Genomic DNA, 144179 nt, shown 5'->3' with positions numbered 1-144179 from the left:
CTGGGGACATCTTAGAAAAGAGACTTGGAGTCCACAATGGCCATGACTCACACAAAAGTCTGTAATTCTATTTCTGTATTTGTAAAAAAAAAAAAAAAATCCAACAGGACTTGCTTGCTATCCTGTTTCATTAGGTTATATCAGCATTGCCTAAAAGCATCTATTAAGTGCCAATTTTGACATGGTATTAAGGACTGAATTAATAGAACACCATAAACCCTGTTCTTACCCTGTAGATCATTATAAAATTCTACCCTAAGGAAATGCTGATAATAGGAGTATCATCAGCACGTTCTTTGTGAGATGACGGAAAAAGAGCGGCCAATGCTGGAACACCTGTGTTTCAGGTGACTTTTTTCCTTTCTTGCTCACCATTCTCTTCTCAAAGTCTTATTTCTTCTCAAACTTCCTGAGTGAATCTTGGCTGAAAGTTTAGCAAGCTGTATGTAAGAGGTGGTAAAAGACTGGCAGTTAGGGATACGGGAAATCCTGAGTTGGGCTTTTTTGAATCCTGAAGAGAGAGTGCTTGAAGAAGTAAAGGCCAACTCTGTTCTTAGAATCCACAGATAATTGCCAATGGCGTTTGTGTTATAACAGAACCAGTTTTCCATGTGAAATAACTCACTTGTTCAGAAGGAATATTCGAAAAACAAAGAAGAACTAAAGGATTTGGGGAATTTACACTTATTCCTGACACTTCAAATGGCCTTATTTCTCTCTCAGAGACGTCATTACCATCACCAGCACCATCATGGTGAGGAATCTTCTCTTAATCAAAAACAAAATTGGCCTGAAATCATGGAGGGAAAATGATAGAAACCAGAGCTAGCTACTCTCAATTTTGACTTCTTATTTTGCTGCTTAATGTAGAATTTTGGATAACCTCTGGATTTAGGGCAGTGAAGAATCATCTGGTTCAGTGAAGTCTGCAACAAGGACAGGCTTGACTCGGAAATGAAGTATTGCCTCACAGGGAGTCATCTACAGTTTTAACTCTGGAGGTAAATGAGGCATGCTTCTGTTTCTTGCTGTTTGTTACCTGGTTTTTTTCTTATTAAAAACAGATGTTGAATAAGAATTTCTTTATTATGGAAGCTTTGGTATTATTAATATAACTGACCAGAACTTGGAATTTTATGAAAACAAATACCTTTCCATCAGTTCTTGCTTTAAATATGCATTCATTTAATGCTTACTTTGGAAAATTTGGGATCTTGTTCAATATTTTCCTTTAGGATACTTTGAAGAAAATATTGTATGAATCCATGAAAGGTATTAACATAGCTAATATCTTGGCTCTTTTGTGAATACTTATTATGTCTTATGAACACTTAAATTTTATGAATGTTTATCCTGTTTGAAATTTTTTTCCCCATTTTATTTTTTAAGTAGAGATTTCTGTAATTTTTGAAAAGCTTTAGACTACAAAGATGAGAGAACCATATCAAGGGTGAAGGACAGCCAGATGAAGTATGAGAAGAGATTCAGTAGATATTTTCTCTGGACATTAAAGTGATGATAAGCTAGACAGTTCTGGGAACTTGGCTAGAACTCTGATGTATGGTTTTTGGTTGACTGATACGCCAAGGAAATGGCTGTCCTTCACAGTCAGAAGTGAACATTGGATGTGAAAAGTAAATAAAGTCTGAAAGAGCAGCTTGTACTGTAGCATTTAATATTTTTTCTCTGTGAGCACCCCTACCCCCCAGCTTGTTTATAAAAATTCAGCTTATCTTATAAAGGCCTAAGTATGGTGAAGCATCAGGAGGAGGGAATAATGGGGTGTCTGAGCACAGGAAAAGAGAGAAGAAAGGTGATATCTGAATTGGGGGTTGGCTTAAAGTTGGAAGCAGAAGTGTGATTTGTCAGTTAACTACTTGGGAAAAGTGGTATAATCTGTGGGACTAAAAAAAGTAGAACTGAAATCTAGTGCTTTGGATCCAAACTGTGTACACTGTTGGCTTTCCCATTATCAGCTCTGTGTTCCCAGCCCGTGGCTAGGAAAAGGGTCCATTGCTCACCCACCATGGGGTAGCTCAAATCCTGAGGCCGTGAAGCAGTGACTGTCTCGGAACACTGTATATCCCTAAACTCTTTGCTCACATGGTTTTATGGTCCCTGGGAGGATGACACGGCCATTTGTTTTAAGTTTAGCTGTTCTAGGATAACTATGAACTGCCAATTATTGTCATAAACTATTGATAAAACCTAGTAAAGAATTCCTTTGGTCAGAACTTCTGGAAAACCAGATTCTAATGCCAGCCTCATAACTAATGGATATGTGATACATTAGATAATAGCTTATGAGCATCTCATTTGCCTCTTTTAACAAATAGGTCAATCTGTACTGATGTCCTGCTGTTAAGATTAAATGAGACTAAATATATACAACACTCTGAGGGGAACAAGGCACAAGATGCGTATCTGAGCTGCAGAATTTATTTTATGCTTCACATGGAAAGAAACTCAGCCAAGGTACATGTGTGTAAATTCTGAAGCATACCCCATCATAAAAGTAAATCTTAAAGGCTTAGTGTCTGAATTTATTTGCAGGAGGCATGAAGAAGGGAGGAGTCCAATAAAGGGAAAGGGGATCAAGTAAAGTGAGGGGACAGTGAAAAAGATTAAGGATTCTTCTTATGTGAGTCTCTTAAACATTACCTTGATTTGTATTTCTGTTTTCTACATTGAAATAAAATGGATATTTAAGGGGAACTTTCTTTTTTATGACATGATTATTTACATCAGAAGATATTATTACACCTTCTTTCTTATTTACTTACAAACTCCCTGAACACAGAAGCCATGTCTGATATTTTCTACCTACATAAGACATGGTATAGAGCTTTGCACACATAAATAGTCAAAAAAAAATCTGATGAGGGATTACAATCTATTGATTTCCCAGCTATTTTATGGAGATAAAGCTCTATCCAGATGTTGTGAATGACAGTTTTTGACATCAGATAATAAAAGGAACTGGATAAATGGTTCAGAGGGGCATGGCTTCCATTTTCAGAGAAGTGCTTTGAAGGCAAACATTTTAATAAGTGCCTAAAATCCATCATTTATATCTGGCCATCAAACAAGTTTCTGTGTATTTTTTTTTTAAACATCATTCACAAAGTATATGTTGTTCAACAGTGAAGCCAAGGTTTCATCATCTGTAGGACCAAATGCCAGTTTTCAAAAGTGTTTTTGAAATACAGTCTGTCATGTAATTATAGATGTAAAATTGTACCTTCTAGTGCAAAGACAACTGTTGAAAGAAAAGCAGCTGCTTTGTTTGCCTAAAATGTCAGTGTCATTATTTTTATGGGATGCTTTTGAGAAACACTAATTTGTGAAAAGAAAGCAGCCCAGAAGACAAATTTGACAGTTTAAATTCTCATGCCCAAATTGTTCTGAGGATTATAATTAATTGAAAGATAATGAAAGGCCGAACACTGCTTTAACTTCTTTATAGAGCCAGTGAAGTGATTTTGAATTAAATTCTCAAAATGTGAAAGAAGATGTACTATGCTTTAGACAGAAAAGCACAGGGTGTTTGAGAGATTATGAAATGCTGATGGGCAGCCCAAGAGCTTTCTAGTGTAGTTTCAACTGTTTCTAGCCTTTCAGAAGAAGCAAAATCACTTCTCGCACTGATAAGCACATACTTGTATATGGCATTCTGTTTTTGAGACAGACTTAAATAGTATGTTAGTTTTTAGTATTGTCTAGAAAGTGATGCCAATGAAAACTGCCAATTTGGCCTCATAAAGAAATCAAAACCTAATCTTGTCTCAAAGGCAATTGTTTGGGGTAGGCTTAATAACTAAACCAAATTGTGGGTAGACCTTAAGAAATGGAATCTGTCGTTTACACATGGAAGAGTTTCAGGAACACAAATGCAGCTGCAGTTAAAAAATCAAGGAAAAATTGTAAACTTCAGGACCCAAATCCTTTATACTACCAGGATAATTTATTTTTGAGGGTTGTTGTGGGGAGAGGTTTTTTCGGTTTTACTCTTAATATTGGCCCTTGCCTTTCATCCCATTGATGCCAACTAAAAAAAAAATGTAGCATTATCTTCAGGGACGTTTAACTTTGGAGAGAAATTAAAGCTAAATTATGTGGTTCCAGATGGAAGTAGGGAGAAAGTAGTAGTGAAAATATTTTCAGTAGGAAATAAGTGGGGAAAACCAACTTGAACCTGAGAAATATCCCTGAGTGCAGGCCTTGGTAAAGCCATAGAAATATTCCAATGAGAGAAGATGAGAAGGTCCATATGGCTACCACCTGACAGATTAGGGGGTAGGCACCGAGCAGGAGGGATGTCTTGGTCTCACTCACAGAGCTTCTGTGCAAGAAAATTTCATAACTCAGAGTAAAGGAAATTACCACTTGAATAAACTTAGTACCTGGCAAAAAATAGGTGCTGAGGAATGATTCAGTGAATGAACAGAGACCTGTTTCTCATGATAGTTCAGTTCTCTTCTATCAAGACAATTTTATATAGTCAATCCAGGTATAGAATGTAATTTTGTATTTACTGACTTACTGTAGGCTATTTCATATAGTCTGGGAATTCATCTAGTATGGATAACTCTGCAAGGCGAAACCATTTTGAGTTTTAAATAACTGATTTAAAAACAGTGATTTTATAAATATTAATAACCATAACAACTGTCATTTGAATACTAGGTCTCATATACTCTGCTAAGCCTTGTACAATCTCTTTTTGTGCACACAGAGAACCAATGATTGTCAGTTTTAGCATCCACATTTTACACAAGATACAGAGGCTCAGAATGTTGTTATGTGTTCAAAATTACACAACTAGTAAGGGGCAGAGCCCAGATTCACTCTCAGGGAGTCTGACTCCAAGACACAAATTCTCAAACCCTAAATTGTCTCATGAACATAATCAATGAATATTTTGACTTTTTTGAGACACAAACCCATTTCAGAATATAGATTCCCCCTGAGACTCAATATATTATGTATACTAACTTATAATTTCCAGGCCATGTAGACATACATACTCTCAACTTCCACTCCCATTATGAATCCAATATTTACTCTCAAAAATACCAGACATATGAAGTCAGAAAATCTACAAAATCATATAAAGAAACAGGAAGAAAATGAAAATTGCAATAAAAGAATGTCTAAAGGGCTTACCACAGAAATAAATATTAAGAGGAAAAAGTGGGGGCACTGAATATTTGAGAGCAGTTATATGTAACAAGTAGCATAGAGTTTACTGCACCAAACTTCAATACTGACAACGTGAAATCATAAAAGCTTCCTCTCCCAGGAGCCTTTCCCTTCCCTCCTCATCCTAGTCACCCCTCCCCTTAATCTCTCAAATACTCATTTAGTGCATACTACATGCCAGGCAATATTTTAGATGTTTGTGAGAATAAAAAATCACCATCCTCAAGGAACTTATATTCTAATGGAAGGGCACAGGTGATTAAAAAAATGAGCCAGAAAAGGAAAATATACCATATGGTAGAAAGTGATAAATGCTATGGAAAAAAATAGGGCAGGATTGGTGCTTTAAGAATGACAGAGGCAGAAAATGTTCATTTATAATATAAGTTGGTCACGGGGATAGTGGTACAGCATGGAGAAAATAGCCAGTGATTGTGTAACATCTTCCGATGTTGACAGATAGTAACAGCACTAGTGGGAATGAGGATTTAATAATATGGGAAACTGCTGAACCACTGTGTTGTGTATTTGAAACCAATATAAGACTGTATATAAATTACACTTCAATTAAAAAAAAAATTGAATGACAGACGCAGTTCAAATTGGGATGGTCAAGAGAGTCCTCACTGAGAAAAACATATTTAAGCAAAGATTTGAAGGAGGTGAAGGAGTTAGTCATGTGGTTTTTGGGGGAAAAGACCATTCTAGACATAGGGTAAAGTCAGTGCATAGGCCCAAAGCAGGGGTGCACTTAATGTGCTTGAAGCAAGCAAGAGGGCTATATGCCTGAATGGACTGAACCAGGAGACAAGATCAGAAAGGTAATGGGGGCAAAAATTATAGGGCCAAGTTGGTCCTATGAAATCTTTCGTGTTTACATTAAGAAAAATAGTAGCCAATGTCGGATTTTGAGAGTAAAACAATCTGACATAGGACTTAAATTAATCACTCTGGATGCTGTATTGATAGACTGTAGTAGGCAGGAGCAGAGGCAAAGAAATCGGAGAAGGGCTTTTCAGCAATCTGCGTAAAGAGTGATAGATTATAAGTAGCACTGAGTAGCTGAATTCTTTATGTATTTTGCAATGTAAACATTTGATGACAAATATTTCCCTTCTTCTCACAAATTAATGTGTTTTATTTTCATACAATTCAAAGTATTTTCTAATTTCCTTACGATTTCCTCTTTTTTGAACCATAGGCTATTTAGAAGTAGTTTTATTTTCTAATATCTGGGGATTTTCTAGCTATCTTTGCTTTACTGATTTCTAGCCTAATTCTATTAAAGTCTGAAACATACTTTATATTATTTCACTTCATTTACATGTATTAATGTACTCAGGTTTGTTGTATGGCCCAGGAGATGGTCTACCTCAGTTGGATGCTCCAGCTGAACTGGAAAAGAATGTCCTCTACAGTTACGAGTGGAGTGCTGTCTAAGTATAAGTCAGGTGGAGTTATCAAGAACATTCAGGTCTTTTGTATCTTTACTGATTTTCTATTTGTCTATTAACTACTGAGAGAAGTGTTAAGGTCTTCAACCATAATTGTGAATTTGTCTTTAATTTCTTTCAATTTTTGCTGTATGTACTTTGTAGCTCTGTTGCTAGATTCATTCACATGTAGGATTATGTTTCCTTGGAGAATTATCCCTTTAATATCAGGTAATATTCTTCTTTATCCCTGGTGACGTTCCTTATTCTAAAGTCTACTGTGTCCATTATAAGATATAGCTATTCTAGCTTTTTTTAAATTAGTCTTTTCTTAGTATATCATTTTCCATCTGTCTACTTCTAACTTGCTATGTACTATATTTAAAATAGGTTTTTTGTAGAAACATACAGTTTGATCTTATTTTCTTATCCAATTTGACAATCTAAGACTTTTATTTCATGTATTTATATTGTTTACATTTAATGTTATTATTCTATGTCAACATCAAATTCTATCGTCTTGCTGTTTTCTTATCATCTTGCTGTTTTCTAATGTTCTATCTGTTCTGTTTCTTTTTTCAATTTTTTCCCTACTTTTGAATTATGCTGAGTATTTTTAAAATTTTAGTTTATTTATTATACCTTTATTCCTTTCTATAAAACTTTTTGTGGTTGCTGTAGGTTTTTAAATATACATATTAATTAATCAAGACCTACCTTAAAATGATATTATATCACTTCATATGTAGTATAAGGACTTCTTATGTATATAAAATAGTATTTGCCCAATTCCTCCCTCCCATCTGCTGTTGTTAAACATTTTCATTTATATTTGTGATAAATATATAATACATTATTACTATTTTTACTTTAGATAGTTATAATTTGAAACAATTAAAATAAGAGAATTAATTTTATATTACCTTGCTTTATTCCCTTTCCAGCGCCCTTCATTTTTTAATGTGGATTCAACTTTATGGTTGGTCTCACAATCCTTCTTCCTGGAGAACTTCCTGACTTCTGAATATATTTTGAAGGTGGAGCCAATGAGATTTCCAGATGTATTTGATATAGCCCTTGAGAGAGAGCAAAGCCAAAAATGATCCTAAGGTTTACAATAGAGATATTGATAAATCACAATGACGATAGCAAATAATTAAAAAGAAGAGAGTACATTTGGGAAGGAACAGATACTAGCATTAAAAAAAAATTCAGCTCTAAAAGAATACTACAGCTTGATACACCAAATGTATTTTGTAATCTACATACCTGCCATGGATTATTTTCTATCCCTCTAAGTTCCAGTTTCAATGATCTGTAGAAGTCTTGCAGGGTGGGAAGAGGCATAGATCCAATGTGTGTGACTCCTATATCTACAAATACCTATTTGATCTCCTCATCAGCCCCAGTGTAAAACTCAGTCCCTTCAGTGGTTTCAACAAGTTTTGTCCCCCCACATTTACCAGGTTTCTTTTATTTTTTACTTCCTCATGTGGTCTTGGTTCCCTCCTTATGAACTTGCTTCCTGTGAATTCTGAATTCTTCTCCTTTTTTTTTTTTATCACCAAATGTTAATTCATTTTAGTCATCAATGAGACTACCGTAGATATTTTTGCACCTTGTGCTTGTAAAAGCAGATAAAATATTTAATATGTCATTTACAATGTATTTTACTAGCTCAGCATACAGGATGTATATAGATTATATCAAAGTAGTAGACAGTTAGGGGCCTGTGCAAACCCTGCAAAAATAGTCCTTCAGGTATCTGCTAATTAAAAGAAAAACACCACTTGCTGTTTAGAAGTGATACAATTCAAACTACCACAAAATATAAAGGGCTGCAAAATGTATACCATTCCAACAACATATATAAGTTATTAAATAAAGATCTGATTTAAAAGAATATAAATGAAGCCTTTAAGTAGGACTTTTCTACATGCATATTATTCCTTATTAAAGAAAAAAAAAAGTAAAAAGGCCATTGGTAATTGCTTTGTTAACATTTGTAGAAAATGCCAATTCTCTGGTCACAAATTCCACTAAGTTTAGCACTTAAGGTCTCTGCAGTGTTATAAACGTTAATTTAAAATACTGTTAATTCTATAATTCCATTGGTAAAATAATGTGACTTGGAATATGGCAGTCTTCATGTTGAGGGCAATGATCCACAGTCTGATATTTTAAATTTCTTAGATGTGAACAGTTATCCAGAAGAACAGCACCCTCTGCCACCAGCCTGAGCTTGAGGTTCATCATCGATAATCTGTACGCCTCGGCTTGCAGCTCCTGGTTGACTGGAGCCATTACCTTTTGCCCTCTCATCCACTTGTGCTGTTTCTATCATCCTTTTACAAAGGTCAAGGAAGAGTTCCTCGATTTCTTTGTTCTGTTTGGCTGAAGTATGATAGTGTTATGCTCCCACAGAATCTGTATACGATTCTGCTTCTTGAATGGAAACGTGTCTCTCCTTTTCCAAATCTATTTTATTACCAACTATTCACAAACAGATTTCATTTCCCAACATTTTCCGTAATTCTTTGACCCAGTTTTTTACCTTCTGAAAAGAGTCTTCATCTGTTATATCATAAACTAAAATAGCTCCATTTCAATCTCTGTAGTAAATTGGACCCAATGCATGGAATCTCTCTTCCCATATAGCAAGGTTTACTCTCTTCCCACCAATATTTAACTTCTTTGTTAAGAATGATGCCTCCGAAGTTATCACGGACGAGCCCCCAAAAATGATGCTGGGGCTCTTGTTTGCAGAGCCGAAGAATGAGCTTCACAAACAGTCAAGGTAGGAGAGCAAGGTACAGGCTTTTATTTAGAGATAAAGTGAAGGGACAGAGCTCCCGGCTCACGCCAGGAGGGAACAAGAGAGTCCCTCTTCTCCTTTTTTTATATGGAATTTAAGTATCTCCTACACTCAGTGTTATTTACACAAAACCCCTTAAGGAGGTCATCAGAATAAAGAAGGCTTCAGGATCTGCCCTTTCTAGCAGTTTTGGTTTATAAAGGTACCCCACTATCACAGGTAAAGTTCCTTCAGGATTTGCGTACAGGAGGTTTATTGGAAATGCTCCTAAAATCAGTATCTGTGCAGGAGCAAGGGAAGCAGATCAAGCAGAAGAAGAAGTTGAAATGAGATACAGTTTGAAACAGTAGGCTCAGGCAAGGCCACAAATATCTCTCGAGGATGAGATGATCCTACAGAGATGTCCCACATTAAGGAACACATCCTACAATAATCAATCATTGGTTTAAAAGTGGGGAGGGAGATACTTTGCAATGCATTGTATATGTACAATATAAATAAGCAGCTCCCTAATTAAAGGTGGTTTGTACTTGAATGGCCCCAGCTGCTCTCTGAGATCAGACCTCACACACTGAATTTAAGTAATGGACAAGATCTCTCACCAGGGCTTCTACTTTCAGTGGGTTTCAGACCAGAGCTGGAGGTTGGAAACCACTCCCTGGAACATTATTTGCAGAGAAGTTGATTTAATAGGAAAGTTATCAAACCAGCAGCATCAACTGCAACTCCCCAAGTCTCAGTTAAGGCTTCTAGTTCAACTCCACACTTTGGCTGGGTTCCATAACGAAAGCATCCTTACCCTTATTTCTGATCTTCCTGAAAAAAAAGTTTTACTAACAAGGATAATTTAGATCTCCCATGAATTCTAAAGCTTCTCTAATAATGCCTTACTGTATATTGCTCTTGTAATAACATGCTTTAACTGAATCTGATTTTCCAAACTGTTCAATAGCACCTTGTCATGTGGCTCATTGCACAAGAGTCTCTAGTATTAACACATCTCCAGAGAACTCTTCTTGCTGTTGGTGCATGGAGGAGAAGTGGATTACGAGTCCCAGCAGCACTCCACATTATCAAGTACACTTTCTGATGTTGTCAAGTATTTCATCACAGAGGTGAAGCTCTGGCAGAACTGAGATCATGTGTGCTACCTAATGCCAAGCCTGTAAACTTTCTTTTAATCTCCTTCACATCTCTGCCTCTAAAGCCTGCCACTACTGCAACATGGCATGCTCTCTTTAAACTCAAAACCCTTCTGTCTGTTCCCTGAGACTGAACTGGGTGAGAATACATGTAGTGTATGGTCAACAGGTTAGCAGCCTTCCTGGGGACTCTAATGCTTGCCTGATGCCTACTTCAGCACTAGACGTCCTCTATCTGAGGGACTTTGTCTCAACAAATGGAACTTTGAAGGAGCCTTTGATCAGGCAAAAGCAGATGGCCATATACACTCTTGCCACTCCAAAGAGAAGGTTATATTTCAGAGCCTGTCAAGATAAAACTCTAAAAAAAAAAAAAGGAACAAAACAAAAACAAAAACAAAACCTCACCTGCAACTTGGGATGGTTTTGGCTTATATAATGATATGATACCTTGACTTTTGCTTAAAATACTCAATCTTGAACAGTGTGTTCCTATGCAAAAGCTGAAAAGTTGACCTAAGAGTAGATCTCTACCTTGGGTTCCCTGTGAGGTTGCTGTGGACCTATTCCTCTAAAATTCTCAGAAGGCCAATTGTTCAATTGAAAATGGAGATTCTGTGAGGCACATCCTGAGTATCAGTAGAAGGCTTTTTGAAAGGGTCCTTGAATAGTCACCTAAATCTCTCCATCTTAAGAAAGGGATTTTTACAGTCATACATTTTGCTTCATATTTACTCTAAGACCATATTTCCTGACAGCACCCTGGATTTGATCTTGCCCTGAGGCACTTACTTTTTAGAGTCTTTGGGAAGAGACTAGGAAGAAAAAACAGTTTTATTTTTGAACCTAGCAATCAAGGGCCATTTTTATTTGTTTTACATACTGCTTGCAAATGGAATAATTTCTTCTTTAGCTCACATCTCTTTATTTGTATTTTATGACAGTCAACCAAAAGAAATTACATCACTTTGAACATTTAGCCTAAAAATACCCTTAGCCAGATAAGTTCACTAGGTACATTTCTATTTTCTGCAGGTGACATTTTTCCCAAACTTTACCACTGGAAATCCAAAATCTTCTATCTTTTAGCCCCCAAAAATATTCCACTCACTATTCCTCAAGTCTTCACTGACAGCCATTTTGAGGCTCACTGGTCCTGGTAACACCCTACTTCCAGGTAACAAAATCTGTTACTCTTGCTATATAGTAATTCCACCCAAAACCTACTGGTATAAAACAACATTCATTTTGTTTTGCTTGTGATTTTGTCTGACAGTAATTTGGGGAAGAGCTTAGCTGGAGTCTTAACCTAAGTACCTGGAGTCTCTTATGAAATTGTCATCAAAGGTTGGTCAGGACTACAGACATCTGAAGGCTCAGTTGGACTGGATGTCCAAGAAGACTCACTCTCATGGCTAGTGGTTGAAGCTAGCTGTCATTTGGGGTCAACCAGAGCACAGACAGGTAGCCTCTACATATGGTTTCGCTTTCTCACACCTTGGCAGCTTCAGGTAGTTGGACTTCTTATGTGGCAACTCAGGACCTCAACTGTGAATTTTCTCATGAGCAAGTGAAATCAGCCTCACCTTTTATGACCTGGTCTTGAAAATCACAGCATCATTTCTCCTGTACTTTATTCATCAAAGTAGTTACATGCCCACCTAAGGAATGTATACACACCACTCAGCATGAAGAGCGTCTAAGAATTTTGCAGCCATTTTTTAAAACCCACCACAGGGGCCCGGCTGCCTTGCTTTCTCTGGTATAACAAGTCCTTATGATAATGCCAGACACACAGGGGATGCTCCATAAGTGTTTTTTGAAATAACAGAATTTGGTAGAAAAAGAAAAGGAATTCTGTGGATAATTCTCAAACTAGTCATGCACCATGTGAGGTCTCTAGCCCTGAGATATTCAAGAAGAGAAGAGATATCACAATTGGCTACCTTTGGTGATGTCAGCACTCAATTTGTCTAAGCAAAGGTCTGCCTCTTGATTCTTCTTTTGGCCCTTTTAATTTTTTAATTATTATAGTCCCAAGGGAGACTTCTACATTACCAGAACCTTTACTTGCATTTTTTAATAAAAGGCAGTTTCCCAACTCTAAGAATGTGTGGAGTTCTGATAACCTTGAAGCAGCCTCAAGTAACATGGCAAGGAAATGATCTGGAAGAGCTGTGGATGCTCTCCAAGTACTTTAATCTAGGGAGCAACTTTGCCACATAAATATCTAGCTGAATGTCCTCTGTTCCATATTCATTTGGGTATATAATAGAATGTTTTCATTTTCTTGTGCCACAGGATACAGAGAAATTCCAAATGTGGATGAGAGGAGCTATAAGAATATTATATACCAAGACCAACATATTATATAGCATATTATATAGTCTGAGCTAGGATGAGTTTCAGTAAATGCACTTTTTTACACATCATACAAAATTATAAGTAGGACACAAGACTTAAAAACCTTTGTAATGTCCCCTAACATCCCTACCTAACAGGTTACCATATTTATAAGTGGAAATGTCTTCTGAGCAATGTCAGGTATCTTGTTTAAATCCTCTGAAACAAAACAATTTCTGTGATGCATGTATAGTGATGCCAGGAAATCCATCTGCCAGCCAGAATTTCGTCCTTTAAATACCTTGTTATGGCAGCACAAAAGAACACAATGGGTTTTGTTTAGAATGTCACTCTTCCATCTCTGGACTAAAAGGATTAGGTCTAAATTGCACTTCATTACATAAGAGTGAATGAAAATGTTTGCTTCTTTTGTTCTTAAAAGTATTTAATGGTGCTTTATAAGTAGCCAAAAAGAAAATTATTTGGACTAAGGAAATCCATTCTGAGGGTCACAAACAGTAGATCTGCCAGGCGTTCTATGTTTTTATTTATTTAACACACAAAAGTCATGGGCTTTTCAAGGACAATCCTGTGTTGGACAGGGCAGAGGGTCGAAGAGAGGCCATATAGTGTGATGGTTAAATGTAAAGATTTTGGTCAGTCAGATTTGGTTTTAGCCTCTGGTTAACAAGTATATCTAGGAAATTTACTTAACCTCTCTGTGGCTTTCCTCATTTGTAACATGCTGATAAAAGTATTCACCTTTCAGGGTTGGTTTAAGGGTTAAATGAGGTAACACATGCAATTCACTTACCAGTGCTTGGTGCAGAGTAGGTGCACAGTTAACAAGTCAGATAAGAGTGAGCAATTTTCAATAGGTACTGTGTATGAGAGTGTGGCAGGGGTTAGGGGGTGCAGAGGGGTGTGAGAGGGGAAATAGAAAATGGGGAGAGAAAGAGGAGTAATAAGGACAGACAGAAATGGAGGGATAGAGAGTGAGGGAGATGGAGAGAGAATCTTTTGGAAAGGGAATTTAGAAAGCATTGGAGACATAGTAAGAGTGTGATGGTTATGTGTTAATGTTAATTTATCTGATGAACAGATTTTAAGTTTTGAAAATGCTAGAATGGAACAGGAATGGAATTTCAGGAAGCACAAAGATATTTGTGTTACTTTGAGAAAGTCGCTTGTCTTCTGTACATAGGACAAAGTCGAAGGTCTGAAACACTTCCTTGCTCTACCTTCTGTTCCCATTTCAATCATACTTTTGCACCCCCCCGTGATTCTATGCACCCACTATCAGAGGCCTGTCCTTTGACTGAGACTCAGCTGCTTTCTAAGTGAGACACTGGAAAGGCACCAGGCCATTACAGTGTCACTGCAAACAATGTGGAGGTATTTTCATGCTATTATGAGAGGAAATTCCAGTGTGATATACAAATAAAAGAACTTTCCTAAGAAACAAGAATTGGGGAAGGAGTGAAGGAAAGATTTTGAGGTGGACAAAGCCTTCCTTCCAGTTTCAAATGAACTGGTGAGGTCATCCCTATGTTTAATCAATTCCTATTTTTAAACCATTTGGAAGAAACAGGTTCTGCAATATACCATAGTAGCAGTAATCTTGCCATTATTAATTAGAACAATAAATACCATTGTTTCTATAATGATTTTGTTTAAAAAAATAATATTCAGGTTTAGTCATGTATATAAAGAAATAGGGTATCAATAGCCCATTTCTAATTTTGTTTTAATGATTTTTCAAAAAAATATATTTTTATTTCACCTTACACAATTCTGTTCAAAACCATTTCTGTTAACACCCTTCAAATAACCTTTTAGAATATTTCATATGAATCTATGAACCTCAATAAAATGTTTCCTGTTTTTCATTTCCCCAAGGCTAAAGTGACACAATCATTAGCTTTTGAGAGAGTTAAACAATAACTCCCTATGCTTACGTCTGTGAAAGAATGGAAAACAAACATACCTGGAAGCATTGTAACAGTTGAAAAGATTCCCATACTTCGGTTTCTTTCTTATTTTTCTTTTCCCTAAAAGAACACAGAGGATGTTTTTAAAAGAAAAACTAATATTTCAAATAAACTTTTTCTCTACTTATAGTGCTGAATAAATTCTTTCTGTCTCTAAATGTTAACAAGACCATACTTTTTAGTGAGAAACCTACTTAATCCTGTTTTGTGGTAGTTACAATGTGCCAGGCAACACTGTAGGTACGGGGGTATACCAGTAAACAAAACAAGTTAAATCCCTGACATTGCAGAGCTTGTAGTCTAGTGGTGGAGAGAATGAAAATGGCCAATATGAATATAGGATTATGTTAATAAATGACAAAGTTAAGACAGGAAGGGAATGGGGAGTAGATTAGGGTTTGGCAGGGTTTGTAGTTTTAGATAGGGTGGTCAGAGAAGGGTTTTTGAAAAGTTGGAGTTTAAAGAAAGATGTGAGGGAAGTAGAGGAGGACATCATGTTTTAAGGCCCAGTTAGCAGGCCTAGCTGAGTCAAGTAAGGGGACAGTAGTAAGAAATGAGATGAAAGAGGGGCCAGTCTGAAGTCTATTTTAAGGGCTGACTTTTAGTCATCAGGTTAAATGGCACTGCAAGTATGAGACAGGAAGTCACTACAGGTGTGCTCACATCTGTTTGTCTCTCAGGATTCGTTCTCCACCATTCTCCATCCTGTCCTCTGGCCCAGGGAAGCTGAGCTATATTTTTCTCCTCTTCCTCCTGACCCATCACTGTTCTTCCTTTTGGCAACAATCCTCTTTTCATTATCCAAGTGTTCCCTCTGTCAGAGACCCAGAGACCCAGCCACCTGTGTTTCTCTGGATCAGAGCTCTCAAGAGTGGCCCTAAACCCGCCCGTGTCAGTGCTGGGAACCTACTAAAATGCAGACTCCTTGGCCTCACTTAGATATTCAATCAGTGTCTCTGGGATTGGGGCCCAAGAATCTGCATGTTTAATGAATTTTCCAGGTCAGTTTTCTTACTGTGAGGGTTGAAAATTAGAATTGTAGATTATAGAACCAGCACCTCTATGATAGGCTTCCAAGCAATTTCTTATACCCAGAGTTTTTCTTTGCCCCAAAAATAAGAACTCAGAAATATTTGGTTTGGCTTTATTATATTTTGACTGACTATACTGTCCTAAATTTTTATTCAACACTTATGAAATATTTTATTTTATGAAATGAAATACTGATTGTGTCAGTGCATAGTATCCACAGGTATCATTTTGCTCAATCTTCATCAATTTGTGTCTTATGAGACTTGATGTCTTGTTTGCAAATTGATAAATTGTGGAAGGGTTATCTATGACTACTATATATTTTTGTATAAAAGCACTCATTTCATTTTTATTTAAATGCTAATATTTCCCACAATGAATCATTTTCCAACATTATACTTGAATTAACAATAAGGGTACTCAGCAATTACCGATAATCGCCATATGTCATGCTGTTTTGTGCTGTTCAAGTTAGTGCACTGAACTTTGAGAACTTTTTCGAAATTAGGGAAGGGAAATGATATGGTGACTTAGATTGTCATAGAATTCGTGATTAGAAAATTTTTGTCCTCAGTCGCTTATGTAGCAGTGCTTTTGTATTAACATCCAATCTTCTGTGAAGAGAGACGTTAGACTGATGTTTTCCATAGTATTTCTGTTACAATCTCCAGAGTTCAGCATTTTAAAACAAATATTATCTTTTCAGTTTTTTGCAGATTTCAGAGGTTAATTTCCCCTGGGCCAGAATCTGCAATCTGAAGATACTGAGGCAAACAAGACAGTCAGAAATAAAGAAGAAGGGATGCACTGCCATGTACCAAGCAGGTAATAGTTAATATCTACTTGAGTAGTGAATCCAATATCTCCATGGAAGATTGGTTCATTTGGTGTCTTACTGGCATTTAATTATTTCTTAGCAGAGAGAGAGTGTGGTATTTTGTTTGAGGGAGCTGCATAATGGACTTGGCAGAGACCTAAGGTTTAAACCTGCCTTTTAAACTAGATAGGATCAGATGGAGTCTTTATGGCCCACTCTGGCTGGACTGTTTACAGTGAATACTCAAAAGCATGCATTTCCTCTCAAATATTAGGATTTGCAGCTGCTGGTTAAAAATACATCCAAAGGGGTGCCAAAAGCTGAAGCAAAAGATTCAGACATTTTAGGAATATAAGAAGAAAGGCTTGTGAATCTTTTACTAATGGAGTTCATGTAATAAAGTATCTTATAAGAAAATATTCTTGCAGAATTTCTGCTTCTCCATGCCTTTGGTTATATTGTTTAAGTCAATGTGTATAACATGAGTGAATTTTTCATAAAGAAATTTCCCACTTTTCAAAATAATTTACATTTTCTTTTATAGTGAAAGGCATATAAATGTTTTAAGTGTTAGATGTATTAAGTGGTTAGATGTATTAAGTGGTAAATGAAGATTGACCTATTAAAAACAGAAAGAAAAGTAATTTTGTGTTATATCCCTCTAGGGCATTTTTATACATTACTTTAGCTTTTTACATAAGGGTTATATAGGATTTTAGAAACCCTAAACCTGAAAAGGGCCTTGAAAGTTATATTTAGTTCTGGAATACTAATAAGAACAACAATGATGTTAATAATATACCTAACCTTTGAGCGTTTACCATCTGCTGGGCTCTGTTTTAAGAAGCTTTACATGTGTTATCTTGGTCAATCCTCACAACAACCCTATGATGTAAATATTATTCAATTCATTTCACAGATAAAGGAACTAAGACACAAAATGTTTAACAAAACTGCCTGAGGTCATAGAGCCAGCAAGTGGAAGAGTCAATACTAAAGCTGAAGAAACATTTGTAAAGTTACCCCAGCCAGTTCTATCCATGGAAAGTGTACACAGCTGTCGAGAGTGTGATCTGAAGGTGCCAGAAGGTCTACCCAAATACATTACCTTTCACAGTTTAAAACACTGCTTCAAATTCCCACCAACATAGAAAGTGCTTAATGTGAAGACAGTGCCTCCAGAAGGCTAAAATTTTTAAATGTTACCTAGGAAACTGTAAATGTAAACCTAGAAAGAATTTGCCTGTTAATGATAGCAGGACAAGGTAGGCACATTTTAGTGACATTTGGGTGATAAAAGGAGAAAAAATGAAAACAGAAGATGTGTTGAAGGTAAACACCATAATACACACTCTTGTTCAATCCTGGCAAAGTGCAAGAGTGAGGAAGACAAAATTCATCCAGTCTGGCTTTGGTTGGAGATGGAAACCATCTGAAGCTTTCTTCTCATTTGGGACATATAACCATACTAGATAGTTAAAACTACCATTTGTAATGGTAAAATTTTACAGCAAAAATTTATCTATGTGTAACATATTTTCCTTACCACTTGCCTTTTTGAACAAAGATTCTTAAATAGAGGTCCCTCATACGGACCCCTATTGGTATATGAAATTTCTAATTTGTATGTGAGAATGCACACCATCCCAAGGTTGTCCAAAGATTTCATTAAACTCTCATAATTGTACATAAGCCACCACAAAACAGTTAAATAAGCATAGAATCTGCCCAGCCCAAATGAACTTCTTTATCACCTAAAATTAGTGCCTGCTGGAGATGGTCCTTAATAGAAAGAGAATATAACACACAAATGCTTTTAATTATGTGTCCTAATGAGCATCCAGGGCAACAATCAAGCCGGTATCTTAGAAAGCAAAATATGGTATGGAAAATGACCAAGGCCAGGATAACATTATATACCACTGGTTGGCTGGAATCATCTTTCACCTTTTTACTGTGTTTCTGCAAAAGCAGATGCAAGGACGTATTCAGGATTGGGGTTTTAAACAAACAATATGCAACAAGTGAGTGAGACAGGTATGTCAATAAAAGTTCTTGGGAAAGGGTTAGGTAATTGGAATGGGCAGTCAATTAATTATAAATGCTTTTCAAAATGAACAAACTGATCTGACTTTCTTGGTGAGCTATTACCAGGTTCTTTAGAGTCCTTTAAACATTTTCTCTACTCTGTTTTTAACAACAAATGTGGGCCAATTGCTGTGAGTTAATTGAAAAGGATTGTTTTCTAGTTGCCAAGAAACGGCTGCTTTCTTACATTATGCAGGCCATTATGTGCTCAGATCAAGCTTCCTGATTTTTCTTTGAGGGTTTAAGAATATAGGCTGCTGTGATTTAGTTGTCCCCTGAGGAGAGGGGCGCAAATCGAGAAGGCTTTCAGAGGTGTTGTTCCATTTCAATTTACCAGGTAAGATTTGGATTTGAAAGTGCTGCCTTCTTCCTAATGCTCAGCTTTTCCTAAGTAACTTAAATGTTTTTATCTTGAGTGAGTGAGCTGATCTAAAATGATGATTCTTATTGGGGATATTTCCATGTAAAATCATGTTAAGTTGATTTTCTGCCCCCTAAAGTTTCTGCGAAAAGAAAAAAAAAAGATAGAGATAATAATAGATGTCTGTGAGAGTGGCTACAGAGCTTGTTTCTTGATTTCAGAATAATAAATACATGTAAACCAAGACTGTGTGTTTACAGTTGAAATACTCAAATAATTACTATAAAAGCAAATATCATTTCTACTTGGAGAAGAGATTTCAAATCTTTTTTTACAGGTTCTAACGGAGAAATGGGCTTTATTTTTAACTTCAAAAGGAAAACTTGCTGATTTTAGGTATAACTTGGTTAGTTATCTCTCTTAAAAAAATCTGAATATATTTTATTGATCTCATCTCTGTTGGCTTTTTTCTTCATGATTTTGTCTTTAAGATGAAGATAAAATCAGGGTCCTTGTACTCAACACAGCTTACATCTAGGTGTGAATCAAACAGAAGTTACAGTTCTTCCTCAGGAAGGAAAATAGCATTTCTTGATTGAAAGTTAGTTTTTCCCAGGCTCACAAATGCAGTGCCCACTGTGGTTCACAATGTAGGGCAACTGCTTGAAAAAACACTGTGAGTTGAATTTGTTGGGTCAAATCATTTTCTCAGTCTTAAGGAGCTCATACTTTCAGAGGCTTTGATTGAACTCTGCTATCCCTATGAATTTCTGCTTATAACATCACACAGTTCACACAGACTATACGTTAAAAACAAATGTTGTCCAATACTACAAGTATCAAATCATTATGTTGTACACCTGAAACTAGTATAATGTTGTGTGACAATTATACCTGAATAAAAAATAAATAAAATAAAAAATAAAAAAAAACAAGTGTTATCCAATTGGCAGAGGAACCTAGTTGAGTGCTGTTAATGGTCTTTTCTTTCAAAGTCATATTGTACCTCCTCTCTTCCATGGCTCTGGGTTTCCTAGGAATATATTTTCTTTACAAGGAAGATCATCAAAAATGAATACAAGTTTGGTCAAATATTTGTTGTCTCATTAGGTAAATTTCCATTTGTTCAGAGTTTGAAGACACCTGAGTATAACTTTGGCCTGTGTAAGATGAACCCTAGTTGATGGTGGAAAGAAATCATTGTAGCATGCCTTTACATGATAATATGATTTGGGTTTTCCAGAAGTGAACCAATGCTCTGGCAAGAAAACTATTATGTGGAATAATGGCGATGAAGTGATAGTTGAATATGACATGCAATCTATCTACTTATTTTTAACTTGTCAACTGCAGTTTCCTTTCTTGAATTCCTATACATCTTTTAATTAACTAATCACAGTAAATCACAAATTCATTACACTGAATTTTTTCTTTATGTAGCAGCAAAATTGAAGTAGGTTGGGTAAATAAATGCATGGTTTGTAGTTACATATACATGGTGTGACTTAGCATTTTTGTTGGAACTATGCATTTGTTTCCAATTAAGACATCTGTATGTAATTCAACAATTCTGTCTCCTAGTTGATATTCCTTTCTTCATTGTCAAAAAGTGCTCTTTTCCCTGAAAATATACTTTTGATGTTATTGGTACTATGGTGTATAAAATATCTAGGCTGGTAAATTTTTTACTTAGTCATTTTTGAAATTATTGGAGCAAGGTGACAGGTGAATATGTGGGATGGTGAACTGGAGAGAAAATAAGACATACAATATCTTACAGGAAGATTTCTTCCCATTTCCAGCATATCAAATCTTTGTCAGTATAACAGAGATATTAATAAAATAACTATAGAGGAAATATTTAATACAAGCGTAACAAAATCTTGACTTTATTTTTGGTATATATTAAATTAAAGATTAAGCAAATATTAACTGATTTGTTTCTCTGTGGATTAAGAATTTTGCAAAAAGAATGGCATCCACATAGGTTGGGATGGAAATCAGTCTGTAAAATTTATGTTTAACCTTAATTAAGAAGAGTTGAATTTCATAATAGTTTATAGATCACAGTGACTAAAATACCACAAAATGATAGACTTTTAAGGGCACTTATTGATTATTGAATCTAATGGCTTTGAAACTTTATTTTGAGGAATCCTAGAGATTCCCAAAAGCATTATAACAAGGGTGAGTGTGTGAACATCCTAACAAGTGGGGGAATGGTTACCTGGTGGTGTAAGGGAAATTGTGTTTGACCAATCAGCCCATGCTTTTCAAGTTTGTGTGCAAAACCACAGATAGTTGAAGAGTATTTGTCAAACCCTTTGTAGCAATCAAGATACACTGTATTTATAGCATTACTCTGATCTATAATCCAAGAAACCCAGTCAAGTACAAGATTAAGTTGAAGTATCTCATTTAGAGTGAACTCTAAAAGGTTTGTGACAGTTAATTTTTTTTTTTTTTGCAGGCACAACATTTCTCTAATTGTTCTAGAACTATTTCAGGGATCCTTACTAAATTGCTTATCAACTTTTCAACATTCACCCATTCTTTAATTTTTTTGAAAATTGGGATTATTTATTTTATGGTATAACTCAAACATCATTTCAAAGGTTTCTAAAGCATTGTGCCTCTGATTGCTAATTGAATCATACTATTTTAGTATGAAATATCCCTGGCTTTAGGAATTCAGAATAATATATTAATTAATAAAGCATTCTCCTTATTACCTAAAGATTGTCTCTATATTAGAAAGTTGTTTGCATGATTGCGGAAGACACACATAAAATATTTTAGTAATTTTAATTGTCCTATTGCTTCTGTATACACAATTAGCACCAAACTTTATCTTGCACTGATAAGCCATGAGAGACATTCCTTTCTTTTGTCCTTAATTATTATGTTAAACTGGGATTTTTAACTCCTCAACTGCAATGACATGATTTTTTTAATCATTTTTATTAAGTTCCTTTGTCCATGTTTGCTTATAAAGCATTTCTAAAACCTGAGAATGCTTTCTCTTCTCTCCCTTCTTTTTGAGCAGTTGTCAATTTGGCAATGTCTGAAGGTATTTTTTGGTCCTGACAGCAGAGGGGGCAGGGTACTCCTGACATCTAGTGTGTAGAGGACAAGGATGCATCTAACACTGCACAATGCACAGGACACGCCCCACAACAGAGAAGTATCAGATTCCAGAAGTTAACAATGCTGAGATTGAGAAACCCTGCTTAAAAGGTTTCACATGCCTTGTCATGGCTAAATGCATGATGATGGGTTACAATTTCTACGTTCAGAACAATTTGAGATCTCATATGATGAAGAGTATTTGTCAAACCCTTTGTAGCAATCAAGACACACTGTATTTATAGCATTACTCTGATCTATAACCCAAGAAATCCAGTCAAGTATAAGATTAAGTTGAAGTATCTCATTTAGAGTGAACTATTCCTTCTATTTACAATATTGGCCTTCAGGATCACACCTAATTTTTAGTGGAACTTTCTAGAATCTCTATTTAAAATAGGAATCACGATGTGACTGGATTGTCAAGTTTTCCCTTATTACCAGTGCCAAAATGACAATGGTCACTTTATCTTTAAGCTCATGTTATGCATTTATTACCAAATAGTGCTTTGTCTTTATGACCTGTTGAACATTTCCCTCTTTGGTTCTACTTGTGGATAAAGAAGGACTCATTAAGCAAGAAAATAAAATCATCTGTTTAATTGCTGTGGTCCTGATTTCATGTTCAAAGTCACTCTTCAATAATCGTTCATTAATTCTATAAGTATTTATGGAGTACCAGAAACAGTTATTCATGTTATTCATTTATTCATGTTCCAGAAACGGTTTTATGTTGGAAATTCAGCAGTAAGACACAAATCCTGCTTTTCTAGTAATTATGGTCTAGTGGATCAGAAGATCCCAAATCCTCTTCCCTTCAACCATTTTTTATCTTAGTCTATACTATGTTAAAAACAAAAGAGTAGCAATAGAGTCTGGTGCTTATAAATGGTTGCAAAAGTTTGTTCATACTTTTTTTTTTTTTCATGTAAGCCTGTTATTTCTTGGGGCTTGCCAGGAACCTTTTCTTGATTTTCATTAATTTATGAACTTCATTTTCTGGCAGATGTCTCTGTTTCTACCTTGCTTGCTGTGCATTCTAGAACACTGACTTTGAAGTAATTTGAAAGAAGGGACATAGAATATCTGATGAATTGATATAATGTTAGTAATGCTAGTTAAGTTGGCATTTAGAGGGAAAAAGACATAAGGTGGAAAATTGTGAGGAAAGAGGCCAGTCACACCTGAAATTTATTTTATTTGCTATGCCATGAAAAAAGAGAAAAGGAAAGAAAAGAAAGGGAAAAGGAAAAAAAAGAGAGAAAGAGCAGTAATATATGTTTCCAGTCTGTACCGTGGAGTGATTCTTTTCCTCTGGTGGCTGTCTCTGGTAAATTCTTTAGAAATTCTTACCTATTTTATAATTTATTTCTCAAGAGTCATTTATGAGGTTATTGGTTTCCTCTTTAGGTAGGGAATGAGAAGTGTAAATGTGACAACGTATTTTAATTTCAATATTCTGATCTAGATATTTCTTTTTATTTTACTTTGTAGTTTCTTTCCACCCCTAATGCTTATTTTCTTTGTACGTACAGAATTGTTTCTTATTATATACAGGAGTTAAATGTTGAACTGATAGATTAAAATGTAAAAAAAGTATTTAATACTCTAAAATTCTCAGACTTTATAATCTTACGAGTTTTAAGTAATCATCAGCTTGTTAAGATTGCATTTACCAAAACCTATGATTCCCATCTTCCTCTTCTCTTCCACGTAAAAACAAATTGAAATCTTATCCAATTAGGGGGTTATTGGTATAAATAAATTACAAAAGAAAATATAAATGTGGCTGTAAAAATGTTCAAAAGTTATATGAGTATATTTTCTGGAGTTTACTGACAAGAGAAATTCTAACACTATGGCTTACTACTGTTTTCTAGAGATGAATTTAAAAAATAAGTTGTATCGTAAAAGTCTTAGTGGTGCTGACATAGTGCAGTGAAATTGCCTTTGTTGTGTGAGCAGAATAAATAGTCTTTTCTTCTTTGTTCAAGCCCATGCTTTGCCATCTACTAGTGATCTGAATTCAGCCAGTGTACCTAGGCTCCAAGAACCTAGATTGCTTCAGTCATGAACTGAGTAAAGATACTTATTTCATAGTATCATTATGGAAATTAAGAGAAAGTGCAGTTCAGTACCTGTCACAGATAAATTACGTAATAATATATTCCTGTTTATAACTTCAGTCTTAGATTATCATTTCATTTCATATTATATTTTTATTTTCATCTTCATTTCATACTATATATTTTCATATTCATTTCATATTATATACTATAATTCATTTCATTAAAAAAATTCAAAGAAACCTTAAAGATCATCTTGTGTGTCACATATCTGATGCTTGAATTGTTTATATAATGTCCCCCTGGTCACTAACTTATGCTTTAATAGCACTAATAAAATGTTACCTACTAAAGTGACAGACATTTATAACAGTATGTTGAAACACATAAAATTGCCATTTTTAAAGGTCAAACTGTTCAATATTGGCAAATTGCATATGATTCAGCCTGAATTATATAATATAAAAAACAAGTCTTATTTCCCAGAACATAATTTTATACAATAAAAGTCTGACAATTTGATAATGCTAGAACATAAATACCGTTCTATTAGCTACTTAAGAAAACATTATAAAAAGACACTATTAGAAAAACAATATGTTCACTAAGAGCCTTAAGGAGGGGGTGACAACTAGTCTGTGGGTCAAATCCAGCCTGCCACATGTTTTTGTACAACCCATGGGGTCAGGATTGTTTTTATGTTTTAAACAGTTGAAAAAAATATCAAAAGAAGGATAGTACTTTGTGGCTCATGAAATTTATATGAAATTCAAATTTCAGTGTTTATATATAAAGTTATTTGTAACAAACCATCTTCACTCATTAACTTATTTGTCTTTGGCTGCTTTTGTTCTGTAAATAGAGTTGAGTAGCTACAACGTAGACTTTATGGCTTATAAAGCCTGAAATATTTATTACCTAGTTCTTTACAGAAAAGGTTTGACAACCCCTGGGCTAGTTTGACAACAAACTGCCTACATTCAAATGCCAATACAACCTCTTCTAGGATCTGTGATTTAGGTAAGTCTCTTAACCTTTGTTAACCTTAGTTTACACATTTTAAAATAGGCATATTAATAGTACTTAGCTCATGGGGTAAGTATGAGTGCTTGGTACATTGTAAGTACTCTGTAAATGTTATTATAATTATTAATATTATTGCAGGGTGTCATTGTAAATGTAAAAAAAATACAGAAGCTTGAAAAGCTCAGATGGGCAACAATCACTGCATCACCATATCGTGACAAAACAATTATTGGCATTCTGTGGACTTAATAGTAAAATGTAACTACTTGCTCATATAAATTATTTTAATATTTACATCTCATTCATAACACATGGACCATTTCAAGTTAAAAATATTTAAATCCCTAAATTTGCAAGTGCTAAGCTTCAGAGTAGGCGCTGTTTTCTCCTTGGGACAATGAACATCTGCTGAAACAATTTGTCCAGCAGAGCATTTGCTTCTGCTGGCCTTTTTTTTTTTTTTTTTTTTAAGAAATGGAAAAAGTATCATTGTTTAACTTAAACTTTTCTCATCTTCTAAACCAAGAAACAGTTTCTCTTGGAACTTAGATGTTTCTAGGATTTGGAAAAGTAAAGGGGCCTGAGCTTTTTATTTATTTTTCCCTATTTTCATGTAAGGGTAAGTAGAATTTTACTTAGAGTGCCATGTTCTTTTTTTTCCTTCTTATTTCAGTACTTGAAAAACCATAAGTTTGAAAAACCATAGGCGTCTCTAGATGATATAAGATTTCTGTAGTGAACTGAGCTCTACAGCACTTCCTAAGTCTGAGAAACAGTGGAAGGTGGGGTAGTGATTATATGCCACAGAAAAGGGGTCAAGTTTTAAATTATAAAGGCTTTTAAGAAATAGCTCAGATCTATTACTTTTTTCATACAAAATCAGAGGGGTCTGGAGGGAAGATGATCCACAATCTTGAAAATAGAATAAAATGTTTCCAAAGCTAAAATTCAATAGCAACCTAGAGATAATGAATGGTTTAAGTAGAATGCTGATAAACTTCAAGTCTAACACTTATCAGTCAGGTTACCTCTCCAGCTTTTCAACCTAGGTCTCCCCAGGGAAAGCTAAAGAGAGGACACTTCAAGCACTCAGTTTTACAATGTGAACTTAAGTCAGTGAATAATTACTATTAGAGTTCTCTGAGTAAACCAGCTTGAATTAAAGGTGCTTCTTTTGTTTCCTTACTTTAAAGTAGAGCTTCTGGTGCTTGGGGATTACACCAAAAGCAGTGAGTCATATCTGAAATGAGGAAGAGAAAGTGTTGTCAAATTTCATGTTGATTCATAAGAGTAAGCATAAAGGATTATTCACAGTATTTCAGTAGGGCATGGAGGCACCAGGCGAGTCCAGGGTATCAGGATTTGAGTTTTGTAGAGCTTTGTATGAAAAACTGAAGAACTTTGCTGTTTTCAAATACAATAGATTTTATATGTAAATTATCACTGATTTTTTTGTTTTCTAATTATTATTTTTGCTTATAAAATGGTCAAATATGTGCATAAAAAGAAAATGTTCAGTTACCAAGTCAAAATATTTTGCCACCTGCTATGTATTTTGCCAGCCAGTTAAAATCTTTAGCATTCTTTGGTACAAAGCCTTTAGATGCTTGTAGGGTAGAGGGAAATTTTCCTCTGTTAGAATCTTTTGGATGACAGTCAAACACTTACGCAACTTCCTTCATCATTTTTAGCTACTTTTGCCAACACTTCAAGAATGCCTCTGGAATGTCAAGAAGATGCCAGATATTATTTTGAATGTTATATTTTAATGCAATATCAAGATAAATTTGTTCCTAGAGACTTCAGATGTAAAGGTAGAGTGCTTCTCTTATCTTTTAGCAAAATGGAAAACTGTAATTAAGGACAGAATGGAGCTTTTGGTCAGTCTCCTACCTGTGAAAGATTAGAAAGGAATGTTTATCCTCTGGCTACAGGCAGTAACAGATTTGGGGTGGAGGTGAAGGAGGCAGGAATTGAGTAGAAGGAAAACCAGAAGCTAGACTGACCACCTAAGTTATCAGAAGGTCCAAATATTTGATCCATCACTTCATTGGATTTGTTTTGTCCTGGATATTGGCGTTTGAGTCCTTCTCATTTAAAGCTTTTAGAATAATGAATCTAGCAGTATTCTGGAATAAACTTTTGTTATTTCCCAGTAGAATTAAGTGTACAATTAGAAATTCTATCATTGCTAGCTACTCTAATTCCCAGAAACAAGCATGTGAGGTTTGTTGTGCTGGCACCAATAGTGAAAGAATGATAGAACAGGAAGAGACCTCATGAGATCATCAAGTCCATACTAAAATCATTCAAAATAGATGGTTCTCTAGTCAAAGGTTCAAAGGGATTTGTTACACTGACAAATGCTATATGACTAGACCCATAACAATAAAAAAGGCTTGCTTGACTTTTTGATCAAGAATCATTTCAGTATCAAACAAAGGATGAATTCTTTCCTAAGAGGCTTATGACTAGTTCAGGTTTGTACAAGCATTCCAGGAACAAGATTCTTTTTAGTTACCAAGATCATAAGTGTGATTTTGGCCCAGAGACTTAAAAACCAAAGCACATATGCTGTGTCTCACTTGTTCTGTGGGCCATTTTTCTTTTCATTCCTATGCTCTAGATTGTTTTTTCTTATCCTTGTTATATTGGGAAACAAGTACAAGTATTTTTAGCTGACTTACCCAAATTAATGTCTTACAGGGCTAACATATTTGAACTAAGCAAACACAAAAACTAAGCAAACTAAACAACCACAAAAAGTAACTAACAGAGAAGACTCTCCCTTGCTCTGTATTGTCTAGATCCTATCTCTTTCTTTTTGGTTTTGTGACCTTGGGCAAGTAATTTAAATTCTCTGGGTCACAGTTTCCTTTTCTACGTACATCAAGAAAGTGAGCCTAGATGACTGAAAGAGTCTCTCTTCGCTCCAACAATCTATAACCCAGTCTATCATAAAGCAAAATTGTGACCTTTACCAGGAAGAAAGGCGGTGGGAGGGAAACATGTTAGGAATTTTTTTTCATTTCTCCCACTCCCACAGTTGCTGCAAATGTCTGAAGTCGGTGACTCAAAATTTTATTAGGTATGTTAATTGTTTGGGTAAAGTTTCATGCAAAATGTATGTATTTGAAATTTAAGGGAAGAGAGATTCCAAACAGCAATCTTTTATTTTTCCCATTTTTGACCAGTTCAAGACTTGAAACCTGTTCTACTTTAGAAAAACAAAACAAAACCAAGTAACATATCATATGTTAGCTTCTGAGGAAACATCTAATTGAAGTTAGTTTATGAACATTAGTATTTACTTCTTCCTTCTAATTAATGAATATATCTTTTCATTGTCTGCCCCAATTTTTGTGATAAAGGTGATAACTCCCACAAATGTCCAATAATTTTAACACTCCTATGTTGAAATCCTCCAAATAAGTTCAAAATGCTGACACTCCAGGGAGAAAATGTTGCTAAAGATTTAATTTTGATGATTCCACTCCATACACACAAGCAAAAATAATATTTTCTCTTAGAGTCCAACTCCATGGTTTTGAAGTTGGGGAGAGGAGGAGAATCTTTTATTGATAAACCCCCTATTGCTAATCTTGAGATTTCCTCAAATGGCAGAGAGAACTATGGCAATGAGAAAACTACTGGAGAGAGAATAATACTATCCCATTTTAGTTAGATAGTGTCATTAACAGACTGGGAAAATGAACTAACAATAAAGGAATAGTTGTGTTTCATTTCCTGCATTTTTATGTTTAAAAGACAAATATTTTGTATACTTCCCATTTGATGGAGCTATTGCAAAAATTTCCTGTCATCTCAAATCTTAAAAATAGTGAGTTTCAGAAATTGGATTAAAGATGGTGGCGTGAGAGGTGAGACAGGGGCTTCCTCCTAAAACTGCATATAATACAAAAATATAATTAATACAACTAATCCTGAAAGAGCAACAGGAAAGAGGATGACACCAAACTGCATACACCTGAAGAAAAGAGTAAACCTCATGGAACAGGGTAATGTACCAAAGCTGTGGCCGGGCAGGACCCAAGCCCTTCCCCTATCCCAGATCACAGGTGGGAGGAAGAGAAATGGAGCGGGGAGAGAGTGGAGGCCTGGGACTGCTGAATACCTAACTCCAGAGATCTGCTCTGGGAGCACAAACCTACATTTCATGGTGCTTGCATGGTACTCTTGTGATTAGGGGGTTGGAAAGCTAAGACAGGTAGAATTCCTGGAGAGACTGAGATTCCAGCTGCTTGTGGAAAGCAGGGATCCATATCCGGCTGCTCTGGGACAAAAGAAAGGCGGGCAGACTGAGAGACATCCTAATAAGGAAGCCCTTAGCAAGAGGGCTGCTAAAGGGACAAGGATTGCACAGAGCTTACTGCTCAGGAGAAAGGATAGGTAGACAAAATTGTCTGGGTGCACTCTGCCCATCAGCTTGGGAGCTTTCACGATCTCCAGGTGCTCCAGCTCCCTAGCTGGCTACACAGCTCCAAGGACCCCCTCTGTGATATGCAGCCTACTGCGCCTTTCTCCCGGCCAGCCCCACCGGGCTTGCAAACCGGCAACCCCTACCCTGGTGTGAGGCCAGCCAGAGGGAAAAATCTGTCTACAGCAACTACAAACACAAAGCGTAGAGGCTTATACTGGTGTGCTTGGCCCACTGGTTGAGGCAGTGGAGACAGGCAAAGCAACCAATGAGCAGGAAACAGCTCTTTCCTCCCCCCAGGCAGCAATACCACTCCCTTGCAACCCCGGATATTGTTTCCCAGGCTGAGCAGCTCCAGAGAGTAGAACTTCTGGACACTAGAGGGTGCCAAATACAAATATTAAACTCCAAAGGAACCTGGTTCAAAGTAAAATTATTAATACAACTCCTGAGAAAGAGTTAAATAACATCAAACTCATGAATCTTCCTGAAAGGCAATTTAAAATAAAAATCATCAACATGCTCAGGGAGGTACAGAAAGATATTCAAGAACTCAAGAATGAATTCCAGTTGGAGATCTAATCATTGAAGAGCACAATGGAGGGTATTAAAAGCAGATTAGATACGGTGGAGGAGACCATAAATGAAATAGAAACTACAGAAGAGGAATACAAAGAAGCTGAGGCACAGAGAGAAAAAAAGGATATCTAAGAATGAAAGAATACTGAGAGAACTGTGTGACCAACCCAAACAGAACAATATTTGCCTTATAGGGGTACCAGAAGAAGAAGAGGATAGAAAAAGGGATAGAAAGTGTCTTTGAGGAGGTAACTGCTGGAAACTTCCCCAGTCTGGGGAAGGAAATAGTCCCTCATTCCATGGAGGTACACAGATCTCCTAACACAAGGGACCCAAGGAAGACAACACCAAGACATATAGTAATTCAAATGGCAAAGACAAAGGATAAGGACAGACTATTAAAAGCAGCCAGAGAGACAAATAAGATCACATACAAAGGAAAGCCCATAAGGCTATCATCAAACTTTGCAGCAGAAACTTTACAGGCCAGAAGGGAATGGCATGATGTATTTAATGCAATGAAGCAGAAGGGCCTCTATACCAAGAATACTTTATCCGGCAAGATTATCATTTAAATTTGAAGGAGGGATTAAATAACTTCCAGATAAGCAAAATCTGAGAGAATTTAGCTCCCACAAACCACCTATACAGTGTATTTTGGAGGGACTGCTATAGATGGGAGTGTTCCTAAGGTTTAATAGCTGTCACCAGAGGTAATAAAACCACAGTAAAGAAAGCAGAACAGTTAATTACTAAGCAAATGCAAAATTAAATTAACTATCCACAAAGTTAATCAAGGGATAGACAAAGAGAATAGAATATGATACCTAATATATAAAGAATGGAGGAGGAAGAAAAAGGAGGAGAAAAAAATAAAAAAGAACCTTTAGATTGTGTTTGTAATAGTATATTAAGTGAGTTAAGTTAGACTCTTAGACAGTAAAGAAGTTAACCTTAAACCTTTGGTAACCACAAATCTAAAGCCTGCAGTGGCAATAAGTACATACCTATGGATAGTTACCCTAAATGTGTGTAAATGGACTGAAGGCTCCAATCAAAAGACACAGAGTCACTGAATGGATAAAGAAACAAGACCAACCTCTATGCTGCCTACAAGAGACTCACTTTAAACCCAAAGACATACACAGTCTAAAAATGAAGGGAACGAAAAAGATATTTCATGCAACTAATAGGGAGAAAAAAGCAGGAATTGCAGTACTTGTATCAGACAAGATAGACTTCAAAACAAAGAAAGTCACAAAAGACAAAGAAGGACATTACATAATGATAAAAGGCTCAATCCAACAAAAAGATATAACTGTTATAAATATCAATGCGCCCAACACAGGAGCACCTACATATGTGAAACAAATACTAACAGAATTAAAAGGGGAAATAGAATGCAATGCATTCAGTCTAGGAAACTTTAACACCCCACTAACTCTGAAGGACAGATCAACAGATAGAAAATAAGTAAGGAGACAGAGGCACTGAACAACACATTAGAACAGATGGAACTAACAGACATCTACAGAACTCTACACCCAAAAGCAGCAGAATACACATTGTTCTCAAGTGCACATGGAATATTTTCAAGAATAGATCATATACTAGACCACAGAAGAGCCTCAGTAAATTCAAAAAGATTGAAATTGTACCAACCAGTTTCTGAGACCACAAAGGTATGAAACTAGAAATAAATTATGCAAAGAAAATGAAAAATCCAACAAACACATGGAGGCTTCACAACATGCTCCTAAATAACCAATGGATCAATGATGAAATAAAAACAGAGAGCAAGCAATATAATGGAGACAAATGACAACAATAATGCAGCAAGACAAAATCTGTGGGACACAGCCAAGGCCATGCTAAGAGAAAGTATATTGCAATACAGGCCTACCTTAGGAAAGAAGAACAATCCCATATGAGTAGTCTAAACTCACAATTACACAAACTAGAAAAAGAAGAACAAATGAGGCCCAAAGTCAGTAGAAGGAGGGACATAATAAAGCTTAGAGCAGACATAAATAAAATCGAGAAGAATAAAATAGAAAGAATCAATGAAAGCAGAGCTGGCTCTTTGAGAAAATAAAAATAGATAAACCCTAGGCAAACTTATCAAGAAAAAAAAGGGGTTTACTCACATAAACAGAATAAGAAATGAGAAAGGAAAAATCACTATGGCACCACAGAAATAAAAAGAATTATTAGAGAATACTATGAAAAATTATATGCTAACAAATTGGATAACCTAGAAGTGGACAACTTTCTAGAAAAATGTAACTTCCAAAGCTGACCCAGAAAGAAACAGAAAATCTAAACAGATGAATTAGCAGCCACGAAACTGAACTGGTAATAAAAAACCTACCTAAGAACAAAACTCCTGGACCAGATGGCTTCACTGCTGAATTTTATCAAACATTTAATGAAGACCTAATACCTATCCTCCTTAAAGTTTTCCAAAGAGTAGAAGAAGAAGGAATACTTCCAAACTCATTCTATGAGGCCAGCATCACTAATACCAAAACCAGGCAAAAATGCCACAAAAAAAGAAAATCACAGACCAATATCCCCGATGAACATAGATGCAAAAATACTCAACAAAATATGAGCAAACTGAATTCAGAAATTCATCGAAAAGACCATCCATCATGATCAAGTAGGATTTATTCCAGGCAAGGATGCTACAACATTTGAAAATTCATCAACATCATCCACCACATCAACAAAAAGGACAAAAACCACATGATCATCTCCATAGATGCTGAAAAATCATTTGACAAAATTTAACATTCATTCATGATAAAAATTCTCAAAAAATGGGTATAAAGAGAAAGTACCTCAACATAATAGAGGCCATATATGACTAACCCAGAGGCAACATCATACTTAACAGTGAGAAGCTGAAAGCTTTTCCTTTAAGATTGGGAACAAGACAAGGATGCCCACTTTCCCCACCTCTATTCAACATAGTACTGGAGGTCCTAGCCACGGCAATCAGACAACACAAAGAAATAAAAGGCATCCAGATTGGCAAGGAAGAAGTTAAACTGTCCCTGTTTGCAGATGACATGATATTGTACATAAACCCTAAAGAATCCACTCTGAAACTATTGGATCTAATGTCTGAATTCAGCAAAGTTGCAGGATACAAGATTAATACGCAGAAATCTGTTGCATTCCTATACACTTAACAATGAACTAGCAGAGAGTGAAATCATGAAAACAATCCCATTCACAGTTGTATCAAAAAAAAATACCTAGGAATAAATATAACCAAGGAAGTGAAAGACCTATACTCTCAAAACTGCAAGACACTCATGAGAGAAATTAAAGAAGATACCAGTAAATGGAAACATATCTCATGCTCATGGATAGAAAGAATTAATATTGTCAAAATGGCCATCCTGCCTAAAGCAATCTACAGATTCAATGCAATTCCTATCAAAACACCAACAGCATTCTTCAACGAACTAGAGAAAATCATTCTAAAATTCATATAGAACCACAAAAGACCCTGAATAGCCAAAGCAATCCTGAGAAGGAAGAATAAGGCAGGGGCGATTATGCTCCCCAACTTCAAGCTCTACTACAAAGCCACAGTAATCAAGACAATTTGATACTGGCACAAAAACAGACCCATAGACCAATGGAACAGACTAGAGAGCCCTGATATAAACCCAACCATGTATGGTCAATTAATATACAATAAAGGAGCCATGAACATAGAATGGGGAAATGACAGCCTCTTCAACAGCTGGTGTTGGCAAAACTGGACAGCTACATGCAAGAGAATGAAACTGGATTATTGTTTAACCCCATACACAAAAGTAAACTCGAAATGGATCAAAGACCTGAATGTAAGTCATGAAACCATAAAACTCTTAGAAGACAACATAGGCAAAAATCTCCTGAATATAAGCATGAGCAACTTGTTCCTGAATGCATCTCCTCGAGCAAGGGAAACAAAAGCAGAAATGAACGTATGGGACTACATCAAACTGAAAAGTTTCTGTACAGCAAAGAACACCATCAGCAGAACAAAAAGGCATCCTACAGTATGGGAGAATATATTTGTCAATGACATATCTGACAAGGGATTAACATTCAAAATATATAAAGGACTTACACACCTCAACACCCGAAGAGCAAATAACCTGATTAACAAATGCACAGAGGATATGAAGAGACAGTTCTCCAAAGAAGAAATTCAGATGGCCAACAGACACATGAAAAGATACTTCACATCAGTAATCATCAGGGAAATGCAAATGAAAACCACATGAAATATCACCTCACACCAGTAAGGATGGCCAGCACCAAAAAGACTAAGAACAACAAATGCTGGCGAGGATGCGGAGAAAGGGGAACCCTCCTACACTGCTGGTGAGAATGTAAGCTAGTTCAACCACTGTGGAAAGCATTATGGAGGTTCCTCAAAAAACTAAAAATAGAAATTCCATTTGACCTGGGAATCCTACTCCTTGGAATTTACCCAAAGAAAAAAACTTCTCAGATTCAAAAAGACATATGCACCCCTATGTTTATCGCAGCACTATTTACAGTAGCCAAGAAATGGAAACAACCTAAGTGTCCATCAGTAGATGAATGGATAAAGAAGATGTGGTACATATACACAATGGAATACTATTCAGCTATAAGAAAGAAACAAATCCTACCATTTGCAACAACATTGATGGAGCTGGAGGACATTATGCTCAGTGAAATAAGCCAGGTGGAGAAGACAAGTGCCAAATCATTTCCCTCATTTGTGGAGTACAACAACAAAGCAAAACTGAAGGAACAAAACAGCAGCAACCTCACAGACTCCAAGAAGGGACTAGTGGTTACCAAAGGGGAGGAGTGTGGGAGGGTGGGTAGGGAGGAAAGAAGAAGGGGATGGGGAGGGTATTATGTTTAGTACACATGGTGTGGGGGATCACAGGGAAAACAGTGTAGCACAGAGAAGGCAAACAGTGAATCTGTGGCATCTTACTACCCTGATGGACAGTCACTGCATTGGGGTATGCGTTGGGACTTGATAATATGGGTAAATGTAGTAACCACACTGTTTTTCATGTGAAACCTTCATAGGAGTGTATATCAATAATACCTTAATAAAAAATAAAAAAAATAGTGAGTTTCACTTAAAAGTAGTATGTGCAAGCTTTAAGAGGCACTTTATGTCAAAGTGCCAATGTAGACACAGTTTCATGGGAAGATCTAAGAGCATATCTTTTCTATTGGAAGCTATTAAGAACCAGCCTTGGTGACAGGTTAAATCTTTCAAAGATAAAAAAGTACTTCATTTTAGCTGTCACCACGTAGTATGTCAGGCTGATGAAGGTTAGGGTAGCTCAATGACAGACACCACTGAGCATGATGAACTACTGCAAACAATTGTATGTGGACAGGTAAAAGCTGCAAGAAGAGCTGGGTGACAAATTACAGTTCTCACTTTTGCATTTTTCTAATGCTGCAAAGAGTAAATAACTTTCATTAAATTTTACCACAGAATCTATAAAACCTGATTTATAGAAAGTTAAAAGACATATCCATATCTAATAATCTCTAAGAACCTGAATAATGTAAATAGTTTTATACCTTTTATTGGTCAAATATACAAATTCAGAGGACAGTCCAAACCAAGTGTCTATGGCTCTTTAGCTTAAAAACCCATATTGTCCAGTTTTCACAGTACATTGTATTGGATTTTATTTGAAAATTAAGTGTATGCTACAGATTGCATTGATCACAACAGGGGGAGAAAACAGTCTGTTTTTCATTAGAGTTCCCAGTGGTAACCACAGTGAGAACCAGTAAGTTTGTAGATACAATATTTAACTCCATGAAAATCACAAATGAAGTATATAATTTTTAAAAGAGTAACCCATGAGGATAATTTCTAGGTACAGTGTTTATTTTCTAAGCTGTCCTGCTTCAAGGAGGCCTCTCTGAAGAATCATTTCAAATAAACACAAACTTTAGATTTTTATGTTTTCATTTTTTTATTAAGGTGTCATTGATATACACTCTTATGAAGGTTTCGCAAGAAAAACAATGTGGTTATTACATTCAGCCTTATTATTGAGTCCCCCCCCACACCTGATTGCAGTCACTGTCCATCAGTAGTAAGATGCCATTAGAGTTCCTATTTGTCTTCTCTGAGCTACACTGTCTTTCCCATGTCTCCACACACACCATGCGTGCCCACACATGCACCAATCATGATACCCCCACAATCCCCTTCTCCCTCCCTCCCCACCTGCTCTCTCCGACCCTTCCTTCCCCTTTGGTAACTGCTAGTCCCTTCTTGGAGTCTGTGAGTCTGATGCTATTTTGATGAGCACAAACTTTAAAACATGAGATAAGATATTCAGTATTTTTCTTCAAAATATATTTCACTGGCTTAGATATTCCAGGGAAGAAGTCGCTACTTTTATTCTAGAATCTAGGCATTTTCATTAGTTCAGAAGTATTAAATTGAAAAACCTATACCTTGCTGAACCATTAATAATAGTCATAATCTAACATAAAAAAAGTCATACGATAAAAATTGTTTGTCTACTCCGGACAATAACACCTTTTTGTGTTCCAATACTCAGCTCTTCCACCTAATTGGGATGTCTCATACATGATACAGATAATAGCTCTTTTAATACTCTAAGCCATTTAGATGTATGTCCAAGATAACATACATTCACAAATAGAAGAGTACTTTCATTTTTACATAGAAATGAAGAATGAGGAAATTCAGAAGTTGGATTTCTGAAAAGATAATTTAAAGACTCTTCTTCAGGTATTTTCCCATGTGTTGGCTGCCTGGCAGCCTCAGTCACCCGGTTTCCTCAGGGTTGCCTTGCCCTACAGTGGTTGCCATGCTTTTGCCCTTCCCTGGGTCTCACCACAGCATGAAACATAATTTTCTTATTTCTCATGCTGCCACCCCACCCCCAACTTTCCAGATGTGGTTAATGTCTGGGGGTTTGTCCTCCCCACTTTCTTTTTCTCAGTTCCTACTACTGCTGGATTCTCTATTTCATGTCTGTCCTCTTATAGCGATCCTCTAATGCGAACCACATGTGTTTTCATGCATTTCATTAAAACACATTCACACCAGGCAGCTGGGTTAAAGATATTGGTGTATATCTTGGGATACAAAGACATCATATCACAGCACAGTCTGGCAATAACGTTTAACGTGAACGCCAGACATTCCTGTTCTTCGGCAGTGCGCTCCACAAGGCAGCACTCTTCCTCAGGACTTAGCTCCTGAGGTCTTTCTAGACTGTCTTTCCTACTTCTTGTTATCCCCATTGCTTTTGCTCATTTTGTAACACTTGATTCATCCACCTCTGGTGGAAGCAAAACATTCTTCTCACTTTATTAAGCAGGCAGTATTTTCTTTGTCCAATTTTTAGCTTATTTTAGACAAGGTCTACATTCTAAATAAAGGCCATTCAGCTAAGAGAATATTAGGTGAAGGGCCCTGGGAAGAACCCGGGATTCATTTTCACATTCTCCCTATCCCTTTCTGACCATATCCAAGTCCCAAGCCCTGTTGATTCAACTTGAAACACCTCTTTGCTTTCCTGCCACCCTAGTCCAAACCAGCATTGTCTTCTCACCAGGGTTTGTGTACAGCCTCCTAACCTATTGTTGGGAGGGAAGACTTACCTTCTACCAGTTTACATCTAAGTAGTGGTGGGGGCCTGTGAATTAATTGAAAATAAATCAAGAGAAGAAAAATTTACTTCCACAATAAATGTGGGAGTACCCAGTAAGAACTGACTCTCTAGGAGCAAGGTTTTATATACCAGTTACTGAAGGCTGGTGGGGGGTAAGTGTGACTTCATGGCTTCAAAGGATGGAAGGTTCTGAAGAGGATTGTTGACACAATATTTTGGAATTTCCCAGAGCCCAATGTCAGTTGCCACCCTGACTGAAGAGGGGGTGAAGAGGGGGTTTGTGGAGGCTGACTCTGATAAAGCCTTGCTTTAGTCAGATAAAGGAAGTTCAGATGAGATTTCTTCCTCAGATGTTTTCACTTTGAAGTAATCTTTGTGCCACTTCAATGGGTGTTGGTCCCTAGACAATCTCTCTATAGAAGTTTTTGTTCCCACAAATCTGTTCTCCACCCTGCAGCCAGATGATACTTCTAAAACACCTGATTAAGATATTCCTTTTCTTTAAAACACTTCAGCGGCTTTTCATTGCCAAGGATTATGATTTATAATCCTAGATTTACTACTTATCCAGTAAACCTTAAAGAACAAAAGAATAAAATGGTATAAATGTAGCCTAAATGGCCAGCATTGGTTTATAAGGAAGGAAAGGTAAGGCAAGGTGGATGAATTATGATAAACAAAAAAATCAGACTTAAGTCCGTCCCACATTTTGTATCTGTTTCTGATTTTACTTCTAAAATCAGTGCTTTGGGCAAAGGGCCAGTTACCAAGTCTTTTTCTCTTCCTTCCACTTTTAATTAACATTTCATTCCTTCAGGGCCTACTGAAATGCTTGGTTAAGTAGGTTCATAAGCTTATGAGTGTTAATAAGTTAATGTACTATGCATTTCCACATACAGTGTTTCTGTTTTAATAAAGTCCTTCACTGCTTTTCCACAGGATGACCTATGAAAGGTATTTCAGACCCTGAAGCAACAAGCTGAGAGGAAAATTTGAGCAAATGAGCATTTGAATACACCTCTTAAACCCCAGGCTCTTGCTCTGCCTGTGAATAGAACTGGCCCTGAAGGGAAGAATTCCATTGCCTTTGTATAATCTGCACCACTTAGGAAAGGCTTTCATGATACTCTATATAACCCTATCATGTAGCACAACTTCAGTGTCAGCAGTGATATTTTGCTATCCAGCTGTGCTTCCTACTTGAATTGTCCATATGTTTTTTTCAATAAAACAGCTTTATTTAGATACAGTAAGTTATATCTAAATTAAAATTCATCCATTTAAAGTATACAGTTCAGTAATTTTTAGTAAATTCTCAGAGTTGTGCAACCATCATCACTATCTAATTGTCAAACATTCTCATCATTCCACAGAGAGAAACCCTATACACATCTGTGGTCATTCCCCATTCCCACCCCCACTGCCCCAGCCCAGCACTAGGTAGCAATCTATTTTCTGGCTCAATGGGCTTGCTTATTCTAAACTTTTCATACAAATGGAACTATACAATATGTGACCTTTTGTGACTGGCTTCTTTTCACCAGCATAATGTTTTCAAGATTCATCAATGTTGTAGCATGTGTAAGTAATACTTCATTCCTTTTTATTGCCAAATAATATTCCATTATATGGATCTACCACCATTTGTTTATTTATTCATCAGTTAGCGGATGTTTGGGTTGTTTCCACTTTTTGTCAATTATGAATAATGCTGCTAGCATACAAGTTTTATATAGAAATATGTTCTCAATTCTCTTAGATATATATCCAAGAAAATGTTGCCTAACCCAAAGTTACAATGACTTACCTTTATGTTTTCTTTTTTTAAGAGTTTTATAATTTTAGCTTTTGACTTTAGATCTAGGGTCCATTTTGTATTAATTTTTGTATATGGTGTAAAAAAGTTGTCTAACTGCCTTCCTTTTCATGTAGATATCAAGTTATCCCAGCACAATTTGTTGAAATTGAATATGGTTTTAAACCACACATTAGGAAGCTATTAAAGTAGCAGCTACATTAGCTCTCTGTCATTGAGTGTTCTTCTAAGTAAATTCAACTCTGAGAGGCTTCAGGTATTAGTATTTGGTTCTGTAGGTTTGTATGAACAGTATATTTCTTATTGCTTCTGAATATTTTGTGAATTTAGTTCTGTTGAATACCTCATGTTTGGATGTATTTCCCTTACCCAGAGTAAATATATCATATGTTGTATTTAAGGTTAAAATGGGTGAGAACTGTTAGAAGTGATTAATCTTGGCTTTCTAAGAGCTAGAAATCTATCCATTTATTTCCTCGAGAACAAATTTTTGAGCACTTATTAACACCTAATAGTGTAATGAATAAAACATAGTTCTTTGTCCTCAAGGAATGTATTAAAGGGAGAAGAAAAAAAAAGTACATGAGTAGATATATAATATGTGAGATGTTGATATGTTGATATATGGTAAGAATAAATTAAAACAGAGTAACAGCGTAGAGGGTGATGTAGAAAAGGCTTGCTAGTTTATATAGAGTAGCTGGTGCTCTTTGATTAGACAACATTTTGTCAGAAACTAAAGGAAAATTGCAGAGAACTATCTCTGCAGAGGCACTAAAGAAGATTATTCCATATAGTGGAAATGGCAAATGCAGTGGTCTGAGATGGAAAATGCTTGGTTCAGCTCTGAATTTATAGTGCAAACATCATAATCACTGTATCCATTCCAATTCCACCAGTTTCTTTTCTACAAATACTTTGCCATAATGGATTATCCATTGTACCATAACTAAGAAAATTCAGTTTAGATTGTGCTTCAAAATTAGATTAGTTTATAACTAAGACAAAAACAACAAAATATCAAAACATTTTCCTACATTACATTTTGCTTTCTTGAAGAAGTACTATTTCTGATGTTGCAACTTCAATCCATTCAACAAAACTTAACTGAATGCTTATGATGATATTTCCCAAATCATAATTTGTAGACCATATTTGTAGTTCACTTGGGACTGGACAATGGTTTGTGCAAGTAAAGATAGTCTTCAGTGATTTATGTTAACTGCATTTTGTATTCTGACAATATAGAATGTATCGAATGCCACTGGGATGACTTAATTCCAAGGAGCTGCATGTTAAGGAATTTGGATGGCATACAGTCTACTTTGAGCATCATCTGCTGTGACACATTGGGTGTGTGTCATGGGGTCAGCTCATCACTTATGCCACATTTGGCTGTGGTAATTCAGTGACTCATTAGGGAATGTTAGAAAAATCAGATATTGTCTATCTACTATGTTCCCACTGAATATCAATATCCAAAGAGAAGATATACTTGCTGTGAAAATTTCAATGCATTTTACAGCCATTACTTTTCTTAAAAATGTCAATTTTCAGAAGCAATGTCCTGAAAATCAGTGCCCAGTCTTTCTCAATTCCTCCTCACTCATGTTTGTGATCTCTATTTCAGATTACCTTAGGCAGTTGGCAATCTTAAGTGGCCTGTACATGTGAAAAATTTAATACCTTGAATGTTTAAATTTGGAGTATTTCAGAATATACTCAAGTAAATTAAAATGCAGTTATGGAATGCCCTCTTGCCTTTTCACTAAATATATTCAATTCCTTTCTGCCCTTGAATGCACATTGAAAGTCTTATAACTTGCCTAGCACTTTGACATATTATATATCTTGACTGCCATCACCCGGGAGCATATCCTAGCGCTATAAGGGTTCTCAATAAATATTTACCAATGTATTGTTATTAAGGCTTAAAAGTATTAGGGAGATAATACTTCCCATGGAGTTGAATCCCAACTTTTCTTCTATTTTCTTGTTTTAGTTTTATTTAATTTGTATGGCTTTGGTTTAAAAAAATTAGGAGAGGATGAATGGTAAGAAAAGTTTCAAGTGTGTTATTCCTTTAGGGATATTTTTCTTTAGTTTTACTTGCCCTGTGGTCGGAAATAGATTTCAACTTTAAAAAAGGTTGTACTGAGTCTTGATGGCTACTTCCTTTAAATGTGGCTGGAATGATGGTCTTTAAAGGGTGTTACCAGATTAAATCTCTGTCAACTAAGGAAGGTGGAGCTGTGGGGGAATGAGGCTTTGTTTAATCAGGTTGCATAATGTTTTGCTGAGACATGTTGGGAAAAGCAGTCCACAGTAATGTGGACTTAATATGAAATCACAGTCTGAAGCACACCTTATAAAATTTAGAGATCTCTTGCTATTCTCTTGGGAATTTGTATACCAGAAATGTTAGGGAAAATTAACTAACTCCATTACACACACACACACACACACACACACACACACACACACACACACACAATCCCTTCCCTAATATTTTTGGGACTAGAAAGAGATTACAGAGGCCCACATACAATATATCAAATTATAAATCTTGGTAAATATCTTTGAATGAAGTGTGTTCTATCCTCTTACCTTAAAAAATATACCTTCAGGCAAAATTTTCAAATTTAAAATTCTTTGATACATTGGAGCTTCATGTCTAAAAAGTGGGGCCACTGGGAGAGCCTGCTCCAAAGCCCATAGCCCAGGCCCTCTTCCTGTCCCTTCCCCAGCTCTATCTCACAAGGTGAGAGGTCTCAAGAGTGTGCAATGTGGCTGTATCTTCCCACAGATCCATATCAGATCCCTCGCAGACAGGTGCCCTTGGGCAGCCTTCATGCCTTGGCTGTTTAATACAGATGGAAAAATCTGTGCCTTGGAACAGATAAAGGAAGAAATCGAAGCAGGCTCATGTCCATTTGGATGGAGAAATCTGGAAATCCAGGTAACCAGAGAAGGGGCATAGCTCAGGCTCTGGATAGGCACAGCCCTTCAGTTCTTGGAGACTTTGTCTTGCATAAAGAGATGTAGTCAGGGAAGGCAATGAGATTCTCTGAAGCATCAGGTCCAGAACAGAAATCCCTTCTTGCCTGGGTCAAAGAGCCATACTCTGTGTGTGTATGCCAAGCATTGCTGCCTATTTATCATTTAAATATAAAATTTAATATGTAATCACACACCCATTATCATATCTAAGAGAGGTGTAACCTTATGGATGATCCAAAGGGATGAGCAATATGACACATTTGTCACTGGGTGCACTTCAACTGTCAGTTGACTGTGGAGATCTAAATACTTCAAACACATGATGCATTATAAAGAGTCTGAAGTCCCTCAGAAAGGCTTGGAAAGCTGTCAAGTTTGCCTCATCTATGTACTGAAGGATCAACTTCATCTCACTCCTTACCACACTGCATTGCACTGTGGGAAAATGAGAAGCATTACCTTCTGCTGAGCAGTGCCTAGCAGGGGACTGACATGGGAGCTTCTTTCAACTAGGTGCCCCCACGTCTTTGGTGGCTTCACATCCTCTTCCTCCGAGAGCTCCTGCTCTCCTTGATGCACTTGGGAAGGGATTTTCTTAATACTTCATTACCTTAACTTTGTGAGTCTCCAACTATGTTTGGCAATAGAGTTGAAGCTCAATCTTTAGTCTTTGAACGAAAAATATCGAAGCCCTAACTACATTTGATACTGAAAAGGAGATAATGTTACTGAAAAGAGATAATCAACAAAATGAAGCATGTGAATAAGAAAGTTTTTATGTGTGATGTGGCTTCAACTTTTTAAAAGGGTAATGTTTCAGCTAGTGTCTGTATTTCAGAAGTGATGTCAAAGATTTGAGTATAGGTAATAGAAGTCATCAAAATAAATAAGATGCCACAAAGTATTTCTTAAGAAAATGAATCAGATGTTTTAGCAAATATTACAAATATATGTATGTGAACTACTGAGGTTTCCTGCTGTATTTAATAGTCTTGGATAACTTGAACTTGTGAATATAATCTGTTGTGATCTGATTTGCCAGAATTTGTACCGAGACACGATGTTTCACTGATAAATGTGGGTTTCCTTATTACCTACCATGTTCTCAAATATTTCATGAAGAAGCAGGTGGGTAATTGGCCTACATAAACAAACAGAAAGGGAGCAGGAGTGCAGGCTCCCTGAAGACAAAGACATCTTTCTGACTTACTGTTAGGCTGGAGAAAGGAAAAACAAGGACATGCAAACAGAACAGAGAGATGCCATAGGGGGAGAGCAGACCAGACCCCAAAGTCCGTGCCATATATGGAAAGGGGACAGCTCTCCCTGAATTCCATCCTGATGCGCCAACTAAGACCCGGATGTCAGCCTCCTCCCTCTTGGAAGGAAAAAAGTTTCTAGTTGACTATTATGTCACCTTTAGCCAATCATACCTCTCAACACCCCCCTAAGATAGTTTGCCCACTCCTCCCCCTCCTAATCTCTTATAAGCACCCCACCTCCCTAACCGGGCGTGACTTCTCTGGCCTCCGGCAAGAAGGCCAGGGAACCTCACCCGGGGGTATTTAAATAAATTACCTGGCCGTTTGTTGCCTCTCTTTGCCTGCTTATTCCGGCTAGAATTTATCTTACACTTACCACCCTACTACCAGAACCTGGAATCCAGCATGGCCCATAGTAGGGTCTTCAGTAAGTGTTTGTTGGCTAACAAAACAGTAAGTGAGTTAATTGAGTAATTTATAACAAATACTGGCACTGGCCCAGGGATTAGTGTTTTAGTTTGATTACTGTTTTGTATATTGTATGGCTTTAAATATTGTCATAGGTAAAGAAAATGAGATCAACCTGCCCAAGATAACATTGCTTGTGAAATGATGGACTCACCCTACCAACTACTGTCATTTTATTATTTCTATTCCCTCATAATATTTATACATATCACATATTTAAATCTTGTTAGCTTTAATTAGCATATCAAGAGTATGATCTGTATATACCATCAGTAAGTTCCTTTCAAGGCTATGAGCATAGTTTGAAATAGGTAAATGTGTGATCTAAAATGGCAAAATTTCTGTGTACCACATGAACCTGGTTCCTCTGTGTTTTGTGTTGGTCTCAGACTATCAATAACTAATGTGGTTGAACTGACCTTCGCAGTTCTTATGATTGCAAAGTGCCCTTCAGCAATAACCATCAGGAAACTGAAAATATAGAGGTTTATTACTTACAAGACCTGGAAATTATACATACCCGGGGTCACAACGAGGCCACAGGGAAGGAGAGAAAGGAGGGAGGGAGGAAGGGAAAGGTGAGAGAGAGAGAGAGAGAGAGAGAGACAGAGAGACAGAGAGAAAGCAGAGACCACAAACACTGGGGCATGAGTTCTATTTTTACTGGTTCAAGGGTGGGGCCCTAGGGCTTACACATGCTCACTCCTTATTTGTGAATTTAAAACATAAGAATGGGAATTTAAAGTGCAAGAAAGGGAAAAGACAAGTGGCTCAATGGGTCAATTATCTATCAAAAGCAACCAAGATTTCTAAATCAGACGAGCCTTAGGGGAAGGTGTCCTGGCTATTTATCTAGTCTATGGCTGGCAATGTGAGATAGCGTTTTTGAAGTGGATGCCTCAGTAATCAAAGCATAAATCAGGCACTTGCATTACAAGATAAAAAGACTCAGGACTGTCAGGGCTTCCCTACACTGCACCTCAGTGAGAGGCGGAATTCCCAGGCAGACTCTGGCCCCCTTCTGGTAGCAGTAAACAATCAGGGACCTGTGATGGCACATACAGCAAGAAGGACAAAGTATCACCTGTTCACCATAATCTTTCCAACTCGTTCTGACTTCCTGGACTCCAGCCTGAAGTATAATAACTTTGCCCCTCCCACCTGTCCACCTCCCAAGACCTTCCTGAAGCTCTTGAAGTATGGTATTTGCCAGAACCTACCTGGCTAGTCAGATTCTTTTGCATGTTCTCCTGGCCTGTATAACCTCATAACCACTAAGCAGTGAACTGCAGAAAACTCTTAGAAGTTCTGAAAAATAATTAGAAAATAAATTAGCTCTTATTCTAAACTGCCTCCTCTGTTACTATATTGTAACACTTACATGGGTTTTCCCTCTATTCTAATAGGCCTGACAGATGAAATTTCAAGAATATAGTGAGCATTGGGTGACCATTATCTGCAGGTATCTGACATCTGCAAAAGGATTGTAGAGTGTGTTTGGTGTTTGTGTGTACTGAATCAACTTTGGTTGTTTTGCTAAGGTGTTGTTAAATGTTAGCTTGAACTAATAAGAAATAGTCTCATGAAAAATAAGGTGAAATCTAAACCATAAATATGGATGAAAACCAGACAAACTCACATCAGATATTGTTCCTACCATTAACAACAAGTTTCTTTACATGGGATGACATAGTGACACGGTTTAGAGACAGCAGCATAAAAAAGGTATCTTGTGTTTTCAGTGTCTTTGGAGAGTTATTTTAATTGTCAAGGACAGAGATGGAAAGGGGAAGAGAGAGAATGTTAACTGGCTTTACCTAACAAAAACGTGAGCTAATGTTACTTATGCTCTCACTGCAAAATGATGAGTATTCAAAAATAAACTCATTCTTGTATGCAAATTGTATCAATCATTAAAACCATTTCAAAGTCCTCACGGGAAAGGAAAAGTGTTGTCTAGTTTCTAACCTGTGAAACTGAACAACAGGCAGATAAAATCTGGGAAGTTGTTCAACTGAACTAATTTGTTTTAAACACCTGATATTAAATATTTGAGTAAAATTTTGCTTACTAAGACTTGGAATAGTAGAAAATGTTAATTTCAGAATGTTTCAGACACAAAATGTGCTTGCATGTTCTAACCAGATTGGTTTATACAGAAAAAAGATACTTTCAGAGTAAGTCAGAGCTAAAGTTGTTGGCATCTGGGAGTTTTGTGAGTTCATGTGAAGGCAGGATGGCTCCTAAAATGAGCAGGGCACTAGGAACAAGAATCACACTTAACTACCTACTGTTTCTAGCTCTGCCAATAACTAGTCTGGTGAGCCCAGGCAGTCATTTGACTTCCTTTGGCCTGAATTTTTTTTTTTCCACTAGAAATGGTCTGGGCTCTGATTTCTATGGTCAAACTATGAAATCATGTGATTTTTCTAGAAGTTTCTTTCATGATACAAATTGCTTTTTTATTTATGTCTGGGCTCATCCTAAAGGTATTACTGGACCTTATCCAACCATAGCTTTGTAAACAGTATGGCCACAGAAAAGCTACTTGCGTCACTTGAACATTTTTTCACACTCAAACAATACCTGGCAAATAAAGAAAGGTTCCTCAATTGTGATTGGCACAATGATACATGGTCAGCTGTACTGAGAATTTAAGCAAACTAGATACACTGTCAGGCTGCAGAATGAAGGTAAGGGCTAATATGCAAGGTGAGGGCTTACCTGCATTTGTGAACCAAACCAGTGTTGTAAATTGTAGGTATAAGCCCATCTGTATAACATTGTTTCTTTATGCATGTATCCAGTTTTGTTATTTTAGCAGTTTCCATACTCTTCTACCATTGGCTTTTCCACTAAAATACACACATACTCAGCAACTTTTTCTACCTCTCCCCTGCTATTCTATTGCATCTACAACCACAGTCCACCCTTTATTCTTGTTTCAATGACATGACCAACCTTCTACCTTGGATTGCTCTCTTCTCTCCCACACCTTAAATATAGTTGTAATGTAAGATACATTCCTAGACCCTTTGGTTTTCTGTGTTGGATCTCACTCCCTTAGAGTTTTCTTGAGTAACTGTCACAAATATATGGACAGCTCCATAATTCACATTTTTACTTTTGATCAGTTTTATAAACTTTAAAACTAGCTATCCACTGATACATTCATATTCATTAGGTTTTTCACTAGACAGAGCACATATTTTGAAAGGACTATTTTTCAGACAGTGGAGTATTTGAGGGATTGTTCTTTAAATATGTCATTTCTAGAGAAATATGTGATGTCTCAATACTTTTGGATATTTAAAAAGCATTCTCTGTTTTTTTATAGGACTAAGTTGTATGTCCTACTTTTTGAATTTATGACTCATTTTTTATGACTTGGAAATTATTTAGAAGAAACAATTTAAGAGTAAGTCCACATTTTTAGAATATAATTTTCAACTCAAAGAATGTTGTTCTGGTATGTAAAATACAAGATGCAGATGTACTACCATTACATGAAACATGTTTCTAATCGAATTAATCATCTTCCTCTTCTCTTATCCAGGACTCTACACCACTTTCCATGTCACCTGCCCAAATCAACTCTCCCATCTCTGTTTCTTTCTTTGGTCACCCATCCTTAAAACAGAGAAACCCATGGTTCTTCCCTTTCCCTCTTCACCTGAACTCTTAACCTGTCAGACCTTAGAAAGATTTTTGCTTCACATTACTTTTCAAAAGCACCCTTCTGCAATCTCTGCCCCTCCCCAAGTGAGAACACCCTGCATCTGCGATACTGCGGCAGGTTGCTAGCTGCAGTCTCGGTCCCTGACTCCCTTCTGAATCCCTCCTGATACCTGCCAGCTCAATCTTTGTAAAGCATTTTATACCACACTGTCCTGTCATGAGTTGCTCTCCAGTAACTATGGAATGTAGACCAAATCTTACACATTCAAGATGCACTGCAACTATTTGAGCTCTTCAAGAAAAGGTAAACTGCTAGGTTTTGGGAAAAAAAGGGAATATTTCGAACTGAGAATTTTAATGTAAGGGGAGTTCTGATTCTTAGTATAGTTTGTTTCTTTGTTTAATCTCCTGTCTGTGGATCTGCTGCAAAATCAGCTTTCTCGGCAAACAGAAGTAAGAATCAACAACTGTGCAAATAAACTTTAATAACAAATACACTGACAACAGGAATAAGGACAGAAAGCAGAGGTATTTGGCTTCCTGTCTGAGTGAGCTTACTAGACAATAAGAGGATGATTTGGCAGCCAAAAGAGGTAATATCTTAAATGAGAGCAGTTAATATCAAGGTCAGACTTGAAGTAAAGCAATAATTTAAAGTATTTATATGTTTAGCTCTATTAGATAGACGTAGGGGTTAAGGCAAGAAAACTGTAATTATTTAAAATATTTGATATTGCTCCTTAAATTGGAATAAAATACACATTTTAAGAAGGTATTGCCCTTATTACAGTTCTTTCTAAATATACAATTTACATTAAACTTAATCTAAATAGAAAGCAAAAATACGGCCTCAGGAGACTTTTCAAGAGCTGAAAATAAAAGAAAATGAAGATTTTCAAATACAATGTCTTTATGTTATGGAGTAGAACTGGTAACTCAATACAACTATTTGAACCACATTCTGGAAGTTCTGAAACAAAGTGAAATGTAGAATGGATTTTGAGTGCTCAGAATTAAACTGCCCAGGTTTAAATCCTGGTTATGCCCTTATTAGCTGGGTGTCTGGACAAGTCACTTAATCTTTCTCTTTCAGTTTCTTTAACTATAAACTATGAAGAGCAGTACTATCTATCTCATAGGGTTGTGCAGAGCAATAAATGAGATACTGCATGTTAAGTGTGTACAGTGCTTAGAAAAGGCATCAAGTATGCATCTTGAGTACTTAGTAACAACCTTGCATAGTAGACCAAATGTATCTATTTTACAGATGATGAAACCAAGCCATAGAGAGATTGAGAGTTGCTCAAAGTGCCACTGCCACTAAGCCCTACAGCCTCAGCAAGCCCAAAATCTTTGCTCTGTTTCCATGCTGCCTCCCTGCTTTTTTATTGCTGGAAATATGATAATGGGTAATACGCTGGAGTGTCTTCAAGCATAACATTTTAAATAAGGAGAAAAGAAGTGAATCTACAATTCTGTACTGGTGCTCCAGGAAGACTGGTAAAAGGGCATTTAACACAGCCTGAAAGGCCTGGGGATGGCTTCTATAGTTTACAACTAACCCGGGTCTCAAAGTATGGGTGGGAATTAGATAATGGGCTTTGGTAGGGTATACAGTACCCTCAACAGAGGTAACAGCAGGCAAAGGAGTGGAGACTGTGCTCTGCATGCAAAGGTACAAGGCTGGGAAAGAGGACACAGATCATTCCGTATTTACAATAGGTTCATTGAGGCCAGAATGTGGAATTCGGGTTAGGGCAGGGGCCTGATTTTAAGGGGATGAAATTGAAGCAGTTTTCTTCTGGCTGTGAAACTACATGTCAAGAAGAGGCAGCACAAAGGCTTGTACGTGACAAGTGTCCATGACAAATGTCCACACAGGTCCCGAACAATTGGTATCTTCAAATGTTCAGGCTGGTACTTATTTACTTTGCTGCCTGGGTTAAAATCCTCTTAAATACATAAATGTATGCCTCAGGCCAGGGAAGGTCAGTGTGGCCATTGGTAGTATAATCTTGATAGGGGAAATAACCTCATTAACAACTGAGAGAAATCAACTCTACTTCCCTCTTCCAAGTATTCTTGCCTAAGGAAATTTATCTATATCAGAATTATATGTTCAAATGTTTTGTTTCTAATGGAAAAGTATCTTCCTGACTTCCTGCTTTACAAATATATTTTCAGAGTTTTAATCTAACCATTCTCAGGAACAGATCAACTGTAGAGCTGGTTACTCTTGATGCCCTACCCATGGGCTGCAAAGTAGTGTTGGCCTAAGGCTTCTTTAAACTCTAATCCTAACAATAGATTATCTCATAGTGGGTTTTAATAGTGCAGGTTGACTAATAAAAACATTTAGTAAGAAGTGGTTAAAATAAAAGCTAGTTGGGCACCTTAGGAAATTTTCAGCACATTACCTTCTTTACTCTGAGAGATAGCTTTGTCCATCTAATTCCTCCCCGGATAGTTTTAGAAAAGTTATTCGTGTGGTGCCACCATGTTAAGAAGCCAAATACCTTAACAATGCTAATATCAGTGACAGTGGAACGCTTTGTATTGCAGTCTTTAATTTAGTTTAATCAGTGAAGTTTTACAGACTGCCAGGCACTGTATTAAAGCACTGGGGATGCTATGAGGAAGATACAAATCTGCCATTAAATAAGTCATTTAATATGTGTATAAAAATATAAAATATCCATCATGTAATATGATAAGTACTAAAATAGAAGTATGCATCAAATCCACATCAGACTTGAGAATCAAGAGAACATCCCCAGGCCTAGAGGATAAAATGATAATTAAGCAATTTGGTAATACTTTTTTCCTGCAGTCACTGGATGTGGGAGGGTTGAATCATTTCATATAGATCAGAAAAACACCTGATTAGCACTAACTTGTTTAGTGTTTGATCCCAATTCAAATGAATGATAATGTACTGGAATTGTTAGCTCCTTTATCTTTTAAAACACCACAGTCTCCCTTATATGTGTTTAAAAATGCAAATTATGTAATATGCACCTGCTTAACCAGAAATGTTTCCTTCGATGATATATCATAAAACTCTTTAAAGTCAAGTATCTAAAGTATGGTAGTATTTCTAAGAACACTTGATGTGGATATCATAATTTATATAAATTACATATTTTTTTGAGACTGAAAGAGACAAAAGATATTTGTCTAAAATTGTGAAGCAATTCTTTGTTGTCTTTGAAGCAGAAATGTTTTAATATGAATCTGTGAGCAACTTGTTACTGTAATCTGAATTCTTCACTATGGATAAATCACAATTTTTAATCGAAACAGTCTTCACAGTGAAATAATATAAAGGAATGTCTTTTGTTTAGCTTGGGTCAGAACTAGTATCTCCCAATTTACAGAGAATTTCAGGTTTAGTGTTCTACTTTTCCTTGTGGAGATGATACCGGCTGCTGTTGTCAACAGTGCTGTTACTGTCACTTTTTGAACTTACTTCTTTTTTTTAATTCCTAACTTATTTATCCCCCAATAATCATATGGCAGTGATACTGGTTTTATAGTAAAGTAGTGGAACTGTTAGATATGGGATTTATATTTCATTAAAAAAAATTAGTACCTTTCTATTTTTCAGGTATAGCCATTGACAAAAGAAATGGTACTGGTTCATGTACTTGAAATATACTGTTAAAATATGCCAAATGAGTTTCAAACAAAATTCCTGTTTATGGTAGAATTAACTGCAATAAAGGATAATAAATAATGATATTTCCAAATCTACCGATGTTAGAAACAATTTTCACCCATTATAATGTTGGAAAGGCATCCTGATATTTGAAGGTAGATAATACCCATTTGCATTTGAGTATTTGAACATCTTCATGTTTATAATAATACTGCCTTTCACTTACAGATGGAAATGCTTCTTTTTTTCCCCCGGTTTTATTGAGATATAATTGACAAATAACATTGTGTAAGTTTAAGGTGTACAACAGTGATTTGATACGCTTCCATGTTGCTGAATGATTCCCACCCTGCAAAATAATTAGCACCTGTAGTGTTAGCTAACACTTCTCAAGTCATCTAATTACTATTTCTTTTTTGTGGTGAGAACATTTAAAATCTACTCTCTTAGCACCTTTCAATCATAGAATACAGAATTATCAGCTGTAAAAACCATGTTGTGCATCAGATCCCTAGGATGTACTCATCTTTAACTGGAAGTTTGTACCCTTTGACAAATACTTGTAGTTTTTAAAGTGCTCTCCCATGTGTTTGATCCTCCCAAATCTCCTTATAATATGTAATACATATGTATTACATATATAAGAATATATAATAATGATAGGTGGAGGGAAGTGTGGTTCAATCATCTCTTTTAAACAGAGAAAATGTAAAAAGTTTAAATATTCTACAATAGCAGTCAGCAAACCATGGCTCAGAGGCCAGACTTGACCCACTTACCTGTTTTTGAAAGTAAAGTTTTATTGGAAGATAGTCATGATCATTCATTTACTTATTGCCTATGGCTGCTTTTATGTTACAATTGCAGAACTGAATAGTGACAGACACCATTAGTCTCACAAGCCTAAAACATTTACTCTCTGAACTCTTAATGAAAAAAAGTTCTAACTCTGTTCAATATATAACAGTTTGTCCTTAGGAACCATATTTAAATAATCAGTTTAAAACTGATTTTTCTCACTTTGTTGTCAAAATTAATAATGTGTGATATACTACATGTACATTTTCTGAGAAGTCTGTACAAGAGGTGACATATAGAATTTCACAGCATTTAATGTTTTATAAGAATGCGTATCAAAATATGCATGTTGATAATAATCGGGAATTCTGATTTATTGATAATGATGTGACTAGAGTAAACTCAAAGAAGTGCAAAAAAAAAGTCTGCTCAAAGTGAAACGAATACAGTTCTGGTTTAGAATGGCATGCAATTCCATTCATATCAGTATTTCATCTTAGCGTGCACTTGGCTAGCCCTTAATAGAAGCAATTACCAAATCTTAACAGCTTTAACAAAGCACTAAGGCTGATTTAACTTTACTTTCGTACATTGTTTCCTATGAGGGGGTTTTACACTTACCACAAATATCTGGCTTTTTCTTTAGAAATATCTTCAGACAAAGATGTGCTATATTTCTGTGATATGTAAGATAAAATTGTACCAATGATAATAGATTCTCACTATTTGAATATGTAAATGAACTAAATATAGGTTTTTTGGAAGGCATACCTAACTCCAAATTATTGCCTGATAATAGAAACACAAAAGTTAGAGATTTTAAAAAAAAATGAAACTACATGTTTTTCTGTCAAAATGCTTTACATTTAGTTCTTATTTTGAGGTATTTGAGCTTTTAAAAAATAGTGGAATCTTTTCCATAAAGACCCTAAACTTAGTATCTTTCTAGAAAGGAATACAAAACCAATTTCAAGTGTCTTTTCTTGGCAGTACTATACATACTGTGGACCTTAACAATTGCAATTATATTCAAGTGCTTATAGGTGGCATCTATTCAAAAAACTTATTCCATAAAACATCTTCTGAGTATTTCCTTTATATACTCATTTTTCCTTATAACTTATAGCTAATTAAACCAAATAAAAACATTGATCATCTGCTTAATTCAAGGCATGAATATAATTTGAAAGAAATCTTACTTTAAATACTCCATTAGTTTGGTGTTAGATACTCTTCCCTCTAGGACTAGTCAATAGGGACAAAGTTGAATGAAGCCAAGATAAAAAATGCTAGTCGACTCATCCAGTTCCTAATTCTGCTGACACCTCAGTGATTCTGATGGCTTTCCTATGGGTTCCCTTTAGGAAGGAACATAATGTCACAGTAGACATAAAAGCTCAATTGCTAAGTACTCCATAAATGTTAGTTCCTTTTCTTTCATATCTTACTACTTTGCCCTTCCCCTCTCCCTCAGGCTTTCCTAAGTCAAAATCACTTTTCTCACTCTTGCCAGACTTTTTTTTTTTTTAATGGCAGTGCTCTTAAAGCTGATCATTATTAGTTCTGCAGGAGGAGAGAAAGTGTGACAGGAATCTCTTACTGTTCTCCAGGCAAAAAGTTCCCCCTTGATTAATTTCAGACTTCATTCACTTTCTGACTTTTTTTTAAAGTGGTATTTTAATCACTTCCCTGTACCACTAAGATGATAATTACTTTATACTGCAGTGCCTCATTACAGTCCTCATTTAGTTTCTGGGTATCAGAAACAAAATCTTAATATGCAATTCCTATTTGGGTCAAGTAAATCTCCATGTACAAAAAGTACAATGCAGCTATTTGTTTAATGAATAAAAATGTACGTGAACTGAGTAATTCTTAATTTAAGTAATTTAAATTTTATATAACCTGTTAATAATAAGGTCACTGTGGTAAAAAACAATTACATTTCCAGTAAGTTGTATAAATGCATTTATTTGCAAAGTTTAATTTAACAATAAATATTTCCAAAATTTTATATATATGTGTGTGTATATATATACACACACATATATACATACATATGTGTATGTATATATACACACACACACACACACAGACATATATACACACATACATACACAGATGAATTGGGTTTTTTGTTGTTGAGATTTTTATGTTATAAGTCTATTTGGTAAAATGGAAAATTTTGGTAAAAAGATTAGTAGTATCAAAAGTTTTGATCTAGCCAAACTGACAGCTAAGGGCACTGTTATACTGACATCTGAATCAAATTTATCTGATGGGGAAACCAGGAATTCTAAAGAAATTATAGACATTGGTAGTTACATTTAAGTACTCTGCAGTTAAAAGCAGCAATGGTTTATTTAACACATTGCTCAGAATCAAGTGGAACTTACTGTTCTGGTATTTTGCCTGACTTTTTTCCATTTATAAATTAATCAGTACCCTGTAGAACTAGTTTTTAAATACAACCAAAATGAAATTTCCTAATTTCACCAATATATTAACTGGAAGTATAGCACTCTTTAATGGTATCTGACACTGGATTTGTATATTTCTTCACAAATTCTCTTATATGAACACTGGCCAAAGCAAATATCTGAATGATATTTATACCAGATGGTTGCTATGTGGGAACACTATGTTACACTTCTTGCTTCCTTGAAGGAATACAGAAGATCAGAAGTTGTGAATATTGAATGTGAACTTAGGTTTCTTTTTTCTTTTTTTAAATGTTACCTCAAAGTAGAATTTTCAAAATTGAAATTTACCAATAACAAAAAGTACTCACAAGCCAGACTCTAAATAAAAAAATTTATTCAAATCTTTAATCAATCTCTGATACTAATTTTTAAAGAAACACCAACCAATTTTTTTTCTAATAAAGAGTCTCAAAGTATTGACCAAAAACACCACTAGGAATGAATCTTTATTTCATTTGTTTTGAGAGCTGCTTGTATTATGAAGCTTTGTAGTTTATATGAATAGTCTTTGAAGATAAAGTTCATTGTTTTTAAGGTTGAGGGAAGAGATTTGCTCAAGCCTGAACATAAAGAGGACAGCAGAGCCAAGGCAAAGATTTCTGCTACAAAGTGCCTCCAGAATTCCTCCATTGAGCTACAGGAGAACTGTGGAAGGGCTAAGCAGACAGGACCTCTCACCTTCCCCTGACACACTGCAATTTCCTTACAAGAGTTGCTCCACTTGCATCTCTTAATCTATTTGAAATTAAGGGTATGAATGAGTTTGAAAAAAAAATTCTGCTCCTAAAAAAAAAAATTTGAAAACCACTTGGTACCATGGGAAAAAAAGGAGAGGGAACACATCATGGGGATCCAAATCTGAAGGGCTATCACTGTTAGTAGCTATCATAAGAAATACCCAGAAATTACATTCCAAAATAAGGGAAAAGGGGTCCTGAATGTAGTTTTTATATAAGTAAAACCTTGTTTTGTTATTATTTTTCTTTTTTCTTGTATTTTGGTTATTGACTTAATGTTTCCAGAAATTTGAATCATACAGAAATAAACAATGAATAAACAAAGTTTGCTAGATAAACTTCCAATGTGTTTCAGAATACAAGGACAGGTGGAACATACAGAAAAGCATAAGAATAAACTAACAGAAAGCAGAACAATGGAACGCTAAATAGACATACCGACAAGAGTACCATATGGACTAAAAGACTCAAAAAAGCTTTCTGTAAAGTGCTCAAGAGTAGAAGTTAAAAGAGAGGGCATTCCTCACGTAGAGAGCAACAGAGATAAAGAGGTGGGGAGGCCATACTTTTGAGAGAAAGAAGACAAATCCAAATAGAGAGAACTATTTGTGACAGTGGGATATAAGCTAAGCTTGAACTGGTAAAACGGGGTTATACTGAAGGAACACTTTGAAAGCAATAGATGACCTTGAATTTAGAGTATGCAAAGGACATTATGACAAGTGCTTTAGTGCTGGCAAGCTGGCAGTGTGTTCTGAATATTCAAGGGACTTCTGTCTTAAATTACTGGTGATAGAAAAAATTTAGATGGTACTTCAACAGATGCTAAATTGTTAATAAAATAATATGTGTAAGACATACATGGACATTTTCTATAGTTCTCACAACTGTGTTGGCAAAAAAAAAAGCTTAGGAAGCATACACTATGACTCAATCCATCTCTTTCATATCAGATTTATACAATTTTTAATTTTTATCATCCCTTTTTAAAGAATTTAGAAATAAGAAATTTCAATAGTAAGCAATGTTGATTTGAGAAATGATATTTGAAATAAAATAGTCTCTCAGGGTAGTGTAGAAATATTATTTGGCTACATTAGAAAAATGGATATTACTAGATAATTAAAATTGAGGAAATAACTTTCCTTATGAAAATTTGAATTAAATGACCCTGGAGATGTGTTCTTTTCCTTTTATAGCTTTTATTTCTATTTCTTCACTATGTAAGATGTGGAGACAAAATTTTACCTAGTGTAAATAAATAATAGATGGAAGAAATTAGTGGGTAGGAAATACCCTTTTGAGGTCAATGGATGGTTCTTAGAAACTTGGTTTTATGATTATTCATTTTTAGGGGAAAGCAGATAAACCATTTTTTAAAGTAACACATTGTGTTATATAGGTTTAAATAGATCTTAAACAATTATTCTACAAAAAGATTTTTTAACTTCTAAATATATTTCTTCAATCTCCAGTGTCTTCATACCATCCAATTGAAATGTAAGATGTTTCCTTCTTTCTTTTTCTTTTCACAAGTTCACCATGAAGGTGGGTAGACTGCATGCATGCATGTGCTATGGTTCTCCTTTCTAAAATTGGATACAGACAAAATTATTTTTCTACGGAGCAAAATTTTTCCTTCTTGGAAGTTATCTGGTTTTGCTGAATGATACAATGATGTCCTTGTTTAAAGGTGTACATGAGAAGTCTGTCAAAAGTTATGTTTGGTTGAGAATAGTGATAATTGGACAGTATTCTAAAATGAATGACTTCTATAACTGCATGTTTTTATTTTTCTTAGAATTCAAGCTTGGAAACAGAGCTGAGTTGCATTTAAGTAAGATTGTGTCAGGAAAGGGAGGGGAGAAGAATGATGAGATGGTTAGTTTCAGATCAGAGCATAATTTTGAAGAGTACTGATATGCCAGATAACAATGTCAACTATAAGTTTCTTGATAGGTCTTCTTCATTGCCCTGCTCTTGAAATCGATTGCAAAATTGACTTCCCCTCCTCTCATATGTTGCAGCTGAACCTGCCTTGAGGGTGGGCATTGAAGAAAGAGCAGAGGCTTCTTGATCTAACACTTCTGGATCACTCACAAGCATAATCAAGCACACACATTCACAGACATGTGCATACACTTGTAGACCTGTGCACACATGTGCACAAGTGTAATCACCATGTAAAAACATTCCTATCTGTCAACTTAAGCCATTTCCCCATTGACCAGGAAAGGTCAGTTCATGTAAAAGTTATTCTGTTCTTAAATCACTGTTATACTCATAAAAAAACAGAATTTTAAGAGCATTCACAAATTTGGCTCTCTAATAAGCCTTTGAAAATGGATGGAAAATGCCAACTTTTGTTACTTCCAGGGCTACACATTCTGTGAATATAATTATTTAGAGATTTCCCATTGTTTTTCTTTTTTCTTTTGCCTGAGGCTGTACTTTTGTTGACACTAAGAATCAAAACCATATATTTATGTAGATAAAGGACTTCATTCTAATCAGTATTCGAAAACACCATGTAGAAGTTGTTGAATTACTGCTTTTCATGGTGGTGGTATTATGAATATAATGTGTCTTATGATGGTATTATGAATATAAAGTGCCTACTCTCCAAGCCCTTTGATACATGAGTAATTTTAACACAGTTATCTCTGTTGTATGGCCTTATTGTTAGGTGCTTTACCAAGTATAAAAATATCTGTCTATAGCATATCTTCATTTGTCCTATAATAACTAATAATTTTCTGAGCTTGAGAGATCTTAGAGATCATCCAATCCAACTAAACTACAAAGAAGATACTGCATATTATGTATTTCACAAAAAATATTTTTTATGGAGTACTGCACAAAGATATAAAACTGAATTCTGAAAACAGATATTTCATACTAAAGTCAGAGACCTTTAGAAAATACTAATTAGAATTTGTGAGTTGATACTTAGAGATGAACAATATGTGTTGCTGACTTGTTCAATGAGAGGGCTAATAAAACTGCATTAGAAAGGATGCTTTTGACTGTAAGTAACAGAAAATGCAACAAGAACTGGCTTACATTACTCAATATTAACATTACCCAATATTAAAATGTTTTGAGTTTAAGGTGGTTCTGAGTTGGCTAATTCAGCAGCTCAGTTACTTCACCAAAGACTTAGAATATATTTAAGTATTTTGTCTTCCTGGGTCATCAGATTCAATACAGGACATCCAGTTAAATTTGAATTTTAGTTAAACAGTATGTGTCCCATGCAATATTATTCATTATCTGAAATTTAAAATTTAATTGGATTACTGAATTACTATTTCCAAAATCTGGGAAACTTAACAGTATTTTGGTTTTTCTTTGTAGGCTAGCTTCATTCATTGTTACAAAATAGCTGCCATATTTCTTAGCATTATGTACAGATGCCAATATCCAGTGGCATAAAAATGATTCTGTTGGTAAGGAAGAATGTGGAGGAGTGGTCGTTTGGTAGATAATCAACAATATAGGTCACCAAGGCAAATCTGAATTTTTGTTGGCTAAAACCTAATTTCCTCTAACATTAAGTAGTTAGTACTATAATAATATGTAATTTAGTTTGTCTTCTTCAGGAATGGGATTTTTTAAACTAAAAAGTACTTTTTGTTTTTGAAGCTCCTAACTTTTTTAGAACTGGGAAAGCTCTTATCACTGACTCTGAAATAACTAAAATAATTTTTATTGAGTATTATGAACAAAGAGAAGAATATTGCACAATACCCCTTCCCCACATTAGTCCTGGGGCACATGTTGGAAGCCCTCTATATTCATGGTTGCTGATCCTTTCCTCCTGCCCTATGTTAGCTGTTCACATTACTCATGGCAAAATTGCACCTGTGTTCCCTTCCTCTTTACACACTCCCACCTTTTAAAACTTATCATATCCTTACGGCTCTAGTTGTACATAAGTGATAATGGTTTTATATGGGATAAACTAATCTGTGTTAATATTTACTTTGCTAATGTGTTGAACCTCTGAGGTAATTCAAGGCTTCAACCATTTCAAAAGTTCAACCCCTTTAAAAAGCTCTTCAGGAATGCTGCTAGTTCAGGCACCTTAGTGACAGAGCACTTCTGGCTTCTCTGTACACTCACTGAGGCAGGCAGCTATAGGAGAGGTTGGCCTTCATGGCTCCACAGCTGGGAGTCTGTTTATTATGTCAGCCTGGTCTCTCATCTTATGCCATCTTCTCATTCACTCATCAAACTCACATTGCAATCCACTAGTTTCTGCAGCTAGTTTCTCTACCTCATTTCCTGTCTCATCTTCAGTGATTCATAGGTGACTTCAGTATTTATAGAGATGCCCCACCCAACCCTCTAGAATCATCATTGCTTGACCTCCTGTGCTGTACAGGCCTTTAACTCCTTTGGACTTAAGTCATCTACCACCAGGGCCACACCCCAGTGCTTCCTAGTCATCCCCAGCAATGCCTCACCTCTCTTAATTACACTTCACAATCATACTGTTTTCATCTGAGTTCCTGCTCCTTTCAACTACCCTCTTCCTTACTTCTCTTAAACTAACTCCTTGACTTCAGAAGGAATCCCAAACATCAGAAGAATAACAAAGATTCAAGTCTCAGAGCCTGTAACCCTACTTTCCCTCTTGCCCTACTTCTCCCATCTAGCTAGCATTCTTTGGTTTATCTCCTCCACTAATCCCCCGACTTTCATCACACTCAACGTCTGAGCTCCTCTCCTGAAATTCAATACCTACCTATCTAAAGCCTGCTAAATAGAGTTATATCATTACCATCAGCATCATGAAGTGGTTAAAAGCATGGATTTTGCAGCCAGACCACTGAAACTTAGTTCTTGGCTCCTCCACTTATTAGTGGGTGCCCTTAGAGAAATAGCATGATCACTTGTGCTTCATTTTCTTTTCTGCAGAAAGGGAATAATAATTGAGCATATCTCACATGATGATGAATAAATGAGCTAATATTTATAAGCTGCTTAGAGGGGTATATAACTGTTAAATAAATAAGTATTTTAACTTCTCCCTTCTGGTTTTGTTTCCAGTTTTAATAACATCTGTTCCAAACCTTCACTCTCTTTAATTCTCCAAAAGCTCACCCTCCATCACTTTAGCAGATGGTCTGGCCTAATTCTCAGAGTACTATAGGACATTAGGTGTGAGTGCCTTTAAATTATCTTCCCCTGAAAATTCAACTACATTGGTGCATTTGTATCTCTTTCCAATCTAAAAGACAGAAATGACTATCTAAAATAAGTTTTCCTCCTCTTCTTAAGATCTTATTCCTTCAAATACCTAACCTTTCCTGTGTATATTAACCTTTCCCTGCCTACTTGTTCCTGTTTTTAACCAATAAACATGTTTTAATTTCATGCATTTCCCTCAGAAGTAACCAAAAATCCTTCCTCAACCTTACATTTCCTTTTAGCTATTTTCCTATCTTTATCCTTCTCTATAGCAGATGTCTACATTTACTGTTTCTATCTTTACCTCTCTCATGACTGCATTACTGACAAATGATAGAATTGTAAGGTCTAATATTAAAATTAAGTGGGAATAAATAAACTCAGAGCAGTCAAAACTTTAGAACTTAAATTTTTCCCGACCTTATCCAGACATGGATATTTATGATTTTAATGGCCATGTGTTTGTATAATGGCTTTCCTGCTCTTTTGTTTTATGTTAAGACAGTAGTTGTTTTAGTTTGAATACCCCTTCTATTTCCTGTTTTCCTCTTCTAAAAGGAATTAGCCCTACATATTCTCTCTACAATCAAGGCTTCACCACCATTCTACCACAAATACTGTCAGGGTCAGCAATAACATGTATTTTGCCAAATTCAGAGGTCAGTTCTCAGTCTTCATCTTAATCAACTTCTCAGGAAATTGGCAGAGTTGATCATTTCTTCTTCTTCAAAACCTTTTTTTTTTTTTTTGCAGTTGCCTTCTGGACACCACTTTCTCTTAAGTTTTCTTCCTACTTTGCTAGTTGATACTTCTTGGCCTCCTTTGCCTGACTGTTCTTATTTATCTGCCATTAAGATGTGCAGTACCTATGACACTATCCTTGAGTATCTCTTATCATTCTTCACCAATTCCTCCTGGTGGCCCCAAGTAGTTTTTAGCTTTAGATATTGCTATATGCTGATTTACTCCTAAATTTATAATCCAGTCCAGATTTTTCCCTTGACCTCTATACTCATATATCCAAATGCCTACTCAACACATCCACTTAGATGTCTAATAGGCTTTTCAAACTTAACATATTCAACAAACTTGTTTCTCCCCAAATTCCTCCACATTTAGTCTTCTCTGTCTCAGTCAGGCAGAGTGTGTGATCTCAGCAGAGGGGAGTTCTCAAGAACACAACCTTAAAGCTGGTAAAAGAATGAAAGCCAATGAAGGAGACTGAAAAGTAGAAGAATATGAAAATGTAGATCAAGAAAGAAATGAGAGGAATAGTAAATTTTGACAAAAGCTGTAAGGAGAGCTATAGAGTGAGGACTGAAAAGGATCCACTGGATTTGGCATTTTAGAAGTCATTGATGACTACTGCCTCAGTAGGTTCGGAAGAGCTTAAGAAAGATAAAGAAGGCTGGCTGGGATGATATAGAAAGATGGCTCTCTGATATTAATGATCCCATGAATGTTTGGGGCTACATTTCCATCAATATGCTTTATAAGCACCTCATATCCTGTATGTCTAATAATGAACTAATTTTCTTTCTTCTCTCTTGTTCTCCTTAATCCCAAATAAATTAATGCCAAATACCCAGTCCTTCCAAATTCTCTATCATGATGAATGAAGGAATACCTAGTAAACACAAACCTTGGGGACCATCTGTTTCTCCTTCCTCACCCATTTCTAATTTGTCAAATCTGACTGCAGCCCTTATCTGCACTGGTCTAACTCAAGTATTTATCAACCTTCTTTCTCCCAGTTCCTGTGCTAATAAGCCTCCTCACTGGTTTCCTTGCCTGAGGATTTCCCATACCCTACTAGTTCAACTATTTGCTTACTAGTTTCCATTAAATAAACCACTTTAGTTAAAAACTGAAGGCTGCTTCCAATGTCCCACTGACAATAATACAAACCCTTAGACTAGCACACTAAGGTCTTTGAGATCTGGCTTCCACCTACTATTCAACCTCAGTTTGTAACAGTTCCCCACTTGTTTTAACATAATGTACATTACATAGCGTCATGCACATATATTTCCCACACTTATTCTATCCCTGGAATAAATAGCTGGAGCTTTCAAAGTTCAAAAAACTTTTTCTCTCTAAATTGAAATATAATTTCAGAAAGTTTGGGAAATAAAAGAAAAAATTTAGCCATAGTATTGTCATTTTAATAGAACATCTTTGTTTATTTCCCCCCTGATATTCCCCTATAAATGTACTTTATCTGTCTAGTAAATATACAATTTTACATAATCTTATATACTTTATGTAGTTATTCCCTGTGATGTTGCAGAAAGAGAATATCACAAATTACAATATTTTGATAAAAAGAAAAAAAGGGTGGGGACAAAATAAAGCTATGAGTAAGGTTTATGATGCATACCATGATGACCTACTCATCTACCATGGGTGAGCTACAGACTTGGCTCTCAATTTTCTAGCAACCAATGTTAAAAATGAAAAGTTTGTCATTTATCCAAGTTCACTGCCCATGAAGCTTTTAAAAAAATGTTCCAGTAGTTCCAACTCTTCTTTGAACAAGTATTATAAAAAATATTTATCTTGAAGTCCTTCTAAAGCAAATACAAGGGTGATAACTTCTGGAAAGACTCCTTATTACAGATAGTGCATCTCATTTCATGTAATTGGTCATACTGAGAATCAGTATAGGCAGTTAACAATATATTCCCATTTCACAAATCACAGAGTGATTTTGTAAAAACCATCTTTCGGAAATCATTTTATATTATCAAGGCACCCAGCTCTTTGTTGCTCTGCTTTGAATCACGGGTAAATATTAATATATTGGAATACATATAATACATATTAGACTGTCACAGAAGTGGCTGAATTTTTATCCTTTAGGAAAATGTACCTGAACGTTGTTTTCCTTCAAGATAGTTTTAAATAGTTCTTAGGTGAAGTCTTAAAATTTCAGGTCTCATTTTGGGCAGTTGAGGCATGCTTAGAAGAACAGATTTTAGGCTGAGAAGCAAAAATTTTCTTTTTGATCATGAACATGGTTCCCTTTGGGAAAGTCCTCTGAGTATAAGAATGTAACTGGGTCAGGGATGTTAGTCTTGGGTTTTGTTTCTAATAGAGAATAGGATGTTACCCTAGAAGGACTCAAACATAAACTGAATCATATATTCAAGTTTGCAGACATTCTCACTGTTCCCAACCTTGAGTTCTCTCTAGAAATATGGCTAGGAGGAGCCAGAAGTATCACCTTCATTGACATATTACATGGCTGGTAAGAAGCCTGGATACTAAGACCTTTGTTTTTACATTCTGAGTTTTTCAGAAGATTTGGTAACCTTTGCCTTTACCAATGTTTGTAGGGCCTTGGAATATGGACTTTTGTCCCTAATTAATTCAGTCACTAACTAGATGGCTGACCGTAGGCAGGCTACTTAAAAGTTTCTGAGCTCAGTTTTCCTCCCCTGAAAAATGGGGGAGTAGTAGCAGGTAATTGCCTCCCTAGGATTCCTTCCACTTATAAGTCACACTGACCCTTTGCACATCAGCTCTAAATGAGGAATTCCCTCAGTCTGATGATAGTAAGTGATTATTAATACTCCTCTAACAGTGGACCTGGGATACTAGGAGACAGTCATACATCTTAAGTAAGAACAAGGCTTTGCAGGGGAAAACTCCTGGTTGCACTCTGCCACTTAATTTGGCCTGGGGCAAGTATTAAACTTTGAAGCTCAGTTTCCCCATCTATAAAGTAAGAATAATACAAGCTGTTATAAAGTTGTCTTAAATGAAATGCTGTAAATTCAGTCCTAAATACAGTGTCTGGCACAAAGCAAGTGCTCAATCAAAAGTATCCATTTTTAATACTGTTATTTTTTTGGGTACATTGAAATAACTGCTTTTCTAAAGAATTTCTCCAGATTGAATATGAGCACTCTGGTAATTAGAGTATTTAAAGGTTTTAAGGTACCAACTTGGGCTGACTTGTTTAAAAAAAGTGGAAAGACATAAGCTCAGGGATTTTTTAAAAATTAAGCAAAACAACCTGCATGCTGACCTTTACACTAGTTATTTTACTCCATAAGTCTTATTAATAAACACAACTTCAAGCTGTTTGATTTAGCACTAATGTAATCCAGGCCAAATATGCTACCTAACATATAAAACTTATATGCCTGTCCCAAAGAAATTTTAGTGGAGGTTTGCTTCACTTTTCTGTTTGTTTTGAAACAAAATTTTCAGGAAGTTCTTAGTTTGAGGTTCTTATCAATAGATATTTAGTCCCTTTAGCTTTTGATTACTTGTAGATTATATTTAAATACAACTAAATGTGACAAAATCATTCTTAAGTAAGATAAGCTTTGAAGGCTGTTATAAGTTCTTATTTTATAATTTAAAAACAATTGCTTAACTGTAAAAGACAAGAAAAGGAAAAAAAATTTCCCCAAATGTGCGAAAACAATTCTTTGCTATGCTCTTAACTGCAGCAGGAAATATGTGTTTGTTTATTATGATCCTACTGCTTCCATAGTCAGATTAACTTTCAAACAGAGAATTTTCCATTCTGTTTAACCAATAATTGTCTCTCTGGTTTGTGGAAACTGACAATTGGCAGGTCGTTCAAGGAGAATTACTTGCATAATTATATCTAGTAATGCCTGGCTTGTCCCCACAGTTTGGGATAGACTCTTGTGAACAGGGAATAGATCTAACTGTAGGGCCCCCTATAGGGGGTGTTCAGTAGCACACAGTAACATGCTGGGTCAAACTGTTTAAAGGTGACTTTCAGGGACTATCAAAATTTTAACAGAAGGGTTCTGAATTACCATTATTTGTTGAATGTCTCCTTGTTGATTCTAGATTCCTCCTCTTTCATGAGATGTGAACCTTAACTGATTTGCAGCAAGTTGTGGAAGAGTAACCACTTGTATTTCTGCTAGAAGGTTCTCTGCAGGATAAAGAGTGAGTAATATATTTTATAGATAAACAAGAATCTACACTGATTCATAAATCTTGAATACCTGTATGTTAAATATCCAAAATTTATTAATCCATTGTATGAACTTAATTCAATTTTAAAAGTTTCTTAGGAACTAGCTTATTATTTTCTGTCTCTATAGCTCTATTTCCTTTAATACTTTGTTTGATTAACTATCATGGAACTTCACTCATTTTCAAAAGCAATTTTAAAGGACTGCATACGAAATTTATGCATACTAAATCTTAAATTCAACTTTCTAAAAATTACCTAATCATTGATTTGTGAAAACTGATCTGATCAGGAGAAAAAGATTAGTAAGTGGATCCATCTTATAGCTTCTGAATTAATGACCAAAAGTGGTATTCGAAACTGTCGCTAAGCTCTAAAGAGATCTACTGGCTCTGCTCACTATCAGAGTGCTGGTTGAAATGAAGTGTCCTTGTTTTGACATTCTATCTGCTCAATCTGGTAGTTTTTCATTAGTGATGGTAAGGGAAAATTGGTAGAATTTAATGTAAAGAATAGCCAGAAATTGTTTAACAGAATCCTGTTTTGAATCTGGCAGAAACCCTACGCTCTCCCCATTTTGGCCACCCTCAAACTTGCCAAGCCTTGTTCGCTTTGGCTTTATTTAAAAAATGCATTTCTTGTGAGTGAGGAAAGGTTTTGTACTGTGTTTTCAATGACTCACCCAAAATAACTCCATTCAACTTGCAAACGGTCCTGTTCTGAATGCAGATTGTGTTTGTTCTGAGACGGGCATGGAGGAGCTGCAGAAGGGAGATTAGAGAAGGGAAATGTGGGAGAGGCCAGTGCAGTTTATATATTTATTCAGGTTCAAGCACATATCAGAATTATTAAGAGAGTGTGTGTGTGTTTTAAATAACTGTTTATGAGGTCTGTACCACTTAAAGCTTTTACTATTAGATAAATTAGTAGTAACTAAATTCATGATTCATGTAGTCTTTTTTTCTGACTCTCCAAACACTTGTTTCTGACCCTCATAAGATGTGACACAGGAGATTTATATGTAAATACATAATTCCAACTACATGCAGAGTGAAAAATAATTTTTTAAAATATCCTAAATGGACTCAAATAGGAAATAATCATATACAGAAAAGCTAGAACTAAAATTAGGAAGAAAATGTGTATCAATAAATTGATCACAGAATGACAGTATTAAAACTAGGAAATACAATAATGACATCCCCCTGTTGCATATTACAGAAAAAATGTTTAATATCAGGTGGCATAGATTGAGCAAATATTTGATGATGGATATAGCTCTTCAAAAGCTTTTGTGATTCAAAATGTCAGAGATCTTTAAAAGCAATATTTTAGAGCAGGCCTGAAAAGAAAAATTTTAAAAAGGACTGATCTAAACTTTAGCATTATAGCTTCACAGATGAATTAAGGCTTCACATTTGACTTTCCTCTGTGTAACTATGTACAGTTATAATGATTTTGATTTCAAAATCTCATTTGAGTTGTTTCATGAATTCATGAAACAGACCAAATAAAGCTTATTCTGTTATGCAATCTTGCTTCACTCGTTGATGAAGAATAGATGAGCTGTTCTTACCTGTTGCTCAGAAACAACAGGGAATTAAGCCACCAAAAAGAAAATAAGCTGTCTACAACGTTTTACCATGGAAATAATAAATTTAGCATCATGTGGCAAACGGAAGAAACTGTGATCTGGGAATGGTGGTGAAATGAGTGATTAAATGACAAGTCTTCAGCATCCACAAAATTAGAAAGTATATAAACTTTCCCATATTATGTAAATCATTTGTAAGGCCAAGTTCCTCTGGTATTAACACCTGCTTCTCTTTCTGGTATGTACTTGAGAAAAATAAGAGAAATCAAAATAGATTGTTATGCTATATTAATGCTTATGTACGAGGACAATGAACTGGTAATAATAATCCTTAAATTTTTGCTAATATGGGAAAACTCAAAAAATAAGAGGTTTAAATTATAGACCATAAATATGTAATTTTATTTCTTTAGAGTATATAGAATAACCAGAAATACTTTAATGTTTAATAACAACTTAAAGGAATTTACCTTGTAAATAAATCTTTGAAAGTTTTTGAAGAATTCACTTGTTGAATCCTGGAATCCAGGTGTCCCTGGAAATATTAATAGCTTTATTGAGGGAGCACAAAATATTTCATGTTGAAATGAATTTTAGAAATACTAGGTTAAATAGGTTTTTTTAACCAAAATTTTTTAAAGTAAATCTTGTATACTTCTCAAATTTTTAACATTCTCTGTGACTGGAGTGTGGTGGGAGAAGGTGAAGTTATAATATGCAGTGTTTTCCAAATTTATTTCACGTAGAATTCTTTTCAGGAAATCCTATTGAAACATAAAATGGTACTCTATTTTTTTAATCTGTAATTCTACTTGCCCTACACCTTACATTTCCCTCTTGCCTTAATAAGGGGTGAAAATCTGGTGAACTAATGCTACCACTTTCTGTTGATTTTGAGTTATTAAGATTATGACACACAAAATAAAAATTCTGATTACATAAATATTATTAAAGAAATAATACCGTAACTTGGCTTACCCAACAGTAAATCTTGTTTTGTAATTTTGAAGCATGTGTTAAGGTCTGGAAAAGCAAAAAGTAACTAAAGGAATTAAACTGAGCATAGTGTTTCACTTTTGATGTCAGCTTTTCCATTTAAAACTGCCTAATTTAACCAGAGTATATTTTCTGTGCTGGCTTGAATTTACTTTTTTAAAAATTCTTTTTTTTAAATTCTTTTTTAAAAATTCAGCTGCATAAGCATGAAGATAGATAGATGTCGCTTACTAGTATGAGAATTATTCTCTCAGGTGGAATTAACTGTTTTTTGTCTTCTACAGTATAATAATGCCAGTAGCTTTAACTGAGCACCTACTTTATTCCACGGGATCTTGTTGTCCCCACAGGAAGGTAGCTATCATGATTGCTACTTCACAAATGAGGAACATGATGTCCAAAGATATTAGCTGTCTTGCCTTAGGCCATACAACTAGGAGGAGACAGAAATAGATTTCAAACTCCAATCTGATTACTGTTTCCACTACATCCTGCTGGGTGGAATTATCCACATCTTATATAAATTTGTTTCTTCCTCCATCTTGTAAGTATCAGTGACTCAGTGATTCTTCTTTATGCAGAGCTTCTGCAATGTGGATTTGCAGTGGTCTACTGTATAGTACTTATTTGAAAAATTCCTTAAAGAAGCAAACACCCAGACTCTCCTCATGTGTGGTATAGCATTCATTACTGAATAAATGAAACACCTTGGGCATTTTTAAAATCTCAGAGTTGAGAATTCAATTAAAACGCCTAACTTTTCAAAACAGCTTACTATTTCAAGGATTTCCTTCTCTGTTATTTCTACCCTTCAACATTTTTCATTAAACATTATCACACAGAAGAAAACATAAAATTGTGCTATTAGAGATGCAACATTATGTTGAATGCTTAATGTTAGTGTAATGTTACCTGCTGGCATATTTCCCCTTTATTATTCGACTCTGGTGGTTTGGCTTTTAAACATAAAATGTGGTTCACTATTGCCGTTCTCGAAAGTTGTTTGAAAGTATTTAAACAACAAAACTAAAGAAAAGATAATGGGACTTAGAGAAACAAGTATTTCATCCATATGACTGTCCATTCTGAAGAACATTAAGAATTAAAAATTTACCTCAAGAAAACTCAATGCCACTTGTCGGATCAGCACTGTACTAAAAGTATAAGGGGTCCAAGAATAATATAGAATAATGTTTTTTCTCTTACAGTTTACAATCTGACTGGTAAGTCATACATACCCTCAGAGGTCAGTCATATTATATACTGCACATTTCAGTCCCAAAATAAATGATACAGACATTCAGTTGTATATCAGGGAACTGTGGGAGTGATGTGACCAGTAGTGGTGGAAGGATGTAGTCGAGGAAAAATTCTGGCTCACCTGATTCTTGAAAAATCGTGAAGGTATTGGACAAAAAAGAACAGGAATGAATTGAGAGGCCAAGGATATAGAATCGGCAGCATACCTCTGGGAACAGCAGATGAGTAAGATTGGGTCCTCTTAAGCCCTGAGTGAAACTGTGGAGACAGTGCGTTTAGTTCTCTGTGACTTTTAACCAACCCTCCAGGGCCTGCTCTCTGAGTACCTTCCTCACTTTCTCTGGCCTATTTTGGAGGGCTATGAAACTGTTTTGCTATCTGGAATTCTTGAAGGTTAGTCCTTAAGATTCAAAATAAAGATTAGTGAAATTTCAAGCCAATGAGATACTAGTAACACTGTTTCAGTTCCCCTTTTATTTCACAATACGCATAAGGCCCAAAATATTATGATGGTTCCAGAAAGTTAAACTGGATTTTAGATATGACTTGTAGGTATTGTTAAACCACCACAAGTTTGTGACTGATTTTGAATAGGATTATGTAGTCTTCCTGCTAATGAGATTTTTAAAAATAACAAAAGGGAATGCTCCAACTCATTTTTAAAAGTTCCCAACCTTGACATCATTTGTTTCTTGAAACGTCTTGTAGCACCAAAATCCAAGCAAATATTTCTACATTCTGCCTTCCATTCCTTGCTCTATTTTCCCTCACCTATGTCCAACTTCAATGTGGAATTTCCATATTATTCTTTCTCAACTGACTTTAACACATAACACAACTATGATAAATAACTTTAACAAACATGAAGGTAGAGCTTTACGAAGCTTGGTCTTTTCCAATTTTGACAAGAAATACCAATTACGCGCCTCGTTCTTTCCTCTTTATCTACAACTCCTTGGACACAATTCTTTGGACCCCAAGCAGACACTGTTTTGACGTGGCAAGAAGAGCGTTTAGTGAGACTTGGCCTTTCCAGTTTCTCTGCTTTTGGGTGAGAGAAGCCGAGAAAAGGTTACCAACGAAGACGCACGCTAACCTCACTCGCCCTGGGGTCCTGGGCGGGGGCCGCGGGCTCCACACCACGCCCGCCCCGCGTGCTCCGGCCGGAAGGGGGCGTGGGACGCCGCCGAGGGAGGGGCGCGCAGACGCGGCGGACCGGCCGGCCGGGGCGCGTCCGGCGGGAGCGGGAGGCCAAGGCCGGGGCTGGGGGCGGGGCGTGGGGCCGCCGGCGCTTCGCTCCTAGCCGCGCAAGCTCGGGTCACCCGCGCTCCCGCGCAGCGCTGGCTGGCTTCATGTGAGGCGCCGGGCCTCCGCCCCCTCCCTCCCCTTTCTTCCCTCCCTCCCTCCCATCCCGGCCTCCGCCTCCTCCTCCGCCCGCGCCCGCTCCCCGGGGCCCCCTGCCCGGCCGGGCGCTGACCGCAGGGGCGGGGGTCCCCGCCGCCGCCGCCGCGTCTCACGCAGGCTCCGTCTGGGGCAGCGGAGCCTCCGGGGCGGCCATGGACCGGCCCCTGGTGGCGTCGGCGGAGGCGGAGGAGGAACTGGAGTGGCTAGTGGCGAGTCGCAGGAGGAAGGCCTGGGCCAAGTGCCGCGGCTCCTGGCAGGCGTCAGAGACGGAGGACCTGTCCACAGAAGCGGCGACGCAGGACGAGGACGAGGACGGCGACGAGGATCTCCCTGGCGCGAAGCTGCCGGCGGCCGCAGGGAGAGGTCTGCGCGCCCGCGGAAGGGCTGGCGGGCGGGGAGGCCCTGCGCCCTGGGCCCCTGCTGCGAGTTCAGGAAGGTCCTCCCAGGCTTGTAGGCCCAGGGGAGAGGGGACACTTGCGACCTTTAAACGCGCGCGCTCCGCAAGGCGTCTCCAGCGTCAGCAGAGACGGCCTGGTGCCATCTCGTTTCCTTTCAGGGGGACACAGGCGTGTGGCTTGGGCTGCATTTTGTCCCCAGTGGATTTTCCTCCAGGGGAATGTCCAGGGTGACTCCGCCGTCGGAGTACCCCTGAGGTCGCTAACAAGCTGACTGACCCCTCGCTCTGCCCCGCAGGAAACGTGCCTAACGAGAAGATCGCGATATGGCTCAAGGACTGCCGGTGAGTTCTCGCGTTCGCCGCCCGTGTCCGGGAGGGAGGTCCATGCAGACGGGACTCCGGAGCAGAGGGACTTGGGCCTCAGTCCTTATGCGTCCCATGGCTGTTGTAAGCTATAAACCGGAATGGAAACCGGCGGGTAGTTTACTTTAAATGATTAGAAATGGTGGTCACTGACTATTTGGTGACTGTTGATTTTGCATTGGTTAAGACTTCAGCTCCCGCGCATGATGTTAGTTTAGCATCAGAAACTTAAAACATAATTGTGTTACGTTGTTAGGCTTGCCTTATTTTTACTCGAAGGGATTTTCACATCTCATGCAGTATTTTTTTTTTTTTTGACATCTGTCCATTTGGCATTAAATCATTTCCCTTTCAAATGTGTTTTAAATGAGTTTAATTTACTAACTATACTAACTGGGTTTTCGTTTTATTTTCTTTGTGCCTTAATTCTGTTTGGAGAGCTAGTAAAAGTAACTTTTCTTGTAGTGTACTTTTTGTATGGGCATTTGTCATATGGCACTGGAATTCACAGAAGGGAAATAGAGCTTTGCGGGCATCCATACTGCATATATCTGTTTAATTACATGCTTCGGCAACTGGTACAAATATGTTTTATAAAGTACCGAGGAGATGAATCATATTGCAAGTAAATCTTACAGTAAAATATGCTTGTTTTGTACTTAATTTTTTTCTGATTTTTTTTTGCTACATGTAAAATCTTGTACAAAGAATGTTGCTTTTTAGCTTTTGTTGAGGTGCTTGCTTCTGCGTATGTATTTGTCATCTCAATTTCGGCTTCCCTTAATCTTTTGTTAAGGTACCAGAGTTAGGAAAGTTTTTTGGGGGAAGGAGTAGGGATTCTCATTATGTGCCAGTTTATTTTTCTTCCCGAAACACACATAAAATTGTGCTCACTAATCTATTGATGTCCTGTTTTGATGAATTGCCCTGAGCCTTACCTAACACTCTTCACTACAGATCTTAACCTTTATTGGGAGTGTCATACACCCTTTGAGACAGGATGAAATATATGGATGTTCTTCTAAAGATGAACAAAAAAAGGTTTAAGAGCAAAAGAATTGCATTGTGTTATGTGATGTATAGGAGTTAAATTGTGTAAGAGAGCATAACAAATACACAGTGAGTAATTGCATCTTTTGGGATAAATGTAGTAGGGTAACGTTATCATTCACCAGGCACATCATCTCTGAAATTTCCAGAAATTTTGTTGCTAATATTGATTTAAGCAGGCAGATTCTATAGACTGTGGCTCTTTCCCTCATAGGTTTCCTTCATAGGATTCCTTCTTGTTCCCTACAATTGCACCTATTCTGTACAAAAGGGGCATTCATTTGTACCAGGGAAAGCTAGAAGGAATAGCCTTTTAATGTTTACTGTGTTATCACAGATTTCACTGCTAGGATATATGCAACTATTTTTTTTCCTGTAACAATTTAGGGTCTTCCCAGAGTTGGGCATGTATCTACTTTGTATATTATTATGTACAAATGATCTGAAGACAGCATTTTTGCTCTATATATTCTTATTTTTTTCTTACTGCTGTCCATATTCTGAAAAAAGATACTATGTTGTCTTTACGTAAAAGGAGTCTTTATTTTGATAATCATTTTTTTGCCTAAGTGGAGACAAATTGCTTGAATTAGCATCTAAGAAGGGATAGAGTTTTTGATAGAATTTGGAAAAGAGCACTTATAAGAGCTAGAGACTTGTTTTTGAAGGAGAATGCTAGTTGAATTCTGCTTCTTTGCCATTTTTTGGAAGTGCACAAACCAGTAGAGACATCTGCAGGAGTAATTCAGTGTTTTGTTGTAACTAAAAAACAGCCATCAGGAAAGAAGGGCTTTTTAAAGGCATAAATTAGAGTTTTATTAAAATGTATGCAAAAATTATCTCAAAGGTTTTATTAATATTTTATGGTAGTTGCTTGTGATTTTTTTACATTTCAAAAGCACTAATTTTCAAAGAACTGCCATTTCTTACATATTTGCTTGCAGAAAGTTTAACATTTAATTGATATTTCAGTATTTCTTTGAAACTGATATTGTTATGATCCCATTTTGGATGTGAATTTGTAACATGATTAAAGGTTTCTATCACAATAGAACTTTCAAAATAAAAGTCTGTTTCTTAGTATTAACTTAGTTTTGAGAAAGAAGTGGAAAACATTTTTTTGCTTAAATAAAGATTTCTAAGTTATCTGTGTTTGAACTACAAGAATTGAAAGACTTTTAGCAATGGTTAGTTCTTAAGGTTGATTTTCAAATTGAGTTTTTAGTGATTTTATTTTCAGAGTTAAATGAACAATATATATATTTTAAATTTAAAGGCAGAGGTAAATCTTAAGCTTTTCAATTTATACCAAAAAAGATAGTAGTTGGGGTAAGGAAGGTGCTGAGTGGTGCTCTGAAATGCTAGTGATTTAACAAATGAGGTTTAAGAAAACTGTTGAGCTTTATTTCTAACTAGACTCTGACTTTAATTTTATTAATGTAAAGATTGTTTTCTATTAATTCTGTTACCTGTTTCTAGGGAAGAGATTGAGGGGAGCAGACATTTTCTTAATGCCTATTGTCAGTCTGCTTTTCTTTCTCTGTTTCTGTAAAGAAAATGCCAGTTCCTATCTTTGTAATTACAATTCTTCCTCTTAGTTGCTGGCAGATCAGACATGTGATTAAATCATTTCTGGCGAAATGACTTGATGATTGGTATTTGCTTAGTAGGATATTACTTATGTAATCCACTCGCATTCCTGGTGTATTTTTGGAGGAGAGTTAAACTGATTAGAAGCTTGCTTAGCTATAACATTTTAAGTATAAGGTTGTGCAGTGACAGCTCTCCGGACAACAAGACTAAAGTTATATGTTTATGTGATTTCAGTACCCCTTTGGGAGCCTCACTGGATGAGCAAAGCAGTAATACACTCAAGGGTAAGAGAAAGTTGCCTTTCTAAATCTTACGTTCTTTATGATGGTCCTACTTTATTTGTCCTCTAAGACCGTAGATGTATTTGTCTTCTGAGTAAGACTATAATATGTATATGTATTATAAAAGTGATGTTTGTATTTATAAAGTATGCAGTTCTGAAATAAAAGCCAAAAGGGACAAATCTTGTCAGAAATCATAAGCAATGTATAGTTTAAGCAAATTAGCAAACCTTTCTACAATGTAAAACTCATATTTTTATTGTCCAGTTAGGTATTATAAAGACTAATTAAGTATAGAAATATATGTAAACATATGGGAAGTATATATTGAGTGAACTAGGTCAGCTTGAGTGCCGCATTTCTTTGCTTACATTTAATGAAATTGCCACACCTGAAATTTTACCACCTGTGCACAACAGCATTCTAAAGTTCAAAGTACAACAAGAATATGCAGCTAGTGGCAAAGCATATAAAAATGTTTATAGTAAAGAAAATCTAGCTTGAGCTCCTGACTTAAAATAAGGGGAGTAAAAGGAGTGCTTGCTCTGGGATCTGGTTTTTGCATGAAACTCTTGGGTAAGATGTTATCTGATTGAATATCTTCAGAAGCATAATAAGTATAAGATAGCCTGTATTTAGATCGGGGCTTCTAACAACTTGGCTGCAAATCATGGTTTCTTTAAAATAAAGTAAAAGCTTTATTTTATTTACATGCTTCTTGAAATTGTGTAATCAGGATAATTCACGAGTACATTCAGGTCTGAAACACTTTACTCTGCCTTATTTTGCTTGGTCAATTTGTTTTAACTAAAACAGTGATTTTATATGGTGGTTAGGAAGAACAGAACACCAGGATGAATCTTAGAATGTTTCTTTCAGGTGTGCTTGTGAGAAATGGAGGAAGTTTTGAAGATGATTTGTCATTGGGAGCTGAAGGTACGTATGTGTGTGGAAGAATGGTATTTTCATATGGTTTTAAAATTCAAAGTCAAGTGGCTTCAGGTTTACAATTCTCAAAGCTAAATTTAAAGATCCTAAAAATGGCTCAGACACATTTTACAGAACCTTTTTTATGTTAATAACCTTGTCAGAACCTGTAGGGTACTTGTAGGAACTGCTCCGAAAACCATTGTGATATGTTTATATGTGTTCCTTGGACTTAAGTGCTTAAAGGAACTCTTTGGGGGGCAAACAATAGTGATACATAACCGAGAGAATTGTCCCACGGAAGGAAGGATGCTTAAATATTGAGAAAACTAAATGAAGCTTATTCTTTAGTATGAGGTAGCCTTGGTGTCAGACTTACAGCTGCAGTTTTTCTTTCTCCTTGCATTCAAGTGTCTCCTGTCTTTCCTCTTTCCTCTTTTTCTAGATTTTTAGAACATTAAGGGGCAAATAGAAAATAGTTACTAGAATTTAATTAAAAGTAATTATGCTGATGTCTATTGTAGACTGCATAAGCATTTTAAAAGTGTATTGTGCTGTGTTTAAATTTGCACAGGTTATGTCATCCTTTCCTGTGGATTCATAATGCTTTCTACAATGTGAAATTAATGATTTTTTTTTATTTTATTATTTCACTGGTATTTTAAGATTCTTGGTAGCTATGCAGCTGGTTTGTTAATGTGTGCTTTTTATAAAAATAAAAGGGTTTCATTTAATCTTACTAAATTTTAAGTGTTTGAATAATTTATCCACTGAATTTGATATCCTTGATCTTTTGCTGTTTTCAGTCTGAATTTAGATTACTTATTACTTACTTAGAACCTTCTAACATTGAAAACTCTAGAATATGTGAATATATTAGATTTTATTCTGTTAATATGCTTTCAAGGAATAAATTGTATAAAGAACTTAAATGTACTGCTTCCCAGTCAGTATAATTGAACATGTTGTCAACCCTTATTAAAATGTATTTCAGTATTACTCTAAATAGCACTTTTGATATTTGCTTTAGTAGTTTAATAATACAGAATTTTTTTAAAGACTTTATTTGTTTAGAATTTAGGTTCCCAGAAAAATTGAGGGGAAGGTAAAAGAATTTCACTTGTACTCCTTGCCCCTATGTATGTGTAGCCTCCCCCATTATCAGTGTCCCCCACTAGAATGGTGCATCTGTTACAGTTGATGAATCTACAGTGAGGCATCACGATTACCCCACGGCCCATAGTTCACATTGAGGTTTAATCTTGGTCTTGTACATTCTGTTTGGGAAATATATAATGACATGTATCCATCATTATGATATCATATAATGTAGTTTCACTGCCCTGAAAGTCCTCTGTGCTCTATTCATTGACACTGAATGATTTTATTGGAAGCATAACCTAAAAGGGAGTCCCAGAGAAGAGTGGATCTGTTATGCTATTTTACTGAAAATTATGTCATGATTATTTTCATTCATTCAGTAAATATTTATTGGGTGCTATGTGTTAGGCAAGTTTTTGGTGGATGTACAAAGAAACATAAGAAATTGTCATGACTTTGCAGATCAGAAGTGAAAAAAATTGGTATGGTGAAATAGAAATGTTTGTAATTAATATCTTTCTTTGTCTCAAAATAAATATAGTAAATTTAATTCACTCTAAACTTGACATTAACAATATTTATCAGTAGAATTTGTAAGTACTATAAAGTTGAAAGGCAATTTTTAAACGGAAACTTAAGTTGAAATGAGTAGCAATTTTCAAAGTACATGAATGAAAAAATAGGTTGTAACTTGAGTAAATTTTCAACCTTAAAAATCACATTAGAAATTGATGTATACTATTGCCATGCTTACTTAATGCTGTCATGTTTTTGCTCTTGTTATTGTTTCTTAACACCTTTTAAATTTAATAACTAGAACCACATGTGCCATTTATTTTCTTCTTATTTCTAAACTGCTAAATAAATTTAGTTGGTTATCTTTATGACTTTTTGTTTTTAACATTCAGTTGAAGTGTAGGTACTTTCACAGTGCTAACAAAAACAAAACACCCAAGCTATAGGTTTTGTTTTTTATCAGTCTTTATAGTACTTGTAATTCTGCAGATTTAATGAACCAAGACAAGAATTTGGCATATTAGACATTCAGCTATAATATTGTGGCTGATTTGCTTTCTTGCTGATTGTGTCATAAAAGTTACTGTCATACTAACAGCCGTGCTCCACATCTATTCTTTTCATCTGTAGCCAATCAACTCCATGACACTGATACACAAATCGAAAACTGGTAGGTAGCTGTTTTTGTTCTATTCCTTTTGAAAATGTAGAACACTTATGAAAATAAGGTTTTATATAACCTGATTTTGTTTATAGCAATAATATGTTGGCCAAAGAGAGAAGACTACAGTTTCATCAGAAAGGGAGAAGTATGAATTCCACTGGATCTGGGAAGAGTAGTGGGACAGTCTCAAGGTAACTTACTTTGGAATTATGCTATAATTACATCGTGTTATAGATGACCTACTCAATACTTTTTAAGTCTTGGATTTGGCTTGGTAGTATGAAATCAGAGGAATCCAAAGTGTTTCGTGGATCAGCATAACTGACAGGAGCTTTTCTTTAAAAATTTAAGATTAAAAAGAAAGTAACAAGTATGTATGTAATGCTGTTGGAATCCATTAATGAATATTTTGTGGCCTATCAACAACTTGAAAGAGGAATGCCATAGTGGAACAACTACTTCCAAAAGTCTCCATTCCTTTTAGGGTCTTGAGGTACTTTGACATGAAAATCAGAAAAAAAAAAAACCTTCCAATTTAAAACTTGATATTTAAGCATTGGTTTATTTTAACATATTTAAACAAAGACCTTTAAACTATATATTATAGTAAGTAGGTGCATGTGCCTATGGAACCAGTTTAAAATGTTATGTAGATTATTATATTGGAATCTGAGCATTTTCTTTGAAACATTGATAATTCCTTCTGTTCAGGTTCCATCTCTAACATTCCTGTATTCCTCAGTGAGTCTCAAAAAGCTTGCATGATCACCTATATGAGACAGGGACAATAAATGTTTAATTCCTGGTAGAATCAGAGCAACAAAATGCCTTTGTGTAGCCCATTTCTCCTTACCTTACTCCTCCCACTTTCTGAGTGGGAGGGGTTAGAGAAAGGTGCAAAGTAGGCTCTTCCTCACTTTTCTGAGATCAGGCTATTTACCTTTACTGCCTTTGCTAGGACTGGTAAAATAGCAGAGAAGCTCACATTCTGTGGAATGTTCTTTGGTACCAAAGTTCTACCAACTTCCTAGTGTATTTTCCTTTTTCATTTCTTCCTTAATCTATTCCTCATTCTCCCTCACCAGTTATCTAATTATTTTAGCTGCTTTATTGGGACTCTAAAATGACAAAAAAAATAAGGTGAGAAATCACTTAGAGATTCTCTTGCTATATGTCTTAGTGGTTGGCTCTTTTGCCCAATACTAACAGCTTTAACAAATGGACCCCTTATAAGGGTTAAGTATCACATTTAGTACACAGTATATAAATACGCTGAAGTAAATAATGATTTAAAGAGCAGAAGCTGTAGAAAAAGATTTTATCACAGGAAAGCAAGAATATGAATTCATTTATGTGATGTGGACTATAAACTTTTTTCATATCTTGATTTTTATTTTAATTTTTTGTAGTGTTTCAGAGTTGTTGGAACTTTATGAGGAAGATCCTGAAGAAATTCTTTATAATCTTGGATTTGGACGAGATGAACCAGATATTGCTTCTAAAATTCCCTCCAGATTTTTTAATTCATCATCATTTGCCAGAGGGATAGATATTAAAGTATTTTTGAGTGCTCAGATGCAACGGATGGAAGTAGAAAACCCAAATTATGCTTTAACAAGTAAGGTTTTTAAATGTTAGTGTATTATTTTTTAAATTGTATAGTATCCACAGCAAAATGGTCTTATTTTTTAAAACTCTACTAATTTCTAGGAATAGCATTGGAAATTTAATTATTGAAGTTGTTTAACCTAATAGCTGTTTTATTCTGAATTTTTATTATTCTGTTCTTCTCTGTGCTTCCTATTCTACTGATTTATAGAACATTATACTTAAACTTACCTCCAGATTGCTTTTGGTCGTAGGGGAGGAGCATTTTTACTATTAAATGAGGTCAGTCCATTTCAGGCACTTTTCTGTAAATATAAAATAGCATGGCTGATTTGATCATTTGTATTCATATTATATCTTTACTTGTTTTTCTGTGTTGACCAAAAGTTCCAAAAATGGGGTCCGTAGTTGTTTCTTGAATCAACAAGAGATCTATAATCTACTCCTCCCACAAATTAGGTATATAATACATACTTAAGTACATTTTCTTCAATGAACATTTGAGTTCTTAGCGGAGTCCAAAGACCTAAAAACAAAATCACAGCTGAAGGTCAATAGCTAGTCCTTTCTCTTTTGTTCAGTGTTGTCATGCTGTATGGTTCTTTTCTGGTTTTTTAAAATGTAAATTATAGTGCTTAGGTAAGTGAAAAATCTTCCTCTTCCCCAGTAAATGCAGAGTAATTTTAAGGGTTAGAAAGGAAAAAAGTCTGGTTTCATGATTTTAGTGCTCTAAGTAGTTTGTGGAATTCTAAACAAGAGTAATAGTTTAATGTGTGTGTGTGTGTGTGTGTGTGTGTGTGTGTGTGTGCATACACACATATATAAGCAAAATGTATATAATTTAATGATATTTTCCTTTTGTAGGCCGTTTTCGTCAAATTGAAGTGCTTACTACTGTGGCCAATGCATTTTCTTCTTTATATTCCCAAGTCTCTGGGACTCCCCTGCAGAGAATTGGAAGTATGTCCTCAGTGACCTCTAACAAGGAGACAGACACACCTCCACCTTTAACCCGAAGTAACACTGCAAATCGTTTAATGAAAACACTGTCAAAACTAAATTTATGTGTTGATAAAACAGAGAAAGGAGAAGGTAGTAGCCCGTCCCCAGCAACTGAAAAAGGAAAGATTCTGAATGTTTCAGTGATCGAAGAAAGTGGCAATAAAAATGATCAAAAGTCTCAAAAAAGTGTAAAGAAGAAAGAGTCATCTTCCATGTTGGCTACAGTTAAAGAAGAAGTACCAGGTAGTTCAGCAGTTGTTACAGAGAATGCTGACATTGATAGACTTTTTGATAAAGCAAACAGTAATTTTAACCAAGAAACTGAAAGTGAGCAAGGTAAAGAAACTCGAAGTCATGAGAATAAACTGGGTGAAAAATCTGGTTTTACAGAATCTGATTTAGGTAGCGATTTCAACATGTCCAGCCCCTGTGAGCTGGAAAATAGCAACGAGCTGAAAAGTGTCCATATGTCCACACCTGAAAAAGAGCCATGTGCACCACTGATGCTCCCATCTATAAGAAATATAATGGCACAGCAGAAGGACTCCTTTGAAATGGAAGAGGTAGGTGAAAAATTACTAAGACCTGTTGCAAAGAGTAAATTAAGAAAGTAAAGTGCCAAAAAATGTTTATAAAATGAAAGATGGCTAATAGATTTGTACTAGAAAAAGATCATCCTAATTTTGACTTCCTAGATTTTTTGTTCTGTGTTTCACAAAGCAAGAAGTGGTCATAGGACTATCCCTTGTCAAGGTAATGGGACAGTTCATCAGTTCCTCTAGAGCTGTCATCTGCTGATAGAAACTTTAACCCCCTTTCTCTCTCAGTTTTGATGTCCTGAGAAAGCCCTAAGAGAATACTCAAATTCAAGTCAATATTCCTAATAATTAAAAATACAGATTCTGAAGTCAAATGGGTTTGAGTTCTGTCTCTGCCACTGAGTTGTTATGTGCCTTTAGGCAAGCTGTTCTTAAAGTATCTCAGTGGAAAGGGTAAGTGTGAAGGAGGCTTTGAAAACATAGGTTTTGGCATGGGACTGGAAAGAACATGAAGATACTATGTTCTTGAAGGGGATGGTAGGAAACCTTAAGGAAGAAGGGTTGAAAGGCCACTGCATAGAATTGCTGCAAGCCCAGAAGACCAGCATTGGGTTACTTTTTATTATTACCTAGTGATATTCCTGTGTGTACACAAACTTTGAATTGGACAAGATAAAAGAGATTTATTTTGATGAAGTTCAGCTAAAACTGCTTTTAAATAGAACTGATATTTATGCATTGGAACTATATAGCTTGGGGTAGGAAACAGAAGTTTATCAAGCATCTGTCTTGTGGCAGACCTTGTAAGCAGGCTCTTGATGTACTTTTCTTTCTCAGTCTGTGAGGCAGGCAGTGGTAGTCTCATTTTGCATGTGAGGAAACTGAGGCATATATGTACTCCTGAGGAGTTGTGGCTATTAATTATATAATGTGCAATTCTTTTTTAAATTTGTTACAAAATAGTTTTAGTAATAATAGCTCCCAATAGTTTCAAGAATCACATGCCTTTATTTTAGGGAATAAGAAAACAGGATAAATTAATTTTCCTCACAAATATCCACTTAGCTGAATATGTATCTCACATTAGTGAAGATTTTTCATTTATTGCAAAATTTGATTCCTGTTATAGCTATTTACTGTTTCTTCATCTTTGAATGTATCTTTTAATACTTCTAACTAAAAAGTGAAATAAAAAGGGAGCAGGAGCAAATCTTAGAAATATTTTACAGTGTTTGTAAACTTCCTTTTCCCTTATTTCTCTATATGTTTTAATATTTATCCTATTTAATTCCTAATATAATTTATTTTCATTATAATGAATCTAGAAAATTATGACTGCTTTAATTAAAATTCCTTTGTTCTATTTTACTATTTGATTCCTTTTTGACTATGTTTTGATCTAACTTGTTCTACCTTTCATGTAACTTCTTGTCTTCCCCCTCTTCTATGACAATTAGATAAGAATTTCCTTGTTTTAATATAATAGCAGAGTATAAAAATTTAAACAGATTTATGTTAGATCAGTGACTCAGATGAGAAGACATTCTGATTATGTTGCTTTTTAATTTCTAGAATTCATGAATTCTAAGATATAATTTTAAAAAATTTTCTTGGTAGTATACACAAAAGGTCCTTAAAACTTCAAAAAAAATGGCTAGTTAGATGCACCTTGGTGGCAAGTTAATATTTAATGGTAGACTGATTATTTTTGGCTCCCTCTACTGGCAAAAGCAGTTAATAAGTGAAATACCAGGAAAGTAATGTGTGTGACATTGAAATTATCATTTTCTTGAAGTATAGGATAGCAGGTATTAGTGGTTGAAGAATAATGGAAGAGTTTTGTTTTCGAAAAAAAGAGTATGTGGTCAACCATAGCTGCATTGTAAATATGAGGAATTTTTAGGATAATGAATCCTTGTTCTTTAGATATATTTAAAACATGGATAAAACCCTCCTAGAATTGTTTTTATGCCTTTGGGAACTTTAGAAAACATGTAGAACAATGGATAAAAAAAGGGAAGTAATGTTTTTCTTTAATTTCCTCTTCTCCCAAGCATGATTTGAGTCATTGACAAGTGAAGAAAACAATCTTAACTGAAGCAAACTTTTAGATCCCATTCAAAGTAGGTTGTTACTGTTTTCTTTTGGACTCCTTTCCCTTGAGGTTTTTGATTCCTACTGGGAACTTTCTTCCTGTAATAACAGTGAATAAATGTGAGTTAGAGCACACTCCCTCCCTCTCCCTCTCAGTAAACCAGTTCTCAGATTAACTGAATGCCACCCTCTTTGTGTAAGAGAAAATGTTGCGGACATGGCTCTGTGCATGAAGCTGCTTAATTTCTCTGAGGCAGAAGGTAAGATATGACAGTCAGCATGAGCAAAGAGAGAAAATATTTAAATGTAGAGTTATATAGATGGCAAGACAGACATAGGCCTTTGAGAATGAAAGTAACAATTTCTTACGTTAAGAAAAAGAAAATAAAAGGCCAATTAAAAGTAAGTTTGCTTTATAAAAAATGTTTCGTAGACTATTAAAAACATTCCAGTGTGTCTAAAAGTTGTAAAATCCTTCTCCTGAGTTTTCTAATTCTTACTGACTTTCGTAGGTAATTTTTGTGTTCTTCTTGAAATACTTTATTTTGAATGAATGCATCATGATAACTCTCTAGAGCTATAGATTAGTAGTATGCTGATTCACAGTTAAACCAAAGTGATCCTACTCAATAAGCAATTGTTCATCTTTTAGGTATAAAAGAAAATTCCTCATACTCAAATGTTAGAGGAAGGAAAACCTATATCTGTATGTTGCTATAAATAGGTTGTTCTGTGTCTTCTCACTCTATAAATGTACTTATATTCAAATATAGATATTATTGGAAATACACATAATTATTTAAGCTACTGAAGTTTTGTGTTTTTAAACTTGTTTTCACTAATGTATCTCAGCTTATTTTTAGCCATTAAATTTCAGGATTCTTTTCTGTTTATTGGCCTGAGCTAATCCTAAATCAATGAGATACTTGACAGATAGTTAAGTTGTTCCTTTGGCCTCTCAAATTTAACTGTTATATTGTGTCTGCATTAGAATATGAACTCTAACATGACACATGCATTGATGTCTGTTACTTCAAAGCCCAGTTAACCACTTAGTTTTGTTGTTTGATATATATCTGAAAGACCTAATTAACTTCTTTAAAAAAAAATACTTACCTGACAGTAGAAAAGTAAACCTTGTGTGTGTGTGTGTGTGTATATGTGTACAACTTGCCAGGTTTTCTTAAGATGAAAATTTGCAGTAAATAATAGAATCATAAAGTAGCACACAGAAAGAGATTTTTCTATTCATTTTCCAGGTTTCTCCCTTTGCAGATGAGGAAACGTCCCCCTCCCCTCCCCAGTATACTTGACAACAGTGTTCCTTCGTCATCTTTCTGAGGGATGTACCATTCCCTCTGGTATCAGTGCCTTTATTGGAGGGTAGCATCAAGGGTGTCAGTGTAGGGAGTGCCTGGAGGATAGCAGAGAGAATGGTTATAAATTTTTACCACTTCATTGTTTCAGTATTTAAAAATCACATTTGATCATCCTAAAGACACTCCACTCAGTTAAGAAAACTGAGGTAATTATCACAGATAATTCAGATAGTTATCTGAGGCCACTGAGCCAGTAAATAGCATGATTAAAACTTGAATTCAGGACTTTGTACAAACCTGCTACTATTGACTACACCGTACGACTTGATAAAGGTCAGAATGCTTGATATAGGGTCAGATACTGGACAAGAATGCCATTTCATGCACAGCCCCATACTTGGAAAAATAATGCTTTCCTTTGAAATTTTTTGAGATGTCATTAAAAATCATAATTATAATTTATAAATTTCCAGTTCTTTAAATTTTCTTTTTTAAAAAGCTGCTATACAGGTCTCTTTAAACCTTAAAGGAAGGATTATTTGAGTTAGGACATTCCACATAACTGCTGCTCTGTAGAACACAGTGCAATAGTATTGTGCCAGGAAGATGTATCTTAGTCAAGATAAATATAAGATTTTTTTTAAAAAAAGTATGTACTTAACATAGCAGGACTTTTATTTCAAAAAGTATAGTCTTTATTTTATTAAAACATTTAAAAATGAAATAACTCAATGTGTGGTTTACTCTAAAGTTGCTTTCATACAGTTTTAAATCCCCAAATACTGAGACCAGTGTTTTTATCATTTTGATTTGGTGGGTTTTTTGTTTTTTGTAATTTTTATTATGAAAACTTTCTAACTTCCCTAAAGAGTAGAGAAAATAGTGTAATGACCACCCATTATCCACTCAATTCAGTTACCAATATTTAGCTATAGTTAATTTAATGAAAGGCAGCCTGTAGCAAATGACCGGAATCCTACTGAGAATTTGAAACCATTGAATAGAGGATCTCTTGCTATGTAAATCTAAGTTGTTTCGTAATTTTCTGTGGTCTATATACCCCATCTTGAATTTGACTGCTCTTCTTTCCATAACTGTGACCAATACTAAAACATAATAAGCTATGAAATTCAACCATTATCACTAGCATGTGATATGTTTCTGTCTTCAACAAGTGATTGATGATTTTGCTAAGTGGGAAGAAGGATCCTGACTTCAGTAGTTTTATTAGTAAATTATGACTCTTTCAGCAAAAAAAGAGCCTTCCTTTCAATTAATTAGAGCTTGCAATTGTAATTTGTAATAAAGGATGGAAGGAGCAGGGTTTTTTTTTTTTTGCTATAGAGTAGCATCTTTTTTTTTTTTAAGTACAAAACCAAACTCTCCATTTTCTTATATTCAGGTACATACAATAAAATCCACAAATCTTAGCATACAGGTCAATGAATTCTGACATGTGTATACACTCGTGTAACCATTGCCCAGATTAAGATACCAGGCATTCTCACTAATGTTTCTCCCCTTCACCTGTTCCCTCACCCTCCTCCCCGATGGCAACCACCAGTCTGTTCTCTGTGTCTAAGCAAAACCAAACTCTTAATCTCTCCTCTAAAACTTGAACTTCGTACAGTCCTCCTTAAGGCAGTAAATGGCAACTTCATTTTTGTTTGCTCAGAGTAAAAATCTTGGAGTCCTCTTTGACTCCTCCCTATAGAGTAGCATTTTGAAGACTTGTATATGAGAATACATTTTCATTTAAGTCATGTTATTTTGTGACTTACTGTATAACTCCAAGGAATAGAATATGTGACAAATCTCCATTTAAAAATGAGAGAGTATAATTTAGTATATCATAACATTGTGCCTAAGCTTTCTGCCCCACTTTTTTGGTCCGTTTGATATTTACTTTACAGAAAACTTTGAACTAGGCCAAGCCTGAATAGAGACTAATAATAGACCTTTTGTTGAATATAAAAAGAAGTTCATTTTGTTTCCTTGCACACAAAACAATGGTTTTCCTATTGAATTTATGTCTGCTGCTTTGAAGAATACATTATAATTTTTCAATAATAACGAAGAATAGTAGAAACTATTTTATACCTGATTAATAGGTGATGGTTTTAAATGACCAGTGTGCTTTCAATTTTCAAAAGACTTGCAAACTTGGATTCATGGAACTGTGTAGAACATCACCATCAGGTCGATTTTTAAACTGGGTAGTAATAACTTTAACCTGTGGGCTTTTTTTCATATTGGTCATTCACTCTTCTTCTATGGAATATTTATTTTTTATTGTATTCATAGCTCAAAACTACCAGGGTTTTACCTAGCAGCAGGCCAATTACATCATCAAGTGGTTTAGGGTTAGGTGAGGATCCTGGCCATAGGAACCTCCTTTCCTCATAGGGTGGGACAAAACACGATCTATGTTGGTGAAGAGAATAGACTAGGAATAGTGTTTTTATTTTATTTTATTTTATTTTATTTTTAGATAATTATTTTTTATTGAAGGGTAGTTGATGCACAGTATTATATTACATTAGTTTCAGGTGTACAACACAGTGATAAAACATTTATATACATGACAATTCTAGGTTCCAGCTATCACCCAACCAAGCTGTTACAATATCTTGACTATATTCCTTATGCTATACATTACATCCCGGTTACTTATTTATTTTACCATTGGAAGTCTGTACTTTATTTTTTTTTTTTGAGGGCATCTCTCATATTTATTGATCAAATGGTTGTTAACAACAATAAAATTCTGTATAGGGGAGTCAATGCTCAATGCACAATCGTTAATCCACCCCAAGCCTAATTTTCGTCAGTCTCCAATCTTCTCAGGCATAACAAACAAGTTCTTACATGGAGAAGAAATTCTTACATAGTGAATAAGTTACATAGTGAACAGTACAAGGACAGTCATCACAGAAACTTTTGGTTTTGCTCATGCATTATGAACTATCAACAGTTCAAATATGAATACTCATTTGGTTTTTATACTTGATTTATATGTGGATACCACATTTCTCTCTTTATTATTATTATTTTTAATAAAGTGCTGAAGTGGTAGGTAGATACAAGATAAAGGTAGAAAACATAGTTTAGTGTTGTAAGAGAGCAAATGTAGATGATCAGGTGTGTGCCTGTAGACTATGTGTTAATCCAAGATAGACAAGGGAAACAAAACATCCACGTATGCAGAAGATTTCTCTCAGAACAGGAGGGGTGAGGTTCTAAGCTTCACCTCTGTTGATCCCCAATTTCTCACCTGATGACCCCCCTGCGACTGTGCCTGTCTTAGGTTGTTCCTCCCTTGAGGAATCTTACCCGTCTCTGGCTAACCAGTCATCTTCCGGGGCCATACAGGGAAATGTTAAGTTGGTAAGTGAGAGAGAAGCCTTATTGTTTGAAAAGGTTAGCTTTTTACTTCTTTGCATATTTATGCCCTGTAGCTTCTATGCCCAGTATTTGTCTTGAGGTATCTTTACCACTTGGAAGAATTATGATACTCGGTAAATTTGATATGAGGCACGAATTCTATTTAAGGGTTGTAATTAGGAAGGAAGAAGAAAAGCTATAGAAGTAGCAGGCGGAAGAAAACATGGGAAGATTGATTATTTCTTTGACATATCTTCTTGTAGAGTAACTTCAGCATGTAAAGGTTTTAAACTACTACTTAAATTGTGCACACACATTAACATAATAGGAGTATAGTTACATAACCAAAGCATACCTGTAATTACCAGCCATCTCCAGTGAAACCAAGAAAACCAGTTAGGCACCTTAGGCATTTGTGAAAACTTATCTATGATATGGTGGATATTGTCCAACTGAACTTGAAAAAAGACAGCTTTTACTTGTTTGATACCTTTTGAACATATTTTCAGAGGATTCATGGTTAAGATCTTTCAACATTTTAGTTCTGTAATGAAACCAGCTTTTCTGCTTAGAACTTCCAAGTTGTGTCTTAACAGTTATCTTAGAACAAAACAGTCTTACACACGAGCAGTTTTTGATACCTGAAAATGTGTGGGATTGTATAACATTTTGTAATGGGAGCACAATGTACCATTTTTCAAAGATGGAAGACTTGTAATTGCTTCAACTGTGTGTCACACATGGTTTGCTCCTGTGAGTGTGTTAGCATTTCTCCTAGGATTGACCTTACACTTTGAAGTTTAAAATTTAGAGAAGAATGTTTTCCTATGGATCTATTTTTCATTTAATAGCAACTTTTTTTTAATGAAGTAGTTTTTACATGCAGTCATTTTTCTTTGCCAGCTACAAACTTGCAGCCCTGCTGTTAAGTGGAAAATAGATCATAAAATTGAGATTTGGGGCATTCTGACAATTTTGAGATGTCTTGCAATATTTGCATATATAATGCATTAATACCCTTTTAGTTAGGTTGATTAGTAAATGAGTATCAAGATGTATTCTTTGACAAAGATTTTTCAAGTTTTAACTAAAAACTCTTTAGGTTCAAAGTACGGAGGGTGAAGCTCCTCATGTTCCAGCCGCTTACCAGCTAGGTCTTACCAAGTCAAAGCGAGGTAAGTAGACCAATATCTACTAGTTCCCAAGCACATTACCAAAGTGTCACCAGTGATTTGGAAAGTCGTTTTATGTATTAGTATTTGTAGCACTTACAAGTGTAAAAAGATTAAAAAAGCAGGTAGGCAACTACATGATGGTTAGGTTATAGATTTTTTTCTATCTTCCTGAAGGCTTTTGTGCTCATAAAGTAATTTTAGTTTGCTTATCCTGTAATGATGTCATTATTCAATTCTGTATACTCTAAAATATTTTTCAGTTTTGCGTAAGGGCTAGATGGGAAATGATTGAGCAATGGATTCAGGCCTACTTTTTACATGGCTATGTTTGAAATACATACTTTTATTATCCACTCCTAGGTTTTCAATGTTTAAATATGGTTCCTAGGTATAATACATGAATATGCCTCTGGCAAACAACACCAATTTCTCAGCAGTAAGCTAGTTCAATTTAAACTATGGATCAAAGGTGAGTGGCAGGAGATATAGTTCTTCTCTTGAATTATTAATTATTGACCAAAGATCCTTTGAATCCTTTCTTTCACTTTTAATTTGCAACAAGAAAAAAAAAAGCATTATTGATCTGTAAAGTCACAAATTTTAGAGATTGAGAGAAAAGGAGAGAGGCAGTAAAGAAGTTAAAATGACCACCGAAGGTAGGACTGTTTATTTTTAAAACTTTACACATGCTGAACCACCGTGGTTTTTTTTTTAAACAAAGATTCATATGTATAGTCCTAGAATAAGAAATGACTTGTGAATTCTCTCCTGATCTGTAAAATGACATTGAAGTCATCTAATTTTTCTTTTACTGGAGTTATGGTACTAAGAATAAGAGCTCTGCTCTCACTAGGCCACTGCAGTTCTGGTCAGACACAAAATGAACTTTCCTGTTTAATTTTCTTCCCCTTGCAGGTTCATAAATATATGTATATGTTTCTGAGCTGTGTTGCAGAGTTCACAGCCATCTTTGCATTGGATAGGTGGGCAGGGGATAAAAAGAGTATAATTACTTTAAGACCTTTCAAGAGCAAGCTCCCTGTAGTGGGAAAGATGGAATGTCGTTTGTATTCACAACTGGATTTCTTTCTTTTAGCAATATGGGGTCTCTTATTTCTGGTGGCCTAGGTAAATATGTTTACATTCTTATGAATCACATTTACAAATTCTCAGTAGAATGTTTTTGTGTGTGCCTGTGGGAGAGGAACAACAAGTGTTTTAGTTATTTTTGAAGGTAGCCTAATCGTATTTAGATAATGTGTATGCAAGTATCAGATTAGTCATAATTGCAGAATTAGAATCAATGGTAATACATTCATTTCATAAGTTTGGTGGAAATGCTTAGAATGCATGTATAAAAATACTTTGCACTTTAGTAATAAGACTTTTGAAGTTACGATGAGCTTAATCTCAAATCCAGTCCAGCCCAGAGAGATTTAGTGACTCAACTCATGTCACAATTAACATTCAGTAGAATGTGAGAGCAGTCCAACATTTTCTTTATTACAGAAGGCAAATGGCATTTTCTTTATTCTAGCAGTGTACAAGTGTTCTGTTTATGATACTGGACAAATAAAATTCCCATATTTTGTTTTGTTCTCCAATGTTTGCTCTAACTTCTTAATTTAATTAGAAATAATGTAACTCTTCAATTAGTCCAGAGGTCTAATTCTTTGGTTCCGCCTTTTTCTGTGGAGAACTGTGTTTTTTTGTGAAACTGAAATGGCTGCCCAAAGAAACTAGATTGTGATCTGCAGTTTACAGAATAGTTTAATCTACAGCTTTAATTCCTGAGTTAACCCTGCGAGGTCGAGGTAGATAGGAGAATTACTGTTCCATTTGCAGAGGAGAAAAGTTATTGCTTATGGAGATAAAACTAGTACTTGAACCCAGGCCTCCTTGTTCTTGCCACTGCCTGACACTGCTTTGAAGCTGAACTAGTTTACAGTCTACCCCATCCTGTGTGAACTAAAGTGGGGCTCACCACTGAGAGAGAGGTTAACTCAGTGCAGACTGTACTCCATTGCAGATAAACTCATTAGCAAAGAGAACCTGAGTGGAGCTGGCCACTCGGGCTCCGCTGAGCTATCTGGCAATTGCCCTTTGCCCAGCCAGGTGGACAATTATACTTCTAAATCATTTAAGGAGACTGCTTAATTCTGTTGTTGCTTTAAGGAAGTCGTTATCATTGATTCATTCAGCAAACATTTTTATTGTTAGCTTGTTCTAGGTACAGTGAAGAGTAAATGAGGTTCCTTTCTTTAGAAGATTCATAATCTAGTAAAAAAAGTTAATAATATAGTAAAAAAGTATGCAAATGTAATTATGGTGATAAATGCTATGACATAAGATGTTAAGCAAACACACAATTATGGTGATACATGCTATGACATAAGATGTTAATAATTTTTTCAGTATAATGTATACTTTGTACCTATGCTAACAACTTATTCCAATTATTTCACAATTAGTCCAGTTTACCTGCACTTATCAAAGATATGGGGTCAGTCCCCTATATTTCATTTTGCAGTTTTGTTAACTTCAAAACATCACCAAAAAATTATTCTTGATAGTTAATGAGAAAAAAGTTATTCCATGATGCTAGGTTAAACTGAAGCTGCAGTGAGATAATTTTTAAAAGTCAGGCAAATTTTAATTGATTTGAATTTTATCCAAGTATACTATTGAGTTCTTTATTTCATTCAGATCTTGAATGTGGATTTGGTAAACATGTTATTTATATTTAGCCTCTTATTTTTGAAGTTCTGCAGAATTGACTGTTGTGTCATTCTTGCTGTGCTTGGTTCACCTTTTTATTTGGTTAAAACATTTTTGGGGATTCATACCTGGAATTAGAGTTTGGAGGCAGAAGAATAAACAGGGTTTTTTACAAGATTTATTATGTGCTAGTTGAACTTATTTGACTGTTTAGTGCAATTGGTATGAAATAATTGTTACATAACTTTGAAATGTTTGCATAATTTGCAACATAGGAGACATTTAAGTAGCTTGATACAAATTACCAGTCTTAATTATATTCTTATTTTCTTATTAGAAAGATAATAAAAGTTTTTACAAACTTTTAATTTCACCTACTAAGTGTTGTTACATATTTATATAATGGAAGTGGTTTACTTTGGGACTTTTATTTTTATTAGAGCCATTTTTTATTTTGGCCAATTGTCCTCCAAGAATAAGACATTCATTGGATTTACCAAAATATATAATATTGGAGTTTAATTAGCCACTGAACACTGAGAATTTCGGATAGATCTGAATCAGTTTTTGTTTGAATTCAAGGTATCTTCTCTGCTTTGAAACCACAGTTTTGCATATGTGGTACACAATTTTCTAAGTAGGAATCAATCTTGTAACATATGTCTGTACTATTGCTCTCACTGAAATCATATTTAGCAGTCTTGCATAACTACGTTTCTTTTTGTAGATCACCTGTTACGTACTGCAAGTCAGCATTCTGATAGCAGTGGTTTTGCTGAAGATTCAACAGACTGCCTCTCCCTTAATCAGCTTCAGGTAAAATGTTCTACTGTTATAGGCACAATGATTAACTTCTTCATATTTAGGTGATTTTTCAGTAGTTTTATTTCTCAAGACTGAATCTAATCAAATCTAAAATCTTTTTCTTTTAGTTTTAATACCATATTGATATATAATCTTATGAAGGTTTCACAGGAGCAACTTTGTCATTATGACATTCACCCATATTATCAGCATAGTAAGATGCTTTAGAGTCACTACTTGTCTTCTCTGTGCTATACTGTAACCCCCCTACATTATATGTGCTAATCATAATGCCCCTTAACCCCCTTTTCCCTCCCTCCCTCTCACCCACCCTCTGCTACTCCTTCCCTTTGGTAACTGCTAGTCTCTTCTTGGAGTCTGTGAGTCTGCTGCTGTTTGTTTCTTAGGTTTTGCTTTGTTATTATATTTCACAAATGAGTGAAATCGTTTGGTACTTGTCTCTCTCTGCTTGGCTTATTTCACTGAACATAATACCCTCTAGCTCCATCCATGTTGTTGCAAATGGTAGGATTTGTTTTCTTCTTATGGCTGAATAATACTCCTTTGTGTATATGTACCACATCTTCTTTATCCATTCATCTACTGATGGACACTTAGGTTGCTTCCATATCTTGGCTACTGTAAATTGTGCTGCAATAAACGTAGGGGTGCATATGTTTTTTTGAATCTGGGATCTTGTTTTCTTTGGGTAAGTTCCTAGGAGTGGAATTTGTGGGTCAAATGGTATTTCCATTTGTAGTTTTTTGAGGAACCTCCATATTGCTTTCCACAATGGTTGAACTAATTTACATTTCCACTAGCAGTGTAGGAGGGTTCCCCTTTCTCCGCATCCTCACCAGCATTTGTTGTTCCTTTTCTTTTGAATGCTGGCCATCCTAACTGGTGTGAGCTGGTATCTCATTATGGTTTTAATTTGGATTTCCCTGATGATTAGTGATGTGGAGCATCTTTTCATGTGCCTGTTGGCCATCTGAATTTCTTCTTTGGAGAAGTGTCTGTTCAGATCCTCCACCCATTTTTTCATGAGGTTATTTGCTTTTTGGGTGTTGAGGCATGTGAGTTCTTTATATATATTGAAATGTTAACTCCTTATTGGATATGTCATCATAAATATATTCTTCCATACTGTAGGATGCCTTTTTGTTCTGTTGATGGTGTCCTTTGCTGTACAGAAGCTTTTTAGTTTGAGTAGCCCCCTTTGTTCATTTTTGCCTTTGTTTCCCTTGCCCAACGAGATGTGTTCAGGAAAGAATTGCTCATGTTTATATTCAGATTTTTGCCTATGTTTTCTTCTAAGAGTTTTATGGTTTTAGGACTTACAATCAGGTCTTTGATCCATTTCAAGTTTACTTTTGTGTGTGGAGTTAGACAATAACCCAGTTTTATTCTCTTACATGTTGCTGTCCAGTTTTGCCAATAGCAGTTGTTGAAGAGGCTGTTTTCTCATTGTATATCCATGGCTCCTTTATTGTATATTAATTGACCATATGTGCTTGGGTTTTTATCAGGGCTCTCTATTCTGTAAACAGGGTTTTTATCAGGGCTCTCTATTCTGTAAACAGTTTAACTTCTTCCTTATTGATCAGAATGCTTTTATTTCTTTCCATTGTCTGATTACTGTGGCTAGGACCCTCCAGTACTATGTTGAATGAAAGTGAGAAGGGTGGGCATCCTTGTCTTGTTTCCGATCTTAGAGGAAAAGCTTTAAGCTTTTTGCTGTCAAGTATGATGCTGGCTGTGGGTCTGTCATATATATGGCCTTTATTATGTTGAGGTACTTGCCCTCTATACCCATTTTGTTGAGAGTTTTTATCATGAGTGGATGTTGTATTTTGTCAAATGCTTTTTCAGCATCTATGGAAATAATCGTGATTTCTGTCCTTTTTGTGGATGTGGCAGATGATGTTGATGGATTTTCAAATGTTGTACCATCCTTGCATCCCTGGAATAAATCCTACTTGATCGAATGATCTTTTTAATGTATTTTTGAATTCAGTTTGCTAATATTTTGTTAAGTACTTTTGTATCTATGTTCATCAGGATATTGGACTGTAATTTTCTTTTTTTGTGGTGTCTTTGCCTGGTTTTTGTATTACAGTGATGCTGGGCCTCATAGAATGAGTTTGAAAGTATCTCCTCCTCTTCTACTTTTTGGAAAAGTTTAAGGAGGATGGATATTAGATCTTCACTAAATGTTTGATGGGTAGTTTTTTGATTATCAGTTCAATTTCATTGCTGGCAATTGGTCTGTTCAGATTTTCTGTTTCTTCCTGGGTCAGTCTTAGAAGGTAGTATTTTTCTAGAAAGTTGTCCATTTCATTTAGGTTATCCAATTTGTTGACATATAATTTGTCATAGTATTCTTTAATAATTCTGTGAATTTCTCTGGTGTCCATAGTGAATTTTCCTTTCTCATTTCTGATTCTGTTTATGTGTGTAGACTTTTTCTCTTGATAAGTCTGGCTAGGGGTTTATTTTGTTTATTTCTTGATGAACCAGCTTCTGGTTTCATTGATTCTTTCTGTTGTTTTATTCTTCTCAGTCATATTTATTTCTGCTTTGATCTTTATTATGTCTAGCCTTCTTCTGGCTTTGGCCTCATTTGTTCTTCTTTTTCTAGTTTCATTTTCATTAATTGTGAGTTTACAATGTTCATTTGGGATTGTTGTTCTTTCTTGAGATAAACCTGTATTGCTATGTACTTTCCTCTTAGAACTGCCTTCACACATCCCACAGAAGTTGAGATGTTGAGCTGTTGTTTTCATTTGTCTCCCTATATTGCATGATCTCTATTTTTATTTGGTCATTGATCCATTGATTATTTAGGAACATATTGTTAAGCCTCCATATGTTTGTGGACTTTTTTAGTTTTTTTTCATAATTTATTTCTAGTTTCATACCTTTGTGGTCTGAAAAGCTGGTTGGTAAAATTTCAGTCCTGAATTTACTGAGGCTCTTTTTGTGGCCTAGCATATTAGCATATGACCTATTCTGGAAACTGTTCCGTGTGTGCTTGAGAAGAATGTGTATCCCGCTGCTTTTGGGCAGAATATTCTGTAGAAGTCTGTTAGGTTCATCTGTTCTGATGTGTTGTTCAGTCCCTCTGTCTTCTTACTTATTTTCTGTCCGGTTGATCTGTCCTTTGGACTGAGTGGTGTGTTAAAGTCTCCTAAAATGAATGCATTACATTCTATTTCCCCCTAATTCTGTTAGTATTTGTTTCTGATATTTAGGTGCTCCTGTGTTGGGTGCATAGATATTTATAATGGTTATATCCTCTTGTTGGACTGACCACTTTATCATTATATATTAATGTCCTTTTTTGTCTCTTGTTATTTTCTTTGTTTTGAAGTTATTTTGTCTGATGCAAGTACTGCAACTCCTGCTTTTTTCTCCCTATTATTTGCCTGAAATATCTTTTTCATCCCTTTACTTTTAGTCTCTGTATGTCTTTGGGTTTGAGGTGAGTCTATTTTAGGCAGCATATAAATGTGTTTTGTTTTCTTATCCTTTCTGTAACTGTGTCTTTTGATTGGTGTATTCAGACCATTTACATTTAGGGTGATCATTGATGTATTTGTAGTTATTGCCATTGCAGGCTATAGATTCGTGGTTACCAAAGGTTCAAGGGCAGCTTCTTTACTGTCTAACAATCTAACTTAACTTCCTTATTAAGCTATTTCAAACACAATCTAAAGGTTCCTTTTTTATTTTTCCCTTTTTCTCCTTCTGCACTCTTTATATATGAGGTGTCACATTCTGTACTCTTTGTGTATCCCTTGACTGACTGTGGGTTGTTGATTTTATTTTGCATTTGCTTAGTAATTTATTGGTCTATTACCTTTACTGTAGTTTTATGTTCTCTGGTGACAGCTATTTAGCCTTAGGAGCACTTCCATCTATAGCAGTCCCTTCAAAATGCAGTATAGAGACGGTTTATGGGAGGTAAATTCCCTCAAGTTGTGCTTATCTGGAAATTGTTTAATCCTTCCTTCAATTTTAAGTGGTAATTTTTCTGGGTAGAGTATTCTTGGTTCTAGGTCCTTCTGCTTCATTGCATTAAATATATCATGTCGCTTCCTTCTGGCCTATGAGAAGTCTGATGATACCCTGATGGCTTTTCATTTGTATGTGATCTTTTTTCTCTCTCTGGCTGCTTTCAATAGTCTGTCCTTATCCTTGATCTTTTCCATCTAAATTATTATGTCTTGGTGTTGTCTTCTTTGGGTCCCTTGTGTTGGGAGATCTGTGCACCTCCATGGCCTTAGAGACTATGTCCTTTCCCAGATTGGGAAGTTTTCAGCAATTATTTCCTCAAAGAGACTTTCTATCCCTTTTTCTCTCTCCTTCTGGTACCCCTATAATATGAATATTATTCCATTTGGACTGGTTGCGTAGTTCTCTTATTATTCTTTAATTCCTAGAAAGCTTTTTTTCTCTCTGTGCCTCAGCTTCTCTGTATTCCTGTTCTCTAATTTCTATTTCATTTACCATCTCCTCTACCTCATCTAATATGCTTTTAAATCCCTCCATTATATGTTTCATTTCAGATACTGTATTTTTCAGTTTCTATCTCTTTCTTGAAGTCCTCCCTGAGATCTTGACTATTTTTCTGTAGCTCCATGAGCATGTTTGATTTTTATTTTGATACATTTATCAAGAGGATTTGGTCATTTCAGTTTCACCTAGCCCTCTTTCTGGTGTTTGAGGGATTTTGGTTTGTACCAGATTCTTCTGCCATTTCTTATTTCTAATGATTCCTGTGGAATAATAACTTTGTGTAGGTAGTACTCTCTAGTGCCCCGAGGTGTCCTTTCTGGAACTGCCCAGCACCTGGAGCGATGGTGGGGGGGTCACAGACGAGTGGTGTTGGTGTCTGCCAGAAGGAAAGAGCTCTTTCCTGCTTCCCAGCTGCAGTGCCTAACTCCACTGCCAGGGCTAGTGGGTGAAGCACACAGGGAGAAGCCTCTTGTGTTACCCTTCCGTAGCTGCCATAGGTGGGGCCGCCCTCCGGCTGGCCTGGCATGATGCTGGGGGCACCAGGTTTGCAATCCAGTGCCGGCCGGGAGGAAGGAGCAGCAGGCTGCATATTGCAGTGGGGGGCCTCTATGCTGTGTTGTCACCCAAGGGGATGGAGCGTCTAAGGCTCCTGAAAATTCCCAACCGGCTGGGCTGAGTGTGCCAGGATGATTTTGTCCACCTGTCCTTTCTCTTGAACAGCAAGCAAATTCTGTGTAATCCTTGCTCCTTTAGCAGCCCTCTCGCTGTTCGGAAGTCTCTCAAACTGCCTGCCTTTCTTTCGTCCTGGGACAGCCAGTTGTGGGTACCTGTTCTCCACAAGCAGCTGGAATCTCAGTCTCTCCAAGTGTTCTGCCTGTCTTTTCTTTCCAACCCCACTAAACTCCAGAGCACTGTGGAATATGGGTTCGTGCTCCTGGAGCATATCTCCAAGGCTTGGTGTTTAGCAGTCCGGGCTTCTACTTCCTCCCTGCTCCATTTCTCTTCCTCCCACTGGTAAGCCTGGGGTGTGGCAAGGTCTCGAGTCCCACTGGATCTCAACTTTGCTACTTTACCTTTTTCTGTGAGGTCTTCTTTTTCCCCAGATGTCAGCAGTCTGTTGCAGTCTTCTTCCCAGTTGCTCTTTCAGGATTAGTTATATTTGCTGTATTTTTGTGTTACGTGTGGATTTGGGGGGAGGTTTCTGCCACACTTCTCTTGCCGCCATCTTTTCTTCTCTCTAATCTTTATTTTTCAAATGACAATAAGAATAAGTCTCTGGGATACAGATGCTATGTAAACATTTGACTACATATTTTAGGTTTCACTAATTCTACATCTGACTATTTACAAACAAAGAGCTTCTCCTTTCTTACGGACAACTAGTAAACAGTGTATTTTGATCATTAACTATTTCTGTTATTTTTTTAAATATTTTACTGTCATTGTATTTCAGTATTTTACCATTATTTATTTAATGACTGACATTAAGTATGTTACATAACTTGCTGAATATTATATTTTTATGCTAGAGGGTGTTAGATAACCCAGAAACCAGGCACATCTTTATTCTCAAGGAACTTACAGTCTACATGTATAGTACACAGAATGTATGTTAAAAGTTTTTAAAACATCTATAAGCAAATTTTTAAAGAAAACTGGAGTAAGAACAGAACTCAAACAAGAGCCTTCAGGAACTTAGTAGTATTTAAGGGGTAGACAGATAAGAAAAGTGTCAAAGGATAATCAGAAAAGTCCAGTAGACAGAAAAATTGAGAGATGGAGGAGAGACTTATCAAAGGAAAGCTATGAATATGATGTGGAAAGGTGAGAATTTGGCTCTTCAGAAGTCGAGTGTTTGAGTGAGTAGTTTGGAGGGAGTAAATGAGGCAGAAGCATGATTGTGGTGTATATCAGTGATAAGGAAGAGAAGACATGAAGATTGACTGTTTTTTCAAACAAGGCTGATAGGTTAAGGGTGCTAGTTCTTTTTATTTTTTAATCTGAGATTGCCTTAGGAAAGTTGTTTGGCTAAGGGAAGGGGCTCTAAGAGGAGAGTTTGATGTAATAAAAATCTAGAAACTGGAGAAGTACGCTAGTCAGTCCAGGAGTGGATGTGATTGGAAGCACAGGTTGGAGGGAGTGAGTGGCTTTGAAGAAAAGGACACACTGCTTCCTTTTAGAAAGGAGAAGAGGGAATGGTGGGGAGAAGTATGGGGAAGTTTGTAGGTGTTGGAGAAGAAAGTTAAGAAATTTTTGTTCATTTTTTCTGTACGTCAGTGTCATGTGTTAGAAAAAGATATGGGTGTTTAAAGGGGATTTAAGGAAAATTAGTAAGGATCTGGAATAATCTTTGTGAGAAAGTAGAGGAGTGACTGATGAGTGGCAGTAAAAGCAGTTTTGAGCAGCACTAGGGCCATAGCTGAGGTGGAAGACCCTGAAAGTGTAGAAGCGTCATCTCAGTTTGATATTTTGCTAATGATACTTTTTTATTTGAATTCTCCATTTTCCCTCCTGTTTTCCTTTCACAGGTTCATGAGTCCTTGCAAGCCATGGGGAGTAGTGCTGATAGTTGTGACAGTGAGACCACAGTCACGTCATTTGGTGAAGACCTTGTTACACCTACAGCACAAGACCAGCCTTATTTTAATGAATCAGAAGAAGAGTTTCTTGTCCCTCTTCGGAAGGGGCAAGAGAAGGCAGCAGCAGCTGCTGAAAAGAGAAGGTCAGATAGCCAGGATCTCCCCCAGAGTGAGACTATTGAGCACACCGGAAGTAAACAGTCTACCTGTAGTGCAGGGGGCCACCTTACTGAAATTATTGAAATGGAAGAGGTTTTCTCTTCAGCCCAGCCAGTGAAGCTGCTGAGGGAAGCAAGTGCTGAGAGTGATGGGGACAAAAGCAGTGAATGTGAGTTTGCCCACTACGCCACACACCATATTCTCACCTCACTGGCGTCTCTTGAAGCTAAATGCAGTGAGAAGGGCTTGGAAACTACAACTGGGCCTCCCTCTTCTATGGACAGAGTTAATACAGCTTTGCAAAGAGCACAAATGAAGGTTTGCAGTCTGTCTAATCAAAGAGTAGGGCGTAGCTTGATAAAATCAAAAGATCTATTAAAAAAGAGGTACTTACTTACAAAAGCTGGCTATCCTCTGAGAAGGTCTCAGTCTTTACCAACCACCTTACTAAACCCAGTAAGGGTTGTGTCTTCTGTCAATGTTCGGTTGTCTCCAGGAAAAGAGACCAGATGCAGTCCACCTTCCTTCACCTATAAATACACACCTGAAGAGGAACAGAAGTTAGAGGTAATTGAGCACGATGGCCAGTCTTTAGTTAAGTCCACTCTTTTCATCTCTCCATCATCTGTGGAGAAAGAATCAGCCCCTCCGAGTGAGGCAAACCGGTTGGAAGAATGCCATCATCAAAGGACTCCTACCTGTTCGTTGTGTGCTCTGGCACCACTGTCTCAGTCCACCTGCTCCCTTCACTCTGTCCACTCGGAGTGGCAGGAAAGGCCCCTGTGTGAGCACATGAGAACTCTGAGCTCTCACAGTGTTCCCAACGTATCAGGTGCCACCTGCAGTGCCTTCAGCTCCCCTTTTGGGTGTCCTTACTCACATAGACATGCTGCCCATCCTTACCGAGTGTGCTCTGCGAACCCTCCTTCTGCCATCGAGATGCAGTTGCGAAGAGTGTTGCACGATATTAGAAACTCACTACAGAATCTTTCACAGGTATGATAAAAAGTACATCTTTAACTTCTTATTGGCGTGAGCACCTCTTAATTCGCTGAGAAGTGCAGACCCATCAGGCATGAAGCACCTCAGCTTCATCTCTTACATGCCTACACTTGCTTGTACCTGCCCTCCTCCTGTACTCTTCCCTCCCATCTCAAAGGAAAAGCTGTAACTAATGCTCAACGAGGTTAATTCTCTGCTCATATCTCCCTCCCTTCTAGAAAAGTGATTTTGCTCATGAGGTATCCCCCTTCCTTAGTCTCTCCTTCATTGTCTTTGTCTAAGTCCTTGTTATTAAAGTCTCCCTCTCAAGTGCTGCTCTCCTTTCTCTGCCAGTTGACAGCGTTCACCACCTCTTCCTTTCTAAGTTTCCCTCCCCTGGACTTCTGTGTCGCCGGGTGTTCTCCTGGTTCTGCTTGTAGCTCTCTGACTAAGCTTTCTCTTCATCTACTGACTCCTGATGCTGGTTTCCTGGCACAGAATTAGTCTGCTTCCACTGGGTTCAAAGACTGGAACTACCCCAGAAGAGAAAAAGATCAGGTAAAGGGTGAATTTGAATGGAAAGTGTGTGTGTGTGTGTGTGTGTGTGTGTGTCTTGTTACCTTTGAAGTCATTGCATTTAGATTTGTTAGTGGGCTGGAAAATAATTTCCAAAATAAAACTTTGAAAGTAAATAAGTTGTTTTAGTTTTGCCTTTCACATTTCACATTTCCTTTATAAATCTCTCTGAACTACTTATATTTAGACAATTGAGGAAATGGAAATGATAGAGTAATGTAATGATCAGAGTGTTGAGCAGGAGTTAGGCCTAGAATGTATACAATAGATCTCTTACCATGATGAATAGACAGGAAGCCACTTTGAAAGTAAAAACAAATTTAAAATTTTTAAGTAATAGCAGAATATACCATTTTTAAAATACAGTCTTTATCCTTATAATAATTGTGTCCTAGTGATCTAACCAGAAAGTGGGTGTTTTCTTCTTCCTCCTTACAAAATGTAGTTCTTTCTGTGAGTGGGATGCCTAACTTTTAGCTGTGATTATGTAAAGCTGTGGATTCCCAGGGCCCTGTCCACCTACTCACCCTAACGGTGCACCTTTCTTTCTAGGCCAGCTTGTTCTTTTGCTCTAGATGTGGTTTTTCTCCTTTTGTGTGTTCCATCAATAATTCAGCTAATTAATGCACCCATCCTCACCCCACCCCACCTCAGCAGACAGATGCTCTTCCTGGCCTGACCTCTGTCTGTCTCTCCATACTCATTCTTTATGTGTGTGCTCCAGCAATATTGGATTGCATGTAGGTCTCTAAAAAGGTGTTCATTCTGAGGTGTCTGCTTTTACACATGCCACTTTTTTCTTTACCTGGAATGCCCTGCCCTTGCCTCACCAAATCCTATTTACTGTTAGGGCTCAGCTTAGGTGTCACCACTTGTAGAAACACTCACTCACCTAATCTGGATTTTTGTTTTTTTCATAGTACTCCCCCTCCCCACCCCAATATTATAATAACTTTTTTGAACTTTCTACTGTTGCTTAAACTGTGAGAACACTTGAAGGCTGGAAATGCCTTTTATCTTCCTTTTACCTTTATTTTCTTCACTGCCTAAAATAGTGGCAATGCTCTGATATCTAAGGTGAGTGATGATTGCATGCTTCTCCTTAGCCAACTCAGTAGTTTCTGTAATCTCAATGACATTGGCTATTGCATCTACATTTTTTAGTTTTTTTGTTTTTCTACTTTCTAAAGGCAAGAGGGAAATCCTGCAAGACATAGATTTGAACTGTATATGTTCTTTTTCCTCCTTCCTTGTCCCAAGTACACTGACTTACTCCTGAAACAGATAGGAATAATAGGTAGCATTGGAGACTGATTTTATTTGGTTCCTGCTTACAGTATGAAGTTTTTGTTTGTTTTTGCCTCAAAGAGAAAAATGTAGGCCCCAAATTCCACCTTTTTAACACCATAGATAGTTTGGAAGTAGTCTCTTTAACATTGATTTGTAATCATATTTTCACTCTTTTGAAGTACCCTGTGATGGGAGGGCCTGACCTTGCTGCTGCTCCATATAGTACTCAGAGATCACCCGTCCTACCTCTTCATGAAGTAAGTTCTTAAATCTGTGTGTCACAAAATAATCTGTATGATTGAGAAATACAATTTTGTTATATTATTTTCTAGAATACTTTTCAGGAGCTCCAGGTAATGAGGCGGAGCCTGAATTTGTTCAGAACGCAAATGATGGATTTAGAATTGGCAATGCTGCGTCAGCAAACCATGGTTTATCATCATATGACTGAGGAAGAAAGGTGAAAGTTCATTTTGTCTTAATGTAACTCAGAATATTCTTATTTTAAAAAGCTCTGTCAACTTTCTTTTTTTAAGGCTGGTTTTATTTCTACAGCCGTGTACCCTTTTCTCGTTTGTGAACCAGTGTAAATAAAATTAGGCATAGTGTTTTATAAGTAAACTTCATGGTCCTCAATATATTAAGGAAGGTAGTAGTCGTCATCAATTTTTAGTGTCTGGGGTATGTGTGAGAGAGGGTAGAGAAAGAAAGACCAGTTGTCTTGGTGGCCACGTGTATTGCAGTGGCTGTTGTGCTAAGTAGAGAACTTGGAATTTCAGTGCCTCCTGGTAGATTTTGAGAAAATTAAGACTATGAAAACTCCCAAACTGCTTTTTTCAAACCTGTGCCTATCACCATACCAACAGGTATGAAGTTGATCAGCTCCAGAGTTTGAGAAATTCAGTCCGCATGGAACTCCAGGACTTGGAACTGCAGCTGGAAGAACGGCTGCTGGGCCTGGAGGAGCAGCTTCGCATGCGCGGGCCGTCGCCCTTCCGCCCATCAGCACTTGTGGTATGGTACCTGGCGGGTTGTTGCTAGTTCTCACTAAGCAATATGCCATGTGATTGTGGACAAATGCCTTTATTTGGAAGCACTGATTTTAATGGCATTAGAGGCATGTAGAATGTTTAAACTACCTTTCTTACACATCTGTTGAATGTGTAAGTTGTGACTATTTTTTTTTAATTTTACTATGTTTAAAAATACATTGAAAATTTTTAATCATAATTTTTAGTAATAGAAAATGACCAACACAAAAGTTTAGGGGTTTTAAAGAAAAAATGATGAATTAACATATGACTAATTTAGGTTTTAATCACTCCATGTGACTGCAAAGAACACATTCAGACTTTCTTCCCTTTCTTGCCTTCTAATAAATAACTATTCCCTTTAAACCTTTTCTTTATTTTGTATTCTTTTACATTCTTTGTGTTTTATAAGGAATCAAATGAGATCTTTGTAAAGGTAGAAAGCGTATATAATCAAGAGAGTAAAAAGAAATACTATTTCTCTTTATTTTGTGTCACTTCATACTTCTGATGTTTGTTTCCATGACATTTGAACTTCCAACAGTAATGTATTCTTTTTTGCCAATATCTTTGCAGTTGCAGAACGTAGTGTTTTAAAATGTTAAAAAATAAAGTTTTCCTCTCACTGTTATTTGAACAACATATTTGATTTTGTTAAAAGTAAATGGATAGCTACATACATACACAGGTGCACATACATAGTAGGATCAGTAGAATCATAATGTGTGTGTATGTATACACATATAGATGTATAACATAGAATATCATATTGATGAATATCTTTTTCCATAAAAGACTTTGATCCATTATTCTGAGAAATATGTTGGTGACAGCAGAAAATCAGAACATCTTCTATGTACCTTTCATCACAATAATACATTTTATGGGATTCCATGACAATTAAACGTATTTATAAAACACTAGAAATTTGAAAAATTACACACACACACACACACACATATATTCTTATTTTTTCAGGGGATGTGTGGCAGTAGAAGCGCCGACAACTTGTCCTGCTCTTCTCCATTGAATGTAATGGAACCAGTAAGCCTCTCTACTTTTGAATCACTGGGGAAGGGAAAGATACAACAGTTCATAAACACAATTTTCCTAGTGTAGATGGCATGTTTCTTATTTTAATATAGAATTTGGTAGGTTAGTTAAAGTGATTAGAAGTGAGTTTGGCATTTCTGAAAGTCCATTGCCATCTTAGGCCACTAGAAAGCCAGTTAATTGCAATGGTAATTTATCTTACCATTGAGAAGATAGACTCATCAAAGAAAGGTATTTAATTTGTACTCCGGGGAAATGTACCTTCACAGTCTGATTCCAGTTCCTTTAGGCAGTTCGATCTGTAAGATGACTGACAAAAGTCTGAATTTTATTATGTTCAAAACAAATTGATTCATTTGGGGGCAAAAGCATTATGAGTAGCTATTTTGTTTTTCATTAGTTATTCTTCCTTACAAGTAATTTGGACACATGTGGTATCAAGTAAAATTTCATCCAACTATATATTTCTAGTTAAACATTTTATGGCTTGAACTCACTATGAATTTAAATTATCCATGCTGGTTTTGCAGATGAAATTGAGCAGCTACTAAATGAATTAATTAGAATCGTATATTTGCAAGTTAAGTGATTTTTGGCAGTAATCAAGTAATCACAACTAGGGTTTAATCTTAAACTACCTATCTTAGTTTCAAGAAAGAGGAATTACAGTTTTTCTGATCTCCAGGTCACAGAACTGATGCAGGAACAGTCTTACCTGAAGTGTGAATTGGGTATAGGACTCAGAGAAATGGGATTTGAAATTCCTCCTGGAGAAAGCTCAGAGTCTGTTTTCTCCCAAGCAACATCAGAGTCATCTTCTGTATGTTCCGGTCCCTCTCATGCTAACAGAAGAACTGGAGTACCTCCTAGTGACTCAGCAGGCAGACCCAAGACCCGTCTGGTACCAAGCAAGAAAGTGTACCGAGCATCAGTTGCTTTAACACCAACTGCTCCTTCTAGAATGGGCTCTGTACAGACGCCTCCAGATGTAGAAAGTTCTGGGGAAGTTGGAGCACCTGAAGAAGCCTCAGAGGCTATAGGACCAAAATCTGAAGAGGAGGACAGATGTGGAAAAATCCCATTAATGCCAGCTGCTAAGGAAATGCACAAAAACTTGGAGCAAGATGAGTTGCAGCAAGTTATACGGGAAGTGAGTAAAAATCTATGTATAATTAATTTATTTGTTGATATGTGTTGAGAGAGGTCTTATTTGAACATTATTTATAAGATACTCCTTTGATCCACCATGTTCAGTAATTTACAGAAAGCTTTTAAATTAACTTTCCCATTGGTCTAACTTATGTCTATTAAGATATGTTTATAATGGCATTTCTGCAAATTTCGTACTCCAGTGTAAATAACTGCAATTCTCAGTAATTGCAGTTCAAAATAAACATGTAACAAACTCTTTAGATCTCTATTTCCACATCTGTAAATTGAGGGATTATAATTAAGATCTCTTGTGGGAATAAAAGCTGTCATAATGTCAGTTGACATGAGAAAATGGTGTTGTGATTTTCAAAGTATAAAGAATTTGATCTTTTTGATTTAGTGGGTGGAGAAATGTGGAAATTATGGGAGTTGTTCAAAGATAGAAATTCAGAATGAAAAGGTTTGCCCTGGATGATAGCAGTTTGCAAGCCTGAAACATTTAACCACAGTTCTAGGCTACAAAAAGGACTGCAAAAAGTTAGGAAAATTAGTAGTCAAAGGTCAAAAGTTAATTGAGAAAATCGGTAAAATAGCTGTTTTTGGCACTACAGTAAATAATAAGAACTAGTATATACATATATATCACTCAAAATGAGAGATCTCTATGATACATATTTATGGTGGTTTTTTAATTTTTTTCCTTTTCTTCTCAAATCACATTGTCTTTGGATGCAAAATCTAGTGGAGTGCAAAGGATAAAAATTATATGTGTTGAATATATCTTTTTTTATACTGTCCTTTTTTTCTTAAGAGTAACTAAGGATAAACCATAATTATACATAGTTCTTTCCAACTGAGATACTAAAAACTATGATAAGAAAGGATCTTTCATTCTTTGTACTAGTTAACAAGAGGAAAAGTCATTCTGTAAGTTTCCTAATATTTGCTCTGTAAAAGATAAAAGAAAAATTCATAGGAGACATGAAATCCTTCAAGTCTAGTAAGAAAGTTAACAAGACTAAGTCAGGAAACAATTGAAAACTACACAGAAAAGATTTAGTATATTACATTCAAGAACTAAGAATTTAGAAATGTAAAACATCAAAAGAAGCCAAAAAAATTAGTTGGTGGCTGTCAATTTTTAATTTGTGTATTTGCAATAAATTCAGCAATGTGAACCTCATGTAGTTTTAGAATGAGTAACTTAGAACAAAATACAGTGGTTATATTTCGATAATGGTGGCAGCAGATCAGAATCTTCCCTCAGATGATCCCCTAATCTTCTGGGCCCAGAGATACTTCATGTGGATTAGGTGCCATCATTTGTAGCAGCTTGAGAAGTACATTAAAAATAAAAAGAGTTTTGCAATGATGAGATTATACATTCCTAAAAATCATTTTGCTGTGCAAATTCATGCAATAAAACTACAAGCTTATGGGGAAAATAGTATTAGAACCATAACACTCAAAACTTTGTTAGTGACCTACTAAAACAAAAAGAAAACCAATAAAAACAGAATCGTATACATGTTAAATGGTTAAGAAATGCATAAATACTGCAATAAATAGGGCACTTCACTTGAAAAACTCCATAAATTTGCTTATGTAATTGGGCTTTGGAAGGGTTGCAGCTTGAGGTACTGCGAGGTGACAGAGGAGGGTAATAAGAAACCCAACAGAAAGTTTTAATACTGATGTGGGTGGGTATGGAATAATACACAGTGAACTGAGAGAGCTGGTGGATGCACGAGGTGTGTGTGTGTTGTAGCATTCAGCTGAATGCAGTTATCTGTGCTCACTGGTGTTTCTTGTGGATGAAATTGCACAAAAAGCAAATGCAAAATTTACATTATAATCAAGTTTCCTAATATTTCAGTCCTGTTGAGACAAATTTACATTTTCAAAAAAGCATTATAGCACAAGAGATTGCATGTAGGTAGTTACTTTTCATAATGTGAATTACCAACTTAAAGTCTTAATTCTATAAATTTGTCCTAAAGATATAATTATTTTTGTAAGTTGGTGGCACCTGGCTAATGTTTAGCAAACTTTGTACATCCATTTTGCTTGATAAGGTGGGAATGATTGTAAGCATTTTTAGTTATATGTTCCACATCAAAGATCAATTTTTGAATGAAATTATATAATTTTTTCTCCATGCTGTGGTTTTTTAACTGAGAAAGTAGGTATTAAGGTCCTTTTTTTCCCCAACAAATGTATTTTTCCTTTAGCTTTCTTTGGCTTGAAAATTTTCCTTGAAAACGACTTTATGTTGCTTATTTGGCATAAACAGTTCCTCAATGCACACTTGAATCCTCATTTTTTTTAAGAGGGCATCACTCATATTTATTGATCAAATGGTTGTTAACAACAATAGAATTCTGTATGGTGGAGTCAATGCTCAATGCACAATCACTAATCCACCCCAAGCCTAATTCTCGTCAATATCCAATCTTCTGAAGCATAACGAACAAGTTCTTACATGATGAACAAATTCTTACATAGTGAATAAGTTCTTACATGGTGAAGAGTACAAGGGCAGTCATCACAGAAACTTTGGGTTTTGATCATGCATTATGAACTATAAACAATCAGGTCAAATATGAATATTCGTTTGATTTTTATACTTGATTTATGTGTGGATCCCACATTTCTCCCTTTATTATTATTATTATTATTTTTAATAAAATGCTGAAGTGGTAGGTAGATGTAAGATAAAGGTAGAAAACTTAGTTTAGTGTTGTAAGAGAGCAAATGTAGATGATCAGGTGTGTACCTGTAGACTATGTGTTAATCCAAGTTAGACAAGGGCAATAAAACATCCACGGATGCAGAAGATTTCTCTCAAAACAGGCGGGATGAGGTTCTAAGCCTCACCTCTGTTGATCCCCAATTTCTCACCTGATGGCCCCCCTGCGACTGTGCCTGTCTTAGGTTGTTCCTCCCTTGAGGAATCTTACCCGTCTCTGGCTAACCAGTCATCTTCCGGGGCCATACAGGGAAATGTAAAGTTGGTAAGTGAGAGAGAAGCCATATTGTTTGAAAAGGTTAGCTTTTTACTTCTTTGCAGATTTATGCCCTGTGGCTTCTATGCCCAGCATTTGTCTTGAGGTATCTTTACCACTTGGAGGAATTATGATACTCGGTAAATTCTATATGAGGCACGAATTCTATTTAAGGGTTGTAATTAGGAAGGAAGAAGAAAAGCTAGAGAAGTAGCAGACGGAAGAAAACATAGGAAGATTGATTATTTCTTTGACATATCTTCTTGTAGGGTAACTTAAGCATGTATAGGTTTTAAACTACTACTTAAATTGCGCACACACATTAACATAATAGGAATACAGTTACATAACCAAAGCAGATCTATAATTACCAGCCATCTCCAGTGAAGCCAAGAAAACCAGTTAGGCACCCTAGGCATTTGTGAAAATCTGTCTATGATATGATGGATATTGTCCAACTGTACTTGAACAGTCTGAGAGAAATCAGACAAATTAAAACAGCCCATTCCTGGGAACTGTTCACATCCCATATGTTCTTTTAACAGTAGATAGTCTGTAGTTGTAGGATTTTGGAGCGCTACAACTTGCACTTCTCCTAATTCTTGGTTGAGTTCCAACAGTGTAGATCCAGTCAAATTTGTTGTTTTACTGTATGCACAGGCCAGCTTAGATATCTCCTTCCTCATTCCAATGGCAAGTCCAGGAGCTGGTGGGATGAGTGCATCTACACCTGTAGCAGTGCGTGGATCTTTGTTGGGGTTTTTTGATGATCATCTTCTGGTATCAGTCTTCCAGAGAGTGCTGATGTTGGAAGTTCTTCTTCATATTGTATCTTAGTTCATTTTCTGGGTAGCCAAATTAGGCTTTGATCCTCTGTATAAACACAAACAGACCCTTTGCCCACACTTTGATATGCCCTTTATACCATTGTGTAGAACTCACTGGAGGTCACCACACAGGAACTGCTTTTTTTTTTTTTTAAGAGAAAGGAATATTATCAGAAAAGTGTACCTCTGTAGCCGATCATCTGACACCCTTTAAGTGATCAAAGTTAAGGATATTTAAAGCATGCATTAATCGTTGATTTACAGTTAGTTTTATCCTATCATGGAGTAATCCCCCCCTTTTTTTTTGTTATCTTTAATCTACACTTAGATGAAGAATATTATGTTTACTAGGCTCTCCCCTATACCAAGTCCCTGCTATAAACCCCTTTACAGTCACTGTCCATCGGCATAGCTAAATGTTGTAGAATCACTACTTGTCTTCTCTGTCTTGTACAGCCCTCCCCTTTCTCCCCCCCCATGCATGCTGATCTTAATACCCCCCTTCTTCCTCCCCCCGCTTTATGCCTCCCTACCCACCCATCCTCCCCAGTCCCTTTCCCTTTGGTACCTGTTAGTCTATTCTTGGGTTCTGCGATTCCACTGCTGTTTTGTTCCTTCAGTTTTTCCTTTGTTCTTATACTCCACAAATGAGTGAAATCATTTGGTATTTCTCTTTTCCGCTTGACTTATTTCACTGAGCATAATACTCTCCAGCTCCATCCATGCTGCTGCAAATGGTAGGATTTGCCCTCTTCTTATGGCTGAGTAGTATTCCATTGTGTATATGCACCACCGCTTCTTTATCCATTCATCTACCGATGGACATTTAGGTTGTTTCCAATTCTTGGCTATTGTAAATAGTGCTGCGATAAACATAGGGGTGCATCTGTCTTTCTCAAACTTGATTGCTGCGTTCTTAGGGTAAATTCCTAGGAGTGGAATTCCTGGGTCAAATGGTAAGTCTGTTTTGAGCATTTTGATGAACCTCCATACTGCTTTCCACAATGGTTGAACTAATTTACATTCCCACCAGCAGTGTAGGAGGTTTCCCCTTTCTCCACAGCCTCGCCAACATTTGTTGTTGTTTGTCTTTTGGATGGCAGCCATCCTTACTGGTGTGAGGTGATACCTCATTGTAGTTTTAATTTGCATTTCTCTGATAATTAGTGATGTGGAGCATCTTTTCATGTGTCTGTTGGCCATCTGTATTTCTTTTTTGGAGAACTGTCTGTTTAGTTCCTCTGCCCATTTTTTAATTGGATTATTTGATTTTTGTTTGTTGAGGTGTGTGAGCTCTTTATATATTTTGGACGTCAAGCCTTTATCGGATCTGTCATTTACAAATATATTCTCCCATACTGTAGGGTTCCTTTTTGTTCTATTGATGGTGTCTTTCACTGTACAGAAGTTTTTCAGCTTAATATAGTCCCACTTACTCATTTTTGCTGTTGTTTTCCTTGCCCGGGGAGATAAGTTCAAGAAGGGGTCACTCATGTTCATGTCTAAGAGGTTTTTGCCTATGTTTTCTTCCAAGAGTTTAATGGTTTCATGGCTTACATTCAGGTCTTTGAACCATTTTGAGTTTACTTTTGTATATGGGGTTAGACAATAGTCCAGTTTCATTCTCCTACATGTAGCTGTCTAGTTTTGCCAGCACCATCTGTTGAAGAGACTGTCATTTCGCCATTGTATGTCCATGGCTCCTTTATCAAATATTAATTGACCATATATGTTTGGGTTAATGTCTGGAGTCTCTAGTCTGTTCCACTGGTCTCTGGCTCTGTTCTTGTGCCAGTACCAAATTGTCTTGATTACTATGGCTTTATAGTAGAGCTTGAAATTGGGGAGTGAGATCCCCCCTACTTTATTCTTCTTTCTCAGGATTGCTTTGGCTATTCGGGGTCTTTGGTGTTTCCATATGAATTTTTGAATTATTTGTTCCAGTTCATTGAAGAATGTTGCTGGTAGTTTCATAGGGATTGCATCAAATCTGTATATTGCTTTGGGCAGGATGGCCATTTTGACGATATTAATTCTTCCTAGCCACGAGCATGGGATGAGTTTCCATCTGTTAGTGTCCCCTTTAATTTCTCTTAAGAGTGACTTGTAGTTTTCAGAGTATAAGTCATTCACTTCTTTGGTTAGATTTATTCCTAGGTATTTTATTCTTTTTGATGCAATTGTGAATGGAATTGTTTTCCTGATATCTCTATTGGTTCATTGTTAGTGTATAGGAAAGCTACAGATTTCTGTGTGTTGATTTTGTATCCTGCAACTTTGCTGTATTCCAGTATCAGTTCTAGTAGTTTTGGGGTGGAGTCTTTAGGGTTTTTTATGTACAATATCACGTCATCTGCAAATAGTGACAGTTAAACTTCTTCTTTACCAATCTGGATTCCTTGTATTTCTTTGTTTTGTCTGATTGCCGTGGCTAGGACCTCCAGTACTATGTTTAATAGCAGTGGGGAGAGTGGGCATCCCTGTCTAGTTCCCGATCTCAGAGGAAAAGATTTCAGCTTCTCGCTTTTCAGTATAATGTTGGCTGTGGGTTTATGATATATGGCCTTTATTATGTTGAGGTACTTGCCCTCTATTCCCATTTTGCTGAGAGTTTTTATCATGAATGGATGTTGAATTTTGTCAAATGCTTTTTCATCATCTATGGAGATGATCATGTGGGTTTTTTTCTTTCTTTTTGTTGATGTGGTGGATGATGTTGATGGATTTTCAAATGTTGTACCATCCTTGTATTCCTGGGATGAATCCCACTTGGTCATGGTGTATGATCCTTTTGATATACTTTTGAATTAGGTTTGCTAATATTTTATTAAGTATTTTTGCATCTACATTCATCAGGGATATTGGTCTGTAATTTTGTTTTTTGGCGGGGTCTTTGCCTGGTTTTGGTATTAGGGTGATGTTGGCTTCATAGAATGAGTTTGGGAGTATCCCCTCCTCTTCTATTTTTTGGAAAACTTTAAGGAGAATGGGTATTATCTCTTCTCTGTGTGTCTGATAAAATTCCGAGGTAAATCCATCCGGCCTGGGGGTTTTGTTCTTGGGTAGTTTTTTGATTACTGTTTCAATTTCTTTGCTCGTAATTGGTTTGTTTAACATTTGTTTTTCTTCCTTGGTCATTCTTGGAAGGTTGTAATTTTCTAGGAAGTTGTCTATTTCTTCTAGGTTTTCCAGCTTGTTGGCATATAGGTTTTCATAGTAGTCTTTAATAATTCTTTGTATTTCTGTGGAGTCTGTCGTTATTTTTCCATTCTCATTTCTGATTCTGTTGATTCTCTTTTTCTCTTAATAAATTTGGCTAGAGGCTTATTTATTTTGTTTATTTTCTCAAAGAACCAGCTCTTGGTTTCATTGATTTTTTCTATTGTTTTATTCTTCTCAATTTTGTTTATTTCTTCTCGGATCTTTATTATGTCCCTCCTTCTGCTGACTTTAGGCCTCATTTGTTCTTCTTTTTCCAATTTCGATAATTGTGATGTTAGACTATTCATTTGGGATTGTTCTTGCTTCTTCAAGTGTGCCTGGATCGCTATATACTTTCCTCTTAAGACTGCTTTTGCTGTGTCCCACAGAAGTTGGGGCTTTGTGTTGTTTTTGTCATTTGTTTCTATATATTCCTTGATCTCTATTTTAATTTGTTCATTGATCCATTGATTATTTAGGAGTATGTTGTTAAGCTTCCGTGTGTTTGTGAGCCTTTTTGTTTTCTTTGTAGAATTTATTTCTAGTTTTATACCTTTGTGGTCTGAAAAATTGGTTGGTAGAATTTCAATATTTTGGATTTTGCTGAGGCTCTTTTTGTGGACGAGTATGTGGTCTATTCTGGAGAATGTTCCATGTGCACTTGAGAAGAATGTATATCCCGCTGCTTTTGGATGTAGAGTTCTATAGATGTCTATTAGGTCCATCTGCTCTACTGTGTTGTTCAGTACTTCTGTGTCCTTACTTATTTTCTGCCCGGTGGATCTATCCTTTGGGGGGAGTGGTGTGTTGAAGTCTCCTAGAATGAATGCATTGCAGTCTATTTCCCCCTTTAGTTCTGTTAGTATTTGTTTCACATATGCTGGTGCTCCTGTGTTGGGTGCATATATGTTTAGAATGGTTATATCCTCTTGTTGGACTGAGCCCTTTATCATTATGTAGTGTCCTTCTTTATCTCTTGTTACTTTCTTTGTTTTGAAGTCTATTTTGTCTGATATTAGTACTGCAACCCCTGCTTTCTTCTCGCTGTTGTTTGCTTGAAATATGTTTTTCCATCCCTTGACTTTTAGTCTGTACATGTCTTTGGGTTTGAGGTGAGTTTCTTGTAAGCAGCATATAGATGGGTTTTGCTTTTTTATCCATTCTATTATTCTGTGTCTTTTGATTGGTGCATTCAGCCCATTAACATTTAGGGTGACTATTGAAAGATACGTACTTATTGCCATTGCAGGCTTTAAATTCGTGGTTACCAAAGGTTCAAGGTTAGCCTCTTTAGTATCTTACTACCTAACTTAGCTCGCTTATTGAGCTGTTATATACACTGTCTGGAGATTCTTTTCTTCCCTCCCTTCTTATTCCTCCTCCTCCATTCTTCATATGTTAGGTGTTTTGTTCTGTGCTCTTTCTAGGAGTGCTCCCATCTAGAGCAGTCCCTGTAAGATGTCCTGTAGAGGTGGTTTGTGTTAAGCAAATTCCCTCAGCTTTTGCTTGTCTGGGAATTATTTAATCCCGCCATCATATTTAAATGATAGTCATGCTGGATGCAGTATCCTTGGTTCAAGTCCCTTCTGTTTCATTGCATTAAATATATCATGCCATTCTCTTCTGGCCTGTAGGGTTTCTGTCGAGAAGTCTGATGATTGGCTGATGGGTTTTCCTTTATAGGTGACCTTTTTCTCTCTAGCTGCCTTTAAAACTCTTCCCTTGTCCTTGATCTTTGCCATTTTAATTTTTATGTGTCTTGGTGTTGTCCTCCTTGGATCCTTTCTTTTGGGGGTTCTGTGTATTTCTGTGGTCTGTTCGATTATTTCCTCCCCCAGTTTGGGGAAGTTTTCAGCCATTATTTCTTCCAAGATACTTTCTATCCCTTTTCCTCTCTCTTCTTCTTCTGGTAGCCCTGTAATACGGATATTGTTCCTTTTGGATTGGTCACACAGTTCTCTTAATATTGTTTCATTCCTGGAGATCCTTTTGTCTCTCTCTATGTCAGCTTCTATGCGTTCCTGTTCTCTGATTTCAATTCCATCAATGGCCTCTTGCATCCTATCCATTCTGCTTATAAACCCTTCCAGAGTTTGTTTCATTTCTGTAATCTCCTTTCTGGCATCTGTGATCTCCCTTCAGACTTCATCCCATTTCTCTTGCATATTTCTCTGCATGTCTGTCAGCATGTTAATGATTTTTATTTTTAATTCTTTGTCAGGAAGACTGGTTAGGTCTGTCTCCTTCTCTGGTGTCTCTGTGATCTTGGTTTGCCTGTAATTTTGTCTTTTCATGGTGATAGGAATAGTTTGCAGAGCTGGTACGATTGACGGCTGCAAGAACTTAACTTCCCTTCTTGTTGGTTTGTGGCCCTCCTCTCCTGGGAGAACAGCGACCTCTTGTGGCTTGTGCTGTGTAGCTGCACAGACAGGGCTTCTGCTTCCTACCCGGCTGCTATCTAGTTTATCTCCGCTGTTCCTGTGGGCATGGTCTGGCTCGGGCTGTTGCTCCCAAGTGATGGAGTGGCCTTGGAGGGGCAGTGGCTGGGAGGCTATTTATCTCCGTAAGGTGCCTCCCTGCTCCCTGCAGCCCAGGGGTTAGGGTGCCCAGAGATCCCCGGATTCCCTACCTCTGGACTAAGTGTCCCGCCCTGCCCCTTTAAGACTTCCAGAAAGCACCCACCAAAACAAAACAATGACCATAAAAAAAAGAAAAAAAAATTAAAAAATTAAAAAAAAAATAAAAAATGGCCGTTCATTTTTCTTTATTCTCCGGTGCCAGCCTCAGGCACCCGCTTGCCGGTCTTGCTGTCCTGTTTCCCTACTATTGGGGTCCCTGTCCCTTTAAGACTTCCAAAAAGCACTCACCTCAACAAAACAACAACAACAACAAAAATGGCCGCTCGCTTTTCTTGTGTCCTCCAGCGCCAGGCCTCCAGTACCCGCTCACTGTTCTTGCTGCCCTGTTTCCCTAGTATCCAGGGCCCCACGCATGCACTGTGTCTGCGCTCTGGTCCGGATGGCTGGGGCTGGGTGTTCAGCAGTCCTGGGCTCCCTCTCCTCCCGCCAGGAGCTGTGGGGCGGGGCTCTCGGGTCCTGCCGGGCCGGGGCTTGGATCTTACCCCCTTTGTGAGGCGCTGGGTTCTTGCAGGTGTGGATGTGGTCTGGATGTTGTCCTGTGTCCTCTGGTCTTTATTCTAGGAAGAGTTGTCTTTGTTATATTTTCATAGATATATGTGGTTTTGGGAGGAGATTTCTGCTGCTCTACTCACGCCGCCGTCTTTGCTCCTTGAATCCTCATTTTTAAAGTGTTGAATGGATAGCCTAATATGTGCTGTAAGCAATTTCCTAGGAGTAAAGTATTCCTAGACCAGAACACTGATTCTTTGGCTGATAGAAATAGGGCACAGAAAAGTCGGTTGTTCTGTCATACTGCTTTAGAACCTCACATTAAATATGAAAGATTTTATAATACCAAGACATTTAAACTGACATGCAAGCCAAATATTTGAGGAATTTTTCAGTATTTGTTACTAAATTAGGAACTTCCCTAATTCTGAACTTGGCATTGTTTGGAGTAAGTTGGGCTTAACATTTGCCCTTTTACTGTGTATAAATAAGGATTTACCAAGCAAAAAATATAGATCAAACAAGTTGCAAAGGGAACACTGATGTGCTTAAGAGAATAAACTATTTTGAAGTACTTTATAAGCATATATTTATACATTATAATAATTTCATTTATAATTTAAAAAGTAATTTGTGTTCATATCATCTTAGCCCAATTACAATAGTTTTCTGTTAAACTTTGTTTACAGAATATTTAAAATTCAGATGGGTCTTGGTTCCATTCATTTCAAATCTGTAATCCTTTTACTTAAATACACATGGTACTGAATTCCAGTTTTTTTTAAGCTTATTTTATGGGCTACCAAGAAAATTAAATGAGAGTCTTTCTTCCCAGTAGATTTTGGTTCCCTAACCCCATTAACAAAGCTACTATTCAGGAAGGAAAGAATAAGCTTAGGTTGAACACTTCTGCAGGTGAGGATTAAGCATGTTTGGCAGACACTTCAGGGAAGTTTTTTTATTGCACTCATGGGTGCATGAAAACAATGATGTCTGTCAGGACTTTGTATCCATCATTTCACTATATGTGGAGTTTTTAACAGGTATGCTTCATTATTTATAATGTGTTAATATGGTAAGAGTTCTTCTTTTGAAGGAGAATACTCAAATCCTTTCAGACAATTATTTAATACACTCATTTAATAACAGCTTTTGCCAGATTAAGCCCCTTTTTGGTGCAGATTTGTATATGTTGTATTATGGAAAAAGTACACTCTCTTGGAATTTGCCCCGGTGGTCTGTGATGTATGTAATCAGTGGTCTGAAACCTTTTATAGTTACTTAAAAAAAAAAAAGGTAAAAAGATTACTTAATGGAATGAATGAACCTGTGCCCACAGAAGCAAATTCAATAGAATTAAACATCAAAGAATAAACATGGATTTGTTTGTGTTTAGAGAGTTCTTTGTTTATTGAAGTTCCTAAGCTTGGTTTATGGTATCTTTATGACAGTTCATCTGACATGCTCTAACATATATTTTAGTATATACAAAACTTGTCTGTGTTTTTCTTGTAGTGATCATTTGATATAATGGCTGCCATGAAGTAAGCACTCAGTAGATGCGTATTAAATGGGTGTATTGCCCCTATACTTTGGACTTGGAATCAGTCTGTTTAAATTGCCAATGAGTACTCCTTTCTTAATCTCAAGTAGTTTGCCTTCAACCTATACCACTTTTTGAAAATTGTGCTCATTTTTTAAAGGCAACTTGACCATCCATCCCAGTAGAGTTTTCTCACTCTTAGTCCTTTCAACCTCTGTAGCCTGGGAGACTTTAGAACTAATTTATTTGCCCATACATTTATTCCTTCAATAAATTAAAGGCATTTTATCATCTTCAGTGCTATTCTGTCTATAGTCCTTTGTTTTTCTACTTCCTCTTACTTTTTGTGTCTGACGCTCTCTGTCACTCTCATTCTCTCAGTCTCACGCTCTCTCATCAATGCATTCATTCAGGCTTTCATTGAGTGTTTACTTTATGCCAGGATACATTGTGGAATGAGACCCAGTTCTCTCCCTGCAGTAGTGTAGTGCAGCACTCTCCTTTCTTCTTCAGATTTGCTTCCGCTCCCTGGTAGGAACTACCCTGTCAGCTAGGCTCCTTTTTGCTCTCCTCTTATCCAAGGTGGTCTTGCTGCAGTTTTGTATCCTCACTATCATCTGATATTGTCCTTTATTGTGACCTACTATTTTTAAAGTCTGCCATTCTCTGAGAACTTTTTATTTTTTCCTCTTCTAGTCAATATTGGTCTCTCATTTTGCCAAGTGCATTATGTTCTTATGTCATTAAATTAATGAATTATTTTTTCCTCAGTATTTTATGAAACAGCATTTTGTGCCTATCTGGATAACAACCTTCATGGTAGAGATTCTTTTATGCTTTACTCCAGTAATGTCTATACCCTGAAAAAATGTTGGCACATATTTTTGGTTTGTAGAAGATACTGTTTGGCAAGTTTGTGTTTTGGATGATGAGATTTAATAAGATTGCCACATTGCATTGGACAGCAGGACTGGAAAGACTCTGCTAGTCATTGTCCTTTACAAATACAGATTTGCAGATGTTCTGATTCAACACATTGTATTTGTTCTTGTATTCTGTGGCTAAGAGATTCTGGTTTTCAAAATATTTGTATCTGACACATTTGTTTAAAAAGTGAATCTGAAATGAATATGAACTTCAGAAACTCTTGATGATGTTTAAAGCTTAGAAATATTGATAGGAGGTAAAATGAGAAGCTATTTACTTAAATATATTCCAGTACAGATGGTTGGTAGCTAAGGAGCATTTGTTTCTATGAATACTTACATATAAACCTATGTGTTATGCACCACTTCTGCATGACAGATTAATACAGAACCATTTTTGAAAAGACTTCAGTTGAGATGTGTTCTGGATGTACTTAGAAACATTTTAGGAAATAGATCAGGCTGACAGGAAACTATGGAAATATACAATTTAAAAAAACTGAGTGTGTCTCCAGTGCTAATTTGGGAGGGCATTATCGGTTTATTTCAGGAAATACGTGTTTAAAGCTTTCACAAAGGGCTATTTGGCTATTTGGAGGTGATGCTGTATCATTAGAAAAAGGTGTGGATAGGCAGGTGTGGTGGTTGGACCTCAGGAGAAGAAAGTCTCGATGGAATATCATTGCCCCAGGTCTGTGCCTTTTCTAACAATAAAATAAAAGGTAAATCCTTATCTGAGGCAAAATTCTAAGCAGGTGACAAATGTACCTTACAATTAAAGAAAAATTTATTTCTTTAGAGTTTATAATTGTTTAAAGGGTGTTTTCTTGTCTTAAATTGTACTAAATGATCATTTCTTCTTCCCACTTAATATGTGCATGTTAGGTTAGAACAATATTCATCTTCTTTAGATATTTTGTTTTCGGTTGTATATTGTATATATACAATATACCTGTATATTATCTTGTCACTAAAGGGTTTTCTTAACAACTAGAACACTTGAGTATCCTATTAATTACCATACAAAGATATCATTAATAAAAAAACATGAATGTGAGCCCAACATTTAATCAGTTCGTCTAGATTATTTTATATCATAAAGGAAATTACAAGTTTTTAAATCTGTAAAATAACATTTTAAATATTCTTAACTCAAGAAGCGTGATATTTTGTAATTGAGTTATCTGAGTTACGCTATCCAGATCTTAGATGATCTGATCTGGATTTGAAGATAGATGGCCGTGATTCCCCATTACCTTTTAGTACTTCATAAAGGTTTACATGAACGTTGTAGTTTTCTCTCTGGTTTAGTTGATTGCAGAAATTAAATGCTATTTATGTTTTTCTGAGAACAAAAAATGGATTACAGTCATATCATTAAACTCTTATTTTTCTCTTCTTTCATTCTAGATTAAAGAGTCTATTGTTGGGGAAATCAGACGGGAAATTGTAAGTGGACTTTTGGCAGCGGTATCTTCAAGCAAAGCATCTAATTCTAAGCAAGATAGTCATTAAATGGAATTTGGAGGTAAATTTTCCTGAACTTAAAATTTGTTTAGCTAAATGTAAATTAGTACTTAGTTATTAATGCTTTGTTTTCTTAGTACATGACGTCTATTTCTCTAGCTAAATTTTTATTTTTGAATATATGTAATATGTTATTTTAGATTGTGGAAACCTCATGCAAACTACATTTGAAGTGTAAGTTACAAACTACATTTGAGTATTCTCATGTCTCATAATACTAACTTACAAGGGATAATTGATACTGTGTCATTTTACTGAAATTTTATTATCGTAAATAAATGCTGGAATTGGGGAAATCAGGAAGTTCAAACCTGAGTCTTTCTCTGATAGCATTGGTTATAGTGGTATTTCAGAGGGACAATTTATGGACCAAGATTTTGAGAATTCATCACAAAATCTTACTATGTTTTTAAATTTTTTTATCTTTTAAAGAAACACATTCCATCAGTTCATATCTAATCATTTCATAATTGATAAAGGAGGATGTTTATATATTTATATTTAAAGAATATTTGCATCCTCCTTTTAAAGGGCCTTTTAATAATATTTCAAAGATGTTTAATGTTCATTTCTACTTTTTTAAGGTTGCTGTGGATCCTGTTATCTTTGTGATATTGGACTCATCAATGGTATACACTGGTGGAGGTATTATTGTGCTTCAGAAGATACTTGCTGCTGAGCTGGGCTACTGTGTACAGTATACAATGTTTATTTCTTCTATGCACATCTTTTTAAAAGCATCCATAGAAACTTAGACACTGTTGATTTTCTTTAATAAACTATCAAAACTGTAGCTGTTTGAAAAGCCTAATATTTATTTGTATGTCGAAATTTTCCAATTGATTCCCTATGTAGAATTAATTTTAAAACTTGAAAACTTCCAGACTTAACCAACTTATAAGTAACATATTTTTTCGGACTAGCTTCTTAAAACACTGACCTCTATGAGGTATTTACTGTGCAATAACTGATTCATTTTTTGAGAGCTTGAAGTAACGAATGATTTTCCCTCCACTACTGTTAGTGTCCCTTCCAAGGAGAAAAATTGTTCTGTTGTAAAAATTGCTCTTAATTCTTGAGGAGGTTACTAATAGCAGTAGGATAGAATGATAGGTGGTTACCTACAACTACTTAATGTTCTTACACTGTAAGCATTGTTACCTTACCCAAGACAAATGTAATTTTATTATAGCTTATGTAGTATTTTTCTTTTGAAAACATGCCTTTTAAGTACTTTTTGCATTGTCCAGACTTCTTTATTATAAAGAGATATTTCTTCTGTGTTTTCAACTAAATAGTAGAGTACTGCCAAAATAATGGGGCCTCTGACTTGAATGGATAGAAATGAATAAGCTGGTTTTGTTTTTTCAAATGGAAGTATTTTAGATTTGTTCTCTTTATAACAGTTGGTTTTAATTCAGTTTTAACCAGTGAGAACTGTTGTTTTTATGAAAAAAAAAAGTGGTTTCCTACTTAGTTTTATATGTGTTAAATAAATGTATAAAGTAACAACCAAATTTATTAGAATTACTTTTAGCATTTATAATTTTCAACTCATTTCTTTGTCTGAAATTTTAATCAAAAGTGGTTGAGATGTTAACAGTATTCTTTGAAAGAATATCTAAAAGGTTTATAAATGAGTTACCACACAAAGGCTGATTTCTAAATAAATAAATAAATAAAACAATAAAGTATTTATTTTGCCTAACATGTTTTTAGTGGGTTTTTTTCCCTTGAACTACAACATGAGGAATTTGGATTAGATTTGACAGATAACAAATAAGGTCCAAAAGAATTGGCAGTTATAAGCTAATAGGTTGATACTCTCTTTTCCTGAAGGGGTTTCTATAATGCTTTCAAAAATATAGTTGAGACTAGACCACCTTCAAGAAAGAGCTTGAACTGATGCCCCTTGGTCTCATCTAGTTTTGTGATTTAATGATTATCATCTGATCTGAGGTCAAATAAACCTTTTCTATAAAATGTACTGTTAAACTACATAGTAATTTAGGAGAACAGACATTAGGGTATTATCTTATTCTTTGGTCAAATTATCCAGCAATTTAACTAGTTGATTCTAATAACAGTAATGATACATATAAACCAAACACCCCATATTAATAGTAATATAGGCATCAGTAATTTTAACCGTTCAGCTTTGTAGCCACTTGTAGTTAATTTCCAACAATGCAGGAAACCCAGAATTTGATGATCAATATTAGGGACATAACAGTTGCAGTAATAGGCTGAGCCAATGGGCAAATCACTTAGAGTATATAAAGGAAATAAAAACTTTAACACAATTACAATTATCTTCTTTCTTCTCTCATTTGAAACCTTTGGGTACTTGAACATTTGAAAGCTATATTCAAGCCATCATGGTAGGTGCTATGTAGAAATTAATGAGAGGTGGTCTACAAACTAGATGGAAGAACAAGGCATCCTTTTTTTTAAAATTTATTTTTTGTTAAGTTATTATTGATATACACTCTTATGAAGGTTTCACATGAAAAAACAATGTGGTTATGTGGTTACTACATTCACCCCTGTTATTGTGTTCCCCGCATATACCCCATTGCAGTCACTGCCCATCAGTGTAGTAAGATGCCACAGAGTCGCTATTTGCATTTTCTACTACACTGTCTTCCCCATGATCCCACACCCACACCATGTGTGCCAATCATAATTCCCCTCAGCCCCTTCTCCCTCCCCACCTGCCCTACCCCATGCCTCCCCTTTGGTAACCACTTGTCCCTTCTTGGATGCTGTGAATCTGTTGCTGTTCTGTTCCTACAGTTTTGCTTCATTGTTATACTCCACAAATGAGGGAAGTCACTTAGTACTTGTCTTTCTTCACCTGGCTTATTTCACTGAGCATAATATCTTCCAGTTCCATCCATGTTGTTGCAAATTGCAGAATTTGTTTCTTTCTTATGGCTGAGTAGTATTCCGTTGTGTATATGTACCACCTCTTTTTTATCCATTCATCTACTGATAGATACTTAGGTTGCTTCCATATCTTAGCTATTGCAAATAGTGCTACAATAAACATAGGAGTGCATATGTCTTTTTGAATATGAGAAATTACATTCTTTGGATAAATTCCTATGGGTGGAATTCTTGAGTCAAATGGTGTTTCTATTTTTAGTTTTTTGAGGAACCTCCATATTGCTTTCCACAATAGTTGAATTAGCTTACATTCCCACCAGCAGTGTAGGAGGGTTCCCCTTTCTCCACATCCTCGCCAGCATTTGTTGTTCCTAGACTTTTAAATACTGGCCATCCTATCTGGTGTGAGGTGATATCTTATTGTGGTTTTTATTTGCATTTCCCTGATGATTAGTGATGTGGAGCACCTTTTCATGTGTCGGCCATCTGAATTTCCTCTTTGGAGAACTGTTCATATCCTCCACCCATTTTTTAATTGGGTTATTTGCTTTTTGGGTGTTGAGGCGTGTGAGTTCTTTATAAATTTTGGATGTTAACCCCTTGTTGGATATGTCGTTTACAAATATATTCACCCAGACTGTAGGATGCCTTTTTGTTCTGTTGATGGTGTTCTTTGCCGTACAGAGCTTTTTAATTTGATGCATTTCCATGAGTTCATTTTTGCTTTTGTTTCCCTTGCTCAAGGAGATGCATTCAGAAAAAAGTTGCTCATGTTTATATTCAGGAGATTTTTGTGTATGTTCTAAGAGTTTTATGGTTTCATGACTTACATTCGGGTGTTTGATCCATTTCAAGTTTACTTTTGTATATGGGGATAAACAATCCAGTTTCATTCTCTTGCATGTAGCTGTCCAGTTTTGCCAACATCAGCTGTTGAAGAGACTGTCATTGCCCCATTGTATATCCATGGCTCCTTTATCATATATTAATTGACCATATATGGTTGGGTTTATATCTGGTCTCTCTAGTCTGTTCCATTGATCTATGGGTCTGTTCTTGTTCCAGTACCAAATTTGTCTTGATTACTGTGGCTTTGTAGTATAGCTTGAAGTCAGGGAGTGTAATCCCCTCAGCTTTATTCTTCCTTCTCAGGATTGCTTTGGCTATTCGGGGTCTTCTGTGGTTCCATATGAATTTTAGAACAATTTTCTCTAGTTCATTGAAGAATGCTGTTAGTATTTTGATAGGGATTGCATTGACTATAGATTGCTTTAGGCAGGATGGCCATTTTGACAATATTAACTCTTCCTATCCATGAGCACAGGATGTATTTCCATTTATTGGTATCTTCTTTAATTTCTCTCATATGAGTGTCTTGTAGTTTTCAGTGTATAGGTCTTTCACTTCCTTCATTAGGTTTATTCCTAGGTATTTTATTCTTTTTGATGCAGTTGTGAATGGAATTGTTTCTCTGATTTCTCTTTCTGCTAGTTCATCTTTAGTGTATAGGAGTATAACAGATTTCAGTGTATTAACTTTGTATACTGCAATGTTGCTGAATTCAGATATTAGATCTAGTAGTTTTGGAGTGGATTCTTTAGGGTTTTTTATGTACAATATCATGTCATCTGCAAACAGTGACAGTTTAACTTCTTTACCAATCTGGATGCCTTTTATTTCTTTGTGTTGTCTGATTGCCATGGCGAGGACCTCTAGAACAATGTTGAATAAAAGTGGGTAGAGTGCACCTCCTTGACTTGTTCCTGATCTTAAAGGAAAGGCTTTCAGCTTCTGTTGGCTGTAGGTTTGTCATATATGGCCTTTATTATATTGAGGTACTTGCCTTCTATACCCATTTTGTTGAGAGTTTTTATCACGAATGGATATTGAATTTTGTCGAATGCTTTTTCGGCATCTATAGAGATTATCATGTGGTTTTTGTTGATGTGGTGAATTATGTTGATGGATTTTCTAATATTGTCCGTCCTTGCATCCCTGGGATAAATCCTACTTGATCATGATGGATGATCTTTTTGATATATTTTTGAATTTGGTTTGCTAATATTTTGAGTATTTTAGCATCTATGTTCATCAGGGATATTGGTCTGTAAATTTCTTTCTTTGTGGTGTCTGCCTGGTTTTGGTATTAGATGCTGGCCTCATGGAATAAGTTTGGAAGTATTCCCTCTTCTACTTTTTGGAAAACTTTAAGGAGGATGGGTATTAGGTCTTCACTAAATGTTTGATAAAATTCAGCAGTGAAGCCATCTGGTCCAGGTTTTTGTTCTTAGGTAGTTTTTTGATTACCAGTTCACTTTTTTTGCTGGTAATTGGTCTGTTCAGATTTTCTGTTTCTGGGTCAGCCTTTGAAGGTTGTGTTTTTTTACAAAGTTGTCCATTTCTTCCAGGTTATCCAGTTTGTTAACATATAATTTTTCATAGTATTCTGTAATAATTCTTTGTATCTGTGGTGTCCATAGTGATTTTTCCTTTGTCATTTCTGATTCTGTTTATGGGTGTAGACTCTCTTTTTTTCTTTTTAAGTGTGGCTAGGGGTTTATTTATTTTCTTAAAGAACCAGCTCCTGCTTTCATTGATTCTTTCTATTGTTTTATTCTTCTTGAATTATTTATTTCTGCTCTAATGTTTATTATGTCCCTCCTTCTACTGACTTTCATCCTCATTTGTTCATATTTTTATAGTTTTGTTAATTGTGAATTTAGACTGTTTGTATGGGATTGTTCTTCTTCCCTGATGTAGGCCTGTATTGCAATATACTTCCCTCTTAGCACGGCCTTCACTGCGTCTAACAGATTTTGCGGTGTTGAATTATTGTCATTTGTCTCCATATATTGCTTGATCTCTGTTTTTATTTGGTCATTGATCCACTGGTTATTTAGGAGCATGTTGTGAAGTCTCCATGTGTTTGTACGCTTTTTCATTTTCTCTGCATAATTTATTTCTAGTTTCATACCATTGTGATCTGAAAAGCTGGTTGGTACAATCTCAATCTTTTTGAATTTACCAAGGCTCTTTTTGTGGTCTAGTATGTGATCTATTCTTGAAAATGTTCCATGTGCACTTGAGAAGAATGTGTATCCTGCTCCTTTTGGGTGGAGAGTTGTGTAGATGTCTGCTAGGTCTATCTGTTCTAGTATGTTGTTCAGTGCCTCTGTGTCCTTACTTATTTTCTGTCTGGTTGATCTGTACTTTGGAGTGAGTAGAGTGTTGAAGACTCCTAGAATAAATGCATTGCATTCCATTTCCCCTTTTAATTCTGTTAGTATTTGTTTCACAGATATAGGTGCTTCTGTGTTGGGTGCATAGATATTTATAATGGTTATATCTTCTTGTTAGATTGACTCCTTTATCATTATGTAATGTTCTTCTTTGTCTCTTGTGACTCTCTTTGTTTTGAGGTCTGTTTTGTCTGATACAAGTACTGCAATACCTGCTTTTTTTCTCCTTATTAGTTGCATGATACGTCTTTTTCTATCCCTTCACTTTTAGTCTGCATATGTCTTTGTGTTTAAAGTGAGTCTCTTGTAGGCAGCATATAGATGGGTCTTGTATTTTTATCCATTCAGTGACTGTCTTTTGATTGGTGCATTCAGACCATTTACATTTAGGGTGATTATCGATAGGTATGCACTTATTACCATTGGGAGCTTTAGATTCATGGTTACCGAAGGTTCAAGGTTAACTTCCTTACTTTTTTAAGAGTCTAACTTAACTCACTTATTATGCTATTACAAAGACAATCTAAAGGTTCTTTTTCCCCCCCCATCCTTTTTTTCCTCCTCCATTCTTTATATATTAGGTTTCATATTCTGTACTCTTTGCCTATCCCTTTTTATTATTACCTCTGGTGACAGCTATTTAATCTTAGGAACACTTCCATCTATAGAAGTCCCTCCAAAATACACTGTATATGTGGTTTGTGAGAGCTAAATTCTCTCAGCTTTTGCTTATCTGGAAATTGCTTAATCCCTACTTCAAATTTAAATGATATATAATCTTCTGGATAAAGTATTCTTGGTTTGAGGCCCTTCAGTTTCATTGCATTAAATACATCATGCCACTCCCTTCTAGCCTGTAAGGTTTCTGCTGAAAAGTCTGATATTAGCCTGATGGGCTTTCCTTTGTATGTGATCTTATTTCTCTGTCTGCTTTTATTAGTCTGTCCTTATCCTTCATCTTTGCCGTTTCGATTATTATATGTCTTGGTGGTGTCCTCCTTGGGTCCCTTGTGTTGGGAGTTCTTTGCATCTCCATGGCCCAACTATCTCCTTCCCAGATTTGGGAAGTTTTTAGCAATTACTTCCTCAAAGACACTTTCTATCCCTTTTTCTCTTCTTCTGGTACCCCTATAATATGAATATTGTTCTGTTTGGATTGGTCACACAGTTCTCTCAGTATTCTTTCATTCCTAGAGATTCTTTTTCCTCTCTGTACTTCAGCTTCTTTTTATTTCTCTTCCCTAGTTTCTACTTCATTTGTCATCTCCTCTGCCATATGTAATCTGCTTTTAATACCCTCCATTGTGTTCTTCAGTGATTGGATCTCCATCCTAAATTTGTTCCTGAGTTCTTGAATATTTTTCTGTACCTCCATGAGCATGTTTATGATTTTTATTTTGAAATCTCTCAGGATGACTTATTAATTCAGTCTTTCTCTGGTGTTGATTCGGTCCTTTCTCTGGTGTTGAGATTTTGCTTTGAACCAAGTTCCTTTGACATTTCATATTTGTTTGTGGTGCCCTCTAGTGCCCAGAAGCTCTACAGACTGGAGCTGCTCAGCCCCTGGAGCAATGTTGGGGGTCACAGGGGAGCAGTGCTGGTGCCTGGGGGGAGGAAAGAGTTGTTTCCTGCTTCCTGGCTGCCATGCCTGTCTCAACTACCAGAACCAGTGGACCAAACTCACAGGTCTAAGCCTCTGTGCTTTGTGTTTGTAGCTTCTGTAGGCAGTGCTTCCCTCTGGCTGGCCTGGTGACAGGACAGCAGCTGCTGGTTTGTGAGCCAGGTGCAGACCTGCCAGGAGGGAGGCACAGCAGGCTACATATCATGGTGGAGGGCCTTGGAGCTGCATAGCCAGCCAGGGGGATGCAGCACCTGAAGACTGTTTAAGTTCCCAACCTGCTGGGCAGAGTGCATCCGGACATTTTGTCTACCTGTCCTTTCTCCTGAGCATTAAGCTTTGTGCAATCCTTTCCCCTTTAGCAGCCCTCTCACTTTTAGGAAGTCTCTCAAACTGCCTGCCCAGATCAGCCAGATATGAATTCCTGTTTTCCACAAGCAGCTGGAATCTCTTGTCTCTCCAGGTATTCTGCCTGTCTTAGCTTTCCAACCCCCCTAATCACCAGAGCACCATGCAATGTAGGTTTGTGCTCCCAGAGTAGATCTCCAGGGCTGGGTGTTCAGCAGTTCCAGGCCTCCACTCCCTCCCCACTCTGTTTCTTTTCTTCCCGTCTGTGAGCTGGGGTTGGGGAAGGGCTTTGGTCCTGCCAGGTCACTACTTTGGTACGTTACCCTGTTCCATGAGGTCTGCTTTTTTCTCCAGGTGTATGCAGTCTTGTCCAGCTTTCTTTCTTCTTGCTCTTTCAGGATTAGTTGTATTATATTTTTCTATTTTATGTAGTTTTAGGAGGTCTCTGTCTCACCTCTCATGCCACCATCTTTAATCCTCAAGGCATCCTTTTTTATAGGTAAGTTTAGTAGTACCAAATGAAAAATAAGAATCAAAAAGAATTTGAGAGAGTGACCTGGGTGGCCAGAGAGGTCTTAACCAAGGTAATGTGGTTTGAGCAGAGTTTTGAAGAATGGAAGTGGAAAGGGTGGGGTTCAAGTAATTGATATATTAGCAAAGGTTATCTAGAATGCATAAATTGAGTTTGAATTACTATGTATATGATGAAGGAATATTTTTAAGAACCCAAGTTCTTTAGCTTGCACATTTTTTTCTAATAAGAGCCTGAACAAAGAGGGCATAGAATTAAAACAATCTTGAAGTGATTTGGAAGTTGGGAGTTTCTGTCAGTGATAAACCATTGACAAAAAAATGGACAGCTTCTCAGACTTGAAGTACATTATTTTTCCTCTTAAGAATATTAAGCTGAATTTCAGGAACATTGAAAACATGCATTACATCAGTGAGACTATTTGCTCAACTGGCCATCTTCAACTTTTTAAGACTTCATATTTTTAGAGCAATTTTAGGTTTACAACATACTTCAGCTTTCTTTAGAGGAAAATAATGCTGTCAAGTGCATGTAAAAAAAAGTATGTTTGGGGGATCCCTGAGGTGATGATGTGCTGACCACTCTCCCCCACTGTCCAAATAGTGTGGTGCTAGTGGAAGAATAAAACAAAACTGAAGCATAGGTTCTCCTTTTCTCTCTTTTCCTTTCCTAAAAAGGGAGAATTGTTAGCACTTATAGAAGTGGGAAGAGATAACATTCTAGCTTATAATTAAGGCTGTGGATCTGTCTTATAGTAAGTTATGTATGGCTGATTGTTAGAATCCTTTATAAATAATGAAAGCATTGTATTAGCACTTTTCTGGCTGTATCTTAAAAGTACAAAGTTAAGATGTTACATCTAATTAATAGTTCCTATGCAGTTTAAAAAAATTTTTCAATTTATTACTATTAAGTCAGGCCCTTTACCTTGTTTTCTTCTCATTTTCACAAGTGAGGTTTTCCTCTTTGAATAGTAATAGCTTGCATACAGAATGTCTCATACAGTGCACTCAGCAATAAATTAGAAATACACTCAAACATATCAAATATCAGGGTCCGTTTCCTTTGGGGTCTTTCTGAATATCCCAAAAGAGACTGAAAAACTAAGTTAGTGATTAGCTTACTTGCTCACTTGGTTCACACAATAGAAGTATGTTGGATACCCATCTTTTATAAGGTTCTGAGCTTAGGAAGATGGATGTATAGAGAATGAATAAGCATATTCTAAGGAAAGCTAATAAATACATTGTTTAGACATCTGAAAGAGTTAACACATTTGGGAATTAGATTGTCTCTTTTTTTGGCAATTTTTGAAAAATCCAAAGGGTTCTGTAAGTGGAGAGAAAAGCACAGTAAATGAAAGAGTTGAAATGCATATGAATAATACCTTTTGTAGAGCAGACTTAATGTCTTAGAAATGGGACTGAAAAAAGAATGTTGCTGTTTTAGAAATAAAAATATTTGTAGTACTGATAAAACATTTTAAATAACGTTTATCCATAGGCTAAAGAGAAGAAAAATTGAAGGGGCCTTGAGAAGTTACTTTAAATATACTACTAAAGTGAGGAAAGCACAACTATAGAGAAGCATGCATTGTTTAAGTATTTGTGTATTCTTTGGGTTTTAGAAACCATACATTCTATTGTGTTGATGTCCCTATTGATGTAGATTTACAAAAACATCCCTTGAATCAACCTTGATGTCATAAATACACTTTCATGGAATCAATAAAAATGGTATAGCATGACAAGTGTACTTAATTTGGAATTTCAACCTGTATGACATCAACAACAAAAATGTTTTAAAGCAATGAGAGGTTATGTTTTATACAAAATTATTTCCTGCTCTTAATTCTGTGCAAAAATTTCTTAGTTTTCCTACAAGAGCAATTTGCCAGTGTAACAAACTACAACTAAACTTCTTTACAATTTTATGCCTCTTAAAAATAGTTCCAAGTGTCTTACATTTGGCTTCATGAAATTCGGAAATAAATGCTACTCCTTGTTCACAAATAGGCACGTTGTAATAGAATACCTGTTTTTTTCCAGTGTAACAGAGTTATTCATGAGTGTTGTTGTTAAATAATAGGGGCAAAATATCACTACAGGCCCATTTTCAGAAAACAAAGCACTAATCACTAGAAAAGATATCAAAATGTTTTAAACAAAAGGGCCAATAGATAAGAGGCTCAAGGAGTCACTGACCCGACAAGGATGTACACAGGTCTAGGGGTTAAGGCTAAAAACTGGGTTCAAATTTCTGTTACATACAACTGGGATGGTGAATGTAGTGTCTCTTCCATAGAGCTGTTAGTATGAATATAAATGTACTTAATACTTGGCACAGTTCAACAAGGTTTGTGGTGATGGTGGTGGTAATGGGTAGAAAAAGGGTAACAGGTAGATGAGGTTTGGCAAAGTAAGAATTATATGAAAGAAAATATGAATTATAGATCCAAGCCTGAATTTTTCATGTTCATTGTGTTCTTTCAAACAATAGAACCAGGGACTGGCAAAGGACAACTGACTCTCCTATTATATGAAGGGGTAAGCATTACTGCATTTCAATTTTCAACAAAGAAATTTTGTTGGTGTCTTGCCAATGGGTTTCAGCCCCAGGCAAGTTCACTATGGATTCAATGTGACCAAAGAAATTGACAGCAAAACATTCTTGGGGTGAAAGGGTTATACCCAACTTTATTTCCAGTTGTGTCAGGTCAGTCACTAGAATCCCATTCACTCAGAGTGAGTCTGCATGCAGCAAGCTAGTCTCTGCCCCTGGGCCCCTCTGTCCGCACAGCCATCCTCTGGGCCTCTCTGCACAGTCGTCCTGCACAGCTGTCCTCTGGGCCTCTGTCCTCAGCTCTGCTCTCCTGCAACCTTGCAGCCCTGCCACAGTGTTTCACCCAGAGCACTGGGTGGAGCTCTTTATATAACCTCTACAGCCATGTATTGCCCACAGGTGTGCAGTGAGCTAGTCAACCAGGACCAGGTGATAATCCTGACCACAGGAACTCTCATTTTATCCACCGTTGTAACAAGAAATTTTGCTCATGGAATACTATGGAGAGCAATCCTCAATTTTTAATATGTAAGGAATCAGATCACCTGAGATTCTGTAGAAATGAAGGTTCTGACTGAGTAGGTCTGATTGAATAGGCTACTTTCTGGGGTCCAAATTTCTGCATTTCTAGAAGCTCTCAGGTGAGGTTGATGCTCATAGTCCATGAACTGCAGCAAGGATTTAGTTTAATAGGTTTTACTACTGGTCTGCCAGGTACTTCAAAGGGAGAAATATGTTAAGCTGGAAAAGATTTTATTGGCAAGGAGATACCCTCTTAGAGGTCCTTTTCAGGAAGCTTTTCATTACAACCCAAAGTTCAAACCCAAGAACAACTAGGACACACCACACAGAAAATAGGAGGGTAACCATGAGGGGAGCTAGCTAAGGCCTCCTGGAAATGTATAAGGTCAATAGGGGCCTATGTGGTGGCAATAACAGCATGAACAAAGAGCTATCTTGCTCTTACTAATTAGTCTTTACACTGTGTTGACTGACTTTGAGAAAATACAAAGATAGTCTGTGGGCTTCTAGAGTCAACCAGTTAAGATCCAGAATGACACCCCAAAAGGAAAGAACTAGCTCTAGAGATACAACAGAAAGAAGAGATCAACTCTACATATGGTATTTGTTCCAGACATTGGTGTTTGGAGAAGTTTACCATTCCTTCTGATAAGGGATTAGTGATTAAAAACAATTATACCTGTGTCAAATGCATTACAATGTTATTTGTGTTCTTGAGTTAATTGTTTAGTAAATTAATTCACAGATGATTAATGGTTTTGTTTTGGTAACTGTCTCACCAATGGGTTTCAGCTCCCGGTAAGTTCACTATGGATTCAGTGAGACCGAGGAGTGACAGTGGAACATTCTTGGGATGAAAGGGTTTATTACCCAGCTTGTTTTCCTGGCAATAGGTCAAGCACTAGAATTACATCCACATCCAACAGTCAGCAGGTCTGTAATCCACCTCCATCTCTGTCTCCTCCCAGAGCACTTTATATAGTGACTCAGTCAATGATAGCTTATTGCCTACCGGTGTGAAAGCAGTAGCCTAGCAGTTGGCCAATTACATCGTCAAGTAGTTTAGGTTTACATGAGGATCCTGGCCATAGGAATTTCCATTTTCCCCACAGTAACTCTCAAATATTTCCTTTTATTATTTCTGTAGTCCCAAAATAAAAAGCAAATCTCTTGAAGTATTGTATTTAGACAGATTTTAGGTGATCTGATGAATCAGTTCAAAAACTATCACAATCCTGTGCCTGGACAGAAATTACTCTTGATTGAATCATGGAGTCATCAGATAAATCTCAGTTGTGAACATTTTTATTTGTGTTTGGTTAGAATTTATACTCTTAATAACCTTTGGAGATATGTAAAATAAGCTTTTCATATAAGCATTCAAATAAAAATGTAATTGTTTTCCAAGATCTCACCAGCCTTTAAGGAAAAATGAAATTACATTAATGGTGATAGATACTTAAAAACAATTTTTTCCATCACATGCTGAAGCATATAGTCTTCCAAATCTCATTCATCTATATTGGGGAATCCTCACGAGTTATTCATATATCTTCATAACAGTCCTTACCTATCAGTTCAAAGTTATTTCCTCTTCTCTTGGTCTCTGTTGGGACTATTATGCTCCCCTGCTCTTCCACTGGAGTTCTCAACTGGCCAAAGTTATGATACATGCAAATGGAGAGCTTCTCTTTCTGTATCGCCAACTTACCTCATGGGCAGCAAAGCAGCACTGCTTTTAACCCAGCTTTCTCACATGAATTCCTTGTGAGCACTTCCCTGGTGGTTTACACCTTCACTACCATCTCCACGGGGCTTGGCCATGGGTGCAAAGCACTTTACAAGACACTTTGCTGTCCTTCCCATCCCTCGTTCTCCTCCAGTGCTGGCAAGCTCTCATTGTCTCTGCCAAACACCCTCTTGCAAATCAACTAATTCAAACTTACCATGGCTGAATCTTTAGCATTATTGCAACATAGGCACAAACTGGTTCCCTTCTATTCTTAGAATGGATACATTTTAATGACAAATGTTGAGCATTCATATTTTTAAATTCTGAAATCTCATCACAATTAGATTCACTGGACACACATCAATAAACTACTGTTCAATACAAGGCACGAATGGCAAAAGTTAATTTTTGTATGGCCTTATTTTACTACTTGCTAATTTGGTATTTTTCTAGCATTTGAGTCAAATTTCACAAAAGATAACTTTTACTTTGGTACATTTATTATTGCTGTGCCTTTTAATTGCTGTATAAGAAACCAAAAGCAGAACACAAACATCACAATTCTGTTAGGTGTAATCCTAAACCATTTTTTAGAGTAGATATTAATTTCCTAGAAGAGTTTTTCCATAGTCTAGCCTACCTGTAATGCCCTTAATGGGAAAGGGAAGTGAATGAAACAGCCCATCTCTTACGATATGTTCTGCTTTTTTGGACTCTAGGTACACATTTGACAGAAATGATTTGTAGAAAGGCACACAGCAGTGAAAGGAACTTCATCTGTTATCAGAAATTAGTGAGTTATAGAACACAGTTGTAGTTATCACTCATGATTTTGGGGCAGTTTTCCAAAATAGGCTGAATCTCCCAAAGGTTTTGGATTTCTGACTACCCCTAGATAAATTACCTATTTTTAGAAATCCAAGTGACAGAATGCGTGGCTTCATAAAAAACCAACCTGAGCTCAGTATGGAACATCAGTGAAACTGGTAGCAGCCCATGTACAGTGTGTCTTGGTTTGTGGATTAGTTGATTATAGCAAAACTGGCAGCAAAGCAAGTTTCTTTAAAGGACTTTATTCTTTCCAATTAATAATAAAAATAAAAGGAACAGAGGAAGAGACAGTTGGGGGAATCAATAATAGCCTGAATTTGAATCGGTGGTTGAGGAAGTACTTCTATGATGGAAAAGTCCTGATCACAGGTACACATGTAGCAATATGCATTCCTTTAATGGGGTGCTCTCAATTTTAGCATTTCCCTTCTGCTCTTTTCTTTTTTTCTTCCCTCTTTCCTTTCAAGACCTAGAAATTATCTCTTTCCTGAGAAATGTCTTGAATGTCACTTCTCTGCTCTGAGAACATTGTTTCCTTCCTCAAACATGTGCATTGTAATATCTGATAGAACTGGATGAAAATCACATTTTGCCAACAAATGTACCCTTTCAATGTCATTCTAGTCTTAAACACTGAGTTTGAGACTTCAGTTTATATAAAACAAGTTAGTTCTTCATGTCATGTGGCCTACATGTTTGAGTCTGCAGTTGGTTTGCTAAAAACCGAAGACATCTACTTTCACTTCTTATAAGAAAAAAAAGAGCTGCTAAAAATATACATAACTGAAGGAAGTAGAAGAACATAAGCATTAAGAGGTCCAATCTAGAGACAGATAGATATAGGTTCCAGGCTTAGTTCTGCCTATTTCTTCCTTATTTTAGCCTCACTCTCTTGAGAATAACAATAGCACCTACTTCTTTGGTTTATTAAGGGAGATTAATAAGGTGTAATAATATATGGATATTTAACATACTACTTAGCATATGGTAAGAGCCCAATAAATATTGGCTATTGGCAAGAGGTAGTAATAATGACAGTAATAATAAACTAGAAAGCAAAAATATATAGCAGGGCAGTAAAATATCAAGATGAATACTGTTTTGATTATCTGAGCCCTATATGAATGAAAACACAGTTGATATTATTCCAACTTTATACTTAAACAAACCACTATCAAGATTTTGTGAATTTGTCCTGCCTAAGCTTTATTAATTCAGGAAAAGCTCGATGTTAGGTACATTTTTCAGAAGTTTATCTTCTCTGTTATTTTAATATACTTAATTGGCACCACATAAATGATTATGTTTTTTATTATTTATATAATAATATTTATTATTACATAATTGCCAATAATGAGATACTTTAGCCTGTATCATTTATTTAAAGGATTTGGGGGCTTCATAAAACTGGAATCCTTCATTGTAGCTATTTGTAGTCCTTTTTTGTTTTTACAAAAATACCCAACAACATTGTCCAGCATAATCCTCCTGTTAGAATAATCCTCCTGTTTTTTATTTTTCAAAATGAATTAATGAACAACTGAGTTGAGATTTTAAAACCTCTCTAAGAATAGCGATTCTGAGCTGGGCAAGTGCCATTACCAGAATATGTGTTGTGTGTGTGTACTTACGCACATATGCACAGGCATGTTGTTTTTATTCAATTTTATAGTTTTCTATTTGGAGACATATTCCTTTGAAATACAAACCATAGAAAACACAGCCTTTCAAAAATTTTCTAAACTGGTGGGGTAAAAAACTTTGAGAAACACTAACAAATTAAGTCAATTTATTATCAACATAGAAATATTAAAAGTGAAATGTACTGTATCCAGAGTGCATTATATTTATTTTTTAAAGGTTCTACTATTCCAAATATATTGAATTCTAGTTGATACATAACAGTCAAGTAATTTTCAAATTGATACGATTCTGAAAGACATACAATCTAAAGTTAAATAAATATTCAACTGGTAGAAATTGCAAATAATTTCAACAATAATTTTTTATTTTTATTTAAAGTCCTTACAATGGAACAGTCAGTATCTTCTCTCTCAAGGGAAGAATTTACAGCTCTGGGCCACAAGGATTGCTAAGGGAGCAATGCTTACTTAACCATGACTTGTGTATCTTAGAGACTGAAGATCAGGAAGTGTGGACATCAGTATTTCATGACCTTGACATCTCATTACACACAAGAAAAAGAAGAGGCACTTTCGAGAAGTTATAGCCACTGTCAACTTCCTGGTTTCTTCTTCCAACAAGGAACATTTAGACATCTCCAAAATATTCTGGTAAAATGCTAGGAAAACATCACATATGCAGCAGATACTTCTTCCCAGCCCATCTATTTTTATGGTTCCTGGTGTGAAACTTTATAGTTATTTCTCAAAAATTACAGTGATCTATAAAAATAACTAAAGAAAACCTCCACAATATCTATAGTAACCCCTGGTGTGGTGCTTATGTAATTATTAAAATACATATTTGGTTTCTCCTTGAGAAGAAATGTGTGAACAGTTTTGTATTCTTGAGCCCACCTTTACAGACTCTAAACACATAAAAATATATTTATAGACTGTGTCATATGCCATTTCTTTCCCTTAAAAGGAATTTTACATGCAAAGATTATGTCATTTGAAACATTAGCCATTTCGAATTTCTTCTTACATTTTTCCCTTTCTGTATTAGTTAAGTAAAAGCCCCACCAAGTTCCAGTTTCATTTACCAAATATTGTCTTTTTTGCCAGGCATCTTCCTACTTAACATGTCCCGAGAATCTAACTCCTTCATATCTAATCATCTCCACTGCTAGATCTTAGTTCAGGCCCTCCTCTCGCCTGAGCTATGGCACTGTTTCTCACTGGGCCTGTCTGCTTACAGTAGTTCATCTGTGGTCCATATTCCTCTATATTGTTGGAATAATTGTTCTAAATATAAATGTGATTCTGTCACTGCTTCAACCCTGTTGTCAAGTCTTACAGTGACTCCCTGTTATTTTGGAGTTAAAATGCAAATGCATCTCTTTTTTGTGTCTCCAAACCTCATTTCTTGAGAGCACTCAGTGTGCAGCTGTGCTTCGGCTGTACCCGGCTACACTGCTCCATCCTTCCATGTTTGCACTTTCTGTTCTCCCTGCTTGCAAGTCATTTCCCTTTACTCCAGTGCCACACATTTAAAGCATCTCTTCCTCCAAGAAGCCTCTATTATCCACCAAGCAGAGATCCCTACTTTGTCTGTGTTCCCACCTTATCTTGCATATACCTTTATGTATGTTTGCATCAGCTTTATTGAAATATAATTCACATACCATACAATTCACCAATTTAACATGTACAGTTCCATGGGTTTTAGTATATTCACAGTGATACAACCATCATCACAATTAATTTTAGAACATTTTTATTACCCTCAAAAACACCCAGTACCCATTACCAGTCACTCCCCGTTTATCCCCAGTCCACCCCCATCCTAGGCAATTACTAATCTACTTTGTCTCTATAAATTTGCTTATTCAGGACATTTCATATAAATGAAATGTCACAATATGTAAGCTTGTGTGACAGGCTTCTTTCTTTTAACATTTCATTTTAAAGTTCATCCATGTTGTAGCATGTATCAGTACTTCATTCTTTTCTATTGTTGAAAAATATTTAATTGTATGAATGTACATTTTGTTTATCCATTCATTTGATGGACATTTGGGTTGTTCTCATCCTTTTTCTACTATGAATAATGATGCTAACAATTTTCATGTGACAATTTTTGTATGGACATACATTTTTATTTCTCTTGAGAAGTGGATTTTCTGGGGCATATGGTAAATCTATGTCTAACCTTTTGATAAACTGCTAGACTGTTTTCCAAAGTGGCTAGTTAAACACAGAGTTACCAAAGGTTAAATAGAGTTACTATATGAAACTTTTTACATCCCTATAGTCAGTGTATGGGGGTTCCAGTTTCTCCACATCCTTGACAAAGTTGTAATTGTCTATCTTTTTTTTTATTCTAGCTATCCTAGTGGGTGGGTAGTAATATTTCATTGTGGTCTGATGGGCATTTCCCTGAATAGTATTCAGCATCTTTTAATGTGCTTACTGGCCATTTGTATATCTTCTTTGGAGAAATGTCTATTTAGATCCTTTGACCACTTTAAAAATTAAGTCATGTGTCTCTTCACTATTGAGTAGTAAGAGTTCTTAATATATACTGGATGAATCCCTTATCAAACGTATGATTTGAAAAACTTTCCTCTTATTCTGTGTGCTGTCTTTTCACTTCCTCGATGGTGTCCTTGAAGCACAAGGATTTTTTTGTTTTTCTGTTTTTTTGTAGATAATTATTTTTTATTGAAGGGTAGTTGACACACAGTATTACATTACATTAGTTTCAGGTGTACAACACAGTGATTCAACATTTATATACATGATAATTCTAGGTACCAGCTATCACCATACCAAGTTGTTACCATATTTTGACTATATTCCTTATGTTATACATTACATCCCAGTTACTTATTTATTTTACAATTGGAAGTGTGTACTTTTTTGTTGTTGTTGTGAGGGCATCTCTCATATTTATTGATCAAATGGTTGTTAACAACAATAAAATTCTGTATAGGGGAGTCAATGCTCAATGCACAATCATTAATCCACCCCAAGCCTAATTTTCATCAGTCTCCAATCTTCTGAAGCATAATGAACAAGTTCTTACATGGAGAACAAATTCTTACATAGTGAATAAGTTACATAGTGAGCAGTACAAGGGCAGTCATCACAGAAACTTTCGGTTTTGCTCATGCATTATGAACTATAAACAGTCAGTTCAAATATGAATATTCATTTGATTTTTATGCTTGATTTATATGTGGATACCACATTTCTCTCTTTATTATTATTATTTTTAATAAAATGCTGAAGTGGTAGGTAGATACAAGATAAAGGTAGAAAACATAGTTTAGTGTTGTAAGAGTGCAAATGTAGATGATCAGGTGTGTGCCTGTAGACTATGTGTTAATCCAAGCTAGACAAGGGCAATAAAACATCCACGTATGCAGAAGATTTCTCTCAGAACAGGCGGGATGAGGTTCTAAGCCTCACCTCTGTTGATCCCCAATTTCTCACCTGATGGCCCCCCTGCGACTGTGCCTGTCTTAGCTTGTTCCTCCCTTGAGGAATCTTACCCGTCTCTGGCTAACCAGTCATCTTCCGGGGCCATATAGGGAAATGTAAAGTTGGTAAGTGAGAGAGAAGCCTTATTGTTTGAAAAGGTTAGCTTTTTACTTCTTTGCATACTTATGCCCTGTGGCTTCTATGCCCAGCATTTGTCTTGAGGTATCTTTACCACTTGGAAGAATTATGATACTCGGTAAACTTGATATGAGGCACGAATTCTATTTAAGGATTGTAATTAGGAAGGAAGAAGAAAAGCTATAGAAGTAGCAGGTGGAAGAAAACATGGGAAGATTGATTATTTCTTTGACATATCTTCTTGTAGAGTAACTTCAGCATGTATAGGTTTTAAACTACTAATTAAATTGTGCACACACATTAACATAATAGGAGTATAGATACATAACCAAAGCATACCTGTAATTACCAGCCATCTCCAGTGAAGCCAAGAAAACCAGTTAGGCACCTTAGGCATTTGTGAAAACTTATCTATGATATGGTGGATATTGTCCAACTGAACTTGAACAGTCTGAGAGAAATCAGACAATTAAAACAACCCATTCCTGGGGACTGTTCACAACCCATATGTTCTTTTAACAGTAAATAGTCTGTAGTTGTAAGATTTTGGAGCGCTACAATTTGCACTTCTCCTAATTCTTGGTTGAGTTCCAACGGTATAGATCCAGTCAAATTTGTTGTTTTACTGTATGCACAGGCCAGCTTAGATATATCCTTCTTCATTCCCATGGCAAGTCCAGGAACTGGTGGCATGAGTGCATCTACAGCTGTAGCAGTGCGTGGATCTTTGTTGGGGTTATTTGATGATCATCTTCTGGTGTGAGTCTTCCAGAGAGTGCTGATGTTGGAAGTTCTTTTTCATATCGTATCTTAGTTCATTTTCGGGGTAGCCCAATTAGGCTTTGATCTTCTGTATAAACACAAACAGACCCTTTGCCTACACTTTTATATGCCCTTTATACCCTTGTGTAGAACTCACTGGAGGTCTCCACACAGGAACTGCCTTTTTTTTTTTTTGGTATCATTAATCTACACTTACATGACGAATATTATGTTCACTAGGCTCTCCCCTATACCAGGTCCCCCCTATAAACCCCTTTACAGTCACTGTCCATCAGCATAGCAAATGTTGTAGAATCACTACTTGTCTTCTCTGTGTTGTACAGCCCTCCCCTTTCTCCCACCCCCCCATGCATGCTAATCTTAATACCCCCCTTCTTCTCCCCCCCTTATCCCTCCCTACCCACCCATCCTCCCCAGTCCCTTTCCCTTTGGTACCTGTTAGTCCATTCTTGAGTTCTGTGATTCTGCTGCTGTTTTGTTCCTTCAGTTTTTCCTTTGTTCTTATATTCACAGATGAGTGAAATCATTTGGTATTTCTCTTTCTCCGCTTGGCTTGTTTCACTGAGCATAATACCCTCCAGCTCCATCCATGTTGCTGCAAATGGTAGGATTTGCCCTTTTCTTATGGCTGAGTAGTATTCCATTGTGTATATGTACAACATCTTCTTTATCCATTCATCTATCGATGGACATTTAGGTTGTTTCCACTTCTTGGCTATTGTAAATAGTGCTGCAATAAACATAGGGGTGCATTGGTCTTTCTCATACTTGATTGCTGCATTCTTAGGGTAAATTCCTAGGAGTGCAATTCCTGGGTCAAATGGTAAGTCTGTTTTGAGCATTTTGATGTACCTCCATACTGCTTTCCACAATGGTTGAACTAACTTACATTCCCACCAGCAGTGTAGGAGGGTTCCCCTTTCTCCACAGCCTCCCAACATTTGTTGTTGTTTGTCTTTTGGATGGCAGCCATCCTTACTGGTGTGAGGTGATACCTCATTGTAGTTTTAATTTGCATTTCTCTGATAATTAGCGATGTGGAGCATCTTTTCATGTGTCTGTTGGCCGTCTGTATTTCTGTTTTGGAGAACTGTCTGTTCAGTTCCTCTGCCCATTTTTTAATTGGGTTATTTGTTTTTTGTTTGTTGAGGCGTGTGAGCTCTTTATATATTCTGGACGTCAAGCCTTTATCGGATGTGTCATTTTCAAATATATTCTCCCATACTGTAGGGTTCCTTTTTGTTCTATTGATGGTGTCTTTTGCTGTACAGAAGCTTCTCAGCCTAATATAGTCCCACCTGTTCATTTCTGCTGTTGTTTTCCTTGCCCGGGGAGATATGTTCAAGAAGAGGTCACTCATGTTTATGTCTAAGAGGTTTTTGCCTATGTTTTCTTCCAAGAGTTTAATGGTTTCATGACTTACATTCAGGTCTTTGATCCATTTTGAGTTTACTTTTGTATATGGTTTTCTTCCAAGAGTTTAATGGTTTCATGACTTACATTCAGGTCTTTGATCCATTTTGAGTTTACTTTTGTATATGGGGTTAGATAATGGTCCAGTTTCATTCTCCTACATGTAGCTGTCCAGTTTTGCCAGCACCACCTGTTGAAGAGACTGTCATTTTGCCATTGTATGTCCATGGCTCCTTTATCAAATATTAATTGACCATATATGTCTGGGTTAATGTCTGGATTCTCTAGTCTGTTCCATTGGTCTGTGGCTCTGCTCTTGTGCCAGTACCAAATTGTCTTGATTACTATGGCTTTATAGTAGAGCTTGAAGTTAGGAAGTGAGATCCCCCCTACTTTATTCTTCTTTCTCAGGATTGCTTTGGCTATTCGGGGTCTTTGGTGTTTCCATATGAATTTTTGAATTATTTGTTCCAGTTCATTGAAGAATGTTGCTGGTAGTTTCATAGGGATTGCATCAAATCTGTATATTGCTTTGGGCAGGATGGCCATTTTGATGATATTAATTCTTCCTAGCCATGAGCATGGGATGAGTTTCCATCTGTTAGTGTCCCCTTTAATTTCTCTTAAGAGTGGCTTGTAGTTTTCAGAGTATAAGTCTTTCACTTCTTTGGTTAGGTTTATTCCTAGGTATTTTATTTTTTTTGATGCAATTGTGAATGGAGTTGTTTTCCTGATTTCTCTTTCTGTTGGTTCATTGTTAGTATATAGGAAAGCCACAGATTTCTGTGTGTTGATTTTGTATCCTGCAACTTTGCTGTATTCCGATATCAGTTCTAGTAGTTTTGGGGTGGAGTCTTTAGGGTTTTTTATGTACAGTATCATGTCATCTGCAAATAGTGACAGTTTAACTTCTTCTTTACCAATCTGGATTCCTTGTATTTTTTTGTTTTGTCTGATTGCCGTGGCTAGGACCTCCAGTACTATGTTAAATAACAGTGGAGAGAGTGGGCATCCCTGTCTAGTTCCCGATCTCAGAGGAAATGCTTTCAGCTTCTCGCTGTTCAATATAATGTTGGCTGTGGTTTTATCATAGATGGCCTTTATTATGTTGAGGTACTTGCCCTCTATTCCCATTTTGCTGAAAGCACAAGGGTTTTTAAAGTTGAATGAAGTCCAATTGATCTATTTTTTCTTTCACTGATTGTGCTTTCTATGTCAATTATTCAAGAAACCATTGCATAATTGAAGGTCATGAAGATTTACTTGTCTGTTGTTTTCTAAGAGTTTTATCATGTAACCCTTATATTTAGACCTTTATGGATTTTGAGTTTTAATTTTTGTATATAATGTAAGCATCCACCTGCATTAATTTTCATGTGGATATAGTACATACCTTATATTTTTTTCATTTGTCTTCCTATTGGGTATTTAATTGTTTAGCATGTGCTTTTCATACTACACTAAGAGAGGAACATGCCTAATTTACCATAGTATGCCTAGCACTTTGCTTGGCATGTAGTAGAAGTTCAATAAATACTTGTAAAATAGAACTTAAGGATAGAAAATAATCACCATATTTTTCTCATTACTAAAAAACAGTTATTTTGACTGAAATATGCAAATTTATTCGATCTTTAAGACAGCTATTTTATAAGAATCTGTCAATTTTAGATGGACATCAAAAGATTCCCAAACTGGATTAGATCTCTAAGCTATCTAGACAGATTTTGTTTACTTTCTGAGCAACAAGAGCTGTATTGTGAAGTGTTTGATTCTTCTCCACAGTTTTAGCATCAGTGACAAGGAATATGCCCCCCACCATTATTAATTTCCTCATGCAATTATCTTTCACTTAGTACAGCAGAATGTATTTTCTAAAGATGGGTCCAACAGTATCTCCTGCCTCACATACTGTTCTAAAACTTTGCCACTTCCCCATCAAGAGCTGGAGTCTATATCTC

The 144179-nt window shown here is 36.2% G+C and overlaps 1 protein-coding gene, 1 long non-coding RNA gene and 1 pseudogene across 3 annotated transcripts; 1 reads left to right on the top strand and 2 right to left on the bottom strand.

Annotated features, from left to right (window-relative positions):
* Window positions 1-8200: 8200 nt before the first annotated feature.
* On the bottom strand, window positions 8201-9375 carry LOC118909228 (ras-related protein Rab-21-like; annotated as a pseudogene).
* A 155-nt stretch (window positions 9376-9530) lies between these two features.
* LOC130684104 (uncharacterized) lies at window positions 9531-43539 on the bottom strand. Its single transcript, XR_008998246.1, has 3 exons — window positions 43490-43539; window positions 26629-26682; window positions 9531-12007 (listed from the first exon to the last, which is right to left on the bottom strand). It is a non-coding gene; the product is annotated as an uncharacterized LOC130684104 (long non-coding RNA).
* Window positions 43540-70790: 27251 nt separating this feature from the next.
* On the top strand, window positions 70791-122208 carry ITPRID2 (ITPR interacting domain containing 2). Of its 2 annotated transcripts, none has more exons than XM_036879365.2 (18): window positions 70791-71829; window positions 72160-72205; window positions 75104-75153; window positions 76030-76086; window positions 78325-78364; window positions 78451-78549; window positions 79768-79976; window positions 80831-81531; window positions 89407-89479; window positions 92925-93013; window positions 100051-101256; window positions 103287-103364; window positions 103440-103567; window positions 103974-104121; window positions 105117-105182; window positions 105877-106341; window positions 120384-120501; window positions 121085-122208. In XM_036879365.2, the coding sequence occupies exons 1-17, from the start codon at window positions 71619-71621 to the stop codon at window positions 120486-120488; spliced, it is 3771 nt and encodes a 1256-aa protein (XP_036735260.2). In that variant the 5' UTR covers window positions 70791-71618; the 3' UTR covers window positions 120489-120501; window positions 121085-122208. The 2 variants fall into 2 exon arrangements, with proteins under 2 accessions (XP_036735260.2, XP_036735261.2); XM_036879366.2 differs by having other exon boundaries at window positions 71073-71829; window positions 105117-105170.
* Window positions 122209-144179: the final 21971 nt, after the last annotated feature.

The sequence above is a fragment of the Manis pentadactyla genome, chromosome 6, assembly GCF_030020395.1.
Source record: "Manis pentadactyla isolate mManPen7 chromosome 6, mManPen7.hap1, whole genome shotgun sequence".
NCBI classification, from domain to species: Eukaryota; Metazoa; Chordata; class Mammalia; order Pholidota; family Manidae; genus Manis; species Manis pentadactyla.
This window is presented reverse-complemented; position numbering and strand designations above follow the sequence as displayed.

What these genes read in the sequence shown, in the direction of transcription:
- ITPRID2 (XM_036879365.2), top strand. Translation starts at nt 71,619, where the DNA reads ATGGACCGGCCCCTGGTGGCGTCGGCGGAGGCGGAGGAGGAACTGGAG. An exon ending in TTTGTCATTGGGAGCTGAAG is followed by an intron (nt 76,087 to 78,324) that starts GTACGTATGTGT and finishes TTTCATCTGTAG; the next exon opens with CCAATCAACTCCATGACACT. An exon ending in TGCAGCAAGTTATACGGGAA is followed by an intron (nt 106,342 to 120,383) that starts GTGAGTAAAAAT and finishes CTTTCATTCTAG; the next exon opens with ATTAAAGAGTCTATTGTTGG.